This window comes from Zingiber officinale, chromosome 6A, assembly GCF_018446385.1.
Source record: "Zingiber officinale cultivar Zhangliang chromosome 6A, Zo_v1.1, whole genome shotgun sequence".
NCBI lineage: Eukaryota > Viridiplantae > Streptophyta > Magnoliopsida > Zingiberales > Zingiberaceae > Zingiber > Zingiber officinale.
Window position 1 is genome coordinate 98,597,527 of NC_055997.1, and position 142,267 is coordinate 98,739,793.

A 142,267-nucleotide genomic window follows, 5' to 3' on the forward strand; every position below is an offset into this window, starting at 1 on the left:
AATTAAATTATGAATAAGAAAAATAAAATATTTTAAAGAATATTTCTTTTTGGTATGATATGATGTGGATGTGTTGAAATTAAAATAGTGTTTGATGCTAAAATTACATGAGTATAAAAACTATATTAAATATGGTGTTATGGATTGGAGATTTTCTTATAAACCTTACCGTCTTTGCTTTTTATAATTATGCAATTATCAAAAATGCACCCTAATTTTTTTAATAAAACACCTAATAATTTTGACATTTATAATTATTATCCCTATGTCTTATCTATTTTAATTGGTCTAGTCACGATCAACTAAAAAATACCTCTAAAAACTCATGAAGTATTGAATATTCAACTTGAAACAAAAAAATGGTCTAACGCTTGAAGTCTCCTAACACTTGTCTTCTACCGAAATGTGTACACATTGCCATATCCAACTTTGATTAGTAGACAACATTGAGAAACGTATGCAATCGAGTGGAAGTCAAACTTTGACTTTGAATATTTAGAATGGAAAGATAATTATTTGGGGTATGAATAAATGGAAGAAAATTGTATGAACGCAAATGGAAACACATCTATATTCCATAAGTTGGCGACTTCTTGTTCCAAGAGTAAGAAAATGAATAAATTTTCAACAAGTGAATTCACAAACAAATGAGTTAAGTCAATTTTTCAAACTTTCAGCACAACATTCATTAGTTGTAGTTCATCGAGACCAAGTTACCGTTACAATTCTAAGAAACCTCTGACGTTGATTAGTTGTAGTCCGAGTTCGAGTCCAAATCCACAAGATTGTTTGAGTGACTTTTCTCAACAAATGCAAACTTCAAACGATTGGAATTTAACCCACAACCATAATTGTTCATTTCATTGCTTAAACAGCGGATTTATAATACACTTAATAAAACTAAGTAACCGAGTCTAATATCTGTCGCTTTGGCCGAGTGGTTAAGGCGTGTGCCTGCTAAGTACATGGGGTTTCCCCGCGAGAGTTCGAATCTCTCAGGCGACGGTTTTGCTTTTTTTTTTTTTTATATTAGTGTTTTATTTACTTGTTAAAAAAAATACTCTCTCGGCACATTGTTTCCTAATTTATTTTGATAGTCCAAATTTTAGTGGGACATGATTAGTCATCTTAGGGTTTTAATTTTTATTAATCTTTATATGTTTTTTAAATCCCTTTGTGAAAATAAGATTTCATTAGATACGATGGTTAATAATGACAATAATAGATAAAACTTTAAATTTAATTTTAATCAATTAAATAATTTATTATATTTGACATCTTGATAAAGATAATATTTTTAAATTTATTATATTTATTGTTATAATTTTTAATATGGTATATTATATTTAATTTTTTTATTATTATTTAGATAATTTATATAAAGAATATTATCTAAAATTATTATTTTATATTACTTTATTTGTAACTATTGGAAACTTTTATTGTAAATCAGACTTCTATTATTGTTTTTTATTAGTGTAGAATTTTTTTTTCCCGTGGATAGTAAATCCAAAAATGTTAAATGTTAGGATGAGTTTTATGTGCACTTTTTTAATTTATTTTGAGAGTCGAAATTTTCTATTCGATAAATCATGAATAATTAATTTATCTGTGAAATAATGACTAACATAGGAAGACAATATTTTTTATCGTCGATAATCTTTCGGAATGAAGACTCAATAAATAAATAAATTTGATTTGCGTTATGAATTTGATCAGCCACCTCTGCCGCTGATTCTCTTCGAACGCAGCACGCGTGCGATCATCTCCACCTTCGCCCCGGTCACGTGCCGCCTTCCCACGAGTCGCGTCTCCAGATCACGACAGCACTGCACGTAACCCAACCCCAGTTACTTCTGACCTCACATCCGGTTAATCTAACTCCATCCCTTCTCAGATCACGACACGCGTCCACCTCCATTAAATATCTCGTTTTAGACCAGCCTCCTCTATTTATACCCATCGAAAAGACTTGAGCAGACCCAGAAGTGGGAGCGCGATCAGATCGGAGAATATTATCTGAAACCCTAGCTCGATCGCATATGGCCTCGAACCCGCGAGTCTTCTTCGATATGACCGTCGGCGGCGCTCCGGCAGGCAGGATCGTGATGGATCTGTACGCGGACGTGGTGCCACGGACGGCGGAGAACTTCCGGGCGCTGTGCACGGGCGAGAAGGGCGTCGGCCGCTCCGGGAAGCCGCTCCACTACAAGGGCTCGAGCCTCCACCGCGTGATCCCGGGGTTCATGTGCCAGGGCGGCGATTTCACCCGCGGCAACGGCACCGGCGGCGAGTCGATCTACGGCGAGAAGTTCGCGGACGAGAACTTCGTGAAGAAGCACACGGGGCCGGGCGTGCTGTCGATGGCCAACTCCGGCGCCAACACTAACGGTTCGCAGTTCTTCATCTGCACGGCGGAGACGTCGTGGCTGGATGGGAAGCACGTGGTGTTCGGCCGCGTGGTAGAGGGGATGGACGTGGTGAAGGCGATCGAGGCTGTGGGGTCGCAGAGCGGTGCCACCAAGAAGCCCGTCGTCATCGCTGACTGTGGTCAGCTCTGAGGTTGAGACGGCGGCCTTTCGTAGTCGTCGTCGCTCGTGCTTTCTTCTTCGTCGTCGTCGAAATAACTGACGGATCCGTTGTCCGTGGCCGTCGATCTCGAGTCCTTGTCGCCGTCCTCTTTGATTCCGAGTAGTTGCAGAGTAGGTGGTGGTGGTTGTTTGCTGGGGTCGACTTTATTTGTCGCTTCTCCCTAAAAAATTTCTGGGCAATAAAATTTTAGAAATTGCACCACATGACATTAAATTATGATTTTCTTTACTTTTAGGGAGTTTTTATTTTTTTTTTTTGCGGTGGGGCATCCGGCGGGCAGAAGGCTGCAAGTAGCCGCGGCGCGGCCGGGTGTTGTGTAGTGGGACGGGTAGAGCCGGTGGGGTCCGCACCGGATCACATGCCATGTTGGAATTATTCGTTTTTGGGCCTCCAATGAGCGAGGGCATCTAGCCTGGGAGATGCTCATTAGATGCGCATCAGGTGTGGTTGACCTGTCAACATAGTCTAGAAGAAACCATTCGATATGTATATTGAATTATCCTTAAATGGTATCAAAGGATAAGAACGGGCTCTCAGGGAGAGGGAAGTATATGTTTTTTTTTTGTTGTCTAATTTTTAATCAATAAGCCTTTGATTAATTTGTCTTATGCATATGAAAATGAAGATTAATGGATATCTTTTTTGATACATTTTGATTGAAATATAAATTTAATGATACAAAATGTTTTAAATTTAGTTGACCTTAACTTTGGACCAGGAATTAGGTAATGTATGTAATATATCTGATTGATTTTGATATGATTAATTAGGTTAAGTTAGATTTTATGTATTTGATATTTTGTGTCTAAGTTAGATTTTATATATTTGATATCTTGTGTCTAAGTATACAGAGACTTATAAATATAAAAAGTCAAGCGGAATATGCAGCGAGCAAGAACGACACGGTAAATGAATCGACGGGCTTGGTGCATCTTAGGGGTGAAGAGTTGCGAAACGGAAGAGTATATCGACGGACGAGAATGACACATGCGGTGTTTCCAAGGGATGAGAAGTCAAGAAGAAGTCTGCTCGAGGAGAAGATCGGAGTTGGGTTCGGATAAACTCAACTTTGGATGGTTGGAAAATCACTCAAGCGAACGAAATCACAGCCGAACAAGTTAACACGAAGTTGACTTGTCCAGGCGCCCAGATCACCGTTGCAGCGAAACTCAGACTTGGAGCCACATCAGCAAGACTCCAAGCGTCTAGACCGAGTCCAGGCACCTCGGTACCAATAAGTCCTTATCGATTAGTCGTTGCAGAATGGATCGAGGCGACCAAATCCAAGCGTCCTGACTTGGTCTAGGCACCCGGAGCTGTGTCGTCAGCTAACGGATATATTCGACCAGTAGACTATAAATAGAGAGTTGGTCCATATAGTTTAAGTACAATATGTTAGTGCAGCCAACACCAATGAAACTTGAGTTTTGATGAATGACAAATAGGTTAAAGTTAGATGTATTATTATTTAACCTTGCTACCGAGTGTGCAGGGTTGACTAACCCAGTCAAGATGTTCAATTCTTGACAGGTTGAAGTCCAGATGTGGGATTCTGGCAAGGGGTCGGCATGTGTGATTTCGACAAGTCGAGATGTGTAATTCCAGAGGGGAGAAAACTGGAAGTGTGATTCTAGTATGTCGGGATGTCTGATTCCGAATGGGTTAAGACTGGATGTGCGATTCTAGTAAGTCAGGATGTTCGATTCCTGAAGTCCGGATGTGTGATTCTGAATGGTAACTCTACACCTGGTAATTAGAGGTAAGTCACTGGAGAAGAGTGACTAAGTGAGGGTGTATCCCCGTTTGAAGAGATAGTAGGCGTCAGTCCAATTTAGGTCTATTTCAGAAACCTAAAAGACCTTAAGTAGATTCTGATCATCTTGCAAGTTATTATTTGGTCTAACACATTTTGTTAGGCAAGAGGAGCACAAAAGGTCTTGGGTGAATAATGCCTAAGGCGTCTTCCATGCTATAGAAGGCGCCTTTTGCACTGTTTATGTCACCTTCCACCCTCTATAAAAGAGCATTCAACCTCTTCATTTAACATCAACTTCTACACAAGCTCCTACGCGCTTGATTTGGCTTTCCGACTGCTTCGGCTTCCTGCTGCTACCCTGTTGTGACTCTACTACGCTCGACTATCGCCAAGAAGTCGTCCAAACACCGAGCTCAAGTAGACCGTCTACGAAAGTGTTTGGTAACCTAATTTAATTTCTGTAAAGGAAAGTGTAGTCTGTTACACTTTTCCAATTCTTTTGTACTTGATCCCCTCTTCTGGTGGTTCCAGAAGAGGCTTTTAGTGAATTATCCATCGATAGATCCGCGAGACCTGAATCATGGAGTAAGAGTCACCGAAGGCTCCAAACCAAGTAAAATCGCTTGCGTTCGTGTCTTTTATTTCTCTTTTTATTTGTATTTCTGCTGCACACTTTATTTTCAAAACTGAAAAGAACTAGTTTTTCAAAACCACGTGATTCCCCCCCCCCCCCTCTCTCACGTGCATCTCGATCTAATAAGTGGTATTAGAGCAGAGTCTGCTCTGAATTGGTGCAACCACCAATCAAGCCAAGGGAACGATTTTAATTCTTTGTCGGATTTCTATTTTTTGTAGCTTATTTGAATTGGTAAAATTTACCTCTTCAAATAATTCTTTCTTGCTCGATTTTTACTCAAAATTGGTGCAACACCACTCGAGTTATCGATATATCTCTTTTCTCAAACACTACTAATCAAAGACCAAGTCTTGGTACCTCATTCTAGTTTTCTTTTTAGCAATCAAATGACTCAATTTGAGGGATTCATCACCGCTTGTCCTTCTCTCTTCAACGGAAATGAATTTTCATACTGGAAGAAAATGATAGAAGTGTATTTGAAGATGGACATCGAGCAATAATTCACCATTCGACGAGGGTACCGGGTGCTTGTGGATGAAACAACAAAAGTACCACTTGATCTAGAAAGATGGAGTCTAGAAGATAAAAAAGAAAGTCGATCGACTCCAAAGCATTAAACACGATCCAGTGCAGACTCATAAAAGAAGAACTCAATCGAGTCGGTTCACACGAGAACGCAAAGGAACTATAGGACAAGCTCATCGAGCTACACAAAGGAACTCCCGATTCGAAAGTAACGAAACACAACTTGCTTCTTAATTCATTATTCAACATTAAAATGCAGGACGGTGAGACCGCGAATCAATTCCACGCTCAAATCAAGGCCATCCTCAACGGTCTTCACCTAATCGGACACCAGATCAAAAATTGGGATGTAATAATGTACGCTCTTAACTCATTCCCTCGAAACGCACTGTGGACATCGATCTTAGATACCTATAAGGTTTTGAGGAACCTCTCTAAATTAAAACTAGACTAATTATTCTATGAATTAGAGTTGCATGAACAAGCTAACGACCCAAAGGCTGAGAAAGAAATTATTTTTCTTATAGGTACGTCAAAAAGAACTAAACCCAAAGTTAAAACTAAATCTGAATCAGACGAAGAAGCGAATCGAGAGCAGACGAACCGAAGCAAGCAAGCTACCTCGCACTGATAGCAACCAGAGACGAATTGGATGAAAAAGACTAGTCTGAATATGAGTCAAGCCACGAATCTTCTGTTGGGACCTTGACACCACTAGAGGGGGGTGGGTGAATAGCTCATCACCCAAATCATGACTTCCTACGCTTGTTAGTGCACATCAGAAATACAAAACAAAACTGACAAATAGAAAGTTAAAGCTAAAGGCAATAACCAAGACAATCAAACCTCTAACATGTTTATGTAACGTGGTTCAGAGATCACTTATTCTTACTCCATGACTGTCCGTAAGGTGGACAATCCTTATTCGTATGTGGATGATTCCGCGGAGAACTTTCGGCTAGCTCACATAGCTCCTTGTAGGTGGAGAAACCTCACCACAACTCGCACAAGACCACACTAGATCACTTAAGCACTTGGAAACTCTAATTAGAGTTGACCACCACTAATTTTGTCATCTTACTCAAGCATCCCGAGCTCCATTAAATAGAGTTCGAATGGAAACATCCAAATAATATTGCTGCCACCAGTTGATTGTCATATTTACCAGTCGACTAGCCTTCATGGATTTAAACCGTTACAGGTCAATGGCTTAATACCAATCTACTGATAAAAACACTAGTCGATTACTATAGTAATGCTACAGTAACTACTCACTCATGCACTCGTCTTTACCCACATAACCTAGACCTAGTCTTCTAGCCTCCTCCATCAGCTTTGCATCCCTTGGATGCCTCCCCATCCTTCACTCCTTGCCTTTTAAAGTTTCCATCGACCTTGTCATTATTGTCGGATCTTCTTTTGCCAAGAAGCCGCACCTCCGAAACTTCATCCATTGCCAAGTCACACTTGGACTTACACTGCTAAAACTCACCCTTGGACTTTTCTCCTTTGCTAAGATCACACTTGTGTTGGAGCAATCTAAGTTTCCTAGGTTTTGATGTTTGGGCAAAGGTTTAAGTTAGGTTTATTGTTGTATTTGATATGCATTGTGAGTGTGTAGAATATAGGAACAATAAAGAAAGTCTAAGTGTGATCTTGGCAAAGGAGGAAAGTCCAAGGATGAGTCTTGGCGGTGTAAGTCCAAGTATGTAGTCTTGGAAACGTAAGTCCAAGTGTGACTTGGAAATGGATGAAGTCTTGGAGGTGAGGAGCCTCTTGGCAAAGGAAGACCCGATAATATGGACAAGGCCGAAGGAAGCTCCAGAAGGCAAGACGTGAAGGATGGGGAGACATCCGAGGGACGCGAGGCTGATGGAGGAGGTTAGAAAGCTAGGTCTAGGTTGGTCGGGCGAGGACGAGTGATGAGTGATTGTACTCAGAGCAAAATCCTATATGTTTAGGATTTACTGTAGCAGTACTGTAGCGGTACTGTAGCGATACTATAGTAGTACTGTCGCGACACTGTAGCGACACTATAGCAGTCGACTGGTTACTGTAGCAGTCGATTGGTATACTGTAGCAGTCGACTGGTAGCCGACCGTTAGGTAACGGTCGGCTTCACTTAAAGGACCAGTCGACTGGTGCATACACTAGTCAACTGGTAGCGAGAAAACAGCTTAGTGTTTTCCTCTCGAGCTCTATTTAATAGAGCTCGGGGTGCTTGGGCATGGTTGACGAAATAAAGGTGGTTAACCCCCTATTAGTAGTCTTCCAAAGGCTCCGAACTTTTCTTGTGATCTAAGAGTGTTTGGATCAAGGTTGTGGTGAGGTTTCTCCACCGAGAATGAGGTTTGAGCTAGCCGGAGGTTTCCGGGGAGTCATCCACCGACGGATCGAGATCATCCACCTTACGGACAGCCGTGGAGTCGGAGCCTTGATCTCCGAACCATGTTAAATGATCGTGTAGCTTGGTTTGCATTTCTTGTTTTGTATTTAGATTAGCTTTCTACTTGTTTGTTTGTATTTCCGTTGCACACTAACCATTATAAGAAGCGACGTTTTGGGTGAGACGCTATTCACCCCCCCTCTAGCGAACGTCAAGGTCCCAACAACTTGGATTCTCCTTGTTGTATATGTATCCTACACACTCACAATGCATATCAAATATAATAATAAACCTAACTTAAACTTTTGCCAAAACATCAAAACCTAAGGTACCCAGATTACTCCAACATCTTCATCCGGGTCAGACCAACCCAAGGAAAAATCCTTTATCAGTGTAAATTCTTTTAAAATAATTGTTTGCCTAAATAAAAGATTAATTAAAATCGAAGAACAAGCTAAACATCTCTTAAAGGAAAATAATATCCTTAAGGAACAACTAAACATGAACCCAGTGACTAGCCAAGTTCAAGACAAAGGTTCAACTCAAGTTGTAAAACTTGAGAAAGAAAACTCTACCCTGAAAAGTTAAGTCAATGAGCTTAAAGGGCAGTTGGAAAAGTTTATCTCAGGATCTAAGTATCTGAATATAATATTTGGATCCCAAAAAACTATGTACAATAAAATTGGACTTGGATACAAGTCCAACTCTACATTTAAATCATTTTTAACCTTAATTCAAAATTCAAAATTCAAATTAACTAAAGCTTGGGTTCCGAAAGTGTGCCTAACCACGCAAGCAGGAGTCAATCAATACTATATATCAAAAGATAAAATCACTATATAAATCCAAATAAACCAAATAAATCACTCTCAACCTCAAAAAATAAACCTTTAAAAATAAATTCAAACATAAAATCAGATAAACATAAATTAAACAAAAACAAAATCAATGTAAACTTAAACTATAACTAAGTCTATTATAATTATAAAGCAAATCGACACGAGCCTAAAACTTAAACTCAAAGTCCAATAATTTAGGGGAAGCTCCAAACTAATTGGCACCTCCAAAACAATAATTTCGGCTGGGTAATTAGGACTAGCATAAATAGGGACAAAAGTTTAACTTGATAAACGGTACTGGTGAAGTTTTGGATGATAGTAAGTTAGGAAAGCTCTGCCTATGCATGTCTAGGAAAATATGCCTTCGACCTGATATATTGGCTTAGTGGAACTAACTGAAGCTACCCCTTACTAATCCTAACTGGTTAGACCAAAGTTTTGTATTAAGTTTAGTAGATAGGACCATTTAGAAAATTTCTAAGGCATGATTGCTCTAATGATGTCCAGGTGACTCACCATAGCTTAGAAGTTTGTCCAAAGAATGTTTGTCTATTGAACCCAAAGCTAAATTTGAATCTAACACAAGTTAAACCAAACCCTGAAATTCAACTTAACTCATCTCACAAAATCATACGATTTCTTGATTAAAAATATAGATCGACGGAGATGAATAAGATTCAAATTTAAATTAAATTTAAATAAAGATTAAATTAAATTTAAATTTAAATTTAAATCAAAATTAGATTTAAATTAAATTCAAATTAAGCTTAAAATAAATTCAAATTTAACCTTAAATTAAATTTAAATTAAAATTAAATTTAAATCAAAATTAAATTTAACTTAGAATTATTTTTTAAATAAAAAAAATTGAAACTTAACAATCGAAATTAAACTAAGTTCACACTTGAGCTAAATTTTTCTTTATTCATTGTAAGAATCTAAATAAATATTGGATAGTAGTTGATCCCGACACATGACTAGGGATCAAACAATGCTCATAAATCTGACATTCAAAAGACTAGAAATAGTTGCCTTTGGAAACAACGATAAACTTAAGGTAATTGGAATAAACATTGAACTAGAACATAACTTTATTATTCATAAAATACTACTTATTGAAAATTTTAAATTCAATCTACTCAGTGTTAGTCAATTATGTGATTCAGAATATAAGATTACCTTTGCATCCACTGAATATATAATTAAGTTCATAAAAGACCCTACAATAAAATTGAAATGACTTAGGAATAATAACATTTTTACAATTAACTTAGTCAACTCCTCACTTAAGTATCACTTGACACAGAAAGAGGAAACCTAGCTGTGGCATAGGAGAATGTCACACTCTAACTTTAGAAACCTCACCAAACTAAATGGCTTAGTTAGAGGACTAACAAAACTACTCAACTTTAACTCAACAATCTGTAATATTTATCAACAAGGAAAACAGACTAAGTCAACCCATAAACCAACTAATCTAACTTAAACTAATTCAACTCTTGAATTACTACATTTAGATTTATTTGACTCGCATGGGATTAAATCCATTAATGAAAATATATACTATCTAGTAATAACTGATGATTACTTAATATTCACTTGGGTAAAATTCTTAAAAAATAAAGATGAAATATTTAGTACTTTTTGTAAACAAATTGAAAATGAAAAAGATTTTAAAATCAAGAGAATCAGGAGTGATAACGGTGGGGGATTTAAAGATCATAAGTTCACTAAATTATGCTTAAAAATGGGTACTACCAAGAATTTTCGTTCCCCAACACACCTCAACAAAATGAAATAGTGGAAAGAAAAAATATAACTCTTCAAGAAACCACTAGAACAATGCTTAATGAATATCAATTACCAAATTATTTTTGGGTAGAAGCTGTTAGTACAACCTGTTATGTACAAAATAGAATAACAATAAATAAGAAATATAATAAAACCTCATTTGAAATTTATTATAATAATTTACCAAATATTAAATACTTTAAGGTATTTGAATATTCTGTTTACATATTAAACATAAGAGAATATTTAGGAAAATTTACCTCAAAAGTAGAAAATAGAATCTTCGTAGGGTACTCCTTAACCAGTAGAAGATATAGAGTTTACAATAAAACTACACTAAGAATTGAGGAAACAACCAATGTAAAATTTGACGAAATTACAAACTTTAAATAATCTAACTCAACTCAACCTCAATACCAACCAATTAATTTTATTAGAGCTAGCACTAATCTAGAGGGAGCAAGTGAAAACTAATAGATGAATACAAAGATGAACAAAATCAATCACAAGAAAATAAACATACACAAACTGAGCCTAGAACAATAAGAGTCAGCTCAGACCACCGAGTTGAACAAATTATAGGTGACCTAGACCTAAGAGTTCAGACTAGATCATCTTTCATAAACCTAAGTCAAATATCTTTAATCTCCAAAATTGAATCCAAAATAATAGACGAATCCCTACTTGACCTAGACTGAATTATAGCTATGCAGGAAGAACTGGCCTAATTTGAAAGAAATGAGATATGTGACTTAGTACCACTACTTGATAATAAAAAGGTAATAGAAACAAAATACGTATTTAGAAATAAACTAAGTGAAAATGGAAAAATTGTTAGAAACAAGGCTAGACTAGTAGCTAAAGGATTTAGTCAAGTAGAGGGACTTGACTATGATGAAACATATGCTCCAATAGCTAGACTTAGATCTATTAGAATGCTACTTAGCTATGCAACCTATAAAAGATTTAAGCTTTATCAAATGGATATTAAATCTGCCTTCTTAAATGGGCTAATAAAATAAGAAGTTTATGTAGGTTAACCACCTAAGTTTAAAGTATAGATTATCCTGACCATGTGTTTAAACTAAAAAAGCTTTGTATGGTCTTAAACAAGCACCTAGAACCTAGTATGAAAGGTTAACCTCCTACTTAATTTCCATAGGGTGTAACCAAGGTCAAATTGATCCAACTTTATTTGTAAAATCAATCAAACAAGATATCTTTATAGCCCAAGTATATGTGACGACATAATTTTTGGCTCAACCAACTAAGAATTTTTGTAAAAATTTATTACATTGATGAAACATGAATTTGAAATGAACCTAGTAGGTAAACAAACTTATTTCTTAGGATTACAAATCAAACAAATAAATGAAGGAAATTATGTTTACTAAATAAAATACATCAAAGAATTACTTAAAAAAATTAGAATAAAAATATCAAAGAAATAAAAACATCAATGACAATTAACACAACCTTAGATAGTGACCCAAGTGGAAAAATCCATCGACCTAAAATATTACAGGAGTGTCATAGGCAGTCTCTTATACTTAACTACAAGTAGATCTTGTTGGTGTAGGCTGCACTAATAATCTAATTTTGACGTATAACAAATAGGTTAAAGTTAGATATGTTGTTTGTCTAACATTTCTACTGAGTGTGTAGGAGTTAACTGGTCTAAAGGACCTGACACCAAGCTGACATCCAGCTAGGTCTATGAGACTCGATAGTTGATGAGAAATCTAGCTAGGTCTGCGAGACCCGATAGCTGGTACAAAGTCCAGATAGGTTCGCGTGACCCGATATTTGGCAAGAAGTCCGGTTGGGTCTGTGGGACCTAACAACCGGCCGAAGTCCAGTTGGGTCTGCGGACCTGACAACTGGCAGGAAGACTTGGTGGGTCAAACGCAGTCAAGTGACTGCAGTTGGTAAATGGAGGTAAGAAATTGGAGGAAAGATCCAGTAAGGACGCATTCTCTGTTGAGGGAACTGTAGACATCGATTCAGCTTAGGTCTATTTGGAAAACCTAAGTTGAGACTTTGACTAGATTATGATCTCGAGGAGATAAGATCTAATTACTAATACTATTTTATTATGTTGTGCTAACTCTATTTTGTAGGATAAATATATTTTTATTGCCTAGACTAACTTTTTTACAAGGAAGAAGTTGTTGACGAAAAGGAGGGTCCGAGCACTCGGAAGGGATCCGGGTGCCCGGAGCTGGTTTGGGCGCCCAGACCAAGCTCGTCTGAGCGAGTATTGTGGGCACCCGCGCAGTTCGGGTGCCCGGACTCGGTCTAGGCGCCCAAACCCAAAAATTCATCCAAAAGCTTATGTGAAGCGTGTCGATTGGCCGAACCACATGATTCAAGCGCCCGGAGGCGTCCCAGACGCCTAGAATGGACCTTTATAAAGGCCTTTGACTAGAAGCTTAAAAACAACAATGATTACGACTTTCTTATTCAATGACTGCTCCAAAAAAGCTCCGACAACACTGAAAGGCTGCTTCGAAGCTCGTGAAACAAAAGATTGTATTTTGTTTCCTTTCTATTTGTCGGTAACTTTATTATTTCCAATTCTTGTACTCAATATTTGTAACACTTTTTGTGAACTGGTAGTGATTGCCCAATGAAAGCACTCGACGAGTGTGTGCCTTGGAGTAGGAGTCGTGGAAGGCTCCGAACCAAGTAAAACTTGGCCATGCTAGCATTGTCTTTTATTCTTTCGTTGCGTACCTATCTTTCATCGTGATTTTTTCGACAAATGCTATTCACCCCCCTCTAGTGTCTTTCCAATCCTACAAGTGGTATCAGAGCAGGTACCGCTCTAAATTGGTGCAACCACCAATCAAGCAATGGGGGCTCCTTTTTACAAGACAAAAAATATATATCCTTATGAATGGCTTCGATGGTGGCATGGTGAAGGATCGATAGAAAGCGATAGAGGGGGGGGTGAATATCACACGTTAAAAACACTTTCTTTTTGTATCATAAAAATAAGAGCAGTGTAGTGGAAAATGAAATACATGTTTCGGTTACTTGGTTCGGAGCCTAGGTCGACTCATACTCCAAGACCCGCGATCCTTGATTGCATCGTTGGGCAATTCACTGAAACTCTTCTTTCTGAAATCCTTCACAGAGAAGTAATTCGTACATATGCAAAGTATAAGATAGTAACAATCTACTATCTTATTTTAATCTAAGTACAATGCAAGCTAATAAATAATAATTATACCGAACAAAGAATATCGATGAAGTTTGTCGGTGCTGTGTTGGAGTAGTAGCTTGCTTGAAAGTGTGTTACAGAATAGTAGCATGAACTGAGCCTTTGCACAAATGTGAATTGATAACTAATAATCAGCCTCTAACCTCGAGGTTCACTTTTATAAGAATCGTCACCGTTCAGTCGACTGATCCTTGGATTCGGTTGACCAAACCCGCTCCTTTCCTTCTTCACTGAGACCTGATCTTCGGAAATTGATGATATTTAATGGTTCGATCAGATCTATGTCACATCATCAAGGTTCAGTCGACCGATCATGCTTTGATCGTTTTGTGCTCTGCTTTGGTCTGAACTAGTCTTTAGTCTGAGTTAGCTTTGTTCGGTCGATGGATCCTCTAGTTTGGTTGACTGATCAAGTCGTTCTCTGTAAAATAAAGTTAGACTCTATATTCCTGCAAAATAGAGGTTAGAACAGTAATATAGTAAGATACATGAGTAGTAATAGATAGTAAGACTGTCTTGATCTCAATTTGGAAACCTTCCCGGTTTCTTCAGTTGGATCAGTGACCTAGGGTTTGTTCCTCTTTGGAACACGTCCTCACTCTCACTCTTCTCTAGTTTCTTACCTCAACCTACTTGCCAAATATTGGTCCTCCAGACCTATTTGGACTTTGCCGCTTAGCATCGGATCGGCCCACCAAGACTTTCCTTTGATCTTTGGTCCTCCAAACCTATCGTGTAACGACCTGACCCTGATTGTAACGACCCAATTTTCCCTATTTCAAGTTCTAAAAGTCCATAAAAATATTTAGAAATACCTTTAAAATATTCTAGAGATTTTTAGAAATTTTTAGAGTATTTTTACGTAATTTTTGGAGTTCGTTTGGTATTTTTACCAAGAGAAAGAAGTTTAAAAAAAAAAAGAGAAGAAATATGTTGAAGCCAGGTTTTGAACCCACAACCTCGACCCGAGCCAAACCTCAGCCGAAACCAGCCCAACCAGCTGAGCTACATGATTTATGTTAACCTTATATGGAGCGAAATATATATATATGCAGTAGATGGAACGTTTGAAATAAATTGGAGAAAAAGGGGCGCGGCTGAGAATCGAAGCACAGACCTCTGGCTTCGAGCAAAGCCCAACGGACCAACTAGGCTAGCGATCGTTGCTAATTAAATAGGCAGCGGCAAATATATAAGCTATAGTTGGAACCAAAAATAACTCTAGTTATAAGGAGAGGATTTAGGTTTCCCGAAACCTAATTTCTTTCTCACCTCTTCTCACGCGGCGTCGGCGATTCCTCTCGGGCAGAAACGAAGCCGCGGCTAGGGCTTCGTCTCCGGTGGCCGGCGAGCACTTTTCTCTAAGAGCTCTTCACACCGTTGAGATCCTCTCGTCGAGGAGAGGTTGTGGGCACGAGGAGGAGCCGAAAGTCGAGCAACCGAAACCCTAGAACCTCTCTTTCTCAGTTGTAAGTCCAAGAAAACGAAGGTGAGTTGCTACTCACCTGCAGTAGGATAGCTCCGAGGTTTATTTCTTGTTAATTTCTTTGTTTCCGAAGTTTTGCTTCCGGTTGAAGTTGCTGCCGAGAATCTCAAAGAAAGGAGATTGATTTGTTTGTTTAGCATGTGGTTTGGTTTCTTCAGGCTTTGTAGTTAGGAATTCGGATTCCTTTTTGATGTAGATCTTCCTGTTGGGATAATAATAGGCATGATTTTGGTATAGAATTCAGCCTACTTTTCTTAAGTGCATATATGCCTCAATAGTTTCCTCTCGAGGTAGGAATGTTTGTAGAATTTTGTAACATTCACAGTGCAGATTTGTATTAGTCTTATATGCAGATTTTCTAGTTTTCATTTGCTATTATTGAGCATGTGCAGTTTTTAATTGCTATAAGTTGAGCATGATCAGTTTTCTTTATTACTAGATACACATGAGCAGTTTCTTTGGTTTTTATTTGCTATTTTAATAAGCATGAACAACCATGTATTCTAGTGGGAAAATAAGAGTTCTATCAAATTCTTTTAGAAGCATTAACAAGTAAAAAGAAAGAAAAAGAAAAGAAAGAAAAGGCCAAGGCCTTAAGTAAATCCCAAAGTCAAGATTTTAGGAATTTTAGCACACAAGGTGCTTATTAATATGCCAAGGCATTTAAAGAAGTAATTAAGATAATAAGTATTTTACTTTTAAGAAGAGGCTAGTACCCGACTTCCAAGGTTGTCGTTAAACAAATCCAGGTGTCCAATTCCAAGGTCTTGGCCCCGGTAGACCAAGGTCTGCTCTTTTAGGATTGGCGGCTCGCTACCCCAACCTATTAGGGAACGCGCATAAATGGTACTAAGCCTGGGCCCAAGAGAAGTTGATTATTATTTTCAAGTATTAAAGTATAAATTTTAAACAAGTGAAATAAAAGAATAAGATTAGAGTAAATGAAGTAAGTTTCACTTTGTTTTAAAGATCAGCAAGTTTAGCTTTCTTTTATGCTAGCAGCTTTTACATGTTTAGTTTCTTACATGTTATTTATTTGCTAGTTGATGAGCATGTTTAGCTTTATATGTTAGCATTCCAGTTAGTTTGCTTTCTTTATTAGTTTATGAGCATGAGTAATTATACATGTTATCTTTTCTGTTAGTTGATTTCTTTGCTATTTATGAGCATGAGTAGCTTTACATATTAGCATTCAGTTTTAGCATGTTTTTATTTGTATACATGCATATCGAGTTTTTGTGAGTTAGATAGCGCTCACTAAGCTTTATGCTTATAGACTGCACTTTCTCCTACTGCAGATAAAGAAAAAGGAAAGCTAATATGAAGGAAGGCGACAAGGAGATGCAAGAGGGGTGTGTGATGTCTGCACTATGGAAGTCCTAGGGATCCTTACGAATAAAATAAATTATGATTTGTTCTTTGAGTTAATTAAGTCTTTATGTGTTAAGGAAATTTGATAACTGTTTATAAGGACACTTGATACTGTGTTTGCTATTCAGTTGTGAGTATGGATTAGTTTTCCTTTATTGTTGCTGAGTTAGAATTATTTTACTGCGTGGTTGATTGTTATGTGTTCCAGCCGCTTGTGGCTGAGTATATATACTGCATGTATTGTTGAATATGGTCACCGGTACAAGGGAGACTCTGCCGAAATTTTTCGGTAGGGTTTCCATGTGGTTTTTAATCACACCGGTTAAGTAGAGTTAGTAGTTAAGTAACGGTCATCCTTAGAGAGTAGTAGTAGCAAGAAGGGTGGTCGTTGCAGTTGGTATCAGAGCACTGTTCCATTCTCCAGCATCACACACACATCAGCATCATCCTTGCCGTCTTCAAGTAAGAAAGTATTTAAGTTTTCTTTCTTATGCTTTCCTTATTATTTGCAGTATAGAGTATTTGCTTGTATGCGCTTTAGTAAGATAAAAAGTTTGTTTCTCTTTATGCATACATATGTATGTTTAGAAAGGATAAAGAATATATCAAGTCTTTCTTTTTTTTGCATAATTAGATGTCAAGAAGAGGACGCCCCCGCACCGCTCGTACTGAGGACCAGGCTCAGGAGAACGAAGAGCCCAGAGCAGCTGAACCAAATCTCGCTGAAGTTGTTGCTCAACTTCAGAGACAGGTAGCAGAGCAGCAGCAAGTGATCGTCAATCTGATGGTGAATCAGCAGCCAGTTCCTCCCACTCCTCCAACAATCACTGTGGAGACTCCAGTGGTGACTGAGGTTCCACCAGCCGTCCTGGAAGTCCCCACAGCACCTAGAAGACAAGAAGCATATCTGATACAGTGGCTGAAACTGAAGCCAGAGAGTTTCTCAGGCACGACTGAGCCCTGGGATGCTCAAGCTTGGTTTAAGACACTGGAAAGCACCATGAAACTTCTTGACTGGCCAGAAGTCGAGAAAGTCAAGTGTGCTTCATTTTGCCTATCTGGAGATGCTCGTATGTGGTGGGAGAGAGTTAAAAGTAAGAGAGCAGTTAATCAGATGAGCTGGGCTGACTTTGAAGCAGAGTTTTATGAAGAATTTTTCCGTCAGCGGATTACCAATAAGCATTATGAGGAGTTCATAGAATTCAAACAAGGTGACCTGTCAGTGGAAGAAGCAGTAAAGAAATTCAATAGGCTAGCTCGTCTCTGCCCAGAGCTAGTAAGCACGGAGAAGGAGCGAGTCAGACTGATGCTCAGGATGCTGAGGCCAGTGATAGCACTTAATGTGAGTAGTGGAGCTCATCAGGCTCAGACTGGCGAAGAGCTGGTCAGTAGAGCATTAGTTGCTGAGCACTATCTAGACAGCATCAGAGCACAACGAGCGCAGCAAAAGTCAGTCAAGATCGAAGATAAGACAGCTGGGAGTCAGAAACCTCAGGCAAATAAGCAGAACTGGAAAGGCAAGGGTAACAAAAGAAAGCAGTGGAACTCAGGAGGTAACCAGAAAGGAGGACCAGCAAATAAGCAGACCAAGATCCCTCTCTGTCCTAAATGTGGGAGAACACATTCAGGAGCCTGTCTTTTGGGTAAGACTGGATGCTATGCATGTGGGCAGGAAGGACACATGGCTAGAGAATGTCCTAACAAGCTCAAAGCACCTCAGCCACAGCCAATACAATATGGAGGCAAACCTCAGCTACATTATATGCCTGCAACTTTGGAAGGACCTCAGATCAGTCAAGGAAGGTTGGAAGCCCCACCAGTTCCAGCCAGTGCCAGAGTATTCTCCCTCACCAAAGAAGAAGCTGCTAGTGCCTCGACGGTCGTAATAGGTCAAGTAGTTATTTTTCAGCATATAGCTACTGCACTATTTAATACTGGCGACCCATTCTTTTGTATCCATACCTTTGCCAAAGAATTACAGTACCTACAGAAAACATGAACTCCAAGTTCGACGACCCTACCTACGGGAAGTCATGGAATCCGACCGATGGCCGGTCAATGTAATTTGGGACCGTGAGCTATGTATAAATCTGGTGGTCCTCGCCATGCGATTTCGATATCATTTTGGGTATGGATTTCCTCGGCAAGTACAGTGCTTCATGGACTGGTGCAGAAGGAAAGTGATCTTTAGTCCGAAGGTGAATCATCCTTTGAGTTCACGGGGTGCCAAGGAGGAAGACCCAGTTTCTTCTCTCACACTCACCGGATGTTAGCTAAAGGGTGTCTGGTTTTCTTACATTGTGAGTCTGGAAGAACAAGAAAGACCCAGCGGGAGGAAGTTCGGGTAGTCAGAGTATCAGGTATTCCCGGAAGAACTACGGACTACCTCCCAGCAGAGAAGTGGAGTTTGAGATTGAACTGGGTACAGGTCCAATTTCAAAAGCTCCATCTCGCATGTCTCCAGCAGAGCTGAAATTACAAGAATAACTTCAGAGCCGCTTGACAAAGGCTTCATCCGCCTAGTCATTCACCATGGGAGCTCCTGTGTTGTTCGTCAAGAAGAAAGCAGATCTATGCGGATGTGCATAGATTATAGAGCTCTAAATCAAGTGACAATCAAGAACAAGTACCCCTCCCCGGGATCGACGACCTATTTGATCAGTTGAGAGGGGCGACAGTACTCAAAGATAGAACTGCGCTCTGGGTACCATCAACTAAAAGTGAAGGAAAGAGACATACCCAGAATTTCGGGACCAGATATAGACACTACGAGTTCGTAGTCATGCCTTTTGGTGTGACTAATGCACTGCGGTTTTCATGGACACGATGAGCAGTGTTTAGAGAATACCTTGACAAATTTGTCATTGTGTTCATCGGCGACATTCTAATCTATTCCAGAACCCCGGAGGAGCATGACACGCATTTGAGGATAGTACTGCAGACTCTTCACAAAAACAACTTTACGCTAAGTTCTCAAAGTGCGAGTTCTGGTTAGATCAGGTGGCATTTCTAGATCACATAATTTCTAAAGAAGGCATTCAAGTGGATCCAGCAAAAATAGAAGCAGTCAACAACTGGAGTAGACCCAAGAACGCCAGGGAAATCAGAAGCTTCCTTGGTTTAGCTGGGTACTACAGGAAATTTGTGGAGGACTTTTCCAGGATAGCCTCTCCACTAACAGCCCTCACCAGAAAGAATAAGAAGTTTGAATGGTCAGATAAATGTGAGCAGAGTTTCCAAGAGCTCAAGAAGAGACTGACCAGTGCTCCTATTCTGACTGTTCCAGAAAGTGACAGGAGTTTTGACATCTACAGTGATGCTTCCAAGATGGGCTTAGGAGCTGTACTCATGCAGGAAGGAAAAGTGATAGCTTATGCTTCCAGACAACTCAAAGATTATGAAAAGAACTACCCCACTCATGATCTTGAGCTGACAGCTGTGGTCTTTGCACTAAAACTCTGGCGACATTATTTGTATGGCGTTCAATGCAGAATTTTCATAGACCATCAGAGTCTTAAGTACTTCTTCACTCAGAAGGACTTAAACATGAGACAGCGTAGGTGGCTAGAGTTGGTCAAAGATTATGACTGTGAAATCCTCTACCATCCAGGCAAAGCTAATAAAGTGGTAGATGCGCTAAGCAGAAAATCCAGTGCATCCCTGATGTCTTTGTCATCATTAGCCCTACCACTGTAGAAGGAGTTGTCAGATTTTGGAATGGAAATTATTTATGGGCAACTCTCTACATTGACCTTAGAGTCAACCTTGCTTGAGGATATACAGAGAAAGCAAAGTGAAGATCCAGATATCCAAAAGATCAAGCAAGGGATACAAGAAGAAGGAAATTCGGAGTTTCGAGTATCAGACAGTGGAATTCTTTATCAGGGGAGTCGCCTGTGTGTCCCCAATGATGAAGAGCTGAGGAAGAAAATTTTAGAAGAAGTTCATAGTACACCTTATTCCATGCATCCTGGTTCTACCAAGATGTATCAAGACGTGAAACAGAGATTCTGGTGGTCTGGACTCAAAAGAGATTTAGCTAAATATGTCAGTACCTGCCTGACATGTCAGAGGGTCAAAGCAGAACACCAGAGACCAGGAGGAGTTCTACAACCTCTTCCTATACCAGAGTGGAAGTGGGAAGACATATCCATGGACTTCATAACAGGTCTTCCAAGAACCACAAATGGATATGATGCGATATGGGTGATAGTGGACAGATTGACTAAGTCTGCTCATTTTCTAGCCATCAAGGTGTCCCACTCTATAGAGCAGTTGGCACAGTTGTACGTTAAAGAGGTGATCAGACTTCACGGAGTTCCTAAATCTATTGTTTCTGATAGAGATGGGCGCTTCACCTCTCACTTTTGGGAGTGTATTCAGACTACACTGGGCACTAAACTCAAGTTCAGCACAGCCTTCCATCCTCAGACTGATGGACAAACAGAGCGAGTAAATCAGATTCTAGAAGATATGCTCAGAGCTTGTGCACTAGATTTCAAAGGAAGTTGGTGCAAGTATCTATGCTTAGCTGAATTTGCCTACAACAACAGCTATCAGGCCACCATCAAGATGGCACCTTATAAGGCACTGTATGGTAGGAAGTGCAGATCACCCATTTGCTGGCAAGAAGCAGGTGAGAAAAAAGAAATGGAAGTAGAACTGGGCATTCAGACAGAGCTGATGGATGAGACTACTCAGGCTATTCAGAAGATCAGACAGAGAATTGAGACTGCCCAGAGTAGACAGAAGAGTTATGCTGACATACGCCGTAGGCCACTTGAATTCCAAGTAGGGGATTCAGTCTTTCTCAAGGTCGCTCCTATGAAGGGAGTGATGAGATTTGGCAAGAAGGGAAAATTAAGTCCTCGTTATGTAGGACCTTACCTGATCACAGAAAGGATTGGGAAAGTAGCTTACAGGCTGGGCTTACCACAAGACATGTCAACAATACACAATGTATTTCATGTCTCCATGCTAAAGAAGTGTCTCCACGACCCTAGCCAAGTGATTCAGCCTCAGTCAGTGCAGATCCAAGAGGATCTTAGTTATGAGAGCAGACCTAGACAGATAGTAGATAGAGCAGTCAAGAGACTAAGAAACAAAGAAGTACCACTAGTGAAGGTTGTCTGGCAGAACCAGAAGTACGAGGAAATCACTTGGGAGCGGGAGGACAGTATGAGACAGAAGTATCCAGAGCTATTCTAAGTTCGAGGACGAACTTTTTATAAGGTATAGGGGATTGTAACGACCCAATTTTCCCTATTTCAAGTTCTAAAAGTCCATAAAAATATTTGGAAATACCTTTAAAATATTCTAGAGATTTTTAGAAATTTTTAGAGTATTTTTACGTAATTTTTGGAGTTCGTTTGGTATTTTTACCAAGAGAAAGAAGTTTTTTTAAAAAAAAAAGAGAAGAAATATGTGAAGCCAGGTTTTGAACCCACAACCTCGACCCGAGCCGAACCTCAGCCGAAACCAGCCCAACCAGCTGAGCTACACGATTTTTGTTAACCTTATATGGAGCGAAATATATATATATGCAGTAGCTGGAACGTTTAAAATAAATTGGAGAAAAAGGGGCGCGGCTGAGAATCGAAGCACAGACCTCTGGCTTCGAGCAAAGCCCAACGAACCAACTGGGCTAGCGATCGTTGCTAATTAAATAGGTAGCGGCAAATATATAAGCTATAGTTGGAACCAAAAATAACTCTAGTTATAAGGAGAGGATTTAGGTTTCCCGAAACCTAATATCTTTCTCACCTCTTCTCACGCGGCGTCGGCGATTCCTCTCGGGCAGAAACGAAGCCGAGGCTAGGGCTTCGTCTCCGGCGGCTGGCGAGCACTTTTCTCCAAGAGCTCTTCACACCGTTGAGATCCTCTCGTCGAGGAGAGGTTGTGGGCACGAGGAGGAGCCGAAAGTCGAGCAACCGAAACCCTAGAACCTCTCTTTCTCGGTTGTAAGTCCAAGAAAACGAAGGTGAGTTGCTACTCACCTGCAGTAGGATAGCTCCGAGGTTTATTTCTTGTTAATTTCTTTGTTTCCGAAGTTTTGCTTCCGGTTGAAGTTGCTGCTGAGAATCTCAAAGAAAGGAGATTGATTTGTTTGTTTAGCATGTGGTTTGGTTTCTTCAGGCTTTGTAGTTAGGAATTCGGATTCCTTTTTGATGTAGATCTTCCTGTTGGGATAATAATAGGCATGATTTTGGTATAGAATTCAGCCTACTTTTCTTAAGTGCATATATGCCTCAATAGTTTCCTCTCGAGGTAGGAATGTTTGTAGAATTTTGTAACATTCACAGTGCATATTTGTATTAGTCTTATATGCAGATTTTCTAGTTTTCATTTGCTATTATTGAGCATGTGCAGTTTTTAATTGCTATAAGTTGAGCATGATCAGTTTTCTTTATTACTAGATACACATGAGCAGTTTCTTTGGTTTTTATTTGCTATTTTAATAAGCATGAACAACCATGTATTCTAGTGGGAAAATAAGAGTTCTATCAAATTCTTTTAGAAGCATTAACAAGTAAAAAGAAAGAAAAAAGAAAAGAAAGAAAAGGCGAAGGCCTTAAGTAAATCCCAAAGTCAAGATTTTAGGAATTTTAGCACACAAGGTGCTTATTAATATGCCAAGGCATTTAAAGAAGTAATTAAGATAATAAGTATTTTACTTTTAAGAAGAGGCTAGTACCCAACTTCCAAGGTTGTCGTTAAACAAATCCAGGTGTCCAATTCCAAGGTCTTGGCCCTGGTAGTCCAAGGTCTGCTCTTTTAGGATTGGCGGCTCGCTACCCCAACCTATTAGGGAACGCACATAAATGGTACTAAGCCTGGGCCCAAGAGAAGTTGATTATTATTTTCAAGTATTAAAGTATAAATTTTAAACAAGTGAAATAAAAGAATAAGATTAGAGTAAATGAAGTAAGTTTCACTTTGTTTTAAAGATCAGCAAGTTTAGCTTTCTTTTATGCTAGCAGCTTTTACATGTTTAGTTTCTTACATGTTATTTATGTAGGACCGTTAGATTCGATAGAGGGGGGGGTGAATATCGATTCAAAAACTTAGAGTATAAACGTAGTGGAAAAGTAAAATAGACACAAATGTTTTTTACTTCGTTCGGAGCCTGTGACGACTCCTACTCGAAGGCCCGTGGTCCTTGACTACTTTCGTTGGGCAATCACTAACAAATCGAAATATGATTACAGAATGAATACAGGAAATGCTAGTGAAAATAAAGCAATACCGACAAGGAAATTAAATAAAAACTGAAGGAGCACTTTGTCGGAGCGTTGTTGGCGTCGCACTGAACGTCGAGCAGCAAGACCAGCAGTAGAAGAGTTCTCAGATGAATTGTTGATGAAGCTCCTGCCTGGGGCTTCTTTTATATGCTGTTCCGGGCACCTGGATCCCTTCCGGGCGCCTGGAATGCGACGTAGCTGCACAAACCGTGATGCTCCACGTGGCGACGACTCGGCTGGATATAATTTGCCTTCCGGGCACCCGGACCACCTTGTTCCAGAAATCTCCTTTTTCCTGCAAAACAAAGTTAGTCCGAGGCAATATATATCCTGCAAAACAGATTATTAGCACATTTATAATAGTATGAATTAGCATAAGTTAGTATGACTTAGATTCCGTCTTTCCGAGACCGGAATCTAGTCACGATCTCGACTTAGACATCCGAAATGGATCTAAGCCGGATCGACGCCTAATGTTCCCTTCCCGGGAACACGTCCTCGCAGTCACTCCCCTCCAGTGACTTACCTCACTTACCTGCCAGACGTCTGGTCAGCCCTTCGACCCATCTGGACTTCTTGCCAGCTATCCGGTCAGCCCGTCGACCTAGCTGGACTTCTTGCTAGCTATCCGGTCAGCCCGACCTAGCTAGACTTCTCGCTAGCTATCCGGTCAGCCCGTCGACCTAGCTAGACTTCTCGCCAAGCGTCCGGTCAGCCCGTCGACCCGCTTGGACTTCTCGCCAGCTATCCGGTCAGCCCGTCGACCTAGCTGGACTTATCCTGCACACTCGATCAGAGTGTTAGATAACGACGAACCTAACTTGACCTGATTTGTCATTCATCAAAACCTGAGTTAGATCGTTAGTGCTAACCACACCAACAATCTCCCCCTTTTTGATGGAATGACAACCTGGTTAAGTTAGTGATAAATATATGCAAAAATCAAGCATGATTTTCGAGGTTTTTAAGTTAGTTTTTCAAGTTTGCATTTAGTTGCTCTAACTTAACCACCTAACCCTCCCCCTTTGGCATTCATAAAAAAAAACAAGGGTACACATAGTGTAGAGTTACTGTAAAACAGCTGATCTTGAAAAATATCTGAGTTTGGTTCAAAAATTCAAGAAAAAAATCCAAGTAAAAAAAATTAAAATCAAGTTGTCTTGGGGGAGACAAGTTGAATTTTGAAAAATATAAAGTTAATCAAGTTTTAACCTTTCAGGCGTGTAAAATTTTTAAATCAGGTTTTTCAACTTTTCAAAAAAAATTTCGGTTTAAGTAACATTTACTTTTCAAAAGGTAAATTTTCAACTTCACTTTTTCAAAACAAAGCAAAAATTAAGTGAGATTAAATTTTGCCAAAATAAATTTTTAAGGCTAATTTGTAAAGTTTAATAGTCAACTTTTTAAATCAGGTTTGAAAATTAGGTGGAATTAATCTTCCAATTTAAACACTTAGTTAAGTTTAACTTTTTGTAAACATAAAACATTTTTCAAACACACAAAATTTTAGTTAACTCTCCCCCTGAACTTGATACTTAAATTTAACCAGCTGTCTAACCAGTTAGGTACTAACTGACTATCAGAAGATAGTAGCTTTCACTTGGTTAGTCAGATTAAGTTGATTTGACTGATCAACTTAATCTGATTAATATCTGAGTTGTATTTAACGTCCAGACTTATGCTGATGCACTGAAATAAGCATCTTAAGTCCAGACAATTGGCCTATGCATCTCACCCCTTTCTATGTTTGTCAAACACAAGCAAGGTAAACCTAAGGTGTTGGTGAGATGCTCAAAAACTAGACCTATGGGTACATGCTTTCTAAGGATTCAAAACTAGTCTAAGGCCAAAACTGTTTTTGAAATCTAAAAATGGAAAGTTTTGAAAACAAACAAGTTTAACTTATAATTTGATAAAACCATTTTTGAAAGTATTTTTTGAAAAAAGATAGAACATAATCAATGTAAGTCTGAAATATCACTAGATAGATCCAAAATATTTTACAGGTGGTGTAGCTACAGAAGTGAGTCATAACTAGATCTACTGAGATGATGAAGGGGGTGGTCCAGATCCCAAGGATCGGAGAAGCGCCATCAGCTCAGTGTGTCGGGTATCCCCGGCAGCTCGTAACTCGGCAACCTCTCACCGAATGTCCCGATGAAAATCTGAGTTCTCCTGCTGGAGATTTGCCATAGCTCTCTCTAGTCCGGTCATACGGTCGGCTAGAGTGCGGGGAGCATGCCGTGGTGCTCGAGCTGGGGGCGGTGGTGGAGCATGTGCGGCTTCCTATGGAAATAGTGCGAGCATGAACTCGTCCACCTGTGCGTCTGGATCGGGCTGGTGCTGTGCCCCCCTCCGCCAAGACATAGTCCCGTCACCCTATCTATCTGGACACCAGCTAGGGAGAAGTTCCGAGCTGCTATAACATCGAACTCGGTCATATGGGCAATGTCTCCTCTAGTGATATCAATGTGCAACGAGGACATATAGGCTGTCAAAATGTGACAAAATGGCATGTGGACTCGTCTATCGGTCACGAATCCAGCCGAGTAGATAATGGTGGAGAAGATATGTAGGCTGATATCAATATCTAACCTATGACTCAGGGCATAGAGTAAGAATGAATGGAATGGGCGCATCACAGCGATGTCCCGAGTAGTCAGTGGTAAAATGCAAAGGACTAAGACTCTATAGAGAGCGTAGTCTTGGACCCGAAGCTCTACCGACCTAAACTGTGTCACAATGGGATCTCGCTCTCCCCTAAAAAAATACGAATAAATCGTATCGAGAGTAATATGTGAGTAGGGATCTCCGAATGGTAGATCCCTGGGAGGATAGCACAAAAAGGAACAGGTAGATGGACGCAACTCTAAAAACTCTCCGATAGTCGTAGGGGAAAATGTGATATCAGTGCCCGCTGCCCTAGTGGTATAGGTGAGATCGTCTACTTTTACTAGGTTATTGCAAAATTCGGCACACAGACTTATGTTTATTGGACTGGTACATTCTACAAGGTTCCTTAAGTTATAGTGGTCTATAACCTCTAAAACGGAGGGACATGAAACTAAAAAGAACGACCTATCTATGCAGGTAGTCCTAATGGCCCTATAAATAGTTGACTCAAACTTAATCCTAAGTTCGTCTGTGGGAAACCTAGGGTCTGTGCTAGCATTGGAGGGTCCAGCACCAGTATTTGTTCGTTTCCTACTGTATATATATAATAAAATATTCTAAGAAAAAAATGAGAAGACAAATTCTAATAAAATTTTAGAGAGGGGAAGAATTTTTACCGAGGAGCCATCGACAAATATAGATCTGACGACCTCGGTTGAATCGCAACAGCGTCTTCACCGCAAGAAAATTTTGATTTAAAGTACTTTCGCACTGAGGTTCGGAGTGAACCTTGGCAAAAGTGAAAATTGGTGGGGCAAAGGTTGGGGGCGCCTGCTGCCCCTTATTTATAGGGGACTCCGGGCGCCCGGATCCCTTCCGGGCGCCCGGGGTTGATTTAGGGCGGGGCGCCCGGATCCCTTTCCGGGCGCCCCGGAGGGTAATACTAGGGGCACCCGCCCCTGGTTTTTAATTTTTTTTTTTTTGGATTAGGTTTTGAAGTTAAGTTTTGAAATAGTTTTTTTTTTTTTTAAAGTTTAGAATTTTGAAATTAATTTTTTAAGTTTAAAATTAAAAATTTTGAAATTAATTTTTTAAGTTTAAAATTAAAATTTTGGAATTAATTTTTAAGTTTAAAATTAAAATTTTGAAATTAATTTAAGTTTAAAATTAAGATTTTGAAATTAAGTTTAAAATTAAGATTTTGAAATTAAGTTTAAAATTAAGATTTTGAAATTAATTTTTAAGTTTAAAATTAAAATTTTGAAATTAATTTTTAAGTTTGAAATTAAAATTTTGAAATTAATTTTTAAGTTTAAAATTAAGATTTTGAAATTAAATTTAAAATTTAAAATTTAAAATTTTGAAATTAATTTTTTTTTTTAATTTAAATTTTAAAATTTTGAAATTAATTTTTAAATTTAAAATTAAAATTTTGAAATTAATTTTTTTGAGTTTAAATTTTAAAATTTTGAAATTAAATTTTTTTTTTTAAGTTTAAAATTTAAAATTTTGAAATTAATTTTTAAATTTAAAATTAAAATTTTGAAATTAATTTTTAAGTTTAAAATTAAAATTTTGAAATTAATTTTTAAGTTTAAAATTAAAATTTTGAAATTAATTTTTAAGTTTAAAATTAAAATTTTGAAATTACTTTTTAAGTTTAAAATTAATTTTGAAATTAATTTTTAAGTTTAAAATTAAAATTTTGAAATTAATTTTTAAGTTTAAAATTAATTTTTAAGTTTAAAATTAAAATTTTAGCCTTATTCATCTCACCCGATCTATATTATCAATCAGGGAATCCTATGATTTCGTGAGATGAAATTGGATTTTTAATTATGGAGTTTTGGTTTAACGTGTGTTAGATTCAGATTTAGTTTTGGTTTCCACAAATAGGCATTCTTCGGATAAACTTCTAAGCTTGGTGAGTCACATGGACATCATTAGAAGTAACCAACCTTTCGAGGTTTTTCGAATAGTCCTATCCACGGAACTTAGTACTAAATCTTGGTCTAACTGGTTAGGATTCATTTAAGGGTAGCTTCGGTCAGTTCCACTTGGCCAAATGCACCAGATCGAAGCCATATCTTTCTAGACATGCGATGCCCAAGCTTCCCTAACGTACTATCATCCAAAAATTTCACCAGTACCATGATTCAAGTTAAACTTGGTCTCTTTTTAACTAATCTTAATTACCCTGCCGGGTTGGTAAATTTTGGGTTACCCTGTCGGGTAAGTTAGTTTTGGAGGTGCCAGCTATTCTGGAGCCTCCCCCTGAATTATTGGCCTTTAATAAATTTTGATTTTAGGCTTGTGTCGATTCTTTTTATAGTCATGGTTAACTTGGTGATAATTTTGTTGATTTTTAAACTGTTTAGATTTTGAATTTGATTTAGGTTTGCATTTTGGATTTTGGTTTGGTTTATTTGATTTTATATAATGTATTTTTTCTTTAGGTATATAATATTGATTGAGTCCTACTTGCGTGGTTAAGCACGCTTTCGGAACCCACGCTTGATTAGTTGATTTGTATTGAGTTATTAACGACTTAAAAGTTTTATTTGAGTTTGACTTGTATCCGAGTCCGGTTTTATTATAACATGCTTTTTGATTGTTCAGGATTAAGTCAAGATTTTTTGATCTTGTTATGAATTTTTCTAACATTCCTTTTAAACTGTTGATCTCATTTTTTAGTGATAAATTCTCCTCCTCAAGTGTTAGATCTTGAGTTGGATTTGAATTTTTGATTTGTTCCTTGAGGTTTTGATTTTCCTCAAGAAGTGATTTGTTTTCATTTTCTATTTTGGTTAATTTACTATTTAAACAGGAAATAATTCTAAAAAAAAATTTGTTTAAATTAAAATATACCTCATTCGGGCCTTCAGAAACGAGTATGGACTCGTGGCTTGTTTCAGGTTCAGACCCGTCTTCATCTTCCGACTTGTCTTCTGTTTCGTCTTCGCGGGCCATCAGTGCGAGGTGGCTCTGATGTTTCTGCTCTTCTTCCTCTGATTCGTCCGAGGAGTCGTCCCACGTTGCTTTGAGTGCCTTCTTTCTGGTTGGCTTTGGTTTGTCGAACTTCAGTTTTGGGCATTCGTTCTTGTAGTGTCCCTTTTTATTGCAGCCGTAGCAAGTCACGTTCTTTTGTTCTGAAGGAGAGCTGATCTTTTGAAGATCCTTTTTGCTGAAGCTCCTCTTTCTCCTGGTGAACATTTTTCTTACCAAGTTCACCAGGTGTTCTTCGTCTTCGGAGTCTTGGTCGGAGTCTTCTTCAAATTCAGGCTTGCTTTTCTTTTCTTTGGAGGAACCTGCAAATAAAGCTATACCTTTCTCGGCTCCAGCATTAGTTTGTTCGTGTAATTCTAATTCACAGAAAAGCTCATCTAATTTTAATTTAGAAAGATTCTTAGAAATTTTGTAGGCATCCACTATTGATGCCCACAAACTATTACGTGGAAAGGCGTTTAATGCGTACCTTATTAAGTCTCTATTATCCATCTGGTGGCCTATCGCATGAAGCCCGTTGAGGATATCCTTGATCCTCGCGTGGAGCTGATTCGCCGTTTCACCTTCCTGCATTTTTATATTAAAAATTTTATTCAAGAGCAAGTCTCGTTTGGTTACCTTGGCGTCGCTCGTTCCCTCGTGCAGCTCGATCAATTTGTCCCACAGCTCTTTAGCGTTTTTGTGTGGACCGACTCTGTTTAGTTCTTCTCTTGTTAATCCGCACTGTAGAGTGTTGATTGCTTTATTTTCTGTTGATGCTTTCTTCTTCAAATCAGCTGTCCAGTCTTCAGGATCCAATATATTCCCGGAAGTGTCTGCTGGAATTTTGTAGGGCCTCGTAACGCTCATCCACTGGTCGAAGTCTGTTTTGAGGTAGACCTCCATGCGCTTCTTCCAGTACGGAAAATCATCCCCGTTGAAAAGTGGAGGTCGTACTGTGCTGAAGCCTTCTTGTTGGGACATCCTGTACACAGATAAATAACCAAAAAAAATCCCAAGACTTAGTCTTGGATTAGTAGTGCGGGAAGAGAAAATAAAAAAAAAATCTAGATTGGTGTTGCACCAATTTAGCAAAAAAAATATATAGAAAATTATAAACCAGTTTGGAGTTTTGAGTGTAAAACTGAAGACCGGAAAAAGAAAGAATTTCACCCCCAGTCTGATTGGTGGTTGCACCAAATCAGAGCGGTACCTGCTCTGATACCACTTGTAGGACCGTTAGATTCGATAGAGGGGGGGTGAATATCGATTCGAAAACTTAGAGTATAAACGCAGCGGAAAAGTAAAATAGACACAAATGTTTTTTACTTCGTTCGGAGCCTGTGACGACTCCTACTCGAAGGCCCGTGGTCCTTGACCACTTTCGTTGGGCAATCACTAACAAATCGAAATATGATTACAGAATGAATACAGGAAATGCTAGTGAAAATAAAGCAATACCGACAAGGAAATTAAATAAAAACTGAAGGAGCACTTTGTCGGAGCGTTGTTGGCGTCGCACTGAACGTCGAGCAGCAAGACCAGCAGTAGAAGAGTTCTCAGATGAATTGTTTGTTAGGACTGAAAAGTAGCTAGAGGGGGGGGGGGGTGAATAGCTCTTCGCTCGCTCGTTGCTCGGCGTTGCTTGTTTCTTCAAGGATGCGCAGCGGAAATACAAAGAAACAAATACAAACACGCTAACACTTGGATTTTACTTGGTATCCACCTCCAAGGGAGGTGACTAATCCAAGGATCCACACAACGCACGCACCCTCCACTAATGAAACTCTCCTTTATGGTAACTACCAAGGGCGGAGAAGCCCTATAAGACTCAATACAAGAAGAAGAAAGGGTAGTAAAGAAATACAAGCTTACAAGCTTACAATGAGTGCACAAACCCTAACCCTAGTTTCTTCTTCTTGCTTTGATCCGCCTCTTGACTTGGAAGAGCCTCCAAGAACCTTCAAGAACTGGCGATCTCGAGCTTGAGAAAAGTTGTGGAGGAGCTGGTGAAGATCTGAAATGAATCTGTGAAGTGATTGCCGAAGACAACGCTCGCCTGCGGCTCAAATACGACGCAACGGTCGGATCCCAATCGATTCGAGTATTCCCAATCGATCGGGGAGGCTTTGGATCGATCCACGGATCGATCCAGAGTGCCTCTGTGCTATGGAAAAATGCCTGGATCGATCCACGGATCGATCCAGCGCTTATCGCGCGAAGCAGCAGCGTCGGATCGATCCAGAGGCTTTCTGTTCGCTGGGAAAGGTCTGGATCGATCCACTGATCGATCCAGAGCTTGGTTTTTGCCCAAAACCAAGTCCCAAACCTCCCAAACCAACATCCGGTCAAACTTAACCTGTTGGTACGTCATGCCTAGCGTCTAGTCACTCCCTTGACCTGCTAGGACTCCCTCACCAAGTGTCCGGTCAATCCCTTTGACCCACTTTGACTTTTCTTTCATGCCAAGTATCCGGTCACTCTCTTGACCTACTTGGACTTTCACCTAGCTTCACTCACTAGGGTTTTCAATCTGCCTAGCTTCACTCACTAGGTCTTTCACCTGGCTTCACTCACCAGGATTTTCATACTGCCTAGCTTCACTCACTAGGACTTTCACCTGGCTTCACTCACCAGGATTTCCATCTGCCTAGCTTCACTCACTAGGACTTTCACCTAGCTTCACTCACCAGGATTTCCATCTGCCTAGCTTCACTCACTAGGACTTTCACCTGGCTTCACTCACCAGGATTTCCATCCAGTCAGGTATACCTACTTGACTCTTCTTCATTCACACTGATCAGTCCCTGATCAGAATCTCCCCATATGAACAACTGCACCTGCATTGTCCATGTGTCTACATGTATTGTCAAACATCGAAACTATGACCAAGACTCAAGCTTGGTCAAACCAGTCTGTTAGGATCCTTCGTACGGCTAGAGAGGGGGGGTGTGAATAGCCGACCCCAATCGATCGTTTCTTTCTACAATGTCGAGTTAGCGCAGCGGAAATAAAACAATAGAAGCGACAAAGAAAGAAATCAAACCTCAAACTCGATGGATGTAACGAGGTTCGGAGATGAACTCCTACTCCTCGGCGTGTCCGTGAGGTGGACGAGCCCTATCAATCCGTCGGTGGATGAGTCCCCGGAGAACCGGCTAATAATATACTCCTTGTGGGTGGAGAAACCTCACCACAAAGTCTCTTGCCACAGCAAGATAAGTGTACAAGAAATACAGCAAGAAGCAAGAGCAATATGAATGTAAAAACAAACGCTAGCTTGCCTTCGACTGGTTTCCGTTGACGAAGCAGCAACTTCACGGAAGAGCGAGCAGCAGCAGCTGACCCAGTCGTAGAATGAAACTCACGCGAAGCTTCAGAGGAGCTCAACAAAGCTCAAGCACAGCAGCACTTAGAACAGGAAGAAGAAGAAGAAGGAAGAAGAAGCAAGCACGAAAGCCTTGATCTCCTTTTATAACCTGCGGGCCAGCGCGCGGGAACCCAGAGCCGCCATGTCGAATTTCCATGCGCCAGCCTTTGTTCGGCATAGGCGACCGGATGATGCATGATGGCGAGGGCCAGCCGGGCATAAATGCGGTCCGGCGACATTGTCTCGATCGGTCCCCGACCGATCGGGACATCGATCGATGCATGGACCGATCGGCTGCCTCTCTTGCCTCTGTTAAACTGGCGATCGGTCGGACCGATCGAATAACAGAGCTTGTTGATATCGATCGGTCACGGACCGATCGAACAAACAAGTATCCGGATCGATGCGGTGACCGATCCGAGTTTGGCCCAAACCAAGTCCCAAGACTTCCAAACCAATATCGGTCAACCTTGACCTATTGGTACTTCATCCCTAGCATCTGGTCACTCCCTTGACTGCTAGAACTCCCCAAGTGTCCGTCAATCCTTTGACCTACTTGGACTTTCCTCAACACCGGATGTCCGATCATCCCGATCCATCTGGATTTTCCTGCAGCTTCACTTACGGGACTTTCACGCTTCACTCACGGGATTTCCACACCGCCTAACATCCAGTTAGGACTTTCCCAGCTTCACTCACGGGACTTTCACCTGCTTCACTCACCGGGACTTTCCCTTTCACCTAGCTTCACTCACTAGGATTTTCACCGCTTCACGGTTTTCACCTTGCCTAGCTTCACTCACTAGGTCTTTCCTGCTGGCTTCACTCACGGGACTTTCCACTGCCTGGCTTCACTCACGGGACTTTCCACTGCCTGGCTTCACTCACTGGACTTTTCTCCGTGCCAAACTCCTGCTTGGACTTTCCCGTCCAAGTCTCCATACTTGGACTTTCCGCGTGCCAAGCTACCCTTGGACTTTTCCCCGTGCCAAGTCTCCGTGCTTGGACTTTTCGATGCCAAGTCTCCATACTTGGACTTTTCGCGTGCCAAGCTCCCTGCTTGGACTTTTCCGTTTGCCAAGTCTCCATACTTGGACTTTTCAGGTCAACCAGGTCAACCTTGACCTAGGGTTGCACCAATAATCTCCCAACCATCTATTCTTGTCTCACATCAAGAATACAACTCTTCCACGAGTGTCAAACATCAACATGCAACTCAACTAGGTCAATCTTGACCTAAGGTTGCATCAACAATCTTCCCAAGTCAAACATCAAAATACAACTCGAGTCAAGTCAACTCGAGTCGGGTCAACCTTGACCTAAGGTTGCACCAACACAGTCAACCTTGACCTAAGGGATATTGCACCAACATTGTTGATGAAGCTCCTGCCTGGGGCTTCTTTTATATGCTGTTCCGGGCGCCTGGATCCCTTCCGGGCGCTTGGAATGCGACGTAGCTGCACAAACCATGATGCTCCACGTAGCGACGACTCGGCTGGATATAATTTGCCTTCCGGGCGCCCGGACCACCTTGTTCCAGAAATCTCCTTTTTCCTGCAAAACAAAGTTAGTCCGAGGCAATATATATCCTGCAAAACAGATTATTAGCACATTTACAATAGTATGAATTAGCATAACTTAGTATGACTTAGATTCCGACTTTCCGAGACCGGAATCTAGTCACGATCTCGACTTAGACATCCGAAATGGATCTAAGCCGGATCGCCGGGAACACGTCCTCGCAGTCACTCCCCTCCAGTGACTTACCTCACTTACCTGCCAGACGTCTGGTCAGCCCTTCGACCCGTCTGGACTTCTTGCCAGCTATCCGGTCAGCCCGTCGACCTAGCTGGACTTCTTGCTAGCTATCCGGTCAGCCCGACCTAGCTAGACTTCTCGCTAGCTATCCGGTCAGCCCGTCGACCTAGCTAGACTTCTCGCCAAGCGTCCGGTCAGCCCGTCGACCCGCTTGGACTTCTCGCCAGCTATCCGGTCAGCCCGTCGACCTAGCTAGACTTATCCTGCACACTCAATCAGAGTGTTAGATAACGACGAACCTAACTTAACCTGATTTGTTATTCATCAAAACCTGAGTTAGACCGTTAGTGCTAACCGCACCAACAATTTATTTGCTAGTTGATGAGCATGTTTAGCTTTATATGTTAGCATTCCAGTTAGTTTGCTTTCTTTATTAGTTTATGAGCATGAGTAGTTATACATGTTATCTTTTTTGTTAGTTGATTTCTTTGCTATTTATGAACATGAGTAGCTTTACATATTAGCATTCAGTTTTAGCATGTTTTTATTTGTATACATGCATATCGAGTTTTTGTGAGTTAGATAGCGCTCACTAAGCTTTATGCTTATAGACTGCACTTTCTCCTACTGCAGATAAAGAAAAAGGAAAGCTAATATGAAGGAAGGCGACAAGGAGATGCAAGAGGGGTGTGTGATGTCTGCACTATGGAAGTCCTAGGGATCCTTACGAATAAAATAAATTATGATTTGTTCTTTGAGTTAATTAAGTCTTTATGTGTTAAGGAAATTTGATAACTGTTTATAAGGACACTTGATACTGTGTTTGCTATTCAGTTGTGAGTATGGATTAGTTTTCCTTTATTGTTGTTGAGTTAGAATTATTATACTGTGTGGTTGATTGTTATGTGTTCCAGCCGCTTGTGGCTGAGTATATATACTGCATGTATTGTTGAATATGGTCACCGGTACAGGGGAGACTCTGCCGAAATTTTTCGGTAGGGTTTCCATGTGGTTTTTAATCACACCGATTAAGTAGAGTTAGTAGTTAAGTAACGGTCATCCTTAGAGAGTAGTAGTAGTAAGAAGGGTGGTCGTTGCATATCGAGCTTCCCTGCCAAGTGTTGGGTCCTCTCGACTCACTTGGACTTTCTATCTGGCTTCTATGATCTGCTAAGACTTTCCCAAGTTTAGTAAATAGCCTGCACACTCAGTCAACTTGTTAGATCATAACAAGACTTAACTTAACCTTTGACAACATCAAAACTTAGGTTCAATTCTGGTGCGCCATGCACCAACACATGTCACTGAGGCGATCAACCCAAACACACAAAATCCAATAGAAAAGTAATAAATTCAATTGTAAAATTATTACCTAATGAAATCACATCTAGAATTGGAGAACATCGAGATGCCTATGAGTTCTAGACTCGGCTAACCAAGCTTCACGAGGAGCCGATGGAGCTAGAGGATCAAGTCAAAAGCGAATCCAGACTCAAGTCCAACTCAACGGAGAAGCTTACTGAATTAAGAGATGCGCTTAAGGTTAGTATAATGTACCAAAATACCCCTATTAGTTGTTGTTTAAATAATCTACATGATACTTTAGATAAATATGAAATTATCCCAAGTATGGTGCATGATAATCTAGATTTACATGATTCAAATTCAGAACTACAAAATAATCTAGATGCTAATAAAGTCAATCAATACTTTGATCAAACCGGCATCAACCTTGACCTAGTCAAATAGAACATTGACTAAATCAATTCAAATGAATTAATTAATTTAGAAATTTTAAAATTAAATAAAAATTTAGAAATAATTAATTCAAACATTAAAATAAATTTAATTTTAAAATTAAAAATGAGAAAATAGATTTAGATAAAATCAATAAATACCTTAATAAAATATTTGACAATTTAGAAAATTCTATCCAAAACCAAGATAATTTAATTAATAAAAAATTAAATCGTAAAGATAACAATATAGATAAAACTAATCTAATAATATAAACTTAAAAGATAAAATCAAACACTTTCATAAAATCAAAATCAAATTTAGCAAATTAAAAATTAATAATTAATAAAAAGTTAAATATTAAAGATAAACTTTTAAAGAAATATAATTCAAACAATTTAACCTATTCAAAATTAAAAATTAATAAAACTTAAGCATTAAAAATAATCTCTTAAAGAGAGATAATTCAATTAACTTAATAAAATTATTTTGTTTTTAAAAATAAAATATTAAATACACTCCTTTAAAGTGTAAGCACCCTATGATGATTTTGATGTGATCAACCATATCAAATTAGGTCATATTGTTATTTCGATGCCTTGTGTCTAAGTGTGCAGGAACTTAGGAGTGCAGGAAGCTGATCGAAAGACACAGCTAGCGAGAAGGACGACACGGGAGAGAGTCGACGAATTCAGTGCATCCGAGGGACGAGGTGTTGTGGAAGAGTACACTGGCGAATAAGAAGGAGGCACGCAACATTTTCGAGGAATGAAAAGCCAGAGCGGAAAACTACTCTAGGGCCGAAAATGGGTTCGGATGAGCCCTATTTTGGATGGCCGAAATCTCCCAAGTGAGCGGAGCCGGAGCGGAAGACCTAGAGCCAAATGAGCGGAACCGGAGTGGAAGACCTGGACCAAAAAGTCAACTAAAAGTTGACTTTCTAGTTTAGGCGCCCAGACCAGAGTTTTATCCAAAACTCCACGTGTTGCTTTCCGTTGCGACGGGGATAAATCTTTATCCCCTCCAGGCGTCTGGAACCCTTCCAACTGCCCCGACCAGAGCTATAAATACAGCCTTGGTCCCAGTAGCGAAACACAACACTTGTAAATCATTCCTTTCTTGTTCTACTACTGTTTGTGAGCCATCAACGTTGTAAGAGGCTACTTCACCCAAAAGAGATCTTCATAGTGCGTTTCTCTTGCCTTGGATTAGCAATCCTCTAATTGCAATCAACTAATTCTTTTTGCCTCTTTTTCTTTCTCTAATTAATTAGTTTCTTTTTATGCAAGTGTTCGTTAATTAAGTTGTAAAGCTCAAGAAGGGTTTGCATTTTATTTTTGAAGGGCTATTCACCCCTTTCTAGTCGGTCGTCAAGGAGCCTACAAGTGGTATCAGAGAAAGGTTCGCTTCAGAAAGACTAACAGTTGACTGAAGCAAAATCAATGGTCGGACCAAGCCTTGCCCCACCAAAGTTTGAGGGGGAGTTCGCACACTGGAAACGCCCGAATAGAGATATTTTTAAAAATTGATTTTGAAATTCTTTTAATTATTAAATACGGTTTTGTAGTTCCAAAAGATCAACAAGGTGTAAAGAAAAATGAGTATCTTTGGACAAAGAAGGAACAAAGTGATTTCTTCGTCAACAGCAGAGCAGAATATCACTTGCTGAGTGTGCTGCCGCCTTAAGAAGTCAACCGTATCGAAAGCTACTCGTCGGCCAAAGACCTCTGGGAGAAATTCCTGGAACTCCATGAAGGCACATCCGAAACGAAGCTCGCATGATGAGATCTTCTTCGAAATCAACTAACAAATGTACGTCTGGAAAAAGGTGAGAAGGTAGCCCAACTACACGCAAAGATCAAGGAACTGATCACCGGACTGGTCAACCTCGGCGAAACAGTAACTAACTGGGTCTCAGTACGCTACGCACTCAATACATTTCCCAGGACTCCAAAATGGACTTCAATAATTGATGCCTACTATATCTCGAAGGACTTGGAGGTAAGTACACTAGAAGAATTATTTTCGACTTTAGAATTACACGAATCCAGATGTGTAGGATCAAGTAAAGAGTTAAGCCAGAACTTGGCACTCAGAGCTGCAAAGAAGGATGAACCCGAATCAGACTCAGATCCGAAAAGAGACCAAGAAGTCTACATGGTAAGAAAATTTAGGAAATTTTTTAGATCTAACAAATTTAAAGAAATGTAGAACAGAAAGAATTCGAGAAACAGAAGAAATGTTCAATGCTACCAATGTCAAAAGAAAGGACATATAAAGGAGGACTACCCGGAACTCAAAAAGAAAAAAGAAAAGAGACCCAAGCAAAACAAGCACAATAATCGCAAGGCCACTTAGGACGAAAGCTCAACATCCGAGTCAAAAATAGAAGCATACGCTGGTCTAGCACTTATGACTAGCCACGAAGAACACAACATCTCAGAAGCCAACATCGATGAAGGGGGAGCGACTTCAGATGAATGCAGCGAAGCAGGGTGAGAATCAAGCTTCAAATCTGACATGGTAAGTGAGGTATACCTCTTACCACTTAATCAACTTGACTTTGATATTAAATTAATGGTAAAATCAATGTGCAAATTGAAAACTAAAAAAGACAAGTTAAAAAATGAAAATTTAGAAATAAAAAGAATGTTAGCAAAATTATACTTAATAGAGGAATTTGATAAATTAAAAATTGAAAAATGCTAAGTTAAAGGAATAAATAGAAAAATTTAAAAATTATGCATGCTCATATTCTAGAAATTATCCAGGACTAAATTGGTATTTTCGATACCATAAGGGTCGAATTAGAAAGGTATCACTAAAATATATTCCTAAAAGATGCATGATTAGGAAGAAACCTGTATTGGGTTCCCAAATCCTACTTAGAATAAATTAAAATATTTTTGAAAGCTAAAATTTGTAGAAAGAAGATTAAATATTTGATTTCTTTAAAATGATTTGTCTAGAAGTGGTTGTTATTTCAATATCCAAGAAGGTCTAGTGTCTTGCCACAGCCTAAAAGTCAATTATTGGAATGAATATTTAATTAACTAACTGTTAAATAGTTAATTGTTATAATTTTTTTAAAAATTATTACATTAAATTTTCTACTTAAGTTAATTTTTTTCTTTATAAATGCCTATTCAACTCTATTAAAATTTTCAGATTTTTTCAAATCTGAAAAATAGATTTTTTTTTTTTAACTTAAACTAGTTAAATAGGGAGGTATATATTTCTTAAAAATATTACATATTTACTAATTTTCAAAAACTGCAATTTAATATTAATGTCTTTAATATTAAAAAACTTACAATTTCATTCAATGCCTTTAATTTAATGTCTCTAATTTAATATCTTATTTACCCTAACTTAACTTGGGTTGACCCACATCAAAAAGAGGGAGATTGTAAGTATCTCATGATGATTTTGATGTGATCAACCAAGTCAAGTTAGGTCCTGTTGTTATTTTGATACCTTGTGTCTAAATGTGTAGGAACTTAGGAGTGTAGAAAGTCGAACGAAAGATGCAACTAGCAAGAAGGACGACACGAGAGAGAGCCGACAAGCTCGGTGCGTCCAAGAAATAAGGTGATGTGAAAGAGTAGGCTGGTGGACGAGAAGGAGACGCGCGATGTTTTCGAGGGGGAGAAGTCAGAACGGAAGACTGCTTGAAAGCTGAAAAATAGGTTTAGATGAGCCATATTCCGGATGGTCGAAATCACCCAAGTGAGTGGAGCCGGAGCAGAAGACCCGGAGCCAAGCGAGCGGAAACGGAGTGGAAGACCAAGACCAAAAAGTCAACTAAAAGTTGACTTTCTAGTTCGGGCGCCCGAACTAGAGTTTTATCTGAAATTCCTGTTGGACCCCGTGGTTGTTTTGATGTGATCAACCAAGTTTATGTTAGGTCCTATTTGTATGATCCCTGTGTCTAAGTGTGTAGGAACTTAGGAGCGCAGGAAGTCGAGCGGAAGACGCAGCTAGCGAGAAGGACGGCACGGGAAGGGAGCCGACGGGCTCGGTGCGTCCGAAGGACGAGAGAATTGCATAAGAGTACACCGGTGGGCGTGAAGAACGTGTGTGGCGTTCGAGGGACGTAAAGCTAGGACGGAAGACTGTTCGAGGAGAAGGCCGGGAACTGGGTTCGGGTGAGCCCTATTCAGGATGATCGAAATCACCCAAGCAAGCCGAACCAGAGCAAGTCAACCGGGAAGTTGACTTGACAAGTGTTCGGTCGACCGAACCCTCTGATCGGTCAACCGAACCCCTTTTCATCAGCAGCCAGCCGTTAGAGACACATCAGCAGCCACGTCAGCAACCAATGGCTGATCGGTCGACCGAACCTGAGATAAACTAGAAGACTTAGTCGAACGTACTAATCGGGCCAGCTCAGAGAGACCATTGGCTGATCGGTCGACTGAACACAAGGATCGGTAGACCGAACCCAAGCTCGATCCAGAGAGACTGCACCTAGATGGAAGGCTGGGCAGGTACAATGGGGATCGGTCGACTGATCCCTCTCGAGTCAAAACCTGATCCTGAAAATCAGGTTATCTGATAAGTCTTGGAACCCCTATATAATGGGGTCTCGAGTAGCTGTTCAGCACAACGAATATAGTATCAACTCTGTAATTTCTGTTCAAGCAACCTCTGTGCTCTTAAAGTGTAAAAGGCTTCTCCGCCTTCAAAGAAGGAGACTCTCTTAGTGCGCCTTTCCACCACCTTGGATTAACAACCTTCTCGGTTGTAACCAAGTCAAATAGCTGAGTCATCTCTCTTTTCTTTTCTGTTAATTTCTTTAATTGTTAGTGTTGCTTCATCTTAGAGTTGAAAGTTTGAGGAGGGTATAATTTTTTGATTGCAGGCAATTCACCCCCCTCTTGCCGGCCCCACTGCACCAACAATTCCATGTGTCGCATTACGTTGCGATGGGGATAAAATTTTATCCCCCTCCAGGCATCTGAAATGCTTCCAGGCACCCCGACCAGGGCTATAAATACGACCCTGGTCCTAGTAGTGAAACATAACACTTGTAAAACATTCCTTTCTTGCTCTACTACTATTTGTGAGTCATCAACATTGTAAGAGGCTACTCCGCCCAAAGGAGATCTTCATAATGTGCTTCTCTTGCCTTGGATTAGCAATCCTCTGATTGCAACCAAGTAATTCTTTTTGCCTCTTTTTATTTCTCTAATTAATTAGTTTCTTTTTATGCAAGTGTTAGTTAATTAAGCTATAAAGCTTGAGAAGGGTTTGCGTTTTATTTTTGTAGGGCTATTCACCCCTCTCTAATCGGCTGTTAAGGGACCTATATAAAGAAGGACAATTCAACCAACTTAATTAATTCAAAATTAAAAGTATAAATTCAACCTTAACTAAAACTTACTTAAATTAAACTTAACAAATTAAAGAAAGGGTTCCTAAAGCTTGTCTAACCAAGCAAGTAGAACCAAACCAAATCAACATAAATCTAAAACTTAAACAAAAATTCAATAATTCAAGGGGACTCTAAATTAGTTGACACCTCTAAAATAATAGTTTACCCGGGAGGATAATTAGGATTAGATTAAAAAAGGACAAAAGTTTAATTTGACAAATAACACTGGAGAAATTTTGGATGATAGTAGGTTAGGGAAGATCTGTCTATGCATGTCTAGGAACATATGACTTCGACCTATGTTGATCGGAGACAGAAACCCCTGGAGTTTTCTACTGGCGACCATGTATTTCTGAGAATCTCACCCACAAAAGGGGTGAAGAGATTTGGCCTCCGAGATAAGCTAGCTCCACAATACATTGGGCCCTTCCAGATCTTGAAAAGGATTGGAGCGGTAGCTTACCGTCTGGCGCTACCACAGGCTCTGGCAGGCATACACGATGTATTTCATGTGTCCATGCTGAGGAGATATGTGCTCGACCCAACACACGTTCTGTCAGATATATCAGTTCACATTTAGCCTGACGTTACCTACGAGGAGCTTCCGATACGGATTCTGGACTACAAAGAGCGTCAGCTGTGAAACAAAACTATCCGGCTGGTTAAAGTTGGATGACAGTATCATTCTGACGAGGAGGCTACTTGGGAGCTCGAGGATACGATTCAAGCTTGATACCCCCATCTTTTTACTTGAGGTATGTGGATTAATTTCCGTTCAGCATTTATATTATCTATCTATTGTTAGTACTTGCTGATGGTAAATAACAAAAATTTGGGGACCAAATTTTTATTAGTGGGGGAGAATGTAAAATACGGTACCCAAATGATAATTTAATAATAAGATTATTTGAGTAATAATCTTATTGGAATTTTAAGGAATTTTTTGAAATTTTTTAAAAAAAATTTGGAGCTCGTATGACGTATTTTTAGTGGATGAATTTATAAGTTTAGAAAAAATCTGTTTGGAATACCCAAAATGGGAGTTGATTGAGAAATTTAACTTAGGGTTTAATTAAAATACCTAAGGTTATAATATTTTACTTTTCTTATTTTCTCTTATTTTTCTTTTTTTTTATCTCCCGAGCCGATCCCTCTCCTCCTCCCCTCTCGCGACACCGGCTCTCCTTCTCTTCCCCTTTGCTCCTGCGATGTCGAAGCCCTCTTCCCAGAGCCCGATCGCCTTCCCCTCGCGCGACGCTTCTTCTCCTGCAGGTACAAAACCCATTCTTCTCACCAACGCCGACCCACTTCTCCTCCTCTTTGCGTCGCTCAACACTCGACGGATTGACACCGCCGATCCGTGCCCTAGCTCGCTGAGGCACCACCTCTGCACAGGTTTGGTCTTCGGCCAGGAGCAAGGATACAAGCCCTAGTTTTGATTCGTCGATCCTCCCTTCCCTGCGTGCTGCCACCGACCACTGTGGCCGATGCCTGATGGCCGCTAAGCACCATCTGTGGGACAACTCGTCGACACCCTTTTTTTGATCCAGCCGACTGTTGCCGATCTACCAACGCTAGCATTTTCAAGCACGAGTAAGGAGTATCTGTGCTCTGTCCAGTTTGGTGAGGAGGATCACTATCGGAGCAGTGTTTCCTTGGTGGAATCAAAGAGGAGAACACAAACACCTCATAGCTACGGATCTGTTTCGGGGTAAGGTTATTGAATTTAGTTTTCCTTTGGAGTATAAAGTTAATTAATGGATTCATAGGTTGGATTGTTAGGTTAGTAAGTGAAGGGAGTGGGAGGGACAGCAGTAGCTCTCTATTGTCAGCTGTGAAACACCCTCAACCATCTCCGGATTTGGGTAAGTGGTAGAAATTGATTTGTGTTAGCGCAATCTAATGTGTTTATGAAAGGACTAGGGTTTTCCCTAACTCATTTTGGGGAGTTTATTTATCTATCTAATTCAAAGGATATATATATATATATATATATATATATATATATTGATTGTAGGATTTTGATTCGAGACGACGTCTCGACGTAGGATTTATTTCAGATACGATCTCTATTTTTAGGCAGGTACCTTGACTTATTCCTTTTGATAATGTCATTTTGATATGCGTAATAGGTTATAGCTACTAGTAATGATTATGTTTATCTTTACTTTGGTATGTCATTATATGATGTCTGTTGCATACTTTTATCTGTTCTGCATTTATGTTTTATACCCTCTCGATTATTGCCAGGTGCATTTATGTTCATAGAGGTAGTGACATACCATGCTTTATTGTGTACATGACTAGTTATTTGTCATACCTAACATGTGTACCTAGATCATTTTATTTGATCCATTTACCTTTTGGTACATACTTTATGGAGGTGGATATGGTCAGGATTTGCATGCTTAGTGACATGCACCATCTTGCATGATTGCATGCTGAGCGATTGCCGACTCTATTATTGTTGAGCACATCGTCAGTTACATGGATCTGCACACACAACCACTCATGGATTAGTGGTATATCAGGCAGGGTGTGTTACGACAGGTTGCTCTGTCAAGGACTCCGCTGGTCCACTCATGGGTAGTGTGATTGCAGCGTGATAGTAGGACAATTATCCCTCCCCTTGACTATGTCACAGGGAGATGAGAGCTTAGGCTCCCCCACTATGATTTGGGGTAGGAGGATAGGAGTACTCCGACAGTATCTTGCCCACTGGTCACTCAGGAGTAGTGATGGTAGAGTGCACAGTTGTCACAACCCTACCCACTCGACCTCACCATCGTGTGTGAGGTGACTGACTGATATCAGGGGTGACCAGGACATTTTTGCATCATATGTATGGATTGCATCTATTGCTTGTGATTGCTGCATTTTGGATGTTGTATTTTTGTGGATGCATATGTTTGACATGCATACAGGAGACATGCTGCTTTTGGTTTGACTATCTTTATATCTAGGTAGAAGGTCCTAGTGAGTACAGATTCTCTTGCCTTTCAGTTTTGCATTTACAGTTATTGTCCAAGAGATTGTACTCCATGATTATTATTGTTTGTTACAATTTACTATGCATGCCAACTTGATACCCGCTAAGTTGTTGAACTCATGTCGTTGATTTATTCATATTTCAAGTTGAAGCTGTCAGGAGGTTCCAGTCGCTAGTCCCCACCCAACATTGTGACTGTTTTCGATCTTTTGTTTTTGTTATGTGTATACATACTTGATGTGTGCGCTTTGCACTCGTGGATTTTATATTTTGATTTGGGCATGTTGCCCATGTTTTCCACTGCGAAAGTTTTTCCGCTGTGTTGTGTTTTCCTCATTATAGCGGAGTAGGTATTATTATAAACTACATGGATTGTTTAGCATATTTTATTGTATATGTTCCGGTCATGTTGGCCGAGGATTGTGAGGCCTTGAGGGCTATGTAATCAAGTCTCAGATTGTCATCCGTATAGGGGAGATGTTGTTGAAATTTCCTCTGGCAGGGACTCCCCCAGGGCGTGACATCACATCGTCAAAGGATATTAAACTCAACTATGTTGAGTCCAAGTCAAATTTGGATGACATTTTCACTAAACCACTACCAGAATTTGAATTCAATAATCTACGAAGACAAATGAGAATGTGCACGATAAACTAGGACTATTATTCTCAAACATATTTTCAAGTAATTTATAAATTATAGTAAAAATTTTTTACTTATATTTTTCTAAAAATTCTCATTTTCTTAGTATTTCAAAATTAATTTTAGCCTTAATTTATATCAAATACATAGAAAGCATGTTCCTATAGATCTAGGAATCGGGCATCTGACAAACACAAGAGGTCTAACTTGATTGTGCATGCACAAACTTAGAACGGTGTGAGATGTATATGCCTATTGCCTGGACTTCAGATGCTTATATCAGTGCATCAACATAAGTCTGGGTGAAAAATACCAAAATGACAGTGATCAAGTTAAGTAATTCATCTTAGTCAAACACTAACTAGATATATTTACTTAACTTGATTAACTAAGTAAACACTGTTATCTTCTGACAACCAATTAATAATAAATGGTTAGACAGTTGAGGATAATTTCTAAATGAATATGTTTTTTAAATAATATCATATTCAGGGGAAGGATTTTTGAAGGATAATTTCAAAAATATATTTTGAAACTTTTATTTTTTGAATTTGAAGATTGTGTTTGAAAATTATTTTGATTTTTTTTTACTTAGAATTTTTATTTTTCTCAAAATAACTTGAAGTATTTTGAAAATATTTCTAAGATAAAAACTCTTGTTTAAAGTATTTTGAAAATATTTCTAAATTCTTATTTAAAATATTTTAAAAATCGTTCAAAAATCTTAGTTAAAGGATGTTTTAAAAATTTTCGAATTCTTAGAATTTTTTTTAGCGAAAGTTTATTTTGAAAATAGTTGAAAAAGGTTATTTTGAAAATTATTTTGAAAAGTGCTTTGCAACTCACTCTTCAAATATTTGAAAAGTCAGTTTGAAAATATCTTAGAAGCTACTGTAAAAACTTTAAAATTTGAAATTATTTTGCAAAAGTTAACTTTCAAAATATGTTATAAACTTTGAATTAATTTTCAAAATTAAGTGATTTTTTTTAAACACTAAACTCCTCCCTACAATAAATCTATAAGTTTTTATGCTTATTTTGAAATGTTTATACTCACTTGTGTGTTTCAATACTTTGGTATACTTACATATTTTTTGATGAATGTCAAAAAGAGAGGATAAGGATTATATAAGAAAAACTAAAAATTTAAAAGCCTTAACCCTAAAATGCTTAAGAGAATGGAACAGAACTTGCTTAATTTTTATTGCTATTCCTTCTGCATTATTTTTCTAACTTTAACTTAAGTTGTCATTGTATAAAAAATGGAGAGATTATTGGTGTAGTCAGCACTAATGGTCAAATCCGAGTTTTGATGAATGATAAATAAGTTAAAATTAGATGTGTTGCTATTTAACTTTGCTATCGAGTGTGTAGGGTTGGCTAACCCCAGTCAGATGTTTGATTCCTGACGGGTTGAAGTTTAGATGTGGGATTCTGACAAAGGTCGGGATGTACAATTCTTGAAAAGTAAAGATCGAATATGTGATTTCGGCAAGTCAGGATGTGTAATTCCCGAGTGGAGAAGACCGAATGTGTGATTCTAATAGGTCAGGATGTCTGTTTCCCAATGGGTGAAGATCGGATGTGCGATTTCGATAAGTCGAGATGTTCGTTTCCCGAAGTTCGGATGTGGGATTTTGAAAGGTAACTCTACACCTCATAAGTAGAGGCAAGTCATTAGAGGAGAGTGACTTAGTGAGGACGCGCCTCCGTTCGAAGAGATAGTAGACGTTAGTCCAATTTAGGTTCATTTCGAAAACCTAAATTGAGACATTGACTAGATCCTGGTTTCGGGAAGACAAAATCTAATTACCACTCCTTATTATTATTGTCCTAACACTATCTTGTAGATTATTATTTAGTTTATTGAACTGACACATTTTACTAGGCAAGAGGAGCACAAAACGTCTCGGGTGAACAGTGCTCGAGACACCTTCCATGCTACGGAAGGTGTCTTTCGTATTATTCATGGACGACACCTTCTGCACTGTTCATGGAAAGTGCCTTCAGTGCCATGGAAGATGCCTTCCAACGGATAAAATTTAAAATTTGTCACTGATAAGAGCCGGATTGATTAGGATTAAACTTGGGGGATTGAAGGCGCCTTCAAGGCTATGGAAGGCGTCTTTCACGCTCTATAAAAGAGCATTTAACCTCTTCATTTAACATCAACTTCTACACGAGTTCCTACACGTCCAATTTAGCTTTCCGATTGCTCTGACTTCCTGTTGTTGCCCTGTTGCGATTCTACTACGCTCGACTACCGCCGAGAAGCCGTCCAAACACCGAGCTCAAGCAGACCGTCTACGAAAGTGTTTGGTAACATAATTTAATTTCTGTTTTTAATTTCTGCAAACGGAAAGTGTAGTCTATTATACTTTTCTGATTCTTTTGTACTTGATTATCTCTTCCGACGGTTCCGGAAGAAGCTTTTAGTGAATTACCCATCGATAGGTCCGTGAGACCTAGTTCTTGGAGTAGGAGTTGCCGAAGGTTTCAAACCAAGTAAAACCGTTTGCGTTCTTGTCTTTTACTTGTTTTTACTTTTTTGTTTTTGTTTTTGTTTGTATTTCCGTTGTGCACTTTGTTTTCAAAATCGAAAAGAACAAGTTTTTTAAAATCACGTTATTCACCCCCACTCCCTCTCTCACGTGCGTCTCGATTCAACACAACACTCGTTTACAACTCTATGATTTCATTTCTTTTATTTTGCTTTATAATTCTGCGCTATCAACGTCTATAAGAGACTATTCCATGTTCATCAAAGGGGAACTTCAACTTTTTATGAGCATTTATTTATCTTAGATTAACAACTTTCTCAAGTTATAATTAAGTAAAAGTTGTTTATTTCTTATTATTTTAATTTATGTTTTATTGTTTAACTAATATGGATTTATCATTACTAAGAAAGAAAGTAAAAGAAAATATTAATCTAATTTACAAGACTATTCATCCCTCTACTCGGTCGGACCTTCAGTATCGAATCTGAAACTCCCAGTTCGGTCCATGTAAGTTTCTCACTATCCGAGACATTTCAATTGGGTGTAGAGCCTTTATGTTTCGCAGATATTTAAATAATGTTCTTTAGATTTATTTTATTATTCAATAAAAAATTAATCGGATAAAATTTAAAGGTGTTTTTTTATTTGCTCTGTTGTAAAAAGAATAATTTTATTCTAATATTATCTTAATAATTTTAATCAAAATTACAATAACTCTTTAAGTAGTTTTAATTAAACTATTTTATATTATAGTATTAAGTTGATTTTTTTAAATAAAATTAAAATAATTTAACTTATATTATTAATATAGTGTTGATTAATATTAAATAATTTTCTTTTCATATTCAAATAATTTTGATCCACTTATAATAATTCTAAGTTATTTTTTTTATAAAAAATATATTATTATTATTATTTTAAGGAAATATATAATCTTTACAAACTGATTAATTTCGAAATAATGGCCCTCAAAGGAAGCGATCGATTATTAAACAGTATATATATACACTTTTCTTTAGTTTATAATAAAAATATTTAATTTGATAAAATAAAAAGTCAAATATTAAATTATATATTACGTCATTTCAAATCGCAAAGGGCCTAATTGTGATTTCAAAGCATTGCAAGTATTTAAGTGCACGCAAGCTTTAAGAGACCTTCAATCTCTTCAACGAATGTCGGCTATTGCTCCCGAACTCTAGGGTTTCCATCTCAAAACCCTACTCTCCGATTCGCCGTCAATCCTTCCGGAGCTTAGGCTACCGACGGCGACGAGGCGGCAGGAGTGATTCTCAGTCTTCTTCTAGGGTTTCTGGGTTTGATTGGCGGAGCAGGAGTTCGCAATGTCGACAGAGAGGAAGCGGAAGGTGAGTCTATTCGACGTCGTGGATGAGACATCCGTATCGGCAAAGCTTTCCAAGGTCAACGGTTCTTTGTCCTTCAAGCCGCCAGCGGTGCCCTCTGGGATCAACCGGTGGAACGGACGGCCCTACTCAACGAGATACTACGAGATATTGGAGAAGAGGAAGGCCCTGCCTGTTTGGCAGCAGAAAGATGAGTTTCTGCAGGTGTTGAAGGCGAACCAAACTGTGATTTTGGTCGGAGAGACTGGCAGTGGTAAAACAACTCAGGTTCGTTACTTCACCATTTTACGACCGATGATACTATCAAAAAAATTAGGCATATTGGAAGCTTCCCTTCAAAATATTATCCCCTTTATTTTCTCAATGACTGGCTATTCGTTTATTTTCTCTAGAATTTGTTACAATATATTATTGTTTAGAACTTTTTTCTCTTAATTACTTATTAGAATTAGCCACATAAATATTTCATTCTTAAGAAGTGATGAGTCAAGTAGTAGAGTAATATGATGCATGAATAAAATCGCCTTATTTGGCTGACTAAGACCAACTTTTCTTGATCAGGTTGTACTATAGCATATCTACTGGCCAAGTTTGGATGTAGCTACTAATTTGAATCCCACTCTTTTTGAAAAATGTTTTCCTTCATACTCTTTTGTAATATCAAACAATATTAGGCATGCTAAACATGGAGCCTCCAATACCAATATTTAGTTTGTGTCCTGCGAGACAAGTATGGAGACAACTCTTGATGCATGCAGCAGCAGCTAGCAAGACTGCATTCTATTTTGGTTTCTCTGACTTGAAAATTTGGTGATTATTCTACACTCTCAACATTTTTTGGGTTTAGTTTTAAATATTAGTTGTTTTTGTGGTGATTTCTATTTGAGACATATCTACTGCTATTTAGATTGTATTATTTCTGTTAATTTAGATTCACTTACATGATGCACCATATTTTATGAGATTCTCATTTATAATAGGGATAATTTGTCATTGAACAGATTCCCCAATTTGTTTTGGAATATGAGGATGTAGGCAAGCGGTCAATGGTTGCTTGCACTCAACCTCGACGAGTTGCTGCAATGTCCGTTTCTCGTAGAGTTGCAGAGGAGATGGATGTAACAATAGGAGAAGAAGTTGGTTATAGCATTCGATTTGAAGATTGCAGTAGTCACAAGACTATGCTGAAGTAAGTTGATGGATTCTGCTAGCTCCAGTGATACATGGTCTCTGTGATTTCAACTAGTTTCGTATTTTTTTTATTTTATTCACTATCTACTCCCTTGCTAATAAGCAATGCAGTATATGCAAAACCAAAGCAGTTCTGGCCTTGCTTTGGTAGTAAATGTGATTTGATATGTTGATGCTTACATACCTATCATCTGCAAAAAGGCGAAATCGCTCGCCCCCAGTGCCCCTGCCGCACCCAACCCAAGGCCATCACGAGGGAGGTAAATCATGGTAGCCTTGAGAGGGCAAGTGGTGGGTGGGGTGATGCTTACATACCTATCATGATATGTTGGGAGGTTGATAGTTTATAATTCTGCATACATTCAATTTGTAGATATGCATGATATTTATCAGAGACCAACACTTTCATTCCATCATTTTGTAATTCTAATGCGCACATACTGGTATTATTTGTATTGCCAGGTACCTAACTGATGGTATGCTTTTAAGAGAGGCAATGGCTGATCCACTATTGGAGAGATATAAGGTGATAGTTCTAGATGAGGCTCATGAGCGAACCTTGGCAACAGATGTGTTGTTTGGGCTTCTGAAAGAAGTATTGAAAAATAGATCGGATTTGAAATTAGTGGTAATGAGTGCTACCCTCGAGGCTGAGAAGTTCCAGGGTTACTTTAGTGGGGCACCTTTAATGAAGGTACCTGGTAGGTTGCATCCGGTGGAAATTTTCTACACACAGGATCCTGAAAGAGATTACTTGGAAGCTGCTATTCGCACTGTTGTACAGATACACATGTGTGAACCTCAGGGTGACATTCTTGTTTTTCTTACTGGAGAGGAAGAAATAGAAGATGCATGTAGGAAATTAACAAAAGAGATTAATAATTTGGGTGACCAAGTTGGACCTGTGAAAGTTGTGCCTTTGTATTCTACCCTACCCCCTCTGATGCAGCAGAAGATATTTGAACCTGCACCAGCACCGCTGGAGGAAGGTGGGCCGCCTGGAAGGAAGATTGTGGTGTCAACAAACATTGCGGAAACTTCATTGACTATTGATGGCATTGTTTATGTGATTGATCCTGGGTTCTCTAAACAAAAGGTGTATAACCCACGGATACGTGTAGAATCTTTACTTATCTCTCCAATATCAAAGGCTAGTGCACATCAAAGGGCAGGGCGTGCTGGTAGAACACAACCTGGGAAATGTTTCAGACTATACACTGAGAAAAGCTTCAAAGGTGACTTACATGAACAAACATATCCAGAGATTCTCCGGTCTAATTTAGCAAATACAGTTCTTACCTTGAAGAAACTGGGAATTGATGATCTTGTGCATTTTGACTTTATGGATCCTCCTGCTCCTGAAACATTGATGCGAGCACTCGAGGTCTTAAACTATCTTGGTGCTCTTGATGATGATGGCAATTTAACTAAGCTAGGTGAGATTATGAGTGAGTTTCCCTTAGACCCTCAGATGGCTAAGATGTTGGTTGTTAGTCCAGAGTTCAACTGCTCCAATGAAATTCTCTCAATATCTGCAATGCTCTCAGGTGAACAAATAATTTTCTCTCTTTGTTTTTTTGTTGTTTAATATTTGTGTTCTTTGCCCCTCGATTATGATTTAGATTTCTAGTGGAGTATCATTTGGTGGTTTAATTGCCTCATTTTCTTTCTTCACGTTTGGTTAAAAAAATCTCATATGAATATGTTTTCATAGCATTGTTAGTCTGCAAGATGCAGAAGTCGTTGCAAAATATCATAGTATATTATTTAGACTTATGGTAGAATATCATTTGTAACTCAATTGAGTATCTAAAAGTTCCACATTTCTTTTGGGAAAAAATTGTCACTAAAGTGTCACATAGCACTGGTGGTCTGCAAGCTGCAATTGCCATTGCAAAATATCAAAATGGCATTTTAGTTTGCAAACATTGCACATTTTGCCTTGTTGGTCTCCAAGCTTCAGTCTCCATTGCAAAATATCTTAGCAGCATTTTAGTTTGAAAGCATTGCTAGCTTCGCCTTAATTTGTAGTCTGTGGTTAAAGTATCATCATAACTCATGTGAGATATGTAGAGTATGCCTATGATGGCTTTATGATTCCTTGGACAAGACTGGTGCTCAATTGATCATGCTTTTGGATCTAATGATCAATTTAGCATGGTTTCTTAACCAGTCTTTCAGGACAATCTAGATAGTTTCAATTTCTCAGATAGTTTCTTATGAAGCAGTTTCGTCTCGACTCCATGCATATGCTGACCTTCAGTGGGCCTCCTCTGTGATAACAAATTCTATTTCTAGTACCCAATTGCTTTCTCCGGCCTAGGGAGGCTCAGAAAGCTGCAGATGAAGCCAAAGCACGGTTTGGTCACATTGATGGAGATCACCTCACGCTGTTGAATGTATATCATGCATACAAGCAAAACGGTGAGTTCATAATACACATCAGAACCAATTTCATCATATGCAATGTTTCAATGTTTTCTGAAATTGACTTGCTTTGTGCAGGCGAGGATTCTTCATGGTGTTATGAGAATTTTATAAACCATAGGACTATGAAGGCTGCAGACAATGTGAGGCAGCAGCTTGTGCGCATCATGGCTAGGTTCAACATGAAGCTATGCAGCACAGACTTCAGCAGCCGAGATTATTACATCAACATCCGAAAAGCAATGCTTGCAGGGTACTTCATGCAGGTAGCTCATCTAGAGAGGACTGGACATTATCTGACGGTTAAGGACAATCAGGTACTTGTTTGTGCTTTCCTCGTATTCTCCTCTCTTTTTTTTTTCTTATAATATCTTTCTTATTTATTTTTTTTAAAAATCATCAATTGGAAAATTGAAAAGATAGATACTGAGAGAAGTATATAATTAGGAAGATAAATAGTTTATTATTATTATTATTATTTGTGTTGTCTACTAGGAAAGAAAGAAAGTCAAGAAGATAATTTGCCTAGGAAGAAGATAGGGATGAAATTCATTAAAATTTGTCATCTGTGGTCTAGCATTTTGTGCTTCAAACAATGTTCAACTTTCCATTGGTGATCTCTAGTGAAATATGCCTAAATCTCTGTTACTTTTGTTTGATATTCAGGTTGATTGACATAGCCCCACACTATTATGATCTGAGTAATTTCCCCTCGTGCGAGGCTAAACGAATGTTGGAGAGATTGTACAACAACAGGGAGAGGGAGAAGGCTGATAGTAAAACTAGGAAGTAGAAACAAGCACACATTTCATTTCTTCATCCTTGCTTTATCCAACCATCAGGGTCGGGTCAATGAACGAGCCATTCTCTTACCTTTGAAGAATTGCTTGCGGCTTGGAAAAAGTTGGCTGACTGAAGAAGCAATAGATCTATTATTTTTGCACTATTCCTCAATGTCTACTCTTAAGTTGGACTTTTCTTTTCCTAGATTATTGAAGTATTTAAAATGTTATAACTATTTGAATTGCTTGTAGAACATGTATTGTGTTTGTCGTTGAACCCTGCAAAATATTGTGTTGAGATTTGCTTGGAATAGAATGGATAATGAATAAAATAACTTATGAAATGATATTGTAGTGCAATTCAGATAATTTACAAATATTTATGGATCATATTAAAAATTCATGAAATGATGTAGTCATCGAATATATTTTCGAATGCTGGATTTGTAGGCAAGATATAAAGAATAGTTAATCTCTAAGGGCTGAAAATTCAACAATTTCACATTTTTAAAGAAATTTCACATTTGCTTGTGTTGTTTATCAACTGACAAGTTTGAAAAAAAAAGAAAGAAGATGCATACTACGGTACAGTGAGAAAGACTTTGGAATTTTCAAATAATATTGAGAATTTGACCTTGCCTTTTCCATTCACTACTAGTTAAACGGCATCGGGTAGGAGAAGTTGATCATCCACCTCCTCGGTTTGTGCCTTTCTCCTGCTCGAGAATGTTCTGGAAATAAACCTCCAAGTGCGGCTGACGGGGTCCTGTAAACTAGACATTTCATAGTGGCCGAACCTCCAGTCCCTTTGGATGTAAGCTCGCTGAGTAGGTTCATCTAGACCTCCTGTATGGTCCATAAGTCCATAATTGTATGAAAAAAAAATCAAAAATAAATGTATTTAATTACCTGCGTACATAAGTCCACGCCTGTCAACAGCACGGTAGAATGGTCGTGTTCTCTTTTCTCTGGCAGCGAGCTGGAGTTCGCTCCACCCACGCATTCTCTCCGCCTTTGTTACCTGCCTTGTCTCCACCACCTGCATTTTATACTTCCTAATTGCATTAAACATAAAAAGAGTAATCCGAATGCAAAGGAATACAAAATTTTAAATAAAATTCTAAAAATTGCGGCATGTGCTACCTTTTTAAACAAGTAATACGAGGGACGGGGAATACGTGCAAGGTTATTGGCACGATCAACTGCGACGAGCCCAAATTTAGGACCATATCCATCGGCCCATTCCCAGTTATCTGAAGTTGTCCAGAACAGATAACCAAGCACACGAACACCCTGCAGAAGCGCATTTAAATCCTTGAAAACACACACACAAAAAGACGAATTTTATTCACTAACGACTAATTATAGGAGTGGGTATCGAGTGCATAACTGTAAGCACGGCTGCATATACCGCCAGCAAATGCTCCAGTAAATATGGCTGCCGAATCAAATCAGTCTCATCAGAAACTCCATTTTCAGTGATAATGAATGGCAGATTTAAGTGCTTGTATCTCTCATGGAACATGAGGAGGATTCGGAATAAGCCATCGGGGTAGATACCCCGACCGGATTCACTGTATTCGTCATCGTCCACCAGCTTCAGACCAGGTCCCGAAATTACTTCCTGGTGAAAGTGAAAAGTGACAAACTGTGTATCTGTTTCTTTTCTTTTGCAGTAAATGATTTATGAGGGTGCAAACCTGTCCATAGTAGTTGATCCCTATGAAATCCAGCTGATCACAAATGTCATCCACGAAGCGAAAGACCGAGAGAGAATTAGCCAGTGTAACAGCAGCAACATCAAAGAGGCCATATGGTCGAGTAAAAGAGACATGGTGAGCGATACCAACATTTGGTTTGATAAGGCTCCTGCAAATCATGCCACGAATCAAGAAGTCGCATGATAAAGTTATAATTTGAAGTGTATATGCTGAGGTTATGAAACTAATGAAATATATAAAAGTAAATGCATCTTACATTGTATAATACTCTGTTCCATGGATGCAATCATAGGCCTTTACATGAGCAACAGCGATCCAATGCATCGCTTGCTTAAAAACACCAGTAGGCAAAGTAGATGTGGCTACTTCAATCATGTCAGGATTACCACCAGGCCAGACACCAGCACAGTATGTTAATATTACAAAGATGTGAGGCTCATTAAATGTAACCCAGTAGTCCACCAAATCAGCTACTCGATCAGCAACGATCCTGGTTGCCAAAAGTTAGGACACGTTTAGAATCTCAAGGAACAACAGCTACATTTAACAAAAAGTTCACCAACGGATAACGAAATGAAGTATTGGAGAAAGAACTATGATTTTTGACAATTTCCACAAGATATTCAGTGGGAAATTCAGGTGAAGAATACTCCTGAGACTTATAAAGTTGTTTAAGTTTACGAAGGATCACTTGGTAAATTGCAAGAAGTAGTCAACTGTTTTCTCCAATTTCCATCCTCCATATTCTCCAGCCCAAGGAGGAAGTGAGTGATGAAATAAAGTAAGCATAACCTTCATTCCATAAGAGCGAACTTTTCCAATGATCCATCGGTAGCGCTCCAATGCAGCAAAATTAACCTACACAACAGCCTCTTCACTAAATCTTTTAGCTGAAAACTGAAGGATAACTTCAAAAGAAAAACTAATTTTCATTGGAAAAAAAAACCTTTGCAAAGATGACCTTATAATTACAAAAGGAATCACTTAAAAAGTAATGATTGGATAATAAAGTGAATTGAAAATATAATGCTTGGACTACTCAGACCTTCACACAAACTTTTAGAAGTCTCAATTCAGATGACCTTCACATAAAAAGTTAATTAATATCACAAGAAAAAAATAAGTCTTCCACAACTTACTGAATCACTAATTCCTTGTCTTGGTTCTCTTGGCATTATTCTTGCCCAATCTATTCCCATCCGGAAAACACTGATTCCAGTATCTTTGGCAAGCTTCAACTCAATGTCAGGATCAGACCAAAATCGCAACCTCTCTTTCCTAAGACCAGGATAAATTGTTTGGCTAAATAAAAACTAAATAAACCCAATTAAGACAGCACAACAAAGCAAAAAGACACAATAAGTAATTTGGTTAAGTTTATGAAATAGTTTGATCTAGGGGGTCAAAGGAGAGTGCACTGTTTGATTTAATAGGTCTACTGCAGATAAATCAGAAATAGTTTTAAATAAATATGTCAATGCTACAAATTGACACATAAATTTTCAAGTTTCCACTGATTGCAGCCTATATTTACAATCTAGCACTTCTTCTAGCAGTCTTTGTGCAATAGACACATGAAACATAACAGTGAAAATCGTGAAATCGTAAAATGGCCAGTAATCCTAAATATTAAGCTTCTAGATAAGGAACTAATCTGTTTCTATATTTAAACAAATTAGTTTGACTAAATTTTCTAATTTGGAATTCTATACTAGATAAACTGAGTTGAATTACTGGTGTTAGTTTCTTCAGTGTCAAGTTATCAGTTTTTTTTCCTTTTATGTTTGCATCACTTGTTTTATCCTTCTCAACAGATATTGTGATATGTTGAATGGAAAAATTGCCTTGCAACATGCTACTATACATTTTGTATTTAGTGCATTAGTAAATGATCTCAAAGGACGCTGTGATCTGTTAAATGGAACAATTTGATCTATAAGAATAAAAACTCAAATATTTGTGTTATACAACTAAGTAAAGACACGAACAAAAGGCTAGTATACACACGGGCGAGGCACATTATGCCAAGAAGCAACAGCAGGGTGGAATTCTGGATCAGCATTCAACTGTTCTGTTTCTGAAAATTTTTCAATGCCTCTGATCATGGCCTCTATAGCAATCTTAAGAGGCTTCTTAATGCCTAAGGCACCTGTCTTTTGATTTTCATCTCTAGCTAAAGAGCCTTGCTGAGAACCACTATCACTAGCAGAAGCAAGTGAGGAATCCACTGGCTGCTGCTCAATATGTGTTGCAATAGCAGGTGATTGTTCCTCTGCAAACTGAAGCCAAGCGTCATTGAGATTGTCCTCAACATGTGCTGGTGCTGTAGCCAACCCAAAGAAGAACCGCTCTGTTTCCACTGAAGAAGTAATCAGTTAACAAGCACATAATTGAGGGGGCAACTAGAAAATAAAGAGCAACATCATTTCTAATATTTTTGCACTTGATTCAGTTTGCTATCCTTCAAGGCTCTTGCAGTTGTTTTTTAAGAAGAAAAAGAGGAAGAAAGCCTGTCAATGTTATTAGAAAAAAAAAATATTTACATATTTGCAATTGGTTGTATTATAAATAAAGAACTAATTAAGTTTATTAAAGGATGACTAAATTAATCATTTATGAAGTTGCATTGTAAAGCCTGTGTTGATATACCATAGCTGCAGTCTAAAATATGAAAAATGAAATTGTTCCACAGTACATACGCTATAATTAAGTTACCTCTTATTGAATTCAGCCCATAAATCCTTTCAACTGCTGTATTTGAAGTAATAATGTTTCTAACATCTCTACCTTCTTCACTTGTAAATTTCCAAATCATATTGTATAACATATTGTCATTATTCCACACATATCAATCTTCAAAAAGCCTGAAAAAATAAAGTAGGATCTTGGGCCTGTAAAGATAACAATGGATGGCCCAATTTACAAGTATGCTTCCTGATTTCCTGAATCTAATCCTTCAAAAAATTAAAGGTTCTAAAAGTCTAATAACCTGGAACTAGTACTCCTAATTGCAGCTAGTCCAACACTAAACAGCAGTCAACTAACAAAAGTAGAAAGAAATTGAAAGATCAAAAGAATCTTGAAGTTTGACTTTGTGACAGCTAACTTTTCCTCCCCAAAATTGACCAAAATGAACTCCAGATGCAGATGCTTCTACAGCCGAGATATCTCCAAAAGGTGTTCGAGTCAGTTGGCCAGTTGCTTGAACCAACTGCAGATAATCCGGTAAAATCAGATAAATTGGCTATTTGTCTACATATTGTTATAGCCTTCACTTACATGCACATAGGATTTCTTAGTTTTGGAAACCCTTGCATGCGACCTTACAAATCCTTTTCGCCATATCCAGAACTCTCCAAGGAGGATTAGTGTTTCCACTTTAACATTCCACCAAAAATCTTGAAGCTACTTCAACACATTCAGGTCCGATTTCTTTATAGATATACAGAGATCAAATATTGCAGATTAACCCATGCGCGATCAATTCGAACAATAAAGAAACAATCACAGACAAACTCAAGCAGTGAATAGGGGATTTAAGGACCCAAGAGCGCGTTCCTAAAGATCTTGAACTAGAGAGCGACAATTAGGGTTAGGGTTCGAAGTGGTTACCTTCCGGGGGGAGGACGCTGAAGTCAGCGAGGACATCGGCGGTCTCGTCGATCGGAGAGCAAAAGGGGCGGAGGTTCTTCGACCGGTAGCGAGAGAAGGATAAGGCGTTGGCGGCGACGATGGTCACCACCAGGACTCCGGCGATCCTGGTGGCCGATACGACGAGCGCCAGCAGAACCATTTCCTTCGCGAAGGAGCGGGAAGGAAGCAATAAGGGAGCTTGAGCAGAGTGCAGTTACACTCCCGGGAATGGATATAAATAGGGGAAGTGAGTGCAAGACTGGGTGAAACACAATGAGTGAAACACGGGGTTTGGATTATTTTGACCGTCGGATCATCCCATCTTTTCCATCCGACGGTAAAATAGAATACGTAGCGCCGCGATGGACCCGAAAACTAATGCAGCCGCGTATGATTCCTGGAACTTGTGGGACCCAAAGTGCTGGTAGGACCGGTATCGACGCGTCAACTCGTCAATGGTCTCAATAGGTGGGACCCAGATTTGAATCCTGCGTGATCCTGCAGAATTCATCGAGGCGAGCACGCAACAAAAGATTAATTTGAGAGGTTGCCATGTAAGCCGTGTGGCTTAGTGCTACTGCTTCTATGGACACCGTGAGAAATTTATCTATTTCTAAATTTATTTATTTATATAATAAAAATTATTATTATTACCCACGTGCACTTAAAAAAATTTATAGCGTTGTAAAGTAAAAACTCTTCATTTTTAATTGACTATAATTTTACATCTTATTGAAAAGTAAAAAAAAAATAATTAAGACTTATAATTTCAGCCACCCTTATGATTAGATAATTAAGACTTTAATTTTTTTAATTAAATATATAAATACTATTTCTAAAAATAACATGTAACCATAAATATGCTCAGAAACTGCCCTCAAGAAATATATCAAAAAGAAGTTAAACAAAAATTAGATCTAACAAGAGCGCTGGAAGTGCCTCTGGTTCCTGCTGATGGAGAAGGCAAGCACTTGAAGAATCCCAGTGGCACTGAAGTTGGGTTTTGTTAAGTTCTGATGCCAGAACATATGATCAAACGGTATAATTATCGCGCCAATGCTTTGCGGATTACAGTAATATATTGTATCCGCCAATAATTGAAAGTGATAGTAGGTGTAACCTTGCATATCAAACACTGAATTCATCCTGGAATACCGGCAATCACTAAGCTCACTGCAGTGAAGAGAAGGTAAATCCCCACAAGCCAAAAGCCCCAGAACTTTGGTACCCTAAACCTGAACCATGTCACCACTAGAAGGGATCCCATCAAGCTCAGAAGAAGAAACACAAAGGCGGTCACAATGCTCACGTGGAACCGGAGCTCGTAAGCTCCAGGATACACACTTGCTGTCTGAATCACCATTGCAGTACCCAACCCAACCAGCATGTTGAACATGGGACCGGCAAAGCAGCCGGCCAGTGCCATTGCTGGCTGACCAGCCTTGGCGAGGGCCACATCAGCAACAAGGTCACCGACTGAGTTTCCCCAGGCCAATACCGTCAACCCGAGAATTGCAGGTGGCAATTTCATTATGATTCCTATGGTTTCCAAACAATTCAGTAGTTCCCCTGCAGTGGTTGATATCCAAAACACGCTCATCATGAAGGCGACCAAGGTCCCAGGAAGCCATTCTGTTTCGGTAGGCTCCCTCTCGAAAATGAAGTGAACTAGAGCTAGAGAAAAGCTCACAAGGAGGACAACAAACCATAATGGGAATTGCATTTGAGGGATGAAGAATACTATTTGTTTGTCCAGAGCAATGAAGGAATCCAAGGAGTGTAGAAGAATGAGGGGGCACAAGCCTATGTTAGCTGAAATGTAAAATCTGCTCCACCTGGAAGGTGATGGGATTGTGAGCTTCAGAATAGTCGATACTGGAACTTCCCATATTTGCATTACCTGTCTAATAACGCATTTGAGCAATTTAGAAGGCATGATAGATTGGATTTAAACCAAAACTAATAGCAGAATGAAAGAAGCACGGGAAAGATATCATCTGCTCATGCTTGAAGTGTATGATAACTTGTGCAATTGCATAAAATTTCAAAAGATAGCAATCATTAAGATCTTGATAAAAAAAAAAAATAGTTTAGTTAGTACCTGCAAAAACCAGAGAGCATATCAAAGTACTTATGAATTTCTATTTGGATTCATCTACCTTCTATTCAATTGAAATGTCTCAAGTCATACTGCCTGCTAACAATGGTTTAACTCTACACCTATTAAACAAGTGAAGAGGGACACTTGCACTTTTCATTCATCTTTAGTCTGAATGCAACTATCGGTTATTCAAGATATGATATTTATTCATGAAATTTTATGACCTGGTAGTAAAAGTCACATCTTGAGATTGTCCGCTAATCATGAATATCTATATGCATAGATTGATAAACTACTATTACCTAGGCTTAAGCATTTTACATGAATGATTGAATTTGCTAAGTTAATAGGATGATTCTCTGATATTGATGGGTCGTGACAATACAATATCGAGGACTTTAAACCTAATATATTATGGTTTCCAACTTTTGGATTGGAACAATAAGACCACTTCAGCTTCAACAACACTATTAAAGACCTAAAACCTGATAGATATTTGGAGTTGATGAGGAAGATTTTGTTGGACCCCGTGGGTGTTTTGATATGATCAACCAAGTTAGGTTAGGTCCTGCTAGTTATCTCATCCCTGTGTCTAAGTATGCAGGAACTTAGGAGCGCAGGAAGTCGAGCAGGAGACGCAGCTAGCGAGAAGGACGACACGGGAAGGGAGCCGACAGGCTCGGTGCGTCCAAAGGACGAGAGAGCAACGGAAGAGTACTCGAGAAGAACGTGCGCGACATTCGAGGGACGAGAAGCCGGGACGGAAGTCTGCTCGAGGAAAAGGCCGGTAATTGGATTCGGGTGAGTCCTATTCCGGTTGGCCGCAATCACCCAAGCTATTGGAGCATCGAAAGCTAAAATGAAGTCAAAAGGAGTTGGAAAGTTAGTTGGAGGCGCCTTCAACGAAGTGCTGAAGGCGCCTCCGCTGCCTGCACTGTCTGAGGCACCTCCATAACCTTGAAGGCGCCTCAGACCAGTAAAAATGAACGTTTGCAATCGGATAAAGCTTTATCCGATCAAACCCTTGGAGGCGCCTTCAACCCTCTTGGAGGGGCCTTCAACACTCGAGATAGAGTTTCCAGGAGCTATATAAAGGCCTCTGGAGCTAGAAAATAATCATTCAACTCTATATTAAGTTCCTAACAACCTCTGAGTATTCTAAGTGTGTAAACAAGGCTTCTCCGCCTACAGTGAAGGAGATATTCTAGTATAGTTGTTCGACCGCCTTGGATTAACAACCCCCTGGGTTGTAACCAACTTAAAATCCTGTCTCCTCTTTATTTCTATTCTTTCATTTTTATTAGTGTTGCATTTTTGAGTTAAAAGTCTTGAGGAGGGTATACTTTCATTTGCAAGCAATTCACCCCCCACTTATTGGCCCCGCTGCACCAACAAGTGGCATCAAAGCCCGACAACCTCAGAAGAACTAATCGCCGACTGAAGCACGAAGATCAAGACAATGGCCGGAACAAGCATTCATCCTCCGAAATTCGACGGAGACTTCGCGACGTAGAAGCGTCGTATGGAGGTATTTTTTAAGACTGAGTTTGATATTTTTCTTGTTATGAAATATGGTTATGTAGCCCCCAAAAGACAAGGAAGAATACAATTGGGCGAAGAAGGAGCAAGCCGATTTCGTGGCCAACGAAAAGGGAGAATTCCACCTGCTCAGCGTCTTGCCGCCCCAGGAGGTAAGTTAGATCGGAAGCTAGGACTCCGCTAAACACCTCTGGGAAAAATTCCTGGAGCTCCATGAAAGCACCTCAGAAGCAAAGTTAGCAAGGCGCGACATCCTCCGGACTCAGCTGACGAATTTCCGGATGAACAAAGGCGAGAAGGTAGCGCAACTCCAAGCTAGAATCCAGGAGCTGATAACGCAACTAACAAATCTCGGCAAATCAGTAACGAACCGAGATTCCATCTGGTATGCGCTCAACCCCTTCCCAAGAAATCCAGAGTGGGCGTCCTTAGTAGATGCTTACTACATCTCTAAGGACTTTGAGGTAAGTAGTTAGAAAGTTTATTCTCTATATTTGAACTTCACGAGTCTCGAATTGCAGAACCTATAGAGAAATCAAAACTCAACGTTGCCCTACAAGCCGAGATGGACGATCCCGACTCCAAAGCATCCATCGACAAATCTAAAGCGACACTACTGGTAAGAAAGTTATATAAATTTGTTAAAACTAATAAATTTAAATCGCAGTCGAGGAAGCATCAATGCAACAGAAGGACGGTTCGATGCTACAACTGCAACGAGGAAGGGCACATCAAGGATGACTGCCCCAAGTTGAAGAAAAAACATAAGGAGAAGCCTTAGAGACCGACGTTCTCTGCACGCAAAAGTCTGAAGGCTACATGGGACGATTCTTCATCCTCCAAGTCAGAAGTCGAAGCCTTCTCAAGAGTAGCATTGATGGCCAACCATCTCTTTGAAGATGACTCGGACTCAGAGATGAGCATAGATCAAGGGGGAGAATGAGAAGAGGAAAGCTAAGATGAAGGGGGAGCATCACCAAGTGAGGTAAGTAAAGTACGTGATCTCACCCTCACTCAGTCGTTTCAATTTATCAAAGTACTTACGAAAGATCTAGCAAAATTAGAAAAAGAAAATGCTAAATTAAAATTTAAATTAAAATTTAAATTAAAATTAAAATTAAAATTAGAAGAATCATGCCCCTTAGAGTTATTTAACAACTTAAAATCAGAAAATGACAGTTTGAAAATACAAATTAAAAATTTAAAAATTGCTGCATGTTCAAAAACAAATGTTTTTCAAAAATCAAAACTTAAAATTTATAGAAAGCTAAATTGGTATATAAGAAAATATCAGCGACAACTTAGAAAGATTCCCAAGACTTATGTACAGCCCAAATATTTAGCTAACCCTGTAGCAAGGAACCTATACTAGGTTCCAAAATCTTTACTAGGTTAAAATTCTTTAAGTTAAGACTTTCAGAAGAAATTAAACAGTGAGTTTCTTTATGAGGCTTTGTCTAAGAAAGTGGTTGTTGCTCCAATAACCAAGAAGGCCTAGTGCCTCGCCACGACATGGAAGCCAAAATATCGAAATAAAATGTTTAATTAACTTTCTGATAAAAGCATTAAAATTAGAATTATATAATGCTTTCAATTTTTTTTTTAAACATTTTATTGGAAATTCTTCAAAAATAATTTTTTCTAGAAAAATGTTTTTTTTTGCATAAAATCGTGACTTAGAAAATTCTCAGTTTATTTAAGTTAAAATCATTTCTTAACTAATATTTTACTTAAAAATTATTCTGAAAATAATTTAAAATTTTAAAACCTACTTAGCGTTCTTCTAGTAAATTTTTTTTTACCTAGAAATTTTTCTCAAACAAATTTTTTAAGTCATTTTGCAAGTGATTCCTTTTAAAAATATGTCTTGCAAACGTTAATAATTGTTCAACTTCAAAATTTCTTTGAAAATTCTTAAAGATAATTATGTCTTAGAAATTTTCTTTTACAAATGATTCCCTTTTTCCCCACTCTTTTTGCTATGATTAAAGGGGGAGAGTTAGGTACAGGTTTAGGGGGAGTTAGGAAAATCAAAAATCTTAATATTTGAGGTTGCAAATTCTATTATTGCAATTTTTGTGCTTACAATGTTAGGTTAGTAATTTTTCTTAAATTACTATTTGTTTGTTTTCCGGTCCGAGGTGCCTTCAAGGGTAATAGAGGCGCCTCAGACCCAGTAAAAATGAACGTTTGCAATCGGATAAAGCTTTATCCGATCAAACTCCTTGGAGGCGCCTTCAACACTCGAGATAGAGTTTCCAGGAGCTATATAAAGGCCCCTGGAGCTAGGAAATAATCATTCAACTCTTATTAAGTTCCTAGCAACCTCTGAGCATTCTAAGTGTGTAAAAAAGGCTTCTCCACCTACAGTGAAGGAGATATTCTAGTAGAGCTGTTCGACCGTCTTGGATTAACAACCCCCTAGGTTGTAACCAAGTTAAAATTCTGAAACCTCTTTATTTCTATTCTTTCATTTTTATTAGTGTTGCATTTTTGAGTTGAAAGTCTTGAGGAGGGTATACTTTCATTTGCAGGCAATTCACCCCCCTCTTGCTGCACCAACAGATTTAAATACACTTGAATGAAGTTCATGTTGTCATCCTTCTTTGTGTTATTAGAACAAACATAAACCTGTAGACTACAGATCACTATCTTTGCCATTGTTTATTTTCCCCTCTCTTTTTGGTTAGATCCAATTTGATATACCTTTGATCCTTTGTCTTATCCCAGCTGAGTCAGGCTCAGATCTTAGCTAAACACTAATAGAATTAATGTTTAACATGATTTTTACAGCTAAACAGAAGTCCAGTACACTTTGAACATTTGCTTAATACATAATTCCAAGATACCTAAATCACTTAATTTCTACAGGTTCTGGGAGATAGCCACTTAAAGCTCCATATGCAAGCTAAAAAAACGTCAAATAGTATTTAATAGCACTAGCCATCTGGAACTACTACCATGAAAAGGAAAGGGATGCTAAACATGTAAAAAAATATTAACTAGCACAGAAAAACGAAGTGATATTGATTTAACTAGATTATCCCTCAAATTCAGATCAAATTACCGACCAACAAATGACAATCATCATTGGCACTCAACAAATTCTATATGAACCACAGCTTTTGTCAGAAAGAAAAAGAGGCAACCATATTGCTTTATACCACCTAGAAGAAGCACTTTATTATATCATAATAAGCCATCTAAAAGAGAGTAAAAATAGAGAATCACTGATCTTAGAAACCGAAGAGATAGATAAACAAAAGAACTATGGAAGTCATAGTTATTGCCAGAATTCATTATTTGGTGGCCTTCCTCTTCCTCTCAACAATTTTAACAATCAAAGGAGATGCGTCTAAAATATTAGCTTCTTGGAGTCAATAAGAAATATAATTTGGACATCAATAAAGGATCCTCTCCCCCAAGAAAACTAGATTTCAATCATGGAAGGTTAACTCATTGTAAAAAAAAAACGTCTCAGAGAATATATTCACTGTTGAAAAGCACCTTAAATCTCAGCAAGGTCAAGCCTGTAGATTACTCGGCAAGGCAGAGAAACAATACGTGATTTAAAAAAGACATCACGTGCCTTTTCTTTTCTCAATAAATATTGTCACAAACGAAGCAGCAAATGCATGACACCACTTGAATAGAGGCTTACGTCAAACAATAGTTTTGTTATCAATTGAACTTGAAGTTGAAAACACCAAGTTGGAGACCAACATTGCAGTTACATAAGCCTATCCTATCAATAGAGGAAAACCAAAAGCAGTAAATTATTTGGTCCTATAACAATCCCCTTCAATGTCTTCACCATGTGATCGTCACCATGCTGAAAATTCTACAGCTATGACATGCCGGTCTATGTCAGTGAGACTTGTGTTGATGCAAGTGTGTGGAAATATATTGATTGTAATTCACAGTTTGCAAACTTTAGCAACCGAATTCCAGCGTAAAAGTCGTACCTTTCCAAGCACCCGACGAGGACTCCACCCAAATTCTATTTCCTCGATGTTTACCGTGGCCTGTCCTGACTCCATGTCTGTTGTATCCAAATATAAGGCCTTCTTCTTCCTAGTCTCACCATCTTCGCCTTGCGCTGCCGGAACAGTCTCTCGTTCCACCTCCTTCTCCTTACTTTCGTCAGCCCCCAGATCCATCCAGAAAACGAACCCGACGAAGAAGAGATAGAAGAGGATGAATCCGACGGCCTGCCAGAGGAAGATCTCGGCGCTTAAGTAGACATAGAAAAGCGCCGAGGCGGCGAGGATGTAGAAAAAGACATCGCGCACGAAGGGGCCCGGGTCGAGCGGGAACGGCGCAGCCAGGATAGCCACAGCCCCGACGACGAACGAGGAGACGAAGGCGCCTGCGGAGAGAATGGCGGCGAGGCCGATGCGGGGGTGGCCGCCGCGGAGTGCAGCGACGGAGGCGAAGAGATCGGGGGAACCGTTGCCGAGGGCAAGGAGAGTGACGGCGGCCATGCTAGGGGAGAGGCGGAGGTGGGCGGCGAGGCGGGTGACGACAGGGGTGAAGTGGTCTCTGGCAGCAGAGACAAGGACATAAAAGTGGAATAGGAGGATTAAGATTAGGGCTGGGAGGGAGAGTCGGTGGCTTCCGGAGAGGAGGCAGAAGTGGATAGCAGCGTAGTTGATGAGGCCTCCACCGCCCTCGCCGCCGCTGCATCGAGCGAGGGAGAAGTCGCACCGTCGTTCCGAGGGAACTTCGAGCGCCGAAGAACAAGAAAACGACGGCGATGACGAGGAGGGCGGAGATTGGAGGCGGCGACGAGAAGGGGAAGAGGGTTTGGATTTGGATCTGTGAACGGAGGAGGAGGAAGGCGGGAAGACGAGAAGGGAGAGAGGATAGGAGACGAGAAGAACGGCAATGGCGATCAGCTTCAAAGAAGAAGAGGACGACGCCATTGGAGATGGCGCCATCACCATGGTCACGGAGAGTGTAGCGAATGCGATGCGGGATCCATGGACATGGCCATGGCCACGGTGATTTCCTCGTCCGGGACAGCGAACATCATATCATTGGTTTGGATGTCCTCGCGCGCCGCTCCCACGTGGTTCCACCAGTGAAAGCCATTAACGAGGAGGATTCCCCCTGCGCGCTGTCGCGACCGGATCAGGAATCCATGAGCTGGCGGTGCATTCGGCAGCGTAGCATTGCTTGTTTTGTAAAATTAACAATATTGGTGACGTCATAGTTCAAATTGTTTTATTTAATAATAAAATTCTATTTATAAAAAAAAATAAAGCTAAATAACTTTAAATCCTCTTGTGTTTTCCATCCAAAAATAGTGTCCCCTTATATTTAAACAATAACACTTAGCCCTCTATGTTTTAAGGAAAAAATAATAATAAATGATCAAAATAACCCTTACTTTGCTATTTAAATGTTAAAATTATGGCTAAATAACTTTAAGCCCATTTTATTTTCCATTCAAAAGAAGTTTCTCTCTTGTATTTAAAAAATGACACTTAACCCCCTATGTTTTAAAGAAAACAATAGTAAATGACTAAAATAACTCCTTTACTATTCTAAATGTTAAAAGCTTAATCTTAACCAAATCTGATTGATATATAGGTCAAAAATTTCACTTGTTCCTAAAAAAACTCTCACAAAATTTATACATGCGTACCAGTATAAACAATAGATAAGTAGTAACTCTAAAAGAAATAAGTATTCAAAAACTCATTCCACCATCCTTACCAAATAAAAAAAAATTAAAATTTTAAATTGATGAACCAAAATCAAATAAAAATGAAATAAAGTTCATCATTAAAAATCTCTTTCTCATTATCAAATGTGACATACAATAAAGCTATTATAATTACCTCATTATGAGAAAGAGATTTTTAATGATGAACTTTATTCCATTTTTATTTGATTTTGGTTCATCAATTTAAAATTTTAGTTTTTTTTATTTGGTAAGGGTGGTGGAATGAGTTTTTGAATAGTTATTTCTTTTAGAATTGCTTCTTATCTATTGTTTATACTAGTGCGCATGTATAAATTTTGTGAGAGTTTTTTTATTTTATGAGAGTTTTTTTATGAACAAGTAAAATTTTTAACTCCTATATCAATCAGGTTTGGTTAAGATTAAGTTTTCTATGATTATGTGAAATTTTTTATTTTTACTTTTTTTTTTATCTAAAAATCTAAGGTTACCTTGAATAAAAATATTTTAATTAGAATAATTTTAACATTTATAATAGTAAAGGAGTTATTTTAGTCATTTACTATTTTTTTTCTTTAAAATAAGGGGCTAAGTGTCATTTTTTAAATACAAGGGAGAAACTTCTTTTGGATGGAAAATAAAATAGACTTAAAGTTATTTAACCATAATTTTAACATTTAAATAGCAAAGTAAAGATTATTTTAGTCATTTATTATTTTTTTCTTTTTTTTTTCTTTAAAACATAGAGGGTTAAGTGTTATTTTTTAAATATACAGAGACAAACTGTTTTTGGATGGAAAACACAAGACGGTTTAAAATTATTTAGACAAAAAATAATGATAAAGTGATCAAAAAGCATGTCCAAGTTCTGCAAATAAGCATAGTTCGCAATTTCACCATTATGATTCACAAGTCTCATGCATGTATGCGCCAACTAATACAATACAAAAATACTGAATTTGTTCTGTATCAGAGTTTCTTATTCAAGCATGCTCTTCAGTGATCATGCTGCAATCCATTTCACTGTTGTTGCTGTAGTTCGGCTCACTTTCACTCGCACTTCCAGCATCATCTGCATTCCAAGTTGCCTTTGTGCCTTCAACTTCCTTGACCAACGAGCTCTTCCCATCACCAAACTTCATCGTGCCTGAGCAAGTCGGATCGGATGGCTTCTCAGATGCAGTTCCACTCTCACATTGCATGTCTTTTACTGTGATCGATGGAAACTCCAATGGCTTTTCTGGCAAGTGATCAAAGAATGAATTTAGGACGGTGAACCGGAGTATTTGCAGGAGCCTGCAATTGTCTCTTTTGATATCCGTGCTCAAAAGCTTCCGCAGAAGAGTTTGCTCCCTTCTCTTCACAAATGGAACAGAAGTACCAGATGAGTCGTTCCGGAACTTTGGCCTTTTTGTTTTCCACCTATCTTGATTATGCCTGCTCCTCTTGTGGTTGTGTTTATTTGGAAAATGGTCAGGTGTATGGCATGCTCTCAAATCATTCCCCTCTCGCAAAGGTTGCTTCTCTGAATCAGATAGATAGCCTGGAGGTATCTCGGCGACTTCGACGCCCAATTCTGCCTGTTTGGCTAGAACCTCCTTTAGTTGCTGCATGCAAGACAGTAATAGAAATATAAAATGACACGCAATTTTTAAGCACTTTTCATCGCTTCAGCAACAAAAAAGTTAAGAAGAAAATTTATAGGAAGAGTATATATAAGCTCGATTGAATATAATTTCTTACTTCACGTCGTAATTTGACATCATCTTCGGCACCTTCATTACCAGATTGAGCTAATTTCTGTAAATCAAACTTCTATAAACATATATATCTTTATTTGGAGAACTAATATTCTAAGAGACGGACAGACCTTCTCGACATTGGCTTTGGAGGGGTAATTCTTTTTCCGAGCTTCTATCCATTGATGGATTTCAGTTTCATTGTAGCTTAGAGGAAGGCGCCTTCAAAACAGCAATAAGAATCATTCAGGAAGAAAAACAGGATGTAATAAAACATCTAGGAGAAGGGGATCTGTCCACGTGGGATAAATAATTCAAACTGTGTTTGATCTAATTAAGATCCTTCCTAGAGATACAATATATGTGTAAATATACTGATAGGTGATACACATGATGCCTTTGAAATTTGTTTGTAATGTTCCTATACAACCAACTCAGCAATTACAAACTTTCTTTTATTTTGTCCACCATGTAGCTTCATTGTACATGAATTAGCATCTTTTTTGGAGAAAAAATGAAGGTAATATAGCCTATTAAACCTAGATTAGTGCCCTCAATCAGCTTTGCTATTTGATTGATCTAACAGATGCAAATTTGTTTGAATTTTTGGTCAAAATAGATACCTTCTGTTTTCTGCCAAAAATGGTTTGCTAAACTCAGAAACTTGAGGTTCTCCTTCTCTCCAGTTCTTCTGCCCTGTTTAACCAAGGCAATAATAAATAACTTTATCAGCCAACAGTTACCCCTGTTTGCAGAAACAAATCTACAGCAATAAAAGATTCATGGCCATAAAGTTGGATTATTGGTCCAAGCAAAAACGTTGTCTTCTATGAACAGAGATAAATAAGTTAACATTATAGTTTCACAATACAAGATATATGTTATGCAGATAAAAAATTGTCATCAATTTAAAATTTTTCTTTAAAAATTTAGAAATTAGAAGTTCTTTTGATTTTAAGAATTTTAACCTTTACAAATTTGATATTACTTTTAGAATAAATCAGGCCTTTTTTAAAATGACTTAGTCTTGTTTTGAGTCTATAAAAGAATTAAGATTCCATGTATTAGATTATCTTTCAGTTCTTAGTTTTAATGAGTTGACTAGTTTGAGCTTTTTGCAGTACAATTTTTCATACTACATCAATATGCAACTCAAGTTGCAACATATAGCTTATAATAGAAAGGAAACTTTTCACATGCCTTTCAACAAAGAACAGTATCTCAAATACCAATTGCAGAATTTGTTCTCCAATCATAAGCACAGATGGGAGTTCGAGACAAGAGATGAAAACCAGACAATAAAGTAAGATTTTTAGAGAACACAAGTCAAGAAAAAGCAAACTGTGATGAGTTAATTTAGAGAGCACAAGCCACAAATTAAGTAATAGCTAAAAAGCTAATTAGATCTAAAACAGGATAATTGTAGGGGAATGCAAAAACACCATGTTTCTAAAAGGTTTTGGAACAATCAAAGTATTGAAGGCAGCCTTTCAATCAAGGAACTAGTTTGTTAATATAGTAGCTTCTGTCGTAGCTATATGTTGGACTCATTTGAATATCATTTTATCTTATGATTTTGCAACCTGGTTACTGAACAATGCTGGTGAAGTGTGAGCCTTAAATAGCCTAAATTGTAATTTTCTTTTCATGCATCTCTCTTTCCTAATTGCCAGCATGATTAAAGATAAGAAAAAAGTACTATTAGTCCTTGGAAATAGGGCTATCGGCAATAAGGTAAACTAAGCAACACAGCTTGCTATTCAGATTATTTCTGCCTCAAGAAAGTTTCTGTCATAGAATAAGTACAGCAATCATGACAACATTTTCAAAGAATTCTTAAAAGAATCATTAAATATGGATGTTATAGTGTGATATAACCCAAAGCTGATCTGTGCATTTGTTTATACATTACTTCCACTCAAAGAATGTCCTTTGAGAGATAGTTGGGAAATTTTGGTGGTGCTGAATGTATAAAGAAGCATGAATTGTAGATAGCTCACTATAAATCATGTATAACTAGGTTACATTTAAAAATGTGTCTTTAATATCTTGGATATAAAGTTTCGAAATAGAATATCTTATTGCTAAAGGCACAACCTCTTCCACCTGCTCCATTAAATCTCCTCATGTTACTCTTCCTACCATTGACATTCTGGAAATGTGGTTTTTGGAATCTGTCAATTGGAATTGGTTGTCAACCAGAAAGACCTCTAAAGACAATAAGATTAAGAGATAAGTATACCTTCTTTGCTCTGTTTTCCCTCGTCCTCGAAAATTTCTAGGAGAATTTCTAGGGCTGTTATCATTTCCACCAACTCCGGAGACCTAAAATGATAAAATAAGCCAGAGAACAAGAATCTTATGTGCATATATAGTTGTCATTTCCAATGTTTAGAATGTCAAAGGAAAGAAGGCACAGCTGAAAACATTACCATTACAAATCACAAAGGATGTAACACAATCAAGCAAAAAGAACATCATTGAAATTTAGTGTTTCAAAATCAACAAGGACCTTAAGGTAATTTAGCTAAAGAAATATGCATGTGCCACTTAAAATGATATTAGTGCAAATACCTAATAGGTTAATAAACCAAAGGGTCAACTGTCTCATACTTGCTAACCAACATGATTATTCTAGCTAAATATTTTGCAATGAGAGTCAGATCATTGTCAAATTATAATGGCTCTAAACTCGTACAATAGTAAAAGGGCAGCGCCCGGTGCACGAATCTCCCACCAATACAGGTCCTGGGAAGGGCAAATTTGTACAAGAGTCCATTTGCTTATTAAGGTGAGGGTAAACAAATAAGATCAAATTGGTCAGTCAAAAAGGAAAAAATAAATCATAGCAGTCATAATGGTCCTCTATTCATATCTCAACTCCAATCGTTGGGCAGCACCATGGTTAGGGCATATTCAGGAAGTTAGGCACTTTCATGTTCCAGAAGAAAAAGTACCTTGGTTTTAAAGTTCTAAGATAAGCTACATATTCTACTTATTTATACACAGAAACATGAAAACATACGTACTTGGAGTCTCGACAAAAAATTATCCTTTTGTCATCGAGAAATTACCACCAAACCACCATTATCGATAGCTCCTTATGAATAGTTATCATTGACTATTGCCACTCAACAAAAAATGTGCTACTCAAAATCAAATTGTTACTCTACTACCTGGTTTCATAAGCTAATAATGGCACCATAAATTTCACAAATAAACTTGACGAATTCTATCGCGCATTGTTTGTGAAAGCCCATACCGAAGCCACATATGTAGAGGCAAAAGCTTATGCAGTGAGCAAATGTATAGCATTCTAATTTATGGCTGCACAAAAACTTTGCATGTATCTTAAGCTTATGCAATGAGAAACCAGCCTGTTAAAAGGTTGCACAAGTATTATGCATGTTGAATTCCAACTGAATTGACATAGAGAATTTAGTTTGGTGTCATGGAAGATATCTTTACACAGGCTTTTAAAAATCTACAAGTGGCCAAATCACTACGTAGTGTGTCTTAAGGCTATTAGAAGACAATGACAAGTAATCAACGAATACCAAAATCTAAAAAAGGGCACCCGGTGCACGAAGATCCTGGGATCCCGGGGAAACGTCTATTGTATGCAGTCTTCTTTGCAAGAGGCTATTTCCGAGACTCGAACCTGTGGCCTCTAGGCCAAATGGCGGCAACTTTATTGTTGCGCCAAGGCTCCGCTTTTAAATTCCGAAATCTAAAGCTTCATGAAAAAGGATAGTTTATAAAAAAAAAATCACAATTTCAATAATAAGTAATCTCAGGTATCTTGCATAATATGTGATAAATGAAACAACGTTGGGGATCAGTGAGCTGCTACCTGAGGCCGAAAATCTTCTGGTTGATTATGCTTCATAGAATGATGGTTTTTCATAGGACTGCGTGACATCGGTTGATGCAACTTCTTTGATGACAAATGTCCATGCCTGTCATCATGACTGACTGAATTTTTAGTCCGTTCTGTAGGTAACGCAGATTTACTGAAGCTTGTATTCTTATTTCCAATAGAGGGTACCGAGCAATTCCCAACAATTTCAGGGTGGTTAGAGCCTAAACACGGTTGTGCAGGGGAATTAAGAACACCAAATTGATTCCCTTGAGTCATCATAGTCGGCAAACACATTTGACCATTAGGTAAGCCGCCAACAAAATTGAAATTCTGTGGAAGATTATTTGCTAAAAGAGACCCAAGAATATTCAACCCCTGCAACTGTCCTTGGAACTGCTGCACATTCTGCGGCATGCCGCAAGACTGCCCAAGCAACTGCAAACCCAGAAGCTGCTGGGTCATATTTTGCGGGGCGCCGCCAAATGGAGCACTCTGATGGGGAAAAAATCCAGCTTGATTATTCTGCATCATAGGGAGCACATTGGGGCAGCCCAGGATAGAAGCGGAAGCCATCGGGATGGGCGGCGGCAGGCCGGCGGCGGCATTGCTCGCACTGAAACCGCTCAAATTCGAGTTGGGGATGCCAAAATTAACCCCAGGAGGGGTCGAGAACTGGGACTGGTTGAACATGGCCGCCTGCTTGCGTTGAAGAAGAAACTAAGAATATCGAAAAGAGAAAAACAAGAAGAAAGAAGAAAGGAAACTACCTGTTGGAGAGAAGGATCGACATGAGGAGCTTGCCCTCGAGCTTGGATTTGGTTGGAGAGCGGAGAAAAGAAGGGCAGCATCGCTCGTCGCCGATGGCTGAGGCTTAAGGCAGCGGAGGGATGGTAGGGTTTTAGTGCCCGTCGCGAACTCCGCGTTATGCGAAAACATAAACAGCGAAATGACACTTTTACCCTTTATATTTCTAGCATTTAATAAACAAATTTTTTTTTAAAAAAATAATAATAATAATAACAATTTTGCGTTGTAAATTGGATCTTCAACGACCTAAAACTAAAGTCAATTTTTTTTCTTTTGTGAGATCACGAATGTTAAGGACACCCAACAATTTAAACCCTAATTTAGGAAACAAATGACTATAAATTAGTTTCGATTTCATGTGTGAAAGCTGAGCACCAAGCCCTCCTTGCCTTATCACTTCCATCCCATACCACATATTATTTTTAAATAAAAATAAATTACAAGGAAGGAGGTGCAAAATGGCAGGAGGAGTTATCCTAAGCACGAGCAGCAAAAAGCTACACGAAGGAAAGATGACTAGCTTCGTGTTATTGGCATGCATCATGGCTTCCTCCGGCGGACTCATCTTCGGTTACGATATCGGAATATCTGGTAGATAAAATAATGAACATGAACATGAATTTGAATGATGTGATGATATTCTTTGAATGATTTATGTTTTTATGTTCGTGATCATGATCAGGCGGCGTCACGTCCATGGATTCGTTCCTTGAAAAGTTCTTCCCGTCGGTTTACGCGCAGCAGCAAGCGGACTCGAGCGCCAGTCAGTACTGCAAGTTCGACAGCGAGCTGTTGACTCTCTTCACGTCGTCGCTCTACGTCGCCGCCCTCCTCTCATCCTTCGCCGCGTCGAGGGTGACGAGGGTCAGCGGGAGGAAACTGTCCATGCTTATAGGAGGGATGACGTTCCTGGCGGGCTCCGCCATCAACGGCGCCGCCGTCAATGTCTTCATGCTCATTCTCGGCCGCGTCCTGCTCGGCATCGGAATCGGGTTCGCCAACCAGTCCGTGCCGGTGTACCTCTCCGAGATGGCCCCGGCCAAGATGAGGGGCACGCTCAACATCGGCTTCCAGCTGATGATCACCGTCGGCATCTTCGCCGCGAACCTCATCAACTACGGGACGGCGTCGATCAAGGGCGGGTGGGGGTGGCGCGTCAGCCTCGGCCTGGCGGCGGTCCCGGCCATCATCATGAGCGTCGGCGCGTTAGTCCTGCCGGACACACCCAACTCGCTCCTCGAGCGCGGCTTCGCGGAGGAGGCCAAGAAAATGCTCCAGAAAATCCGCGGCACCGACGACATCCAAGAAGAGTACGACGACTTGATCGCCGCCAGCGAAGAGGCGAAGACCGTCAAGAGCCCATGGTCCAACATCCTGCAGAACAAGTACAGGCCCCAGCTCATCATGGCCATCCTCATCCCCTTCTTCCAGCAACTCACCGGCATCAACGTCATCATGTTCTACGCGCCGGTGCTCTTCAAGACGATCGGCTTCGGAGGCGAAGCTTCCCTGGCGTCCGCCGTCATCACCGGCATCGTCAACGTGTTCGCTACATTCGTGTCGATAGCCACCGTCGACAGGCTTGGACGCCGAGCACTCTTCCTGCAAGGAGGAGCGCAGATGCTCATATCTCAGGTATGAGTTCGAACTACAATTTAACAATCAATTACTTGATTTAATTTCCATATTTCTCATCGGCGTTATTCGCCGCATTGTTCAGGTGGTGGTGGGCACGCTGATCGGGCTCAAATTCGGAACCTCCGGCGAGGCGACGGAGCTGTCCAAGGGCTACGCCAGCATCATCGTGCTGTTCATCTGCGTCTACGTCGCCGCCTTCGCGTGGTCGTGGGGCCCTCTCGGGTGGCTGGTGCCTAGCGAGATCTTCCCGCTGGAGATCCGGTCGGCCGGGCAGAGTATCACGGTGTCCGTCAACATGTTCTTCACTTTCATCATCGCCCAGGTCTTCCTCTTAGCGCTCTGCCACATGAAGTTCGGGCTCTTCTACTTCTTCGGCGGCTGGGTGGTGATCATGACGGCGTTCATCTACTTCTTCCTGCCTGAAACCAAGAACGTGCCCATTGAGGAGATCATTCTGGTCTGGAAGCAGCACTGGTTCTGGGGCAAGTTCATCGCCGACGAAGACATTCACGTCGGCGAGCATGCCTTCAAGAACACAAGCGCATGAACAACGAAGCAAGCGGCGATGCTATAAACTTAAATGGACATTGATTGAAAGTGAGCTTGAATTGCTGGTGTTGCTATCTCTCTGTACATTTCCCTACGAGTTCTTGGTGCCAATTCAAAAGGATAACGTTGGTTTCCTTTGTGTTGATCACTCTTCTGTTTCATGGGGTTTTGTTCATTAATTCTAAAATAATAATAAATCAACAAAAACAAACAAACAAACAATCAACAAATAATTTCATTTGTTAGACCATCAAATGAACTACAGGAACAGCATATTTACACACATAGTAACCAATTTGACGAGTCCTTCAAATTTCATATCAGAATTAGGAGCACAAAGCTATGAGAAATAAACTCAACTCAGAACTGGAGTTTTGAAGAATACGCGATCACAGCGTAAATGTTCGAACCAATGTTTGACATGAATGCAACACAATCAGGTATGACAGATTCACAATTCGCAATTTCAACAACAGTACTAGTTACATGATACTTGAAAAAACATCGTGATCGAATATTAAAACTCCCTTGTCATTTGTTTTGAAAGTGCAACACAATTTGTGGGGTCTTTCCAAACACACAGATGATCATGTATTATCTCCCAACTTCGAGGGTCTATAAGCAAGAAAGCCACATTAAGTCTGAGTTCAGCATGTTCCTGTAAAACTACAAACCCGCAACAATGTTATTTTAATCAATTTTTATCAAATACTATTTTCAATTGATATTATATAATGGCAAATAATGAAACAAATAATGGTACTCATAATTAACTGATTGTGCTCGGCTAACCCATTTAAGATCATATGACATTTCATGTGCAAACAACAAACATTAATCTGTATATTAAGGGAGTTGGATTAGAATAAAACATTTAACAAGCCAATAAGACAGACTCCCTTGACATATTAACATGAACTACCATTATATATAATGGTTTTCCTGTTTAATTTAGTTGGAAAAATCAAACAAGGTTGATAGTTCATCAACAAGTAAACTACATTAAACCTTAGATGCTTAGTCCTACAGCTTATTCTCCCTTCAATTACCCTCTCACACAATTCATTATTTTTTTTAGAAAAAAGAACACAATTCATGATTTGACCCATAAACTAGTTTCTATAAAATTATTCTCATAATAGAAAGTTGTCCCTCAATTTAGTATCTCCATGATTTTGAATTTTTTGATTATTAGAATAGTAAACCGAACTATTCTATGGATGTTTGAAACTCTTCTAATCTTCAACATGGACACATTAGCCATCCACTTTCACTTAATACATTTATTTTTAAATACTGCAATCAGAAGGAATAGTAGATCTTTCTTCCTATTACTCGGTCTAATTTTACAGCCTAAATTAATAGTCACAAAAACATTCCACACCTAAAGCTAAGACGTTCAAAGCCTGCTCCTTAAATAATTTAAATTTATGTAATCTCTCTTTCATCAGCAATAGTTGTCATTACCATACACATGAAAAAATTTGGTACAAGTGAAGCACTTCAGAGATGACAACGGAGTTTGTACCTGACGGAGAAAAGGAGCAAGGTGGATCTTCACTTCATCTTTCAGAATCAATAAGCAAGAATAGTAATTATGAGAAATTCAGAAACTGCATGAGATCTTATCATCTTAATATAGCAACAAGTGACCTGCAGGTATGACTTGAAAATTTTTTAAAAAAAAATCTGCCAAAATGTAGGAGCAAAGAACTTTACAAAGCAAATGGTTAAATCAAACAAAGAAGAATATATAGACTTACCTTTTCTCCAGGCCATCCATCAGTCTCACTCCTTAATAGGATCTTACTCTATCAAGGAAAATGTGGAAAACTTATCTAACTCTGGAGATTAGGCACATGAATCATACCACATGATTGAAAGCATGATCAAGTTCTATTTACAAACACAAACCCATCACATTTTTTATTGGCTTGATGAAATATAACTATTATTAATGTCTTCAGAGATATTCGCAGATACAGGTTCTGAGAATTGATGCAAATGCTCACTGACACTGATACATGGTATGTAAAGATAGCCTTTTCTTGACAATATTGTATAAAAGTTCCAAGCTACATCACTATGTTCAATCTATCAGAAAGAACATTGCATGCCTTAATAATTGGATGACAATTGCACCTACAACAAGAAACTAATGCTCCCTGCTAGAAGATCTTGAGATCATGCTAAAAGAACAAGATAGACAGTGTGGCATTAGTGGTGTCCCAATAGAATTGATTGTCTGTTGTCCATAGAGAAATGAATTATATGGCCTCCTGCAACCAGGGCAACCCCCATCATCCTCAAGAATCCTCTTGTGGCAGAAGAGGCAGAGTCGAAAGCCACACGAACAAGGGAAGAACCTGGAGTCCGTTGGATCCAAATCCTCATAACAGATAGGGCATGGGCAAGGCAACAAAAGGGTGTCTTTCTGTTGGCCAACCAAGCAAAGCTTTTGATCTACTTTAGCAGGGAAGCTCCACTGCTTGGAGATACTGGGAAGGCTACGGGGCCTAGATGCATCATCCGGTTTCCAAGCTCTAGGAGCACTTCTAATGGGTTCTGGCCTTGTGGTAGGTCGGCTAGCGATTGGAGAAGCAGTTGCAACCGATGAAAGGGCCGCAGGGACAAGATGATCCTCAGGGTCATGGTCGGCCAAGTCATTCACTTCTGATATGGCGTCCGCCACCGCCTCCCAATCGTCAAGCACCCCATCGTCTACATGATCGTCCTCCTCATCAGCATCCGTAACACTCGGCGAACTAGAATCAGTACTGCGTCTGCGTATCATACTTCCTCGCTGATGTGGCATCGGAGGAGGGCCCGAATCACTGCGCCTCTGCCGATGGGGAGCTTCATCCTCGCCTATCATCCTAATCTTACTGCCACCAACATCTTTCCGTGACAGCGAGGGATGATCCTCGCCCAAAATCTTGCAATCATCCTCGCCCTTGGCTGATCCCCCAACCACAGCAGAAGAACCCATCAAAGGAGGGATCAAAAGCAAACTAATTCAAAAGAAACAAAACGGGGTTTAAAAACACAAACTTTGAGAAAGCCATTGCTCGCGACCGGCATCGGACCTGCAATGCTTCAACTTGCCCGATCGATTCGTCTACGGTAGTGGAGGCAAAATAAAAAGAGACGGCGATGAGATTCAAATCGAAAGAGTGTTGAGTGGATGATGATCTAAGACTTGTTCTTACCCGCTTCTTCTTCGCGCTGTTTGCCATCGCGTCGTAACCCATGGGATCGCGCTTCTCTCTCGCTGTGTCTCGCTTTCTCACTGCGATCGGGGAAGAAGAGATCTAAAACCCTAACGAGGAGCGGAGGAGGACGCGAGGAGAATATGACGCTGACAGCTGAGGGAGAGTGCGGGCCCTTTTATCGATGGCTCGACCGACAAAAAAAATCCATTTAATCCAAAGATTTCAACAATCAGTAAATCACCATTATTTTATTATTAAAAGGACTTACCATTTAAAAATAATTTTTAAAAATAGCATAAATATTTTAATCTTAAATAAAATGTATTTTATTAATAAAACTAATTTTATAAAACTCATAAAAATATTTTAGTATTTAACTCCTTTACAAAGTGGCTCGTAGAATTATCACAAATTTAAATCATCTAATTAGTTTTGATTTATTAATGTTGTCCATAATAAATAAATGTGTTGACTATAAATTTAATAATTCAGACCACTTATGGCATTAAATAAGTTAATATAATAATATTATCTTAATTTCTGGTAACTACAAAAATATTATATTTGAAGTAATTTAATTATCTTAGTAATTGATGTTAAAATGATAAATATTTTGATAGTTTTAATTTTTTTTAAACATTTAAGAAATTAAATAAGTCTAATGAGATGGAAATTTCTGACTGACTAACTAATACATAAAAAAGTATATTTACATTGCTCCACATTTAACAACTTCCAAATTACTTCCAGAGTTCCAAAGACTTGGGTTTTTGACGATTCACAATCTTTAAAATCAACAAAAAAAAAAATGCTTAAGAACTTTAAAATTATTATTATTATTTTATCGCTGCAATGATAACGTGTTCGAATTATTCTAAAATAGATAACTAAAATTTGCAATTAAACCAAAATTACTATATTTTACTGCACTCAGAGAAATGTGAATTCTAGATTTAGCCTTGGAATCCACTCGAGAATCGAAAAAACAGACTGAGAATACTCTGAAATTTTACAAAATTTCTAAAAGCACTTTAGCGATAATGAAATTCTACAACATTTTTAGAAAAAAAAATCCGATCTCTCAGAATATGATGGGATTACATAAATTTACAGAGTAGAAGATTAGCTACGAGCTCACTGGTTTGCCGTTCAATTTGGGGAATGGATCTTGCTTGCTGAGGACCACCACTTTGTTCTTGTGAGAAATGTAACCCTTGGTGAGATTCTTAAAAATCAGAATAGCCATTATGCATTCGGCCTACAGTCGATGGGAGAATCATCTCATTGGAGAAATAAAAATGGAAGCAGAATTGTCATGAAAGGCAAACGATGTGATACAGAGGAGGACGGCGATCGGAGTATACCTCATCCATGTCCATGTCCATTCCAAGCCAGTTCAAAGCTTTTACTGCGGTTTCTATCTTCAATTGGTGTGCCTTACTGGGGTCTTTTTGTTTCTGAAGCACATAACTGTAGAAAGGGGAAAAAATGATGATGCTTTTAAGTAGTTGAAAATTTAAACTTATCTAGAGAAACTTTACATTTTCTTCATCAATCTTTGATAAACCTGGAGCTCCAGTTTCTCCAAAACAAGATATACACCAGATCGTAAGAATCTGAGGGTTGAAAAGCATCAAAAGTGAAATTCCAATGGTTGTTTGCGAAAATAATGGGGAGACAACTGAAAAATACCTGTCCTCATGCTCCCGGAGGGCTCGTCGGAGCAATCTTAGATCACCTGTTTTAAGTGCTTTAACTACTTCATTATACTGCAGAAATTTCAAATTCATATATGAAAAAGAATGAGATACTCCAAATGCATAAAATAAGCAATCAAAGTGTATTACAAACAAGAACATAAGAACATTGTAAAAAGATAATATTAATAAAAGTACTGCATTATGCATTGATCCTGATATGCTTTCGTTTAAAGTATTTAGTTTGAGTCTGATTAGAATTCTGTTCACAATAAAAGTGTTATTCTCGCCCAGTATCAAAGTTAAGCTAAGAAAAAATAACTTCTATGACAAGGTGAATAAATAAATAGACAAAGTTGTGACAGTTTAGATCCTGCTGAAGTTTTGAAGTTGCTAGGACTTGGATACTTCTTTATCAAGGTCCACACAGGTACCAGTAGAGGTTCATTAGCTTCAATAATCAATCGATTTAAAACAGGAAGGAAAAAAGATTATTTGGAATTTTGTACAGGTGAGATTTTTGAGAGTTCTAACGTCCTCAATATCGCCCAAAAAGACTTCTTGGAGAAGAAATAAAACCTATTTCAGCTCATTAGATAAGAGTGAGGAAAGGGAGGAAAATAACACAACAATGTACTAGATTTTGTGACTTTCCTCTTCCTCCCCCTCCCCCTCTCTTGCTCCTATTTTTCCAACCAAGTAAACTAAGCCTTGGTGAGGTTAGCATTAGATAGAAATTTCAAAAGCATTTAGAAAATAAGTATTTAAGCTAGAGTACATATACTGAAAGGATAAGAGAGGAGGGCATAAAATGTTTAGCTTTCAAGTTATACAATCTTAAGAAACCTGACAATGAGGAACTATTATTAGGAGATAAGGAACTTAACCTCCATAAGATTGTATTTCTCAAGAAGCCACTGTTTAGGCAAAATGCCAATTGAAAGCTTCACAGGAATGAGATACTTCAGAATCATCCTATAGTAAATCGACAAATTAGAAAGATCTATCATGAAAGATGTTTAAATAAGAAAATAGAAAAATTATCACTGGCTAGGAACCATAGAAGAATTAATTTTACCTTTTGTTAGCTTCTTTGTTAGGAGAGCAATGCATCAAGGCATAAGTTAGCTTTTGATCAGCCTGCTCTATCACAATGATAAGAAATGAAGAAATTAGCTTGTGATGAGTCTGCTCTATCACACTGATAAACAAATTCCTGACATGTTTTCCTTTAAAACTTCCATGAATACAGATAGCTGCTTGTTCATTACTGTTGAAGCTAGGATGCAGTGGCCTAATAGTCCCATGTGAATAAGTGCAGTGGTATATTATGACATAAGGGTGTCCCCTCTCCATTAACTAGTCATTTGGGCAAGATCCTAGAATGGGCACTACTCCAACCATTAACATAGTATTAGAGCAAGAAATCTGGAATTCAAATCTTACCTCTGTCAACCGATATTATCTTATCATTTCATGTACTGTGTTTGTGTCAATCAAGAGAAGTCTACTAACCTACAGATGGAGAGGGGGGTACCAAGGATAAGTATATAAATTGGTTGTTTCTTAATAACTTAACTCAATAAACATTTGACAATATCTCGAAGTTATGCTGGGCATGAGCAGACCCTGTTAAAGCTAGGGTGCCCGTTAGAACTACATGGAGAAGTATCTTGATTCTTTAATATTAGAATGGTGTATTTTTCTTTCATAATGAATGTGTAGTCATTGTCACATAATCAGTTTATATTTTAGGACAAAAAGAATTAGGAAATGGTGTAACTGAAAGATTTACTTTGAGTCTGTCACTTAATGCCATTCTAATTGTGCTGCCAGCATTCATATCAGCAGGTGATAATGATATTAACATCTCCATACTAAGCGTCAATTTGAATAAATTAAATCCAAAAGAAATAAAGGAAAATGAAATTTTAACATTTATCAGCAGAGAAAAGTTTATTTCATAGAAATACTTACAACAGTGAAATTCTCATTGTATACTTCCAGACGTCCAGTGTAATACATGTAAGTGACCTATCCAATGTACAGGTGAAGTTCAGAAATAGTTGAACCATGCATGTGCATAAGCATATATAAATTTTCAATATTAACCTTATCTTTAACTGGAAATTCATCTAAGTCGAATAATCGAGCTGTTTCAATACTTCTGATCACACTACGACAGAGATGCACAGTGCCAAGCTGGAATTATAACAATTTATCATGTTTATAATAAAACGGTGGTTAAAATCAAATGTAAAATAAATATATGACCCAAAAAAATATCCAACTTCTTCAGAAAGGTATTGACCTTGAAATAGACTTTGAAAAGTTGGCAGGCAACATATAAGGCACCAACACGTTTGGGACCTTTACCCTGCAATGATTTCCCAAAAGTTCAAACAGTTTAATAAACTGCAGTACATGTGGAAGCATATGAAGGGGAAACGAAAATATGCACTCTCATATTACAACTGTACTTTTGCATATCAAATACATGTTACAACGTGAATTGAATATATTAAAAAACTACAAGATGATAGGCAAGCAAACCGGACTAATAGAAGATGCAATGTATCTAGTTACAAAAACTCTGACAAAAAAAGGGGCAGCACCAAATAAATATATGCAGAAAGCAAAAAACTTACCTCTATCTACTGAACTCCAATGAATATAGTGAGATTATAAGAAAACCATTCTGATGAAATGCTAATGCTCAAGAAATAATAAATGACAATCGGTTAATATGCAATAGATTTCCATAGTTCTTCTCAAACATCTTTTTTTTTTTGGAGAATTGGGGTGTAATCCAATCTGTGATGGAATTTTGGGCACATGAAAAGGGAATAAGCTAGGCCTCCATAACTACGCAGCAGAGAAATTAATAGCATAAATTTTAATGCCTACCAGTTTCAGATTAGTGGATAAAAATATTTCTGGAAAACCCTAAACCAAAAGATTTTCTCTATTTTGAATTCACTCTGGAAAGTGGCTTGTGTATAGAAGCCAAAACATGCTGATTGGTTGGCATCATAGTGGAGGCAAGAGTTTAACCTGCATTTCATGGGATATCTATCCACTGTTGAAGTATGTCTGCTACTATAACTCCAACAGCTGGTTATACTCAGACAGCTGGTTAAAGAAACTGAAATAAATATGTGCTATTTGGAATTTGCCAAAACTGTCAACATCACTAGAGTGGACGACAACAAAATTGTAGATGAAATAACTGCAAAAGTGGGTCTATAAGTACTTCTTTTGAACTGTCAAAGCTCAGAAATTTCCACCAACAATTCTGCTCCTTGTTCAAATATGGACAATAACTTGCCTCAGCAAATTAAAAAACAACACTTTCCTAAAAGTTCAGGACATGTGCAGATGGAATCCCAGGGCCGACAGTCCATGTCTTTGATTACATATTCAACTTATAGAGCCTTAGTTACAGATGTTACAAGCATCTTATCCTTTGTGCAGATGCATTTGTCTGATTTGATCTGAAATTTAAGGCTGTTACTAAAATCTTTATGAAATTACTTTGAACAATGATTCAAAGATTGTAAATAATGGTCAAAACAACAAGGTCAGTCCATGAAAATTTGAGATATTTGACACCCATGTTAGATTCGAGCCCAATGGATGCAGAACGCAGATGTGAAGACAAACTTAGGTTCGAGATCCCCTAGAGGCACCCTCTCAACCCAAAACAATGTCTACCATAAAAAAGTTGTGTTTACAGGAGGTTATATACTATTCAGTCTGCATGGGCTTTCCTTGCCCTAAACCTATTTGATTTTTATACCGAACTTGTTCTCTAGTATGTCTTAACTCCTTGTGTCATAAAAGAGGTGAACCATATCATGTACTCTGATGATGGTCTCAACCAAATTTAAAAAAAAAAAACACCTGAACAGTATTAAATACCAAATTTAAGATAACAAAATTGACAAAGTCATACCGCCAAAGCCCCGAAGATTTTCATCAAGAATGATCCAGCTCCCTGCAACTTCTCTGTATTTTTCCCACTTGAAGAGAGCTCTCTATCAGCCTTTAAAATGTAAAGAACATTGATAAGTAAAGTCCACATTTGAATTAATTCCAGAAGAACATACAAAAAAAATATCAAATCCTTCTTCTGGTACAATGGCATACCTTCTCTGCAAGCAACCGAATTTCAAGAGCCAAAATATACACAGCTTCCATAGCCCACGCAGTCTCCCAATTTCGAAACTCCTGTAAGAAAGCACTGAGAAACCACAACATTCAGCTCTCAACGAACACCGATAGGACTAGATTTTTCACATTACCAACAAAATCCAGAGACGAAAGAACAAATAGAGTAGTACTTTGCAGCCTTCTCAAAGGCAACATAGGCGTCGGAATATCGGCCAAGTCGGTAACTTTGGAGGCACCGGAGAAGGGGGGAAAGAATTTCTGCAAACTGGGCGTACCTCTCCACCTGGTTCACCAACTGATTTGAATCCTGAGAAAGAATCGCAGCATAGTTGGTAAAAAAGGATAAAATAGTTAAGAGGAAAAAGAAGAGAGAAGTCTGAGTTTCATAAGAACCTGGAAGACATTGAGGGCGTCTGCAGGAGCCTGGAGGGACGCGAAGTTGGAGGAGATGGCGAGGAGGGCGGAGAGGGTAGCGGCATCCTGGGACGAAACGGCATCACAGAACCTAGAAAGGTAGTCCGTGATGCGGCGGTGTGCCTCGCCCATGCTTAGATATGCCATGGCCGGAAAAGGTTCTTGCCTGCTCTGCCCAAGGCTTCTCTCCCGGATCGATGAAGAGGGCGGGAGAGAGCGATGCGAGACCGGAAGGCGGCGGAAGAAGAAAGTGACGACGGAGATCAAAAAGGCGACGAGGAGGAAGAGGAGGCGGAGCAGCCAGGTAAACCCTCGGTGCGGAAATATCGAACGGAGGCAGCGGAGAGACGATCACAAATAGGCCGGGCTTTGAACAACGAGGAATGCTGGGCCCCCAGGCCGTGACCGGCCCTGGCATACTTTTTCATCCATAATTTTTTTAAATAAAAAAAAACAATGATAATTTTAATTTTATAATCTATAATTATTTAATATTTTTTTAAAAAAAAAAATCCTCATGCTCTGCTTCATTCAACCAACCAGCACAAATCAACCTATTGATATTAATAATCTGAAAATAAATACTTGAATAGGCCAAAAAAGACCATATTTCTTATAAGAGGTGTTTTTAATTACATAGAAATTATTCCTAGAACTTCAAACATAAATGACAGGAGTGAATTCACAGTTACTCTATTTCAACTGAATGAGACAATTAGTATAGAATATTCTCACACAATGAACAAGAAACTTCATTTCATAAAAATTCTGATGGGCAAGACAAGGCAAACAACTGGCTGTTTGTTGTGTCAAAGAGCAATTATGGAATAGGAACACATTTCTGTATAAAAAGGATTTTCATATCATGGTACATAACATATATTGAAAATTCAATATGATCCTTCAGGACTAACTACTCACAAATGTGGAAAGATCCTAATGAAGCATAAAGAGACTGCTCTGATGGAAATGGACTAAGTAGAATCACTGGCTGGCATGAATCAACCAATACAGATTGTTCATATCTAACGGATGTATAGGTTTGTTGAATCACGCATGAAGAAAAATGCATAGGATCCGAACCAGACCCATCCAGTTTATTTCATGACAAGGAAGACCCAGCATCATATTTGTCTACAAGAGTTCCTTCTTGACAAGCTTATTGAATTGCTGTTGCACATTCCTCCCTTTGGTGGCTTCAGCATACCAAGAATCCCAAGCCTCCAAGTAATGTGAGAAAAGTTCACTCAATGCTACATGAAGAAAAGCACATGATTAATCAGATGTTATTTGAACAGTTTAATGAGTATTGTTGTCTTACAAAGGCCGGCTCCTTGCATTTGTTATTCAAAAAGGACTTTTCTTTTTTTGATATGGAACTGTTGCCAATAAGCTCAGAAAATCCTCAACGGTTTATACTTGGATTAATGGCAGACCAAACCAGTCGTGCAATGGATCCTTAATGAGTAGCAATTGATCCAACTGACAACAAGATTAGCAAGTATCAAAGCTTAATTTGGTTTACATGTGGTATGTCTAAGGAATAAGATACATGATAAGAGTACTTAGTTTGCTGGCTAAATGAATCTACATTATGAAAATCAGTGGTTTATTTCAATGGGTATTTTTCTTCCTTTTTTCCCCTTTGTTAGTAACCAAAAATGTATTGATTGATGATAATGTAATTACAATAAATTTAAAGCATTGCAAGTTGGGAAGATAAACTCTAGAAATTGAAGATAATGAGATAGTAGCACCAATATATATATACAAAAAATGTAAATTCCATAATAATTATTAAAAAAAGATAATAACTAAGATGGAAGAACATCAAATTCCTAAAAGGGGTTTTAAATAACTTGGAATAATTATTCAATAAAAAGATATATTGTTAAATATATTATTAATAAAATAAAAAGTAGGCAAAAGAATGAGTAGAATCATATGTTGATTGTCTCTTAGATTAAAATACAACCCACCATACTTCAATATGTCAATGTAGCAAACTATTAGAAAATTACCTTCAAAAATGTTAATCTAGTGAAAATAAAAGTGTAAAGATGGATGTGCGACGTGAGTGCAAGAGAGGAAATAAAAGAAAATGTGGTATAAGAAAAATTATTTATAGCCTTAATATAGGATAAAATAAAATAAAAAATAGATAAGAGTAATATGAACTTATTCAAAAAGCAACCTATAGATTTTGTAAATAAAAGAGTTGAATCAATGATGGTAAAAGTATTTAAGAGTGGATGGAAATCAAAGAAAATAAAAGTATATTTAATAAAAATATTCGTTAGAAATATTACTAAGACAATTTTATATATTCAATGGAGAAATAACATTAATTAATTTATCTGACTTGAAAAAAATAATAATACAAACACAACTTGAAGATTATGATGTTTTATCGTATAACATTCAAGGTTTGTACTCCGCAATTATATTTCACTTTTCCTACAATTTGAGGGATGTAGAATTATATGGATACTTGTTTATAGATCTGAATTCAATATATAGAATACTCAGCAAGATGTATCCTTACGTTGTAAATATGCTTATACTATAGGGATTACACTATATATATTATTCTTGTGCTAACCGCATAATTGGCAAATATCATACGGCAAAGGCTTACTCCACGCTAAATAAAAGAGACCATCAAAGTGGTATGAAGACTGAGAACATTCCAGGCTAATGAACATGGAGACCTATTAGAGATGTGACAAGCAAGTTTGCTATAGTCCACGTGTGGCTTTTTACCAATCCGAGTAATGTAATCCTTGTTACAAGATGGTATAGCATCATCATATGGGACGAGATAAAAGAGCTAGAAAAAATTGTTTAGTAACAGATAAGTTGATTCCATAGCAAGAAATTTTGATGCATCATCACTCTTGCCAGAATAACAGAAGTTGCAGGAGCAATTCTTTTTTTCTTCAAAAGATCAAAAGCATAACCAGAACGACATAAAAAAGAATAAATTGCAGGAGGAAAAGAAAACTAAAACTAAAATTTTGCATCTTCTATTTACTTTTAAAATAATATATTGGCATGCATGCTAGATAGCGAAAAGAATCGAACCTTGATTTTGATACATTGGTCGGAAGGAGGCAGCCAAGTTCTCCCATTGTTGAATTCCTTTCCCAGACTTTACCTCAGAATTAGCAGTCTGTTTCATCACACCAACTGGATGGAAAGGGCCAAAGGAATATCCATTCTTGGATGCAGATTGCTGCTGTGGAATAAAACTGTGCTCTTGCAGATTCTCACTTCTCATCTTAACGTCCATTGGTTTCTTACCCTCTGCAGAATTCAGCTTATTCCTCTTCAAGCCCACGTTAGTGAGCTCTGTCCCAAATGTCCTTTTGTTCAACTTCTTTGGACTAGGTGAAATAGCAACAGTTACTGCATCACTTGGCTCCATCTTACCCTTTGCACCCAACCAGCGGAAAGCCGGCTTCCTTGCTTCGAGTTGTGTCTATGTCCCAAATCACAAAATTGAAAGAGGATGCATTAAGCACAACCATCTCTTTTTTATCTTTGATTTTTAACTTGGTGTATGATAACTCAAAAAAAAAATACCTTCTCAATGAGAAATATAGAAGATAATACATTTGCAATGTCATAGAGCCGCCGGACCTTAGCTGCATCAGTGTATTTAAGACAGTAAGACCAAATGGACATTTTTGAGAAAAAGGAGGGAAAACAACTCTTAATTGAAGAACAAGAGAAGTGAGGATAGACAGATACTTCTCATGTATGATGCATCAGTTGTAGCACCAAGAAGCAGCCTTGCAGCAGCATCAAGTGAAATTGTATCGCCCTTCACGAGAACTCTAGCATAGTTAGTAACAGTAAAAATAAGAAATTTGAAAGATGCTAAAATCTCATGTAGAGGAGAATCAAGATGCATACATCTGAGGTCAGAAACAACTTAATGAAATTCTCCGTCAGTGTCCCTAATGATTTCGCTCTTCTATTAACTTTTGCTGTTGCATCAATTTAATAATAAAGCTTAATCCCCGTAGAATTGATGTACAGTGAAACAAACTTTAAGAAATGCAACATATATACAAAAAGAGACCAGATATTTTTTTGTCAAAGGGAGCAGCCGACAATGTAGTGCTGACAGTTTGACTTAGTCTCTCATCTCCATCGTCTACATACTGGTCCAGACTTTCATCGTCCGAATCATCCTAAGCAACAAAAAAAGGTTTGACAAACTTCAAAAGGTAAGCTTAAGATAGTTGATGAACATAAGTAGATTTTACCAGTGACAAAGAAAGAGAGACAAATTCTTACTTTTGCATAAATGCCTTTATGACAAGAAATTCCTCTGCGAGCTTCCTCCTGTACCAAATCAAAATATTAAAATAGTTCATCTCCCAATATGCCACACAAATAACCTAAAAATTGCAGATCTGAGAAATCCAAACCTCCAATCTCTCCAGTGCTTTCGGAATCCCAGAAAATCCGATCCAAGAGCAGGCATTTTTGCCATTTTTCGAGAGAAGCTACGCAGACCACACGGAACAAAGTGATTAAAAAGACATAGTTCTCCAGTTTTTCCCGTCCATAAAAACTCAGTCCTTTCTTATTTTTTATCAAAAAAAATATAATAATAAAAAACAATTAGCGGAAAATGATCTAGATCTCACCCCCACTTTCGCTAGGATGTTGACGATGTCGTAGATCCGCCGCCTCTCGACGCCAAGCCTCCGAGCCGCATCATCGAGGCTGATCGATTCGATGCTTTCACGGTTATACAAGCTCACGAAGCTTCAAAACACGTACAGATCTAGTCGAATCAGGCGCAACCCCGAGCACAACGTAAACAAAGGGCAAACAAAAAAGGTGAGATCGAAGATCGCGACTTACTTGGTGCAGAGAAGGCCGAGGGACTTCTGCTTCCTGCTGTAGGCGTGGTGCCGCACGCCGGAAGCGTCTACCAGATGCGAAGGGCATGAGGACGACATGGACGATGGAGATCCGGAAATTGATGAGGAGGGGGAAGGTACCGGTTTAAGACGGGCGAATGAGGCGGCGACCGTTAGAAATTGGAAGGGGGAAAAAGAGAGAGGAGGGTTTCTGGCGTTGTGGCGCGGGGGAATTTGAAATCAAATCGGACGGTCCGCGTGGGATCCGGATCCCTCCCGCGGCGCGCGCGATTCAATTTTTTTTGTAGACCAGGGCGGCGCCAGGGAGCAGGTTTTGATTTAAAAGACCATAATGCCCTTTGTTTCTTGGGTATGGAATGAATGCGACGGAGGACACAAACGGAGAGGTCGTTTTGGTCAAGATGAAAGTAGGACTGGTTCAGCAAAGTGTCCATGGCCTAAGGGGGCCGAATCCATGTGCAATTGCATTGTACTACGCATATTTTTAGATTTCTTAAAAGACCGCTTTAGATAATCAAAATACTTGCGTGAACTTTTCTAATTTTTTGTTGTCATGTCATTCTTTTTTCTAAGTTGACTATAAAATTTACATTCTCGTAAGAAATAGATAGATAGTTGATGGTGCACTTAATATTTAAAATTTCTTAAATGATGCATTTGTAGTTCATTTTATTCCTCTAGTAAACTACTGCCATGGTGAATTTTAATAACTTTAATACTTGATTTCAAACAACAGCATTAGTCTAGCACTATTTTTTTAAAATCAATATTATTTTGATAATATATAAACTTTAAAATAAGTATCATAGTGATACTTTTCTTTACTTTTCTTTCAAATACTGTATCACTATAGTGTTATTCTTTGAAATATAGCATCGCAGTGGTATCAATGTCAGACTTATGATTTTAAAGCCCAAGGTGATATTAAAAATGACGTCCTCAAAATTTGAAATTCATATAAAATATAGATAAAAGATATCATTAAAATAATATGTCATAAGTAAATATTAATAAAGTCAAGACGATCCAAATAAGATATTAAATTCATATTCCGAATCAGTATATAGTTACTTGAATATAATTTACATCGCAGTTTTAGAAGTGAAAGTATTGATTAAGTTTGTATAATCAACTTTCTCAATTACTTTTTTCTCAGTAGATAACATAGTTGATGGTGTCTTTTTCAATCGGTCAGGCTCCTCCTCTCCCAAACCTCCAATGATGCTCTGATGGTCTCCCATCGGTCCCAAATCCAAACATTCTAAGATGTAACGTGGATTAGAGTTTGGGTCGGCTCACCGGTACAACTCCTCCGATGCTCAAGTCAATTCTCCATTCGAGAAGAGTAAAGAAGACAATAACAAGAAGAAGAAAGTAGAAAATGGTGCTAAAGAATTAAAGTTTGGAAAATAGTCACCTCCTCTAACAAGAAGATATAATCATCCCTTTCTCTTACCTCGGTTCCTCTTTATATAGATTTTGAAAAGAAATCTCCAAAGTAAAACTTGACATTGTCAGGCTGTTATGCTTCAAGATTTCTTAAGCCCAAATGGAAGAGGCATTGGTAATGCAATATCATGTAGTAATTGTTGGGACCTTGATGACCGGCTAGAGAGGATGAATAGTCACTCACCTACTTCGATCCCTTCATATACTTGTTAACGCAGTGGAAATACAAACAAGCAAATAAAAAGCTAACCTAAAGACAATAAAAACAAGAAGAACAAACTAACACGTTCGTTTACATGGTTCGGAGATAGCTTACTCCTACTCCATGGGTATTCGTAAGGTGAACGATTTCAATCCGTCGATGGATGATTCTCCGAAAAGCTCCAACTAGCTCAAAGTTTTAGTCAATGGAGAAACCTCGTCACAAACACTTGAATACACACTCTTGATCACCAAGAGAGCTTTGGAGACTCTAATAAAGTTTAACCACTCATATTGTTGTCACCCAAGCCAGTCACACCAAGGTCTATTATATAGAACTTGGGGAAAACAGCCAAGTTGTTTCTACCATTACCGGTCAACTGGTCACACCACCAGTTGATTAGTCCTCTATGAAATTCGACAGTTATAATCCCAATGATTCGGTACCAGTCGACTAGTCTACTTTGATTGAGAGAACAGAAATATTCGGTTCTCTTTCCAGTTGACTGGTAAACCTTAAACCTAAGATTTACCTAGAGTACATTCTCTCAGCTAGAGCCGTCAATTTGAGTTGGGCCCGTCGGGTTGGCTCACCCCGCCAAACAATTTAAACGGATTGGGTTGGATATTTATCAACCCAAGCCTGCCATGGGCTGGCTCGCCTAGGCCCGCGACCCGCGCGGGTCAGCCCGCGGGTTGAGAAACACATATAAGCTAAGTTTTATGTCAATTTATTATCTTTCTTTATTATAATTTTAAAATAAAAATAGTACTTTTCATCCCACAAAAGTACTCATTTGTGTCTATTTATATTTAAAATATATGTTGATCCGGTGGTAAGAGCCCGGGACCCCCTAACGAGGGGTCAACGCCACGTGGAGGTCAAAGGGCCAGGTGGTCCGTCGAAGAAGGGTGAGCCGACCGGACGCATGAAAAAAGGGCAGGCCGATCGGCCTGCCCGTAAACGTCTGATAGTGAAAGACGCCCTGACAGGGGTCAGGGTTCCGACGCTCAATGAAATAGTAAATAATGACCGAGCGGAAGGCCTAAGAGAAGGCAGGATATAATTGGCGTGTCGGCCGGCTGGCGCAGGGAATTAAGGTCGTACGGACGACGCTCTTCGCACCGGCCGACCGGACGGACGTCCCGGCCGGGCGGTGGGTGAAGGATAGGAACATCTTCTGACAGCCATCAAGTCCTATGGCTAGGCCATATTCTAAGTCTGACAACAAGGTGTTCTGTTGTCCCATCGAAGACGTGATTGAACTGTAGCAGTATGGTGTCAGGTAAGCTCTCTGACAGGTACATACCGAGGTATGGGCTGCGGACACGTATGCGCCTCGGTGGACGTGCATTAGTTCTTTCACCGCTCTATATAAAGAGTCTCTTACTTCGCCGGAGGTACGCATTCTACAAGCTTTGGAGCCACTTTTTCCACCACTCGCTTACCTGACTTGAGCGTCGGAGGGTCGCCGCCGGGAACCCCTTCCCGGCCCGACTTCTGTGCAGGTTCGCCGGAGATTCGTGCGACCAGACGGAGGCCTACACCATCGACTAGGAGTGCGCCACGTGCCCAGCGTCCTTTGGTTCGGCGATTCGGACAGGATCAATTTGACGCCGTCTGTGGGAACGCTCTTGCGTCCGATCGGCAGCCATGGACGAGGCTGGACGACAACACGTGGTGACGCTATCGAACGAGGAACTTGACGCTTTGATCGAGATAAGGGCCGCCAAGCTCGTGGAGCAAAAACAAAAAGTCACAGCCGAGCGGCCTGAGCAGCAAGCAACATCGGCGTCTGATGGTCGAGCGGAAGCACCACCGACCACCGTTGCATTTCATCGAGCCCTATTCCGCACCCCTGAAGCCGTACCAGCTCATAGGGATAGGGGATCTTCTTCGGAGGAAATGCCTAGGCGAGATGACAGAAAGGGGAAAGCCCCCCGAGCGGACGCATCGCCCGAGCGGATCAATCGCCAATTTTCAGAAGCTATTCTACGAGACCCTCTGCCAAAGCACTACGCGCCTCCGACGATCGGCGAGTACAATGGGACAACCGACCCAGATGATCATCTGGGTAAGTTCGATAACACAGCTACTCTCCATCAATACACAGATGGAGTAAAGTGCCGAGTTTTTCTTACCACTCTCTCAGGATCGGCTCAACGGTGGTTTCGGAGATTGCCGGACGGATCCATCACGAACTTCAAAGATTTCCGAACGGCCTTCCTCCACCATTTTGCGAGCAGTCGACGCTACCAGAAAACGAGCGTGAGCCTGTTCGCCATCAAGCAAGAAGCCCGTGAATCGCTTCGAGCTTACATCCAGCGGTTCAACCAAGTGGCGATGGACATTCCAACGGCCACCTCGGAAACCATGATGAATGCCTTCACACAAGGCCTGGTAGATGGGGATTTCTTCCGGTCGCTCATCCGAAAGCCGCCCCGAGACTATGATCACATGCTACACCGGGCGAACGAATACATCAACGTGGAAGAGGCACAAGCGGCTAGGAAAAAAGAAACTCCAACCGAGCGGGCTCCTCCAGCCGAGCGGAACTCATCAGCCGCCCAGAGGACCAAGGGCCGAAGTAATCCGATCCCCCCATGCCAGGTCCCACGTGCAAGATGTAGCCGCCGCCCGGCCCAAGCCAAAAAAGAAATGGACCCCGATGTTTTGCTCCTTCCACCGGACGGATACGCACAACACAAGGGATTATCGAAGTCTTCCCTTCGTGGCTCATCCTGCGCCCCGGAATGCCGGACGACGGTCTCCCTCAGTCGACAGGCAATGGAGAACTCATGACGCCGATCGGACGCGAGCTGATAGGCCACAGCAACAGACTCCCGATCGGCATCATTCCCCAAGGAAGGAGAATCGCCGAGCGTCCAGAGAACGGTCTCGACTATCCGCTCGGGAAGAGGAAAATAGAAGCAATACTTCCTGAGACGAGATCAACGTTATTGCTGGCGGGCCGACCGGAGGAGAATCCAACCGAGCTAGAAAGGCGAGCGTCCGGCAGCTCCAGATTCATGCGGTCGGCTGTAGCCAAGAACGAGCGGAAGGACCCGAAATTAGTTTCGGGCCCGGGGACTTGGAAGGAGTTGAAGTACCCCATGACGATGCTCTGCTCATCAAATCGGTAATAGCTAATTACACTATTCACCACGTATTTGTTGACACAGGGAGCTCAGTCAACATCATATTCAAGAAGGCGTTCGATCAACTGCAAATTGATCGAGCCGAGCTGTTACTCATGACAAATCCGCTCTATGGTTTTACGGGTAACGAAGTTCAGCCGGTCGGACAGATCCGGCTGGCTACCTCGCTGGGAGAAGAGCCGCTCAGGAGGACAAGGACAACAAACTTCGTGGTAGTCGACTCTCCCTCGTCCTACAATGTCATTTTAGGACGACCGGCGCTCAGCGAATTCCGAGCGGTCGTCTCAACCTTCTATCAGAAGATCAAGTTCCCCGTGGAGGACAAAGTGGGAGAAGTACGGGGAGATCAGCTAGCAGCTCGGCGATGCTACATCGAGATGGTCCGAGCAGAAGCCAATTCCGCTCGGAAGGCGCCCCGGATTGAGGTAAACGCCATCACCGAAAAGCCACCCTCTTTAATTTATGAAGAAAAAGAGGAAGTGCAGATTCACCCAACCCGATCGGATGCCACGACTTTTATTGCGTCCGATCTGGAGGAGAAACAGAAAGATGAGCTGATCCAATGCCTCCGAAGAAATCACGATGTCTTCATCTAGTTGACACATGAGCTGCCCGGAATTTCGCCGAGCATAGCGCAGCACGAGTTGCATGTCCGACCGGACGCTCGGCCAGTGAAGCAAAGAAAAAGGGACTTCAGCGCCGAGCAGAATGCCATCATCCGGGCGGAGGTGGAAAAGCTTTTGAAAGCCGGCCATATACGCGAGGTGCAGTTCCCAAGCTGGCTGGCTAACGTAGTGTTAGTCTCCAAGCCAGGCAACAAGTGGAGAGTGTGCATTGATTTTCGGGATCTCAACAAAGCTTGCCCGAAAGATTTTTATCCTCTACCCCGGATAGATCAGCTGGTGGACTCTACGGCCGGCTGCGAATTAATCTGTATGCTCGACGCCTACCAGGGCTATCACCAAGTGTCGCTCGCCCATGAAGATCAAGAAAAGGTTAGCTTCGTGACGACCGACGACACTTATTGCTATAATGTAATGCCGTTCGGATTGAAGAATGCGGGGGCCACATATCAGCGCTTGATGAATAAAGTATTCAGAGAGCAGATCGGGCGGAATCTAGAAGTTTATATGGACGACATTCTCATTAAGTCCGGTCGAGCGGCCGATCTCTTCAAAGACATGGAGGAAACCTTCCGAACGCTGCGTAAATATGGAGTCAAGCTAAATCCCCAGAAGTGCCTGTTCGAAGCAAAAGGAGAGCGCTTTCTGGGGTACATAGTGACCGAGCGGGGAATCAAAGCAAATCCCAGCAAGGTGAAAGCTCTACAAGATATGCCGCCTCCAAGAAATACAAAGGAAGTGCAGCGTTTGACCGGTCGGATCACCGCTCTGTCCAGGTTCATCTCCAAAACCGTCGACCGGAGCCTTCCTTTTTTCAAGATCTTACGCAAAGCTACAAAATTTTACTGGGACGAAGAATGCGACCAGACGTTCGAAGATTTGAAGGCATTTCTGAACTCTCTCCCGATATTAGCCAAGCCGACTGCGGGTGAGCCACTTCATATGTACTTGTCTTCAACTGAGCATGCAATCGGCTCAGCTTTAGTGAGGTCGAGCGGAGAAGAGCCTGTATATTTCCTTAGTCACATTTTAAAAGATGCTGAATCTCGCTACACTGGGCTCGAGAAGCTGGCTTTCGCTTTGGTCCTGGCCGCTCGGCGCCTTCGTCCATACTTCCTGGCGCATACGATCATTGTCAAAACCAATAGCCCGCTCGGACGTGTCCTACTAAATCCAGAGGCATCCGGACGGCTCATCAAATGGACGACGGAATTAAGTGAGTTCGACATCCAATACCAGCCCCGCTCGGCGATCAAAGCGCAATCCTTGGCCGATTTCGTGACCGAGGTGCAAAGGCCGGAGCCGGAAGCTATGTGGAGAATATATATGGATGGGTCGTCCACTCGGCTCGGAAGCGGGATTGGAATATTGTTGCTCTCCCCTCAAGAAGAAAAGATGCACTTATCCGTCCGGCTGGATTATAAAGCTACCAACAATGAAGCAGAATATGAGGCCCTCATAGCTGGCTTGCAGGCTGCCCAGCATGTCGGAGCCGGTCGGGTAACGCTTCATTCGGATTCGCAGTTGGCCGCTCAACAGCTCTCGGGTACCTTCGAAATTAATAATGCTCGACTCAAGCTCTACGCTGAAGCCTTCGAAAAGCTCAAAGCCGATTTTAGAGAAGTTATTGTTCAGAAGATACCCAGAGCAGAAAATCAAGCGGCCGATGAGTTAGCCAAGCTCGCGAGCTCAATAACGCCGATCGACATTCAGCAGCCAATTGAAAAAGTATTGTTGGTGGCGCATGTCGACTGGATGGCAGGTCTCACGATTCCGAGCGACTGGAGAATACCCATCATAGAGTTCCTCCGCTCGGGCGCCACACCATCCAATGAGTATGAAGCCCAGCTGCTAAGGAGAAGAGCCGGTCGGTTCACACTCATCGGCGATTAGCTTTACAAAAAGGCTTTCTCACGCCCGTTGTTGAAATGCGTGAGCTCGGAGGACTCGGCTTACATCCTCCAAGAAGTACATCAAGGATCGTGCGGAGGGCATCCGGGCGGACGATCGTTGGCCAAGAAGATCCCCCTGGCCGGGTACTTTTGGCCGACTTTACAAACAGACGCAGCTCGGACCGTGTCAACGTGCCTTTCATGCCAGAAGTACCATAACTTCAACCACCGACCGGCAGAGGAAATGAAGGCATCTACAGTCTCGTGTCCGTTCGACCAGTGGGGAATGGATATCGTTAGTCCATTTCCTATGGCGACCGGACAGCGGAAATTTCTACTAGTGGCGGTAGATTATTTTTCCAAGTGGGTGGAGGCCGAGCCGCTAGCCAGGATAACCGAACAAATGGTCAAAAAGTTCATATGGCAACACATCATTTGTCAGTTCGGCATCCCTCGCCGACTGATTTCTGACAACGGACGGCAATTCACAGGGAAGGTGCTGGAGGATTGGTGCAAGAGCTACGGCATCGAGCAACACTTCACGTCCGTGGCTTATCCCCAAAGCAACGGTCAAGCCGAAGTAGCCAATCGGGAAATTCTTCGTATTCTGCGCGCTCAGCTCGACCATTTGGGAGGAAGTTGGCCAGATGAAGTGCCGGGCGTCTTGTGGGCCATCCGGACGACTCCGAAGGAAGGGACAGGCGTCACACCATTCCATTTGGTGTATGGTGGCGAGCCAGTTATTCCGGTTGAAGTCGGCGTCGAGTCCGTCCGGATTCAGAGTTATGATGATGGCAACGCCGAACGGAGGAACATGGAGCTGGATTTGGTCGACGAGGAGCGAGCCAAGGCGTCCGTTCGGCTGATGGCGTACCGGCAGCGGATGAAGCAAAATTACAACCGCCGTGTAATCCCCAGATCATTCCAGGTCGGCGATGTCGGCAAGTTAGAAGCTCCCTGGGCGGGCCCCTTCAAGGTTATTGAGAAGCTCCGATCGGGAGCATATTATTTGGAGGATGAAGACGGGCGGCAGCTGGATCGACCGTGGAGTGCGAATCATCTCCAGCCTTATCGAGCGGGGTGAAAGGTGCACGAATGTAAATCATTTTTGTATATGTTAGTCGCCCATGTCCTTGTAATGCAGGAAGCAAAATTAATGCAAAGGATGGCCAATGGATTCGCCGATCGGCAGCGTCAAAATTAACCTTGAAGACCGTCGAGCTCCGACGTTAAATATCGAGAGACGAGCCGGCGTCTATAAACGTCCGAGCGGAAGACCGTCGAGCTCCGACGTTAAATATCGAGAGACGAGCCGGCGTCTATAAACGTCCGAGCGGAAGAGCAATAAAATATGGCAAGTGTCCGAGGTACGCGATTCGATACCGTCGACCGCTCCACGCTCCGATTGGCGGCGTCTATAAACGCCCGAGCGGAAGACCGTCGAGCTCCGACATTAAATATCGAGAGACGAGCCGGCGTCTATAAACGTCTAAGCGGAAGACCGTCGAGCTCCGACGTTAAATATCGAGAGACGAGCCGACGTCTATAAACGCCCGAGCGGAAGACCGTCGAGCTCCGACGTTAAATATCGAGAGACGAGCCGGCGTCTATAAACGTCCGAGCGGAAGACCGTCGAGCTCCGACGTTAAATATCGAGAGACGAGCCGGCGTCTATAAACGTCCGAGCGGATAGCCATTCACATGATACGATCAACGACAGCCTGGTCGTTAAGACCAACATACGGCTGAGCGGCTCGCTTATCAAATGTGTACGGAAAACCCCTTTGGGGGTAAGGCACAGAGCAAAAGTTGGTCAGTAGATGTTAAAAGATATTAGAGTATAAACGCCGAGCGGCTGCTCAGTCACATGATAAAAGACATTAAAAACAATCGACTTGTCTGGTAGAGCGTAGTGCCGAGCGTGGTGCCGAGCGGAAGAGTTTTAAAGAACACTTCAGTCGTGACGAGTGAAAAATTTCTTGCCAAAATAGAGGTTGAAGGAACAGAAAAGATTATCTATTATACATTGGGTGAACCAAAAAAGTTGGGTCGAACGGCTGGAATACAAAAAAGTTCATACACAGAAAAAAAACGCTTATCACGCGTCAAAGTCAAAAAGAGTGTCGGGGATGACGCCCATCACGGTCGCGAGGTCCTCGGGGGGGATGGCCAGCTCGGCGGGCAGGTGGCCCTTGGTCTTCAGGTAATCCACCGCCGCCTTGATTGCTTCTTCGAAAGTGAGGGATATCTTATCGGTAAACTTCTCTCCGAAATCTTCCGAGCGGAGATACGCCTTCCTCACTTCGTCAGAACGGGCCGACTCCCCCTCTTGATATTCTTTGAGCGCGGCGTGGGCAGCGTCGCTGGCGGCTTGGAGATCCTTCAAGTCTCCATCAAATCTTTGGAGATCGGCCGAGCTGCTCTCCTTCTCGGTAGCCAGCAGAACATCCAGATCCTTGATGCGTTGCTCCAGCCCTCGGATCTCCACCTTCATCCGGTCCATATCATCGATGGCCTGGAGCTTCCGGGTGGTCGCCGTCTTGATCTCCTTATCTCGTTGCTTGATCATCGCCTCAAGCCGAACGACCTTGCTCGCCAGATCGGAAGCCCTTTTCCATTCGGCTTCCAGTGATTTTTTGGCCTTCTCCAGAGCGGCCGTCGATTGTTGGTTGTCCCCGGCGGCTTTAAGTTTTCTCAGTTCGTCCTCCAGCTCGGCCAACCGATTGCTAATGGCAATCTACTCCACCCAGTTCTACGAGCAAAGGTGAATAGGTTAAAAACTTAATTCAACTACACGAATAAAGAAGGAGAGCATACCCCGGTGGCCTATTCGAGGTTGCTGTCGCCGAGCTGCCCAGGAGTCATCGCTTTTATGCGACGCCGAGCGTCCTCCCAAGCTTTTACAAGGGGGCCCGTCAAGGTGATCTGCTGCTCGGGGACCACTGGCCGATCAGCAGCAGCCATGTATTCCTCTGAGGGGAGGCGCAGAACGATCTTAATTAAATTCGAGCCGCTCGGCTCGCTCTGAGAGGCATCGGCCTTACCGGTGGACGAGGAGGGAAGGTCGCCCAAACGCCTGATACGGCGCAGAGTTCTAGAAGGGCTGGATGGGGGCACCTCAGAGCTGGCCCTCGGAGAGCCATGTGGGGTCGGAGTACTCTCGAGGGAAACCGTCCCGGACAACATCGGAGCATCCGCGCCCCGCTCGGGCTGTGGCTCATCAAGTGGAGTGGAGGCAGACGCAGATTCCGGGCGGCGGCGCTTCCGAGTGACTAGCGGAACATCGTCGGCCGAACGGCCCTCCACCTCAGCTTGGGTAGGAGGTTCTGTGTCACCCGCTGCCTCCTCGTGGGAGGTAGTAGCTGCTACGGCTTCAGGGGCATTCTGAGTCCCCTCACTTGCTTCGTCGGTCGGATCAACTAGACCAAGGCCCCGCTCGGCGACCTCTTTGTTTGTCACCGCCTCAATCTGAGCGGCTTTCAACTTGAGCTTCTCAATCGCCTTGGCGCGCCACATGACTTCAGCTGCAGAAGCAAAAAATAAATCAGTTAGAACAAAACAAACGGGCAGATAAGGGAACTTACTCATACTGCAGGGCAGATCGGCTGTGGTAGAGGACAAGCCAAATATGTGCATTACTCCCGGAAGGAGCAGCTTGTCAATATGATAACGCTGACCAACCAGCCGTTCGGCTGCATGAAGGTAGGCCGCGTCGCCTCTAAATTTGCCAAGCTCCGGCTGCGCTGGCATCGCCGTCTGCCACTTGGTACGAAAAGTTGGCCGCTCGGGAAAACGTATATAGAAAAAGTGCTCCTTCCAATGTTTATTGGAGCTCGGCATGCCATCGAAGAGGACGAAACCTATCCTAGATTGAAAAACAAAAGTTCCCCACTCGGCCTGCTTGGGATAGTAGAAGTAGTGGAAGATTTTTGGGTCTAAGGGGATGCCGTTCAATTTGAACAAAACTATTACTCCGCTCAGCAGCCTAATAGAGTTGGGAACTACCTGGCCGAGCGGAATGCGGAAGTAATTGCAGACTTGCAGGAAAAATTTATGGGGTGGGAAGCGTAGTCCGGCCAGAAATTGGTCTCGAAAAAAAAGAACTGTGCCGATCGGCGGTTCATGAGGCCGATCAGCCGGTGTGGCTAATATTATTTGGTGGTCGGAAGGAATGTCGTAAGTCCGAGCGAGACGCAACGCGTCCTCCTCGTCAAAACGGCTTTCCATGGTCGAGTACCATAGACCCGGAGCACCGCCGGTAGACTACGAGGTGCTAGTCATGGTCGAAAGACAAGAATGCGGGACAAAAGGGGAAGGTTCAAGCAAGGAATGGGTGGAAACCGACTGAAGGAAACGATTAACAGAAAGAAGAAAACGTTGGGAGCGAGAAAAAGGGTCTTACGAGCAAGGAAGATGGTCTGAAGAAGCTGTAGGGTCGCCGGAAAGCCGAAACGCAGGGTCGCCGGCGAAAGGAGGAGCAGCGGGATGTCTGGAAACGAGGAGGTCGAAATGCGGCGAAGAGCAGGGGTCGAAAGCTTTATATGGGCGACCGCCATCAATTTCCACCGTCCGATTCAGGTCACCGATATCAAGGTCGTCATCCAGCCGTTCATTTCAAACGACGGCTGTTCTATCGGAAGTGACGTCACCGCCATACGCTGACAAACGCACGATCGCCACGTGTCAGCAGGATACTGGCCGCATTTAATGAACTCCCCTTACCGTGCGCAGCGCACGTGATGGGTAATAGGGGAGAGCATCGGACATGGATGCCAAGAAAACACAAGGCATGGACAAGATACCGCCGAACGGATGAGCATCCTAACACCTGGCCGAGCGGTCCAATGCAGCAATCATTGCTCAGTCAGATCGGCAGTCCAGTCAGTCGGACTTCGCCTCCTTCGACTAGACTCGAGGGGAAGGCAAGTGATCCGGTGGTAAGAGCCCGGGACCCCCTAACGAGGGGTCAATGCCACGTGGAGGTCAAAGGGCCAGGTGGTCCGTCGAAGAAGGGTGAGCCGACCGGACGCATGAAAAAAGGGCAGGCCGATCGGCCTGCCCGTAAACGTCTGATAGTGAAAGACGCTCTGACAGGGGTCGGGGTTCCGACGCTCAATGAAATAGTAAATAATGACCGAGCGGAAGGCCTAAGAGAAGGCAGGACATAATTGGCGTGTCGGCCGGCTGGCGCAGGGAATTAAGGTCGTACGGACGACGCTCTTCGCGCCGGCCGGCCGGACGGACGTCTCGGCCGGGCGGTGGGTGAAGGATAGGAACATCTTCTGACCGCCGTCAAGTCCTATGGCTATGCCATATTCTAAGTCTGACAACAAGGTGTTCTGTTGTCCCATCGAAGACGTGATTGAACTGTAGCAGTATGGTGTTAGGTAAGCTCTCTGACAGGTACATACCGAGGTATGGGCTGCGGACACGTATGCGCCTCGGTGGACGTGCATTAGTTCTTTCACCGCTCTATATAAAGAGCCTCTTACTTCGCCGGAGGTACGCATTCTACAAGCTTTGGAGCCACTTTTTCCACCACTCGCTTACCTGACTTGAGCGTCGGAGGGTCACCGCCGGGAACCCCTTCCCGACCCGACTTCTGTGCAGGTTCGTCGGAGATTCGTGCGACCAGACGGAGGCCTACACCATCGACTAGGAGTGCGCCACGTGCCCAGCGTCCTTTGGTTCGGCGATTCGGACAGGATCATATGTTTATGGATATATTTGATTGATGAAACCTTTCCAAAGTAAAACGTTAAAGATATGAAATATTTTTATTTTTTTTTAAAAAAAAATTAATGAGCCCACAGGTTGGCCCACCAAACACATAACTCGCCTTGGATTGGGTTGAGTTGGAAATTTCCCAACCTGCCAAGTTGACGAGTCGGCTTGCCCCGCCTCGCTAAATGGTTGGCCCGTCACGGGCCGACCCACCCCACCACAAGTTGGCCTGTCTGATAGCTATACTCTCAGTACTCATCCTCGCCTACACAACCTTTACATTGCCTTCTAGCCTCTTCCATCAGCTTTGCGTCCCTCAGATGTTTCCTCATCCTTTACGTTTTACCTTCGAGAGCTTCCTTTAGCCTTGTCCTTATTGTCGGGTCTTCCATTGCTAAGAGACTCCTCACCTCTGGGACTTCATCATTTGCCAAGAGCTCCTCACACTGGAACTTCAACTTTGTCAAGTCACACTTGGACTTATATTGCCAAGACTATATACTTGGGCATACATCGCTAAGACTCCACTTGAACTTTTACCTTTGTTAAGATCCCACTCAGACTTTGTCTTTGCCAATATCACATTTGGATTTTCCTTGTTGCACCTGCATCTTGCACGCTCACAAACACACATCAAATACAATAATAATTATAACTTAAATCTTTATCCAAACATTAAAACCTAGGGTTATCAGATTGCTCCAATAGTAATGAGGTACTACAACAATCATCGTAACTCATAAGGGTTATGATAGGTCAGTCTGTCGGATGACATAGAGGTCACGGTTGAGAGAGAAAGGAGAAATTCATAGCTGGGTGAATGTATGATTAATAGGATAATGGCCGACAAAATAAAAGATTTTTCGTAGCCGCTCGATCGGACAAAGCCCGACCGAGCGTAAAGGCATTTAGCCTTATATATAGCTTTTAGTATATTACTGGCCGAGTGAAGGTCGAGCGAGCATCAGTGTGTATATACGCGCTCGACCAAGCAAAGCCCGACCGAGCGTAAAGGCATTTTGCCTTATATACAGCTTTTAGTATATTATCAGTCGAGTGAAGGCCAAGCGAGCACCAGTGTGTGTATATGCGTTCGATCGGGAAAAGCCCGACCGAGCGTAAAGGCATTTAGCCTTATATATAGCGTTTAATATATTACCAGCCTAATGAAGGCCGAGTGAGCACCAGTGTGCATATATGCGCTCGGCCTAACAAAGTCTGATCGAGCGTAAAGGCGCTCAACCTTATAAAGCTTATAGTACATTCTTAGCCGAAACTTGCTCAACAGAAGGTATTCTCGATATATGCACAATCAGCTTGAATGACCGATCGAAACATATTCAACAGAAGGTATCCTCGATATATACACGACCGGCTTGAATGACAGGTTGAAATATGCTCAACAGAAGGTATTCTCGATATATATACAACCGACTTGAATGACCGGCCGAAACATGCTCAACAGAAGGTATTCTTAATATATACACGACCGGTTTAAATGACCGGCTGAAACATACTTAGCAGAAGGTATTCTCAATATATACACGACCGGCTTGAATGACCGATCGAGACATGGTTAACATAAGATAGCATATAAGTATGACAGCTTAACAAATTTGGCGGAAAATATTCTCTAGAAGTTTCTTCAGTTATAGAGGGACGTGTGCTTATGCATACTTCATGAGGAATATGAGTCATAAACGATAAAAGAGGTACATCTGAGGTACAAAAAAGATTCCTTAAAAGATTATTACATGAAGTCTAAAGTGTGACTTCATCTTTTAACAAACTCTAATAAACCGGGGACTAATTCATGACTACAGAGATTATATGAGGTAGTATAAAAAGAGAGATCCTCTCCGTTGGAAAGGTATGCAAACTCTAGCATCTAAAACTCTATTTCTAAGTACTGTCATTACTCTTCTTCTTCTTCTTCCACCTTCGAGAGGAGAACTGACTTGAGCGTCGGAGGGCTTAGCCAGGGATCTTCACCCCGGTTTTAGGTCACTAACGCTTTGTTAGCTTGTCTCATTGTACGCAAATTATTAAGGAGCTTAACCAGATCCCCAGAAGTGAGTCCTCATCGGAACCATCGTTCACCAGAGCCAGTGCACCACCTCGCAAATTTCAGACAGGATCAGTAACATCCGAAAATGTGATTGCTAGGGAGAGCATACTGCGTTACTAGAAAATTGCATCTATTGTAGTAGTGTTATAGTGATGATACTATATCAATACTGTAGCAGTGCAGTAGCGATGATTTTATAGTGGATAGAAAATATTGCTTAGGAAAATAGACTAATAGTATAACAATATTTCATATGGTATATACTGTGTCGCGAACATATTAATTGGGAGCTTAATTTCATCACTCAAAGTACTATAGTGATGATATTGTAGCAGAGAAAAGAAATTGTTCAAAATATATTTAAATAAATTTTATCTTATTTTATTGTCGTCAACCAAGTCTTTTTTGGTCTTCCTCTTTCTCGTTTGATATGCGTGTTTGTTATAGTTTCACATCGTTTAACTGGAGTATTTATTGGTCGTCTAAGTGTCTACCTGTACCATTTTAAACGTATCTCTCGGAGTGTTTTCCCAATAGATGCAACTCCAACATTCTTTTTAATACTCTCATTTCTTATTTTGTCCATTCTCGTATGTCCATACACCCACCTTAACATCCTCATCTTTGCAACTCTCATCTTCTACTTATGTGCTCGAGTTATAGTCCAACATTTAGCTCCATATAACATAACAGATCTAACTGTGATTCTATAAAAATTTTCTTTAAGTTTTATAAGTACTTTACAGTCACATAAAACACCCGACACTCTCCTCCATTTCAATTATCCTACTTATATTCTATGTAAGATATCTCTCTCAATCCCTCCATCATTTTACAAGAATGATCCTAAATATTTAAAGCTCTTGGTTCATGACAACTCGTTATCTTGTATTTTAACAATTGTCTCATTATATCTAATATTGCTAAATTTAAATTCTATATGTTATGTTTTTATTCTATTAAGCCTAAGACCTTTTCCTTCTAGTATTTTTCACCAAGATTCTAGTTTGGAATTTACTCCTTCGCGTGTTTCATTTACCAAAATAATATCATCTACAAACAATATACACTACGGTACTGTGTCTTAAATATGTGCAGTGAGTTCGTCCATAATTAGTACAAAAATATAGGAACTTAGAGTTGATACTTGATGTAACCCTATGTTTATTGGAAATATTTCATTCACTGTACCTAAAGTTTTTACTCTAGTCATTACATCCTCATATATATCCTCAATTAGTCATCAGGGAGGCTTGTGATAGGTTCCATTGCATGTTTGCATTTTGTTTCAATAGTGTAAGTCCAATTGTGTAGCCTTGACAACTTAAATACATTCGGTGGTGTAACTCCAAGTGTGTAGCCTTGGCAACATAAGTCTATTTGTTATTAGCATTGTTATTTACTATTTGTTTTCCTAACTTAAACATATTGCAAAATATCAAAAAGGGAGAGATTGTTGGAGCAATCCCAATGGTCCGGTGTAACCATGTATTTTGATGTTTAAGCAAAGGGTTAAGTTAGGATTACCCTTGTTATTTGATATGTGTATGTGAGTGTGCAGGTTTACAGAATGCACATACGACTTAGCTTGATGGTTTCAGGTCCGGTGAAGGATGGAGCATCTAAGTGACCGTAGATAAGGTAGCAAGGACAAGAGTCGAGGGAAGCACACTTTGAGGCATACGCGAAAGATGATATTGAGACAAGTCATGAGCTTGAATGCATCTGAGGGACGAGAGCTAAAGGAAGAAGTCTTGAAGGCAAGAGTTGAGGGAAGTGACTTTGAGGCATACACGAATGATGACATTGGGACGAGCCGCGTGTTGGTTGATACTCAGAATATCGTACCGGTTCCCCTATACAAAAATTTTATACAAGTCCTGAACCATTCCTAACAACTATTGTGTTCTTTAGAAATTAAATTAGAAATCGCAAACGAAACTTAACATTATTGATTCCAAATTTAACTTATCTGTTCTTAGAGGTTTAGACTTGGATCACAAACGGTACTTAACATTATTGATCCAAATCCACCCATGCTACAAATTCAATTAAATATTAATTTCGGAAATTGGTTCCCAGGTTAAACATGGCGAGACACTTGGCCTTCTTGGGTGTGGGAACATCCACCACTGCCTCGACAAAACCTCTTAACGAAATTCAATATTTAATTTCCTTATAGTAACCCTAGGTTCAACCAAAAAGAACAATCGAATCACAAGATCGAAAAAGAAAAGAACACAAACTCGAATCATAAATTCGAAACCTAGAATCTCTAGCCTCTTGTGTTTGGAATTCATACAAAGAAAACTAGTATGATGCGAAAAATAATTACTAGTTATACCTTTCTTTGTAAGCAACAACCTCTTGATCTTCTATCGTATTCCTCTTTTTATTTCGGATGTTGTGTGAGCAACGATCTATCGAGATGAGAATCCACCAAGACTCCTTCTTCCTTCTTCCAAGTTTTGGCCAAGCACCTTTCTCCAAGAAATAGCAAGTCTCGGCCACCAACCAAGCTCCAAGGAATGCAAGAGAAAAGCCTCCTTTCACTCCTTTTCCTAGCAAGAACCGGCCACCACAAGAACTCCAAGAAGGGGATGCACCGGCCACTAAAGAAGAAGAGAAAGAGAAGAGAATAGGGTCTGCCACACACCAAGGAAGAGAGGAGAAACTATAGAAGATATGTTGTAAGGTGAAGACACCTCTACCCCCTCTTTTATATTCCTTGGTCTTGGCATATAAGGAAATTTAATTATAATTAAAATTCCCTTATTCTCCTTGCCATTGGTTAATAAGGAAAATTTAATTAAAAATTCCTTTTAACCCTTTACATGGTCGGCCACCTCATGTGCTCCAAATAAGGTAAATTTTAAACACAAAATTAAAACTTCGTTATTTGTTTCCGAAAATTTTTATAATAAAAATTTATCTATTAATTTTTCCTTCATGGTTGGATATAAAAGGAAATTTTATAAATTAAAATCTCTCTATTAAAACATATGGATGATTTCCAAAAAGGAAAGTTATCTTTAAAATTAAAATATTCCTCTCAATCTACAAATAAGGAAAGATATTAAATCTTTTTTTAATCTTTTGTAGAAACTATAATAGCAAAGATTTAATTTTAAAACTCTCTTTTAAATTATGAACATGGTTACAAAAAAGGAAAGTTTTATCAAAAATTAAAATCTTCCTTTTAACTACAAATAAGGAAAGATATCAAATCTTTCACTTAATCTTTTTGTAGAAACTATAAAAGGAAAAATTTAAATTTTAAACTCTCTTTTAAAAACATGGTATCCACATAAGAAAAGATTTTAAAAATAAAATCCTTTTAATTTCTTGTGGCCGACCCACCTAGCTTGAGCTCCAACCATTGGGCGACCACCACAATGGCTCAACCTTTTGGCTTTGGTCGGCCCAAGCTTGGACTCCAAGCTTGGCTTGGCTTGGCTGACCACTTAAGGTTGGGTAAGAAGGTGAGTATAAGTGGGTATAACACTTTATAAATAAGAGGCTACGATAGGGACCGAGAGGAGGAATTGGTTTTGGTCTCCCGATGAAATTAAGCTTCTGTGTTCGCCCCGAACACCCAACTTAATTTCATCAATAATAATTCATACCACTAAAAAATTATTATTGAACTACCACACCAATCCCAAATTACATTTTGGGCTCCTTCTTATTATGAGTGTGTTAATCTCCCTGTATTTAAGATATTGAATGCCCACTAATTAAATGAGTTACTGACAACTCTCTGTTGGACCCCATGGTAGTTTTTGATGTGATCAACCAAGTTTAGGTTAGGTCCTGTTTGTTTGATCCCTGTGTCTAAGTGTGCAGGAACTTAGGAGCACAGGAAGTCGAGCGGAAGACACAACTAGCGAGAATGATGGCACGGGAAAGGAGTCGACGGGCTCGGTGCGTCCGAAGGACGAGAGAGCTGCGGAAGAGTACACCGGTGGGCGTGAAGAACGTGCGTGACGTTCGAGGGACGTAAAGCTGGGACGGAAGACTGCTCGAGGAGAAGGCCGGGAACTGGGTTTGGGTGAGCCCTATTCCGGTTGGCCGAAATCACCCAAAGAAGCCGAACCAGAGCAAGTCAACAAGAAGTTGACTTATCAATGGTTCGGTCGACCGAACACCCTGATCGGTCGACCGAACCCCTTTGCATCAGAGCACGGCCATTGGTGACACGTTAGAATCACATCAACCAGCGGTGAAGTGATCAGTCGACCGAACCTCCTAATCGGTCTACCGAACCGAAGTTTATCCAGAGACTCAGTCTAGCAATTTGATCGGGCCAACTCAGCTGGAGACCGTTGGCCGATCGGTCGACCAAACATAAGGATCGGTCGACCAAATCCAAGCTTGATCCACAGAGACTGCACCTGGATGGAAGACTGGGCAGGTACAGTAGGTTCGGTCGACCGAACCTGGGGATCGATCGACCGATCCCTCTCGAGTCAAAACCTGATCCCGAAGATCAGGTCATCCGATAAGCTCTAGAACCCCTATATAAAGGAGGGTCTCGGGCAGCTTTAAGATACAACGAACACGAACGAAAAAGCAACTCTTGTACTCTCATTTTCTTAGCAACTACTGTGTTGTCAAAGTGTAAAAGGCTTCTCCGCCTTCAGAGAAGGAGACTCTTTTAGTGCGCCTTTCCACCACCTTGGATTAACAACCGTCTCGGTTGTAACCAAGTCAAATAGCTGAGTTTCATTTCTTTTCTGTTATTCTGTTTTGTTATTAAGTGTTGCTTTATTTTTAGAGTTGAAAAGCTTCGAGGAGGGTAACTTTTAGTTTCAGGCAATTCACCCCCCTCTTGCCGGTCCCCGCTGCTCCAACACTCTCTTTAATTAATATCTTAGTCTAAGAGTAGTACCACTCACTCTTATCTTAGTCTAAGAGTAGTACCACTCTTAGTCTAAGAGTAGTACCTCTTCGAGGACTAACCACCGACTGAAGCACAACGATCAAAGACGATGGCCGGAGCGAATATTCATCCTCCAAAGTTCGACGGAGATTTCGCTACATGGAAGCGAAAAATGGAGGTATTCTTTAAAACAAATTTTGACATTCTTATTACAATGAAATATGGTTTTGCAACTCCCAAAGACAAAGAAGAAAACACGTGGAGCAAGAAGGAGCAAGCCGATTTTGTCGCCAACAGAAAGGCAGAATTCCACCTGCTTAGCGTGCTACCCCCACAAGAGGTAAGTCGAATCGGAAGCTACGACTCCGCGAAAGACCTCTGGGGAAAATTCTTGGAGCTGCACGAAGGTACCTCGGAAGCTAAGCTAGCGAGGCGCGACATCCTCCGGACTCAACTTACGAACCTTCGGATGAACCAAGGTGAGAAGGTAGCGTAACTTCAAGCAAGGATCAAAGAACTGATCACGCAACTAACCAATCTTGGAGAAGAAGTAATGAACCAGGACTCGATCCGATACGCGCTCAATGCCTTCCAGAGAACTCCCAAGTGGGTCTCCTTAGTAGATGCGTACTACATCTCTAAGGACTTCGAGGTAAGTACTCTAGAACATTTGTTTTCTACTTTTGAACTTCACGAATCTTGAGTTACAGAGCCCATTGGAGTAGAAAAGACTAGTCAGAACATTGCCTTAAAGGCAAGAATAAACGGTTTTGACTCCGAAGCCTAGGTCGACGAATCTGAAGTGGCTCTACTGGTAAAACACTTTAATAAATTTTTTAAATCTAATAAATTTAGATCGCAGTCGAAAAAGCTCCAGCAAAAGAAAATGGTGGTTCATTGCTACAATTACAATGAAGAAGGACATATCAAAGATGACTGCCCAAAACTGAAGAACAAAAGTAAAGAAAAGAGTAAGAAGTCAGCTCGACCTAAACACAACCTAAAGGCTATGTGGGATGATTCATCGTCCTCCAAATCTGAAGTCGAAGAATTCTCGAGACTAGCACTGATAGCCAACCATCAGCTAGAAGAAACGTCTAGCTCAGAAATGAGCATAGATGAAGGGGGAGAAACAACAGAAGAAGAAGAAAGCTATGATGAAGGGGGAGCATCGCAAGACGAGGTAAGTAAGGTACGTGCTCTAAACCCTAAACAGTCCTTTCGTTTTATTAAAGCTCTTTCTAGAGAATTAGATAAAGTAGAAAAGGAAAATGAATATTTGAAATCAGAAAATGAAGTTTTAAAATTAGAAATTAAAAAATTGAAAACTAATGCATGTTTTAAAAAATATTTTTCCACATTCAAAAATAAAGTTATATGGAAAATTAAATTGGTACATAAGGAAGCATCAGGGTCAACTTAGGAAAATACCAAGAAACTATGTACCTCCTAAATTTTTGAGTAACCCAGTAGAAAGGAATCTATACTGGATTCCAAAATCTTTACTAAATTAAAACTAGATAAGTTTAGAGCTTAACAACGAGAAAATTAAACAATGAATTTCTTTATGAAGCTTTGTCTAAGGAAGTGGTTATTGCTCTAATAACCAAGAAGGCCTAGTGCCTCGCTACGACCTAGAAGCCGAAATATTGAAATAAAATGTTTAATTAACTTTCTGATAAAAGTATTAAAATTAGAATTAATTAATGCTTTGCAAAGTCTTTTTCCAACAATTATTTTTTTTTAAAAAATTCAGTCTTTGCTAAGTTAAAATCTCTTTTTAAACTTAGAAATTTTCAAAAGACTTTGACAATATTTTTTTTACTCCGTTTTTGTTGTGATCAAAGGGGGAGAATAAGTGTAAGTTCAGTTAAGGGGGAGTTTGAATTTTTTTTTACTAAATTTTGATGTTGCAATTACTTCAAATTGCAAATTTATTTCTAAAATGTTAAGTTTAGTAATTTATTTAAATTACTATGTGTTTGTGTTTACCCTAACCTGAACCTGGGTTGATGCACATAAAAAAGGGGGAGATTGTTAGACCCCATGGTAGTTTTGATGTGATCAACCAAGTTTAGGTTAGGTCATGTTTGTTTGATCCCTGTGTCTAAGTGTGCAGGAACTTAGGAGCACAGGAAGTCGAGCGGAAGACGCAACTAGCGAGAATGATGGCACGGGAAAGGAGTCGACGGGCTCGGTGCGTCCGAAGGACGAGAGAGCTGCGGAAGAGTACACCGGTGGGCGTGAAGAACGTGCATGACGTTCGAGGGACGTAAAGCCGGGACGGAAGACTACTCGAGGAGAAGGCCGGGAACTGGGTTCGGGTGAGCCCTATTCCGGTTGGCCGAAATCACCCAAAGAAGCCGAACCAGAGCAAGTCAACAGGAAGTTGACTTGTCAATGGTTCGGTCGACCGAACACCCTGATCGGTCGACCGAACCCCTTTGCATCAGAGCACGGCCATTGGTGACACGTCAGCATCACATCAACCAGCGGTGAAGTGATCAGTCGACCGAACCTCCTGATCGGTCGACCGAACCGAAGTTTATCTAGAGACTCAGTCTAGCAATTTGATCGGGCCAACTCAGTTGGAGACCGTTGGCCGATCGGTCGACCGAACATAAAGATCGGTCGACCAAATCCAAGCTCGATCCACAGAGACTGCACCTGGATGGAAGATTGGGCAGGTACAACAGGTTCGGTCGACCGAACCTGGGGATCGGTCGACCGATCCCTCTCGAGTCAAAACATGATCCCGAAGATTAGGTCATCCGATAAGCTCTAGAACCCCTATATAAAGGAGGGTCTCGGGCAGCTTTAAGATACAACGAACACGAACGAAAAAGCAACTCTTGTACTCTCATTCTCTTAGCAACTACTGTGTTGTCAAAGTTTAAAAGGCTTCTCCGCCTTCAGAGAAGGAGACTCTTTTAGTGCGTCTTTCCACCGCCTTGGATTAACAACCGTCTCAATTGTAACCAAGTCAAATAGCTGAGTTTCATTTCTTTTCTATTATTCTGTTTTGTTATTAAGTGTTGCTTTATTTTTAGAGTTGAAAAACTTTGAGGAGGGTAACTTTTAGTTTCAGGCAATTCACCCCCCTCTTGCCGGTCCCCGCTGCTCCAACACTCTCTTTAATTAATATCTTAGTCTAAGAGTAGTACCACTCAATCTTATTGTCATGTCAGACTAAGTTCACCTGTAAAGTTTACATGACAATCCTTATGAGTTCCCTTTGAGGACATTATCAACCTAGATTACTAGGACACGACTTCCTTCTATAATCAACAACACACTATAAATAATATCATTTCCCAACTTATCGGACCTTTTGATTTATCGAGGTAAATCTCACTCTTTGATAAGTCAAAGAAATAAATACTAAGTACACGTGCTTGTTATTATATCGAGATTAAGAGCACACACTTCCATAATAACAAAGGTCTTTTTCTTTTATTAAGTCAGTATAAAAAGATCTTACCTTAAACGGTCATACTCAATACACTCAGAGTGTACTAGTGTAACTTATCAGTCAAGATAAACTAATACCTAATTATACTACGACTATTCCAATGGTTTGTTCCTTTCTATCTTAGTCGTGAGCTATTGTTTATAATTTATAAGGAATTGATAACATTATCTTCTATGTGTGACACCACACACCATGTTATCTACAATATAAATTAATTGAACAACTATACTTAGCATAAATGTAGACAATTTGACCAATGTGTGCTTCTTATTTCTAAGTAAATATTTATACAAAAGCTAGACTTTTAGTATACATTCCAACACCGCGGGCTTGGATGCATCCGAGGGATGAGAGTCAAAGGAAGTAAGCTTGAAGGCAAGAGGTCAAAGCTGCGAAGAAGAGTCAAGTGAGTCGTGAGGGTCCGAGTGTTGAGAGAAATGTACTCAGGATGGGGAACCCTAGGTATAGGGTTGTACCAGTCAACTGGTACTGGGACCAGTCGACTGGTGGTGAGCAGAGAGAGGTTTTGTGCCCAAAACGGCTGGGATCAGTCAACTGGTAGAGAGTCGTTAGGCTGACACCAGTCGACTAATGCAAGGACCAGTCGACTGGTAACGGTAAAACAGCAGCGTTGTTTTCTTCCAAGATCTATAAGAAGGAGCTTGGGATGACCAACCAAGGTGATGAAATTAGACTTGGTTAAAGCCTAATTAGTAGTCATAAGAGTTCTCAAGTGCTTGTGTAATCCAAGAGGTGTTAGTGAGTTTTGTTGTGAGATTTCTCCACCCACATAGAGGTTTGAGATAGCCGGAGTTTGCTGGGGGCTAATCCACCGACGGATAGGGATCGCCCACCTTACGGACAGTCGTAGAGTAGGAGCCCTAATCTCTGAACCACGTTACATCGACGTGTATTGGTTTGCATTTCTTCTTTGTCTTTAGCTTTCGTATTTGTGTTTGTATTATTATATTTTCACTTTCGCACTAACAAATACACAGGAAGCGAATCATTGGAGGGCGTCGTCTATTCAACCCCTTCTAGCCGGCCACCGATCCTCCAACATATACAGTGGAAAAGAATCACGAAAATACAAACGCTAACACAGATAGTTTTACTTGGTTCGGAGCCTTCGACGACTCTTACTCTAATGCCCGCACTCGTTGAGTGCTTTCGTTGGGCAATCACTATCAGTTTGAATATTTGAGTATACGAACTATAAAATCCTTAATCGTCGATTGTCGGAGCAGTTTTTCAGGATCGTTGGAGTCTTTTCAGAGTAGCACGCAAGAACAAAAATTGTAGCAAATGTTGTATTGAAGCAGCTGGTCAAAGCTTCCTTTTATAGCCCTATCTAGGCGCCTAGATCCCTTCCCGGGTGTTTGGACTATGCTGATGTGGCGAGCCCTCGTCAAAACTTCATCCTCAAAGTTTATCCACCTCCGGGGCCCGGACCCCCTCCGAACGTCTAGACCACTGACATGGGATAACCAGTCGTTATGCTCCAACTCAGTGCGAAGATAAAATTTTCCTTGTACGAGCACCTGAACCAACTCCGGGCGCCCGAACCGCCCCAGTGCCTAGCCAGGCACCTGCCCTGGGCGTTTCACGTTGCAACTTACCCGGGCGCCTGGACCAACTCTGAGTGTCCGGATCCCTTCCAAGTGTCCGGACCTTCTTTCCTGCAATAAAGAGTTAGTTCAAGTAAACAAAAACGATCTTGTCAAATAAATTTAGCACATTAAGAATATGATCAATTTATGATTTATATCATGTCATACCAAGATCATGATTTAGTTATACTATAGCGCTCAAGATCCCTTAATGTGAATTACTTTCATATAAATAGATAAACCGCTAGATTAATTTAATTAGATGATTAATTTATTTTAATTTAAATAAATGATAACTAAATAAGTAAAAGAAAAAAAAGTTAACGAATTCAAAAATAATAATAATAATAATAATAAATACTAAAAAGTTAGGGAATTTAAAATATATAGGATGGCTAAGCCTTATCTACTTGGTATTTAAAGTATATATATCTATATAAAAAAGGAGACCAAGGACATAGGGCAAAGAAAAGAAAAAAAAAACAGCAAGGGTAAGGGCAAACGGCAGCCGCCGTGGTCGTCCTCGCCAAAACATAGCAAGAAAAAAATAAACAAAAACAATAGTCCTCTAGTTGGACTTCTTATTAGATCACAATTCATTTAGCTTTCAATTAGTTTTCAACTCAACTGGATTTCTGGTTAGATTTCAATTAATTTCGACTTCAGTTAGTTATTAATTTAACTAGACCTCATTCTATCATATCTTAATTAATCTGAATTTTTTATTAGTTATTAATTTAATTGGACTTTAGTCTAGTATTTTAATCCTCTAGATCCATCAGACCCTACACAATTAGTAAAAGGTTAATAAACAACGTCTAACTTAATCTATTTGTCATACATGAAAATCTGATTATTTGAATAATCTGTACCAATAATCTCCTTATTTTTAATATAATTATAACCTGATTAAATTTAGAAAAAATAAATATAAATACGCATTAAACATGTTGTGCAAATTAAGTTTAAATTTAAGTAAAGTAAATTAATTTTTCTAACCTAACTCATTTTATATATATATATATATATCAAAATATGAAATATTTAAAGACACAATTAAAATGTTTCAAAGTATGCATAAATACTTACCGGTTTATTATAAGAAGGGTAAAATTTTAAAAGGCATTTTCAAATAATATTATTTATCTTAATTTAATTTTTAATTTAATTTATTTTTATATTTATATTGATTTAATTTATTTTAATTTATTTTCATTTCATTTATTTTAATTTTTAAATTTAATTTAATTTATAATTTAATTTAATTTAACACTTCTCGATTATCTAGCTAGGATTCATTAACACTTCTCGATTCATCATCTGGGGAGTTGAAAATTTTGATAGGGTCACTGGAATTAATCAGGTAAGAACGGGAAATCTGTATTACATTTATAGTAATTTGATTTATACTAGGTAAAAGTCAAAAAGAAACCTCTTATTATCTTTTTGGAAAAAAGTATTCTTTTAAAACAATAAATAATAATGGGCGATAACAATATAGTGGTAAGTTCACAATTGTTATATTACTATACTATATACCGTGCACACTAAAAAGACGAAGGAATTCTAAAAACCGATAAATGTCTGAGCCCAGGTTCGAACTGGGGACCTTTAGTGTGTGAGACTAACGTGATAACCAACTACACCACCCAGACAACGATAAGGCTAAGGATCTATAGATATTTAAAGATATATAGGTTTTTAAATATATTAATAATTAAATTTACCTGAGATTGACCTTAATTCACCGATGACCTTAATTCACCTCATCGGTTCAGATCGTGAACGATAAGACTAAGGATCTATAGATATTTAAAGATATATAGGTTTTTAAATATATTAATAATTAAATTTACATGAGATTGACCTTAAATCACCTCATCGGTTCAGATCGTGATTCGCTACTGGACTGAGCAAATTTAACTTGTGAGCTCATTTTTAACATCAACTAGTAACTACACTTTCAGTTTGATTCCTATAAGTTGCATGAGTCATAGGAAAAGTGCGTTTTATATCTGGTTTGCAAACTCTTGATGAGAAAAGTGTAGAAAATAGGCAGCGGTGGGTTCAACTTGTTCTTGTATTATATAAACTCTAGTTTAGTACTTACTATATATATATAAAGATCCCAGCGTCACGCCTTCTTGATAACTTTCTTTGTCGTCGCTGATGGAGTTCCACCTCGACAACCCCTTCCAATTTTTTGGCGAATGCAGCGAGAAAATCATCGTCACCTCCCTCTTCTCCGCCGAGGATCTCCATGTCGTGGTTGTCTCCGTCCCCCACGCCCTCACCCTCCGTCATGACACCAATAAATATCATGCGTAGCTCTTATTTTTACTCCCGATAATTTTCAATTAATTATCTAAGAAGATGTATAACTTCTATTGTCGACTTTCTAGGCATGAACTCAAATTGATTTTCGATTACCGTGATCTCCTTTATCTTTTTTTTTTCTATTATTTTTTCCTAAAGTTTCATGGTATGACTCATTAGTTTAATACCCCTATAATTTGTATAATTTTATATGCTTCCCTTGTTCTTATATAAGGGAACTAGAGTACTTATCCTTCGTTGATAAGGTATTGTTTTATTTTCAAAATCATGTGTTAAATAATTTTATAAAAGATTCAATACCTTGTTTCCCTAGACACTTCCATACCTCTATCAGAATATCATTTGGTCCAACAACTTTTTTATTGCGCATCCCATTAAAGTTATTCTACTTCTTTTTGAATTCTATGATAAAAATTTAAATTTCTATGTGGCCTACTTAAATTACCTATGTTAAGTTGGTTACCTAAACCTTCATTAAAAAGTTGATGAAAATATCTCTTCCACTGCTCTTTTATTTCTCCATCATTTACTAGTATTTTATTACATTCAGCTTTAATACATTTTATTTTGATAAGATCTTTTGTCTTTTTTTCTCTCAATTTAGCTATTCTATAAATGTCTCTTTCCTTTTTTTTAATCTAATTTTTGATATAATCATTCAAAAATTCATTCTTTGCTTCTTTCACTAATCTCTTTACTTATTTTTTGGCTATTATATATTTTTTTAGGTTTTTCTCGTTCATACAAATATATACTTTTTTTATAAGCTATTTATTTTTCCTTCACTTTCTCTTGTACTTCCTCATTCCACTACCAAGATTCCTTACTTAGTGGTATAAGTTCCTTTAACTCACCGACTACACTCTTAGCTACTATTTTTAACTTTGATACCATTTTATCCCATGTCATTTTAGAATTACTATATATTTTATCTAATGCTTATACTCCTATCTTCTCCTTAAATATATTTTGTTTCTCATCCTCAACTTCCACCACTTAATTTTAGGAGTCGTATATATTTTATTTCTATTGATATTATACTTGAGGCATATATCCAACAATATTAACTTATGTTGGGTAATAGACCACCTTAAGCAACAAGTTAGCTTGAGTGACTCGACTAACCAAGTTCAAGTTGAAAAACTTGAGGAAGAAAATTCTGACTTGAAAGGTCAAGTCGATCGACTCAAGAAAACGTTGGAAAAGTTCAAATTGGGGTCAAAGTGTCTAAACATGGTACTTGAATCACAACGAGCCGTGTACAACAAATCAGGACCTGGTTACAATCCTAAACAAATAAACAAATCATACTTGTCATTAATTAGTCAAAATGTTAGAAGTCAAGTCCAAGCATGGGTCTAAACAAAATATTTAACCAAACCAATTAAACCAAACATATACTTAATCCCTAAGAGTCAAATTCATTACTTAGATAGGCCTTATCTAAGCTATGACTCATGGGGAGCAACTAGAAAGACAATTCAACCAACATGATTAATCAAACTCATACACTTAGGATTAGGCTTACTTTCTGCTTAGAATGGTTAGATAAAAAAAGGTTTACCAAACCCTGCAACATAGCATCGGAATGGATTGAGATGATAGTACGTCAAGGAAGCTTTGTTGAAGGCATGTCTAGGCTGAATCTTGTGTATTATACCTGGTGCACTAGACTTAATGGATTTGACCGAAGCTACTCCAATCAAACATGGGCTAGTTAGACCAAAATTTAGTATTAATTTTTTTGAGCGGGAACAATTTGGAAAGTCTTCAGCAAGTGGTCTACCGTTGATATACAAGAAGGTCATATGCCTCACCACTGAACTGAAAACTTATCCTTAGAAAGTCTGTTTGATTAACCCAAAGCTAAGTTTGAATCTAACATGGGTTCAATAACATTTTTCAATAATTCAAATTAACTTCAAACCTAATATCAAATCTAATTTAATTATTTATAAAATAAAAAAATTGTTTTAAAAAATTTAATTAAAATTATTTTAAAAACTTAAAATTATTTTTTAAAAAGAACTTAATTATTTTTTTAAAAAAAACTTAATTAAATTATTTTTAAAAAAAACTTAATTAAATTATTTTTAAAAAAACTTAATTAAAATTATTTTAAAAACTTAATTAAAATTATTTTAAAAAACTTAATTAAAATTATTTTTTTAAAAATTAATTAAATTATTTTAAAAACTTAATTAAAATTATTTTAAAAACTTAATTAAAATTATTTTAAAAACTTAATTAAATTATTAAAAAAACCTTAATTAAATTATTTAAAAAAAACTTAATTAAAATTATTTTAAAAACTTAATTAAAATTATTTTAAAATTTTAATTAAATTATTTTTAAAAACTTAATTAAAATTATTTTAAAAACTTAATTAAATTATTAAAAAAAAACTTAATTATAATTATTTTAAAAACTTAATTAAATTATTTTTAAGAAAAACACGGTTGTTCCGTCGACCGAAAACCTGGTTCGGTCGACCTAACGATAATGTATTTTTTAATGTGTCGGTAGACCGAATACTTTTATCGGTCGACCGATATAGTAAATCGTATTAAATTTTTGACCGTTCACCTAACTTGTTTGTCTACTGGCGTAAATTTATCGGTCGACCGAACAAGTGTCCTGTCGACCGAACATCGACAACCTGATCACCGTGTTAAAGGGATCGGTCGACCGAACCTTCGATCGGTTGACCGATCTGTCTCTATATATATGTGTTCGAGCATAACACAGGCCTCACACCAACTCCTTCTATCCTCTTCTCCTCCTTACCTTCGAAGCCATTTCACCGGTTCTATCATCCTTCGGTGTGCGACAATGCCTCGGTATTCTCCTATTATTCTTTTCCTCTTTATTTACATATTGCTAAATTTTTTTATTTTTTATGATAGTGAAAAAATAGAGCAATTGCGCAATGAGAGGCTAGCTCTCTTAATCCCAGTCAGGACCCTAGGTTTTCATCCGAGGAATTACGCCAATCTTTTCCAAATAAAAAATTTAAGGTGATAGGTACTCGTTGTCTTGATCTTCAATTCTATCAAACTTACTGTCCTGAAGCCATAGAGATCAACCAATACTTTCAGCTAGATAGCATTGTCTTTTGTCGACATGCTTACAATCTCATTCTCTGTTCTGAATTTTATCACAACCTGTGTGAACTTGACCACCATCACTATAGGACTAGAGTAGCCACCAGAGAGATGCTGTTTGATCTAGATATGTTTCTTCGATTTTTACGGATCCGACCTTCGATGAACTGTATATTTTTCAGTGCTTCTCTTCCAAACCCATTACCTGCTCCTTTTGTTCATCTTACTCTTGATCTTATGTATGCCGATGTTTTTGAGGGAGCTTGTTCTAAGAAGATGTCTACTGTACCATTAAGTCCAACTGATAACACCCTTTATAAAATGGTTGTTTCATGTATTCATCCTTTATCGTCTAGGGATCAGGGGGTTCTGCGTCCTGTTTATCTCTTTTTAATGTATGCACTACGACACCATCTTGACTTTGACTTAGGATACTGGGTTTATCGTTCTATTATCTACTATTCGAGGTACAACACCTCGAATAAAGTCCACATAATCCAGTGTCATGTCCTCACTGCATACATTGCTTCTTTAGGGGTCAAAGTTCACCGTGGTGAACTAATTGAGTTATCTGATTTCGATCTTGTCGGTATTAGGCAGTTGTCTTTGGCTGGGATTAGGACTAGCACCGAGGGCCTTGTGTATAAACGGACTCATCCACATTACGTTCCACCGGCTGTTGACGAACCTATTGCCGAAGAAGATCCGATCCCAGTTATTGCGCCTCCTCCGGTGTTTATTGATCCAGGATTTGCCATGACGCCTTACTTTGACTTTGCTCAGAGCAGTTCATATGCACCTCCTCCTCCTCAAACTAGTGACTTCTTTATCTGTCTTCCTTGTTGGTTGCTACTTGGAAGATCATACCGGTTCCACTGTACAAAAATTTTGTACAAGTCCTGAACCTTTCCTAACAACCTATTGTGTTATTTAGAAATTAAATTCGGAATCGCAAACGGAACTTAACATTATTGATTCCAAATTTAACTTATCTGTTCTTAGTGGCTTAGACTTGGATCGCAAACGATGCTTAACATTATTGTTACAAATCCACTCATGTTACAAATTCAATCAGCTTCCAGGTTAAATATGGCGATGCACTAGGCCTTCTTAGGTATGAGAGCATCCACCACTTCCTAGACAAAGCATTTCAATGAAATCTAATATTTAATTTCCTTATATAACCCTACGTTTAACCAAAAGGAACAATTGAATCACAAATTTGAAAAACAAAAAAAACACAAACTCGAATCACAAATTCTAAACCTAGAATTATATGCCTCTTGTGTTTGGAATTCATACAAAGAAAACTAGTATGATGCGGAAAATAATTACTAGTTATACCTTTCTTTGTAAGCAACAACCTTTTGATCTTCTATCGTATTCCTCTTTTAATCTCAGACATTGTGTGGGCAATGATCTACCGAGATGAGAATCTACCAAACCTTCTTCTTCCTTCTTCCAAGTTTCGGCCAAGCACCTTTCTCCAAGAGATAGCAAGTCTCGGCCACCAATTCCAAGCTCTAAGGGATGCAAGAGCAAAGCCTCCTTTCTCTCCTTCTTCTCCTAGCAAGAATTGGCCACCACAAGAGCTCCAAGAAGGGGATGCACCGACCACTAAAGAAGAAGAGAAAGAGAAGGGAATAGGGTCGACCACACACCAAGGAAGAGAGGAGAAACTATAGAAGATATGTTATGAGGTGAGACACCTCTACCCCCTCTTTTATATTCCTTGGTATTGGCATATAAGAAAATTTAATTATAATTAAAATTCCCTTATTCTTCTTGCCATTGGTTAATAAGGATAATTTAATTAAGAAATCCTTTTAACCCTTTACATAGCCGGCCCCTACTCATGCTCCAAATAAGGCAAGTTTTAAACACAAAATTAAAACTTCCTTATTTATTTTCAGAAATTTTTAAAATAAAATTTGTTTTCAGAAATTTTTAAAATAAAATTTCTCTTAAAATTTTCCCTTCATGGTTGGTTATAAAAGAAAGATTTTATAAATTAAAATATCTCTATTAAATATGTGGATGATTACAATAAGGAAAGTTTTCTCAAAATTAAAATCTTTCTTTCAATCTACAAATAAGGAAAGATATCTAATCATTCTCTTAATCTTTTGTAGAAAACCATAAAAGGAAAGATTTATAATTTTTAAAACTTTATTTTAAATCATGAAAATGGTTACAAAAAAGGAAAGTTTTATAAAAAATTAAAATCTTCCTTTTAACTACAAATAAGGAAAGATATCAAACCTTTCACTTAATCTTTTGTAAAAAGCTATAAAAGGAAAGATTTAAATTTTAAACTCTCTTTTAAAACCATGCTTCCACATAAGAAAAGATTTTAAAAAATAAAATCCTTTTTAATGTGGTCGGCCACACCAAGCTTGGGTTCAAGCTAGGGCCGGCCACCTAACTTGGCTCATCCTTTTTGTTTGGCCGGCCCAAGCTTGGGCTCCAAGCTTGCTTGGCCGACCACTTTAGGATGGGTATAGGTGGGTATAATACTTTATAAATAAGAGGCTATGATAGGGACCGAGAGGAGGAATTGGTTTTGTCTCCCGATGAAATTAAGCTTCCCGTATTCGCCCTGAACACCCAACTTAATTTCATCAATAATAATTCATACCACTAAAAAATTATTATTGAACTACCGCACCAATCCCAAATTATATTTTGGGCTCCTTCTTATTATGAGTGTGTTAATCTCCCTGTGTTTAAGATGTCGGATGTCCACTAATTAATTGAGTTACTAACAACTCATTTTAATTAATATCTTAGTCCAAGAGTAGTACCACTCAACCTTATTGTCGTGTCGGACTAAGAGGGTGTTTGGCTAAACTTATTAAAAATAGCTTATAAGTTCGTACAACTTATAAGTTGTTTTAGGAGCTTATAAGTTGTTAGGTCTTATTTTAAAAATAAGCTGTTAAAGTGTTTGGGTAAACTTATTACAATCAACTTAAAAGTATTGATGCGTTTGGTATTATAAGATCTTTTTATTAATAAATTACCAAAAAAGATATAATACTATTAATAGAGGGTTTTGGGATTTTTATTAATAGAGGGTTTTGGGCGAATTTCTGCAACGGTGGAGAGAAAATTGGACAGAGGTGTTGACAGAGAAGATGAGACAGCGTCGGAAGAGAAGTCAGTGAAGATAGAAAGATATTAGGTTTATAAAAATTTATGGAGGATAAGATGAGGATTTATGAAATTATATAAGGATATTTAGAGAAAAAATTATTAAAATAAGATCTTTTTTTAAAAAGTAGGGTCTTCCATACTTTTTTTAAAAACAGCTTATAAGCTCCAAAATAGCTTATTTTGACAACTTATAAGTTGTTTGAAAAAATTTTTACCAAACAAATTTGAAGAGCTTATAAGCTCCAAAACAACTTATAAGTTATTTTAGAGAGCTTATAAGCTCAGCCAAATACCCTCTAAGTCCACCTGCAGGGTTTAACATGACAATCCTTATGAGCTCCTCTTGGGGACATTATCAACCTAGATTACTAGGACACAGTTTCCTTCTATAATCAACAACACACACTATAAGTAATATCATTTCCCAACTTATAGGGCCTGTTGATTTATCGAGCTAAATCTCACCCTTTGATAAGTCAAAGAAATAAATACTAAATATATGTGCTTGTTATCATATTAGGATTAAGAGCACACACTTCCATAATAACTAAGGTCTTATTCTTTTATTAAGTCAGTATAAAAAAAAACTTACCTTAAATGGTCTTGCTCAATACACTCAGAGTGTACTAGTGTAATTTTATAGTTAAGATAAACTAATACCAAATTACACTACGACTATTCCAATAGTTTGTTCCTATCCATCTTAGTCGTGAGCTACTGTTTATAATTTATAAGGAACCGATAACATGATCTTCTGTGTGTGACACCACACACCATGTTATCTACAATATAAATTAATTGAACAACTATACTTAGCATATAAATATAGACATTTTTTACTAATGTGATTCTTTATTTCATAATAAATGTTTACAAAAGCTAGGCTTTTAGTATACACTCTAACATTCCTGATGATATTTTTAGTCGATTTATCTCCTTAGAGACGAAGATGGATAATCAGTACAGCTCACTTCAGGGTCAAATTGCAGACTTTCGTCAAGAGATGATGGATCGTACTGATGCTTTAGAAAAGGAGCAGCGAAGGATGTTTGACTATTTTCGAGATGGTGAGGATGAGGAGAAGTGATTTTAGAGTTTATTATTTCTGACTGGTTGTATCTATTAACTACCTTGGATTATGACTAAGTATGATCTTAAGCACTTTTCAATTATGAACTTCTTTAATAGTTTTTGGTAAATTTTATAGAATAGGTTTCTTAACATGCTTTCAAAATATTACTTTGTAGTTTTTCAAATTATTTTTGTAAAAATTCCCATTTCAAATTTTGTTTTCAAAATATATTTTAAAATTTCTCTTTCTGGAATAGCCTAGGTCTTTATCGTAGAATTGCATGATCCTATAGTTTTATGAGCCAACATCTTACAAGCACAATAGGATCCCTTGCTTGATAACTTAGAATGAGTGAGATGCTTAGGACCTAGCCTAAGATTTCAAATGCTTATGTCAGTGCATCGCTATAAATTTGGGCTTTAAACAACATACATGGATCAATTTGAGTTAACTAGCTAGTAACAACCTAGTTAGTCATATATGCTCAAATTGATCAACCTGAGTCAATAGCTACTATCTTGTGGTAGTTAGCCTTGTACAAAGGTTGGACATTTCATCATAAGGACATTTTTTCCTTAGTTTTTCTACCCATGCTTGGACTTTTAGGTTGTCGTCAATTTTAGGGGAGCTTTGAGCTATACTTTTAAAAGTCTATTCTACAAATTTTCAAAAAAAATTTTCATGTTCAAGATAATTTTTATAAGTTTCACCTTAGTGGCAATTTTCACAATTTTACACTTCTCATATTTTTCAAAATTATATATTTTCAAATATTATTTTAACTCCCTTAACTTTTCAAAGATTCTTCATGTTTTCAAAATTTTCCTCTTTATTTTGCCCTTATTTCAAAAATAATAAATACAATTCTTTTCAAAGTTGTTTATGATAATAATAATTTTACATATTTAAAAAAATACTTTACCTATGCTAAATTTTATCTTTGCTATGTTTCTAAAATCTTAACTTCATTAACTTTTCAAATGTTTTTCAAATTCTTCAAAAGATTTAACTAAAAAATGTTTGGTTTTTCAAATATTATTTCACAAACTGCTATAGGTTTAAAAATTTTGTGAAATTTTAACTGGGTAGTAAACCTTAACTTTTTTTAACTCAAAGATTTTCTTTTAAATTGGTTTTGTAGTTTCCCCTATTTTTGATGTGTGTCAAAGGAGGAGAGATAGTGAATTCAGGGGGAGTTATTTAACTCAGATGGAGAGTTAAAAGTTAAATTGCTTGTTTATCTAATTTTTACATATTTTAACTTAACTTTGAACATTGGTTGCCAAACATCAAAAAGGGGGAGATTGTTGGTGCAAGTTGCACTAGAATCAAACCTAAGTTTTGATGTTGTCAAAGGTTCAAGTTAAGTTTTGTTGTGATCTAACAAGTTGACTGAGTGTGCAGGCTGTTTACTCAATCGGGAAAGACCTAGTTGGAGGCTAGGCAGGAGAAATCTTAGCAGATCGTGGAACTCAAGTGCAAGTCCAAGTGGGTCGAGGGGACTCGACGCTTGGCGGTGTGATCAAGAGGTCTGGAGGACCGAAGATCAAGAGAAAAGTCCTGGCGAGCCGATCAAAGCTAAGTGAAAAGTCCAAACTAGATCTGGAGGATCTAAGTTTGGCAGGTAGGTTGAGGTAAACAACTGGAGGAGCGACAGTGAGGTCAGGTTCCCGAAGGGAATAACCTTAGGTCTCTGATCTAACTGAAGAAACTGGGAAGGTTTCCAAGTTGAGATCAAAATAGTTCTATTGTCTTTTATATACTCATGCATTATAATATTATTGTGCTAATATCTGTTTTGCAGGATGTTTTGTGTAACCCTGTTTTGTAGGTCCGGCTGAATCGGTCGACTGAACCAGTGAATAGGTCGGCCGAACAAGGAGAGATCAAAGCAGTGATCAGATCAGACTGAGTCCGATCAAGTCTTAATCAGTCGATCGATAAGTAAGATTGATCGACCGAACCATGATGACTCAGCACAGGCCAGTTCATCAGCATCGATTAGAAGCAAAAGAAAAATGAGTTGATCAGTCGACCGAACCCATGGATCGATCGATCGAACCAATCAACATTAAAGCACCATTAAATGAGGATTTTGGCAAATCTCGACGAACAGGGAAGGAGCCTGTTCAGTCGACCGAAAAGAGGGATCAGTTGACCGAACCCTTAACGACCAGTTAATACAAAAGATCGAGCCAGCGTCAGGCTCCAGCCAGGAAGGAAGGGAGCTGGTTCAGTCGGCCGAACAAAGAGATTGGTCGACCGAACCTCAAAGATACTTATAAAAAGGGGCTCGAGATATGAGGTTGTACAATATTGTTTTCTCATCATCACAAAGTTCATCTCTGCAAGCAGACCGTGCTACAAGTCTTCTACGACTCCTCAAGCTACTCCGTCTGGAAGTACCGACCGAGCTTCAACCTTCACTTACTATTGTTGGTATACTTTATTTGTATTGCACTTAAATTCATATAAGATAGTAAGATTGTTACTATCTTATATCTTTGTATCTGTACGATCTGCTTCTTTCCGAGGATTTCGGAAATAAGGGTTATAGTGGATTGCCCATCGGTGTGGTCAAGGATCGCGTGCCTTCGAGTAGGAGTCGACCTAGACTCCGAACGAAGTAAACGAACTAGTCTTTCATTTTACTTTCCGTTGCACGATTCTGCTTTCTAATGTAAAAGAAAAGTTTTGAAAAGCGCGATATTCAGCCCCCCTCTATCGCACTCATCCGATCTAACAGTACGGCCCCATGCCCTGTTAGTCCACCTCATGAGCAATACGGAGGAGGTAAATCAGAGTGACTGATAAGGCAAGTGGCAGGTGGGGTGAGTTTACACAAGTTACAGGGATTTACGCCTCGCTAGCCCCGAGATTCAATCTTAATACCTCATGTGGCAATCAACCTACTACTTACCAACTCAACTAAACCCGTGGGGGCGTAAGCAATGCAAAATCATATAGCAAAAGGTGATTTGCTCGCCCCAGTACTCCCGCCAATCCGTCCCTAGGCCAACACGAAGGAGGTAAATCATGGGTGGCTACTAGCCATTAGTGCAAATTGCTAAGGCATGGGGAGGGCATGCTCGGACACGTCGAATTTCGACCCCAATACCTCATATGGTAATACCTCATGTCTCAACTATCGCACCATCCCGAGAGGACCATAAGCAATGCAAAACTAGAATGGGCATTAAGAGGTTTTATGAGAGCACTTGAGAACCCAAATAAAAAGGGACAGTAAAAATTGATGCATGACTGGCATTACTAAAATACGCTTACCAAAGGGTTTGACACGGCATAACTAATCTTCATAGACCGACTAGCAAAACTCAATCCAATAGAATACCCAAAAGAAATACTCTAAAAATTATTGCCGAACTAACACCATGCGATTGTAAATAGAGGAACTGAAGAAGTACTAATAGTCCTTGATAGTGCAATTGATGTACTTTGAGTGGTAGAGTTGCTTGAAATGAAAACTGACGGCTTCGTAGACTTATTCATCCAAGTAGTGTCATCATTTACTTTGGATGTTGAAGAAATACCAAAACCAGTTAAGTTCAAAATAGGTGAATATGAGATGCTTGATCGTGTGGCATCTCCCAATGCATTGACTACTTTGATGACTTTATCAAAATCTGAGCTTGAAGATATGTTTTTTTTTTTAATCACTTGCAAGGAAGTGTGAGCCATTGGAACCAACCGCTGAAGAAGATCTAGATGAATATACCATTAAGTCAACTTTTACTATAGGAGACGAAACTTCCTTTCTTTTTTATGGTTGCACCTAGATCTAGAGCTCTTTCAAGATAACCTGACTTGCAAATTCCATGCACCTTAATGGAGTAAACAAATAAATTCAATGACACTCCATTTTCTTTAGATTGTAATATAAACTTATAGTCATCTTCAGCTCTACCGTTCTTAAGGGATTCAATAGTTGTGGCAAGGATCCTTCTGCCCTTCAACTTAAAAAATGAATAGCTTTATCTACACTTTTCTTGTAAAGGTAAAGGAAGATTGCATTTGACCTATCATATGCAAAGGTCCCACACTATCTGATGAATTCATCCATTAACATCTCAGTCGTCACTAAAACAAAAATTGCAAATGACAACGGATATTATCCGTTGTCGTAGGGTGAAAAAACCGTTATAACTGAGGGCGTTGTAGAATATATGGCCTTACGACAACGGTTTTGAATCCGTTGTCTTTGTAGACATTTGACAACGGTTTTTATCCGTTGTTGTATATATGCTCAAAATTTGGCTACGAAGGATACGACAACGTTTTAAAACTGTTGTAGTAGATAATTTCAACAACAGAAATAAATCGTTGTGGTAGACTTTTTTTACAACAGATATAAACTGTTGTGGTAGATAATATTTACTCGTTTTGCTTTTTTTTACAACAATTTTAATATATTTTACAACGGATAAAACTGTTGTCTTTTATCACTTTTTTCAAAAAAAAAATCGTTATGGTTTACATAGTTTTTACAACATTTTTAACTGTTGTCTTTAATGTTCATTAATACCAAACAACCAATCTTATTTTATTATAAGCAAACCACCAATACAAAACTAAATATTTACTACATTAAATCCAAAATAAACATCCATATATACAAAATGAGTTGTTACTCATCAAAATACACATGTTTTCCATTACTGTTCTCCATATACATTAAATCACATGTTTTCCATTTGTTGTTCTCCATATGGCGCGCTTTTAATTTACAAATTAGCAAGGCAAGCTACATCCTAACAAAGCTCACTTCTTGCATCAAAAAAACTCAAGCCTCATGAATTGCCCCACCTGTAAAAGAAAAATTCAACAAAACTTATAAAATTCCATAATTCCATATTATAGTCTACATGACAACATGAATTCTTGGAAAATAAGCAATACAAGGAAACAAGCCATTTTATACTCGAAGTTGCATGTTTGAGGTGGTTATAGTCAAAATTACTATAAATATGATTACCAAAGAATAAGAGCAACTAAAAAACTACTTTTATCCAGTTAGGGAAAAAAATAGACAATTGCAAATTTTCCTCCTTCTCTTACGTTTTCAACTAATGACTGGTTTAAAGAGGATTTTTTGCAACTTCATCAAGTTTTACATTGACTCAAACTTATGACTACTCTTGAACATAATCTTTGAGTATCTATTTGTACATATTGCAGAACTGTTAGCCACTGCTAGACGAAATGGAGAAACTCTTCCAACTAATGTACTCCATGTGACTCAAGGAGCCTTATCGAAATATGATTCTAATAATAATAATAATAAATCCTCTCTCAATCAGCTGCGTTCATGAGTAACACATTGGAAGAGGAATATCAAGGCTGTGTCTGAAAGGAAAAGAACTCTGGTATTCACAAAATATAATTTAACCGTCAGTCCTTGCATAATGCAGAAACAACTAAATAAGCGGCATGTAACATCAAATGTTAGAATGAGGTATTGGGCAAAGGTATGTGTATAATTTATTTCATGGAACATCAAATGTAGAAACAGAGTTTTTTTTTCCTTCAACCAAACATTTAAAAAAAATGAAAATTTCCAAAGCATGACATAACTGCCCAAATCTGCGTTGGATATAGATACTTGGATAATGACACTCAAACAGTGACACTAAGAGTGAACAATCACTAATCCTATTGAACACATGTACAATTTGTAAAAATAGCCATGTCAGAGATTGCGATCATACTCATGTTGAACTATATCAAGTCCAAGTAACATAGACATGGAACAGTTGTAGCACTGACACCATATTCAACCACACAAGCATTATCATACTAGAGATTTGAATGAACATTAGTTATCAAATTTCGTAAACAGTAAGCAGTAGAGTACTAGCCTTGTATGTTAAACTTGTTGAATGTACAATATCTCATAAGAAAGTTTACCTTTAATGTTATCACAATAATCACATCCAGAGAGAATACACAAATCAATGAACTGATCCATAGTGAGTCTTAGCTCTTCAAGAACCTGAAAAATAAGGATGAGAATAAATACAGTAATTCAATTAGTAATAAGCAGAATAAATATACCTTTGAAATGTCAAATTCCATCACAGAGATTTTTTTGGAACTAGGATCCATTAAATGATGGAGAAACCTTGGTACCCCAAAAGTTAAAGTATCCATGTTTTCTGAGGCAACCGCAAACACCTAGAGATTGATAACAAACAAATACGTTTAGGATATTAAAGTTAAAAAAAATAAAATAGAATGTGTTACATTGCATCATTTTACCTTGTCACTTTTGCAAAGAGCTGCGCATTGAGCTTCTGCTTCACAGGGTGCCTTTAGATCAGAAAGATGAGTTTAGCTTTTAAAACTAGAGATACAATACTTGTATATTAAGCAATTGCATGCAGCTTTAGGAAATGTTTGCAAGAGAAAGTAAAATTGTGTCATTGTTAGTTCAAATTCTTGTAGCAAGGATAAAGAATTCAATAAGTGAAAGTGGACTAGTTTACCTCAATAGTAGGCACACCCATTAGTCTTAAGAGATGTTTACAATCTTCATTATGTTGCTTGGTTACCTGTGAAAAAACTCTACAGTCATCTACTGAAATCAAATTCTTCAAGAAAGTAATTTGAAAGTTCAAAATATATTTAAAGAAACTCTATGTTACATATGAAGAAAACATACAATCAGCATGCTAACTTCATGCTGATTACATCATAATCAATAAGATCCTCATGGTAATTTCTAATAAAATAGCAATATCAAAGATTACCTTGACTGTCCTTTTGCTGTACTTTCCAATTCCCTCTAGATCACCAGTCTGCAAATAGCAAATGTAACCAACTAAGACAGCAAAAGAAATTCTAGCATACTAAAGAGTCCCAATAAAGGTACTTGTTATGCACAAGCAATGACCTCAATTGTTGTGTTTAGATCGTTAGTTGCATCTTTCCTCTTTAAATATCTAAAGAATAAAATAAGCTTAAAGATTATCATTATCTTGCAACAAAAAAAAAGGAGGGGGACAATGGCAAAACTGTAAAGACTAGCCTTTTGGCAAGTTCTTGTTTCTTCAACTCTGGAGGTTGACCGTCAAATACATATCTGGCATAAAAAAGATGATAATAAAATATGGTGGCTGAATGATAAACAAAATGATATTTAGACATGCAAATGGACTTACACTGGCTCGATACCTGCTTCTAATAATCTGATAGTTCGATTGAACATCCCTTGCAAATGACTTATCGGTCATACAAAATGTCAAGAGTTAGAAGAAGAAATAAAAAAGTCCAACTCATGCATAGATTTTTCAATGAACTCTGCAAATTCTTTCCTAATTCCAAGAAGTCCTCGAGAATCACTATATGCACCTGATTGCTCGAAAGAAAGTTGAGATTCTTATCAGAATGACTAAAACAATATTTACTCATCAACATGAAAAAAATAACAAGGCCTGCAGATGATGTTTTGGGTTTGTTACATATAAAGATACAACTAAAAACTGGAATATGACACAAATGTTATGAAAAGGTCAACATAAAAATTGGTTGGGTTACAAATGCACAAACAAGTACAGAATACATTTCTTTTCCAGATCACCGTTAACAAGAGGAAACAAGTTGCAAAGCAGTTTAGCTTGAGAAACAGACTGCATCAAAAAGGAAAAGGTTTAAGTAGACTGCGAGTTGAAAATTGTAGGAATATGTGAATACCTAAACCACCCGAATTCAATGAAAGATAATGTTTAGCTCTTGCAATGACATCTGCTGGGAATAAAAGCCCGACATTAGGGTCATCCAATAGAAATGGAGCTTGGCACAATGCTACCACCTGGAGAATAGTATAGGTAAAAAATTACACCATTAAAAAGAGAAATCTAATGGAAAATGTCTCTTTATCTCAGGGAGCACAGAGAAGGAGAAATTGCTCCATGTACAAGGAATTTTTGACTTGTGAAGATGATTTTTTCTCACTGAGTTCTGTAAGTCAAGCAATAGAGAAGAATGATCAACACTTTGATACAAGTAGTTTTTAAGAAAGAATAAAGAGAAAATGGAAACCTGGCGGGGAAATGTTAATGGCTTTTATCCGAGAGCATGAGGGTTCCCGACATTTGTGAAAATAATCTGCAAACAACAAAAAAAACCAATCTCATGGAAAGTAAGTCCAACTTGTATCTTGTTTCTTAAGAATAAATTGCAAGGGGAGTGCAGTATTATAACCTCAAATTTTAATCTCACAAGTGGCATCCCAACAAGCTAACAATAAAAAGAATCAAAGGCATATGTGCACTTCATATCTTGATACAAGCAATAAAGCAAACATATACAGTGCTAAATAACCCAGGAAGATATCTTCAACCAGATAACAAGAATGGAAAAAAAACAATCAAAGTCAGATCTTTCAGGAATCGAAATAAGAGTCTCTTTCAATAAAATTTATTCTATTTAACTCAAATCATGTTGTGGCACAATCAATGAAAATTGTGTATGAGAAAGCATCATAACCTTCTTCCCCTCCTTCTGTAACTCTGAAGCCCGCAGGTAAAGCTCCCCTTTGACAACATATGCAACTTTCTTCACATTCTCATTCAGCAACTCGTAGTCCAGCGGCTTCGGCGCCATCCTAATACTAATTAATGATTTAAAATCAGAACTTCTTATCTTAATACTGACTAAACAACAAAAGGAGTATAGAAGAGGTCACATGCTAATTTTATGATGGAAAGCAGATCAAACTTACTTGGACATCAAAGATTCTGCCGCCTTCTCCAGGCATGGAAAAATTAGCCTATTTTGACTGAAACTTGTTGACTCTCTTTGTTAGAAAATGGGCAGTCTTCTTGGAGCATATAATGTAGAAATATGTGTTAGGTCCTTCAGATGCGGCTAGAGAGGGGGGGTGTGAATAGCCGGCCCCAAATTCTCGTTTCTTCCTACAATTTGAGTTAGCGCAGCGGAAATAAAAAGTAGAAACGAAAATGGAGAAGATCAAACTTCAAACATGACGATATAACGAGGTTCGGAGATGATACTCCTACTCCTCGGCGTGTCCGTAAGGTGGACGAATCCTATCAATCCGTCGGTGGATGAGACCCCGGAAAACCGGCTAATGAAAACTCCTTCTGGGTGGAGAAACCTCGCCACAATTTCTCTTGCAACAGCAAGATCAGAGTACAAGAAATATAGCAAGAAGCCAAGAACAATACGAATGTAAAAACACTAGTTTGCTTGCCTTCTCGTCGACTGTTGATGAAGCAGCAACTTCACGGATGCCAGCCACAGCAACAACTGATCAGTTGGAGACCCAGCCGAGGGAAGCTCACACGAAGCTTAGTAATGGAGAGCTCAGCAAAGCTCAGATCGCAGGAGCAAGAAGAAGTCAACTCTTCTAGAGGCCCTCCACATCTTGATTTATATGAACCTACGAAGAAGAAGACACAGACACAGAAATCTAGCCGTTGTGACTCAACGGCTAGACCTGGACCGATCAGGCTCCACCCTAATCGATCCAGGACGGATCTGATCGGTCAGGGGACCGATCAGGCCCCAGACCGATCCCAACTCTCACAGAGAGTTGGTTGCAGAGCCCTGATCGGTCTGTGGACCGATCAGGCCATAGGTGGATCGGTCCACCGACCGATCCCTCCTATTCCTTCTCCCAATCTGTTTGGTTACTGATCGGTCACCAGACCGATCAGATGACCCACAGTGAGAATCAGTGTATCACTGGATCGGTCAGCAGACGATCCAGATACCCATAGTATCACTGGATCGGTCAGCAGACCGATCCAATTTCCCAGTCTTAAACCCTAAAGCCTTCCTGATCTAGAGAATGAGCTACCGAGCCCTCTCTGACCTAGTCCGGAGAACGAGCTATCGAGCCCTTGTAGGTCCCTTTGGAGGCCGGCAAGAGGGGAGGGGTGAATTGCCCTACAAAAATAAAACCAAAAACCTTTCTCGGATTTCAACCAATTAGTAGATACTTGTAACTTAAAAGAAATAGAGACTGAATAAAAACAATTAAACTGAACACAAAGGATTTACTTGGTTTGCAATCAGGAGATTGCTAATCCAAGGAATGTAAGCGCACTATGATGATCTCCTCTGGGCGGAGTAGCCTCTTTACAACGTTGACAGCACAAATTAAAATCAGAGCACAGAGAAAGTGAATTACAAGATTGATTATTAAAACTCTGTGCTAACTAGTGCTATATTTATAGCACTGGTCGGGGCGCCTGGAAGGGTTCCGGGCGCCCTGGGGGGGATAAATTTTATCCCCCAACGGTCAGATCGCGATAACCTGCGATCGGGTCAAATATGAACCTCCGGGCGCCCGGAATGGTTCCGGGCGCCTGGAATAGATCCGGCCGCCCGGACCAAGCAAGTCAACACAGGTTGACTTTGGTCCAGGCTCTTCGCTCCGGTTCAGCTCGTCTCAGTTCGGCTCGACTCGGTCCGGGTCTGTTCGCTCCGGCTCCGCTTGCTTTGGGTGATCTCGGCCTTCCGGAATAGGGCTCACCCGAACCCATGTTCCGGCCTTCTCCTCGAGCAGCCTTCCTTCCCGGTTTCTCATCCCTCGAGCGCCGCGCACGCTCTTCTCATCCACCGGTGTACTCTTCCGCGGACACCTCGTCCCTCGGACGCACCAAGCCCGTCGGCTCTCTCCCGTGCCGTCCTTCTCGCTAGCCGCGTCTTCCGCTCGACTTCCTGTGTTCCTAAACTCCTGCACACTTAGACACAGAGTTAAATACAACAGGACCTACCTTAACTTGTTTGATCACATCAAAACACCTCGGGGTTCCAACAATCTCCCCCTTTTTGATGTGAGCAACCCAAGTTAAGCTAGGGTAACATTTATGCAACAAGAATAAATTAAGTTGCAATTTAGTCCAAAAGATTTTGCCAATTTAAACTATGTACCTCCCCCTAGACTTAACATACACTTCTCCCCCTTTGTTCACATACAAAAATGGGTTTTTTTCTAATAAGTCTAAGGAAAAAATTCAAATAAAATTCTAAGTACCATTTTTCAGAATTTTTCCATAAGTAAGAGAGAATTTTTCCATAAGTGAACATTACATAAGTAATAACTTGTTTGATACACTTACAAAAAAAAAATTCTAAGTGAAACATTTTTAGAAAAAAAATATTTTCAAAACTAAATTGAATAACTCTTTTTAAAGCATTAAATAATTTAAGTTAATGCTTTTTCAGTTAGTCAATTAAACCTTTCATTTCGATACTTGGCTTCCAGGTCGTGGCGAGGCACTAGGCCTTCTTGGTTATTGGAGCAACAACCACTTCCTTAGACAAAGCCTCATAAAGAAATTAGTTGTCTAATTTTCTTGCTGAAAAATACTAAGTCTACTTATTAACTTTCTAAATTAAACAAGTTTTCGGAACCCAATAAAGGTTCCTACCTACAGGGTTAATCAAATATTCTTTTGGTATATAGGCCTTTGATATATTTCTAATTTGACTTGAATGAAATCTATAATACCAATTTAGACCTCTATAATTTCTAAAAGTAGAAATATTTGAACCATTTGATTTTTTCAATCTTTCTATTTCTTCTTTTAGTTTTTCATTTTCAATTTTCAATTTATCACAATCCTCTATAAGACATGATTTTGCTAAAATTCCTTTTGATTCCAAAATTTCATTTTTTAATTTGGCATTTTCTTTTTCTAATTTATACATGGATTTAGTCATTGCCTTAATGCCAGAGTAAAGTTGATCAGGGGGTAAGAGACATACCTTACTTACCATATCAGACTTAAAGCCTGAATCTCCCCCTGCTTCGCTGCCTTCATCCGAGGTCGCTTCCTCTTCATCGTTGCTCGATTCTGATATACTCTGTCCATCGTAGCTTGCCATTAGTGCTATCCCGGCGTATTCTTGAGCTTCTGATTCAGATGAAGAAGTGTCGTCCCAAGTTGCTTTTAGGTTGTGTTTCTTGGGAGACTTCCTTTTGACCTTTTTGAGTTCTGGGCAGTCTTCTCTTATGTGTCCCTCCTTCTGACACTGGTAGCATCGCACCTTTCTTCCACCTTTTTGATTCTTTCTATTCTGCATTTTAAATTTATTAGATCTAAAAAACTTTTTAAAATTTCTTACCATGTGCGCTTCTTGATCGTCTTCGGAGTCTGACTCGAGTTCATCCTTCTGAGTTGCGTTTAGCGCCATAGTCTGGGTTGTATCCTTTGTCGTTCCTGCACATCTAGTTTCGTGTAATTCAAGAGTAGAAAAACATTCCTCTAATGTACTTACCTTTAGGTCCTTTGAGATGTAGTAGGCGTCGATGATTGACGTCCACTCTGGAGTTCTGGGAAAGGCGTTGAGTGCGTAGCGTAAGACGTCCCGGTTTGTTACCGTTTCACCGAGGTTCTCGAGACCAGTGACTAGTTCTTTTACCTTTGCATGTAGACCGGCTACTTTCTCACCTTTCTCCAAGCGGATGTTCATCAGTTTGTTTCGGAGGATGTCCCTTCTAGCGAGCTTCGCTTCGGACGTGCCTTCGTGGAGTTCTAAGAACTTCTCCCAAAGTTCTTTGGCTGACGAGTAGCTTCCGATGCGGTTGACTTCCTGAGGTGGTAACACGCTTAGCAGATGATGTTCCGCACGGCTGTTTGCTACTGACTCATTCTGCTCCTTCTTCGTCCAGTCACTCTCTTCTTTTTCTTTTCCATCTTTATCCATTGGAGCTAAAAAACCATATTTCATAATAAAACGAATTTCAAAATCGGTTTTTAGGAATACCTCCATTCGGCGCTTCCAGTCTGCGAAGTTCCCCTCGAATTTTGGTGGAACGATGCTTGATCCGGCCATCTTGTTGCTTCGATCGGCGGTTAGTCCTCCTGAAGCGAACTTGGCTCTGATACCACTTGTAGGTCCCTTTGGAGGCCGGCAAGAGGGGAGGGGTGAATTGCCCTACAAAATAAAACCAAAAACCTTTCTCGGATTTCAACTAATTAATAGATACTTGTAATTTAAAAGAAACAGAGACTGAATAAAAGCAATTAAACTGAACACAAAGGATTTACTTGGTTTGCAATCAGGAGATTGCTAATCCAAGGAATGTAAGCGCACTATGATGATCTCCTCTGGGCGGAGTAGCCTCTTTACAACGTTGACAGCACAAATTAAAATCAGAGCACAGAGAAAGTGAATTACAAGATTGATTATTAAAACTCTGTGCTAACTAGTGCTATATTTATAGCACTGGTCGGGGCGCCTGGAAGGGTTCCGGGCGCCCTGGGGGGGATAAATTTTATCCCCCAACGGTCAGATCGCGATAACCTGCGATCGGGTCAAATATGAACCTCCGGGCGCCCGGAATGGTTCCGGGCGCCCGGAGGTCCGGGCGCCTGGAATAGATCCGGGCGCTCGGACCAAGCAAGTCAACACAGGTTGACTTTGGTCCAGGCTCTTCACTCCGGTTCAGCTCGTCTCAGTTCGGCTCGACTCGGTCCGGGTCTGTTCGCTCCGGCTCCGCTTGCTTTGGGTGATCTCGGCCTTCCGGAATAGGGCTCACCCGAACCCATGTTCCGGCCTTCTCCTCGAGCAGCCTTCCTTCCCGGTTTCTCGTCCCTCGAGCGCCGCGCACGCTCTTCTTGTCCACCGGTGTACTCTTCCGCGGACACCTCGTCCCTCGGACGCACCGAGCCCGTCGGCTCTCGCCCGTGCCGTCCTTCTCGCTAGCCGCGTCTTCCGCTCGACTTCCTGTGTTCCTAAGCTCCTGCACACTTAGACACAGAGTTAAATACAACAGGACCTAGCTTAACTTGTTTGATCACATCAAAATACCTCGGGGTTCCAACAGCCCTCTCCGACTTCCACGTCCGGTCCAGAGAACGAGCTACCGAGCCCTCTCTGACCTAGTCCGGAGAACGAGCTACCGAGCCCTCTCCGACTTCCACGTCCGATCCAGAGAACGAGCTACCGAGCCCTCTCTGACCTAGTCCAGAGAACGAGCTACCGAGCCCTCTCTGACTTCCATGTCCGGTACAGAGAACGAGCTACCGAGCCCTCTCTGACCTAGTCCAGTCCAGAGAACGAGCTACCGAGCCCTCTCTGACTCCATCTAGTCCAGAGAACGAGCTACCGAGCCCTCTCTGACCTCCCATGCCAAGCTTCCATACTTGGACTTTTCCCCGTGCCCAGCTCCCTGCTTGGACTTTTCCCGTGCCAAGCTCCCTGCTTGGACTTTTCCGTGCCAAGTCTCCGTACTTGGACTTTTCCCGTGCCAAGCTCCCTGCTTGGACCTTTCCGTGCCAAGTCTCCATACTTGGACTTTTCCCGAATCAGGTCAACTTAAGTCGGGTCAACCAGGTCAACCAGGTCAACCTTGACCAAAGGTTGCACCCACAATCCCCCAAGTTCCTATTCTTGTCAAACATCAAAATATAACTTCTCCATTCTTGTCAAACATCAAAATATACCTCGAGTCAGGTCAACTCGAGTTGGGTCACCCAGGTCAACCTTGACCTAAGGTTGCACCAACAATCTCCCCCTTTTTGATGTTTGACAAAAACCATAATCAAGTTAGGTTAACCCGATAACCTAACTTAGGTATTCCAATAGTTCTCCAATGTTCTTCCTTGAACATTCTCTGAACTTTCTTCCCAAACTCCAATGTTCTTCCTTGAACATTCTCTGGACATTCTCCTCCTTTTTGACACACATCAAAAGGAGTGAATCAAGGTCAAGAGTTTCTTCCTAATGAAAGTCCCATACCTTTCATTGAAACCCTTAATTTCCCCCTTGATACTAAAATCAACAATCAACTTAGTGATAATCACTTATTAAAAAAAAACTTGACGAGCAAAAATTCCCCCTAAAAGTCAACTCCCCCTTGACCATTAGGTAAAACTCCCCCTAAAGGTCAACTCCTCCTTGACCATTGCACCAACAATGTCTTGGAGAGTTTCAACCCTTTAGAAATCTAAAGCACCAACTTCCATAGCTGAAATTTCAGACAACAGTCGAAAATCAGCATTTTGGCACGCTCTGATCGGTCACCAGACCGATCAGGACTCCATTGGATCGGTCACCAGACCGATCCAGACTTCCCTGGACCGATCAGAATCTTCTCTGATCGGTCCACAATTCTCTGATAAGAATTTCTGATTTTTCTCCCGAAATTCAGAAACCCCTAAAAAATTACAGAAAATTCCAAAATTGTAAAATTTTGAGGATACATTCCTCATAACATATATTATCATGGAAAAATAGTTTTCTATGAAAATAACTCTCAATTTTTAATCTTGATACAAAGTTCGAAAGACTTTGAAATAGCTCAATGTTAATCCATCTTTGTATCAACTTGCTCAATGATGAATGCTATCACTAGAAAAGCTTCATCAAGGTTTTTTAAATCAATTTTGAAATGATCTTAAACCATTCAATTTAGGACCACAATCTTAGGGCTAAATGTACATGACTTGTACACAAGTTTTCCCTATGATCATCAAATTCGAATTAGGCTCATCTAGGTACAAGAACTATGCACCTTGATCCTAACTCATAATCCTAATATCTCACACACATCTAAGGTGTATCAAACACATCCAAGTCAATTTTGATGTGAGATATGGGTTTAGGTCATCTTAAGCTAAGTTCTCATGCATTTTCTAAACAACAATTTGATCTCCATATCAAATTGTGTTTCTATCCTTAAATCAAATTAATTGATCATAAATGCAAGAGATGATGACATGACATAAAATAATATCATAAGTGGAAACATGTGTCAATGTCATGATGTCATGTTATCAAGTATGAAACTTAAATAAGGCATGACATATTACTAACCTAAGCATTATCATGACATTTCAAATGATAATAAATAAATATGATGTCATGACATGACATATGATAAAAAATGTATGGCAAATAACATATAAAGGTATAGAAAATACCTAATTCTAGCCTTAGTTGCCATTTTTTATAATTTTGATCATTTTACCATAAATTCTATATTCCTAAGTGTAATAGACCTAAAATCATATACTAAAGATTTTTAGATCACTATGTGCCAATTAGATTGATCCTAGAAAACTCCTCAAATGTGGTTGGCACATCCTAATCACCTTAGGAATAATTGTTAATTTCATTTTCAAGGCTTGAACACACCTTGAAAATTCCTAAAATGCCACCTTTTGCCATGAGTAGGTTAACTACCTATCCAATTAAGGTTGGCACACCCTAAACCATCTAGCGTGAAGGAATCACGCTCCTAGGAACCCAATACCTATT

At 39.4% G+C, this 142,267-nt stretch overlaps 9 protein-coding genes, 1 long non-coding RNA gene and 2 other non-coding genes across 17 annotated transcripts; 5 read left to right on the plus strand and 7 right to left on the minus strand.

Annotated features, from left to right (window-relative positions):
• Positions 1-923: 923 nt before the first annotated feature.
• Positions 924-1,005, plus strand: TRNAS-GCU. Its single transcript has one exon. It is a non-coding gene; the product is annotated as a tRNA-Ser (tRNA).
• Positions 1,006-1,956: 951 nt separating this feature from the next.
• LOC121997100 (peptidyl-prolyl cis-trans isomerase-like) lies at positions 1,957-2,793 on the plus strand. The gene has a single exon (XM_042551347.1). The coding sequence runs from the start codon at positions 2,043-2,045 to the stop codon at positions 2,559-2,561; it is 519 nt and encodes a 172-aa protein (XP_042407281.1). The 5' UTR covers positions 1,957-2,042; the 3' UTR covers positions 2,562-2,793.
• A 40,021-nt stretch (positions 2,794-42,814) lies between these two features.
• On the plus strand, positions 42,815-44,139 carry LOC121994224. The gene is made up of 3 exons (XR_006115646.1): positions 42,815-42,962; positions 43,060-43,401; positions 43,473-44,139. It is a non-coding gene; the product is annotated as an uncharacterized LOC121994224 (long non-coding RNA).
• Positions 44,140-48,970: 4,831 nt separating this feature from the next.
• On the plus strand, positions 48,971-53,930 carry LOC121997103 (probable pre-mRNA-splicing factor ATP-dependent RNA helicase DEAH2). 2 transcript variants are annotated; one of them, XM_042551350.1, is made up of 6 exons: positions 48,971-49,453; positions 50,188-50,375; positions 50,840-51,924; positions 52,676-52,801; positions 52,883-53,127; positions 53,382-53,930. In XM_042551350.1, the coding sequence occupies exons 1-6, from the start codon at positions 49,166-49,168 to the stop codon at positions 53,595-53,597; spliced, it is 2,148 nt and encodes a 715-aa protein (XP_042407284.1). In that variant the 5' UTR covers positions 48,971-49,165; the 3' UTR covers positions 53,598-53,930. The 2 variants fall into 2 exon arrangements, 1 of the variants encoding a protein (XP_042407284.1); XR_006116220.1 differs by lacking the exon at positions 53,382-53,930 and having other exon boundaries at positions 52,606-52,801; positions 52,883-53,025.
• Positions 53,931-54,062: 132 nt separating this feature from the next.
• LOC121997102 (beta-glucosidase-like SFR2, chloroplastic) lies at positions 54,063-59,139 on the minus strand. 2 transcript variants are annotated; one of them, XM_042551349.1, is made up of 10 exons: positions 58,920-59,139; positions 57,315-57,657; positions 56,447-56,585; positions 55,999-56,165; positions 55,564-55,797; positions 55,287-55,455; positions 54,977-55,210; positions 54,730-54,879; positions 54,496-54,625; positions 54,063-54,432 (listed from the first exon to the last, which is right to left on the minus strand). In XM_042551349.1, the coding sequence occupies exons 1-10, from the start codon at positions 59,098-59,100 to the stop codon at positions 54,245-54,247; spliced, it is 1,935 nt and encodes a 644-aa protein (XP_042407283.1). In that variant the 5' UTR covers positions 59,101-59,139; the 3' UTR covers positions 54,063-54,244. The 2 variants fall into 2 exon arrangements, with proteins under 2 accessions (XP_042407283.1, XP_042407282.1); XM_042551348.1 differs by having other exon boundaries at positions 57,315-57,666.
• A 638-nt stretch (positions 59,140-59,777) lies between these two features.
• Positions 59,778-67,685, minus strand: LOC121997104 (cation/calcium exchanger 5-like). 2 transcript variants are annotated; one of them, XM_042551352.1, is made up of 2 exons: positions 66,546-67,685; positions 59,778-60,840 (listed from the first exon to the last, which is right to left on the minus strand). In XM_042551352.1, the coding sequence occupies exons 1-2, from the start codon at positions 67,524-67,526 to the stop codon at positions 60,082-60,084; spliced, it is 1,740 nt and encodes a 579-aa protein (XP_042407286.1). In that variant the 5' UTR covers positions 67,527-67,685; the 3' UTR covers positions 59,778-60,081. The 2 variants fall into 2 exon arrangements, with proteins under 2 accessions (XP_042407286.1, XP_042407287.1); XM_042551353.1 differs by having other exon boundaries at positions 60,608-60,844; positions 66,546-67,682.
• Positions 67,686-69,053: 1,368 nt separating this feature from the next.
• Positions 69,054-74,799, minus strand: LOC121997105. Its single transcript, XM_042551354.1, has 8 exons — positions 74,638-74,799; positions 73,862-74,566; positions 72,251-72,333; positions 72,106-72,182; positions 70,632-70,704; positions 70,140-70,230; positions 70,013-70,069; positions 69,054-69,876 (listed from the first exon to the last, which is right to left on the minus strand). Exons 1-8 carry the CDS (start codon positions 74,716-74,718, stop codon positions 69,253-69,255), a joined length of 1,791 nt encoding a protein of 596 aa, XP_042407288.1. The 5' UTR covers positions 74,719-74,799; the 3' UTR covers positions 69,054-69,252.
• Positions 74,800-75,127: 328 nt separating this feature from the next.
• Positions 75,128-77,051, plus strand: LOC121997107 (sugar transport protein MST6-like). Its single transcript, XM_042551356.1, has 3 exons — positions 75,128-75,268; positions 75,360-76,312; positions 76,398-77,051. Exons 1-3 carry the CDS (start codon positions 75,136-75,138, stop codon positions 76,860-76,862), a joined length of 1,551 nt encoding a protein of 516 aa, XP_042407290.1. The 5' UTR covers positions 75,128-75,135; the 3' UTR covers positions 76,863-77,051.
• A 156-nt stretch (positions 77,052-77,207) lies between these two features.
• Positions 77,208-80,251, minus strand: LOC121997106. Of its 2 annotated transcripts, XR_006116221.1 has the most exons (4): positions 80,074-80,251; positions 79,916-79,982; positions 78,393-79,822; positions 77,208-77,530 (listed from the first exon to the last, which is right to left on the minus strand). XR_006116221.1 is itself a non-coding variant. In XM_042551355.1 (3 exons), the coding sequence occupies exons 1-3, from the start codon at positions 80,113-80,115 to the stop codon at positions 79,020-79,022; spliced, it is 912 nt and encodes a 303-aa protein (XP_042407289.1). In that variant the 5' UTR covers positions 80,116-80,251; the 3' UTR covers positions 77,208-79,019. The 2 variants fall into 2 exon arrangements, 1 of the variants encoding a protein (XP_042407289.1); XM_042551355.1 differs by having other exon boundaries at positions 77,208-79,822.
• Positions 80,252-81,148: 897 nt separating this feature from the next.
• On the minus strand, positions 81,149-86,701 carry LOC121997108 (enhanced ethylene response protein 5-like). Its single transcript, XM_042551357.1, has 13 exons — positions 86,340-86,701; positions 86,117-86,253; positions 85,923-86,016; positions 85,729-85,818; positions 84,085-84,150; positions 83,886-83,975; positions 83,751-83,807; positions 82,852-82,913; positions 82,661-82,748; positions 81,769-81,845; positions 81,618-81,692; positions 81,441-81,546; positions 81,149-81,334 (listed from the first exon to the last, which is right to left on the minus strand). Exons 1-13 carry the CDS (start codon positions 86,505-86,507, stop codon positions 81,203-81,205), a joined length of 1,242 nt encoding a protein of 413 aa, XP_042407291.1. The 5' UTR covers positions 86,508-86,701; the 3' UTR covers positions 81,149-81,202.
• A 398-nt stretch (positions 86,702-87,099) lies between these two features.
• LOC121997109 (E2F transcription factor-like E2FE) lies at positions 87,100-91,427 on the minus strand. 2 transcript variants are annotated; one of them, XR_006116222.1, is made up of 11 exons: positions 91,242-91,427; positions 91,022-91,142; positions 90,800-90,877; positions 90,666-90,713; positions 90,448-90,559; positions 90,279-90,352; positions 90,114-90,186; positions 89,946-90,007; positions 89,445-89,841; positions 87,682-87,842; positions 87,471-87,613 (listed from the first exon to the last, which is right to left on the minus strand). XR_006116222.1 is itself a non-coding variant. In XM_042551358.1 (10 exons), the coding sequence occupies exons 1-10, from the start codon at positions 91,337-91,339 to the stop codon at positions 87,495-87,497; spliced, it is 1,182 nt and encodes a 393-aa protein (XP_042407292.1). In that variant the 5' UTR covers positions 91,340-91,427; the 3' UTR covers positions 87,100-87,494. The 2 variants fall into 2 exon arrangements, 1 of the variants encoding a protein (XP_042407292.1); XM_042551358.1 differs by lacking the exon at positions 87,682-87,842 and having other exon boundaries at positions 87,100-87,613.
• A 26,495-nt stretch (positions 91,428-117,922) lies between these two features.
• TRNAV-CAC lies at positions 117,923-117,996 on the minus strand. Its single transcript has one exon. It is a non-coding gene; the product is annotated as a tRNA-Val (tRNA).
• Positions 117,997-142,267: the final 24,271 nt, after the last annotated feature.

Excerpts from the sequence above, each read along its gene's own strand:
- LOC121997100 (XM_042551347.1), top strand. The coding sequence starts at position 2,043 with ATGGCCTCGAACCCGCGAGTCTTCTTCGATATGACCGTCGGCGGCGCT.
- LOC121997103 (XM_042551350.1), top strand. The coding sequence starts at position 49,166 with ATGTCGACAGAGAGGAAGCGGAAGGTGAGTCTATTCGACGTCGTGGAT. Across the intron at positions 51,925-52,675 it reads AATATCTGCAATGCTCTCAG|TACCCAATTGCTTTCTCCGG; the intron begins GTGAACAAATAA and ends TTCTATTTCTAG. Across the intron at positions 53,128-53,381 it reads TTAAGGACAATCAGGTACTT|CATTTTGTGCTTCAAACAAT; the intron begins GTTTGTGCTTTC and ends TCTGTGGTCTAG.
- LOC121997102 (XM_042551348.1), bottom strand. The coding sequence starts at position 59,100 with ATGGTTCTGCTGGCGCTCGTCGTATCGGCCACCAGGATCGCCGGAGTC. Across the intron at positions 56,166-56,446 it reads GACAAGGAATTAGTGATTCA|GTTAATTTTGCTGCATTGGA; the intron begins GTAAGTTGTGGA and ends GCTGTTGTGTAG. Across the intron at positions 55,456-55,563 it reads GGAACAGAGTATTATACAAT|GAGCCTTATCAAACCAAATG; the intron begins GTAAGATGCATT and ends CATGATTTGCAG.
- LOC121997104 (XM_042551352.1), bottom strand. The coding sequence starts at position 67,526 with ATGGTGATGGCGCCATCTCCAATGGCGTCGTCCTCTTCTTCTTTGAAG. Across the intron at positions 60,841-66,545 it reads CTCGTCGGGTGCTTGGAAAG|GTAATGCAAATATGGGAAGT; the intron begins GTACGACTTTTA and ends GTTATTAGACAG.
- LOC121997105 (XM_042551354.1), bottom strand. The coding sequence starts at position 74,718 with ATGCTGCCCTTCTTTTCTCCGCTCTCCAACCAAATCCAAGCTCGAGGG. Across the intron at positions 70,070-70,139 it reads CCAAAGCCAATGTCGAGAAG|AAATTAGCTCAATCTGGTAA; the intron begins GTCTGTCCGTCT and ends TTTGATTTACAG. Across the intron at positions 69,877-70,012 it reads ATGTCAAATTACGACGTGAA|CAACTAAAGGAGGTTCTAGC; the intron begins GTAAGAAATTAT and ends TCTTGCATGCAG.
- LOC121997107 (XM_042551356.1), top strand. The coding sequence starts at position 75,136 with ATGGCAGGAGGAGTTATCCTAAGCACGAGCAGCAAAAAGCTACACGAA. Across the intron at positions 75,269-75,359 it reads TTACGATATCGGAATATCTG|GCGGCGTCACGTCCATGGAT; the intron begins GTAGATAAAATA and ends GATCATGATCAG. Across the intron at positions 76,313-76,397 it reads CGCAGATGCTCATATCTCAG|GTGGTGGTGGGCACGCTGAT; the intron begins GTATGAGTTCGA and ends CGCATTGTTCAG.
- LOC121997106 (XM_042551355.1), bottom strand. The coding sequence starts at position 80,115 with ATGGGTTACGACGCGATGGCAAACAGCGCGAAGAAGAAGCGG. Across the intron at positions 79,983-80,073 it reads ACAGCGCGAAGAAGAAGCGG|ACGAATCGATCGGGCAAGTT; the intron begins GTAAGAACAAGT and ends CCACTACCGTAG. Across the intron at positions 79,823-79,915 it reads CGAGCAATGGCTTTCTCAAA|CCAAGGGCGAGGATGATTGC; the intron begins GTTTGTGTTTTT and ends TTGGGGGATCAG.
- LOC121997108 (XM_042551357.1), bottom strand. The coding sequence starts at position 86,507 with ATGGCATATCTAAGCATGGGCGAGGCACACCGCCGCATCACGGACTAC. Across the intron at positions 83,976-84,084 it reads TTTTCAAAGTCTATTTCAAG|CTTGGCACTGTGCATCTCTG; the intron begins GTCAATACCTTT and ends TTATAATTCCAG. Across the intron at positions 81,693-81,768 it reads CTCCGGGAGCATGAGGACAG|ATTCTTACGATCTGGTGTAT; the intron begins GTATTTTTCAGT and ends TTCAACCCTCAG.
- LOC121997109 (XM_042551358.1), bottom strand. The coding sequence starts at position 91,339 with ATGTCGTCCTCATGCCCTTCGCATCTGGTAGACGCTTCCGGCGTGCGG. Across the intron at positions 90,878-91,021 it reads ACATCCTAGCGAAAGTGGGG|CTTCTCTCGAAAAATGGCAA; the intron begins GTGAGATCTAGA and ends TGGTCTGCGTAG. Across the intron at positions 89,842-89,945 it reads CTATATTTCTCATTGAGAAG|ACACAACTCGAAGCAAGGAA; the intron begins GTATTTTTTTTT and ends TTTGGGACATAG.